The 144,179-nt window shown below is 44.7% G+C and overlaps 1 protein-coding gene across 1 annotated transcript; it reads left to right on the top strand.

Annotated features, from left to right (window-relative positions):
* Positions 1-25,543: 25,543 nt before the first annotated feature.
* On the top strand, positions 25,544-115,691 carry LOC138246947 (sulfate transporter-like). Its single transcript, XM_069201694.1, has 3 exons — positions 25,544-25,698; positions 92,909-93,533; positions 114,072-115,691. Exons 1-3 carry the CDS (start codon positions 25,544-25,546, stop codon positions 115,689-115,691), a joined length of 2,400 nt encoding a protein of 799 aa, XP_069057795.1.
* Positions 115,692-144,179: the final 28,488 nt, after the last annotated feature.

Genomic DNA, 144,179 nt, shown 5'->3' with positions numbered 1-144,179 from the left:
AATGCAACAATGATGGATTTCCAGACGAGGGTACCTGTGGAACAAGGGGACCAAGTCGAAATGTCACGATCAAGTCGAGAGTGGGCAGATGCCCAGGAAATGCCAGCTGTGGGTGCAAAGAAGCTGAGGATTCTGCAAGAACGACAAGGGCTAGAAACTTCCCCTTTGGAGGATAGATGTCCCACGCCGTGGAGAGTTGTGCAGAAGTGTTTTCCTGAAGAAAGACTGTAAACAAGCCTTGCTAGATGCAAGTCGTGCGGTTAGGGTTTTTGGGTGCTGCTGTAGCCCAGGAGGGACCAGGATGTTGCCAATTGCGTCAGGGGACAGAGGGGGCACCCAGCAAGATAAGCAGCCCCCTCTGAAGCAAGCAGCACCCGCAGAAGTGCCAGAACAGGCACTACAAAGTGGAGTGAAACAGTGCTCAACCGAAGTTGCACAAAGGAGTCCCACGCCGCCGGAGGACAACTCAGGAGGTCGTGCAATGCAGGTTAGAGTGCCGTTGACCCAGGCTTGGCTGTGCACGAAGGATTCCCTCGGAAAGTGCACAGGAGCCGGAGTAGCTGCAAAACACGCGGTTCCCAGCAATGCAGTCTGGCGTGGGGAGGCAAGGACTTACCTCCACCAAACTTCGATTGAAGAGTCACTGGACTGTGGGAGTCACTTGGACAGAGTTGCTGGATTCAAGGGACCTCGCTCGTTGTGCTGAGAGGAGACCCAGAGGACCGGTGATGCAGTTCTTTGGTGCCTGCGGTTGCAGGGGGACGATTCCGTCGACCCACAGGAGATTTCTTCGGAGCTTCTAGTGCAGAGAGGAGGCAGACTACCCCCACAGCATGCACCACCAGGAAAACAGTTGAGAAGGCGGCAGGATCAGCGTTACAGAGTTGCAGTAGTCATCTTCGCTACTTTGTTGCAGTTTTGCAGGCTTCCAGCGCAGTCAGCAGTCGATTCCTTGGCAGAAGGTGAAGAGAGAGATGCAGAGGAACTCTGATGAGCTCTTGCATTCTTTATCTAAGGAATTCCCCAAAGCAGAGACCCTAAATAGCCAGAAAAGAGGGTTTGGCTACTTAGGAGAGAGGATAGGCTAGCAACACCTGAAGGAGCCTATCCGAAGGAGTCTCTGACGTCACCTGCTGGCCCTGGCCACTCAGAGCAGTCCAGTGTGCCAGCAGCACCTCTGTTTCCAAGATGGCAGAGGTCTGGAGCACACTGGAGGAACTCTGGGCACCTCCCAGGGGAGGTGCAGGTCAGGGGAGTGGTCACTCCCCTTTCCTTTGTCCAGTTTCGCGCTAGAGCAGGGCTGAGGGGTCCCTGAACCGGTGTAGACTGGCTTATGCATGAAAGCATTTCCAGAGGCTGGGGGAGGCTACTCCTCCCCTGCCTTAACACCTTTTTCCAAAGGGAGAGGGTGTAACACCCTCTCTCTGAGGAAGTCCTTTGTTCTGCCATCCTGGGCCAAGCCTGGCTGGACCCCAGGAGGGCAGAAAACTGTCTGAGGGGTTGGCAGCAGCAGCAGCTGCAGTGAAACCCCTGAAAAGGCAGTTTGGCAGTACCCGGGTCTGTGCTACAGACCCGTGGGATCATGGGATTGTGCCAACAATGCCAGGATGGCATAGAGGGGGCAATTCCATGATCATAGACATGTTACATGGCCATATTCAGAGTTACCATTGTGAAGCTACACATAGGTATTGACCTATGTGTAGTGCACGCGTGTAATGGTGTCCCCGCACTCACAAAGTCCGGGGAATTTGCCCTGAACAATGTGGGGGCACCTTGGCTAGTGCCAGGGTGCCCACACACTAAGTAACTTAGCACCCAACCTTTACCAGGTAAAGGTTAGACATATAGGTGACTTATAAGTTACTTAAGTGCAGTGGTAAATGGCTGTGAAATAACGTGGACGTTATTTCACTCAGGCTGCAGTGGCAGGCCTGTGTAAGAATTGTCAGAGCTCCCTATGGGTGGCAAAAGAAATGCTGTAGCCCATAGGGATCTCCTGGAACCCCAATACCCTGGGTACCTCAGTACCATATACTAGGGAATTATAAGGGTGTTCCAGTATGCCAATGTAAATTGGTGAAATTGGTCACTAGCCTGTTAGTGACAATTTGGAAATAAATGAGAGAGCATAACCACTGAGGTTCTGATTAGCAGAGCCTCAGTGAGACAGTTAGTCATAACCCAGGTAACACATACAGGGCACACTTATGAGCACTGGGGCCCTGGCTGGCAGGGTCCCAGTGACACATACAACTAAAACAACATATATACAGTGAAATATGGGGGTAACATGCCAGGCAAGATGGTACTTTCCTACACCATCTTCCACAGGTCTTCAGGTCTGGGAATCCATCATTGGTGTCTTGCAGTCTCTTCTGCATTATCTTCTATCATGACTTCTCATGTATTTTAGGAAACTTGCTGTGTTTTACTCCTGCTTTCCTGGGCCTGGGATGTGGTACATTACTTACCTTTGGTGCTTTCTTACACTTCCAGCGGCCCTTTTCACACTACACATGCCTAGGTGGGAAACTGACTTTCGCATTCCACTATTTTAGTATATGGTTTGTGTTCCCCCAGGCCCATTGAAACCTATTGTGATTTTCACTATTTGCACTGTTTTCCTACTTCGTACTTACCTGTTTTTGGTTACTAGTGTATATATTCTGTAATTTACTTACCTCCTAAGGGAGTACAGTTTCCATAGTATTTTTGGCATTGTGTCACTAATATGCAGTGCCTTTATTTTTGTAACACTGAGTATTGTCTTTCATGTGTGTGCGTATTGTGTGACTACAGAGTTTAAAATGTCTCCTAGTTCAGCCTTGGCTGCTCTGCCTACAGCTACCTATAGACAGCCTGGCTTCAAGACACTGACTACATTTCACTGATAAGGGATAACTAGACCTGGTATAAGGTACCTTTGGTACCCACTACAAACCAGGCCAGCCTCCAACAGGGGTGATTTGATTATATTTTTTCAGGCCCTGACTGAGACGTGTTAAGGCATGTAAGATTCCCTGAATGGAAGATGGAGATAAGGAGGCCAGCCATGGAGGACAGCAATGCAAGCTCTCTGAAAGCGTTTGAAGGGTTGAACAGTAGTTCTGAAGGTACTTTCTGGAAGGAAAGGTTTCACTTTCTTTATTAGAGATTGTTTGTTCCAGCCTCACTATTGGAAACCAAGAAAGAGCTTTGAACTCCAGGGTGTGGTTTGAGAGACTGCCAAATCCTCTTGCCGGAATTGGGAACATGTACCTGGAGAAAGTTCTGAATTCTGAACTATGAGCTGATTAGGAATCATCTTGAATGAACTGGCTCCTAGAGTGCGGCATTTAAGATTTTACTGCCTTAAAGACTACTTGGAAGAGGAGGGATTCCAGGAGTTAGGCATGATGAGCAGAACATCTTCCGCTACAGCCCAGACTAAGATCTGCACCTCCTGGCCATGTGGTGAGACCTTGTTGAAAGTCCGATTCTAGCATGGCAGCTTGCTTCCCCAAGGAGCAGAAGCGCCTCTTATGGCTAAGAAAAATCCTATCAGGGTTTCGTGGTTTCATACAAAAAAAGCTCCTGTAATGGCTTGTTGCGAAGGAAAACAGCTACCACGTTGAAGGTTTCATCAAAAGAAGCAGAAGTATCTGTGACAGCTGTATGCTAAAAGAAACTCCCAACTGCAGTTGCACTTCAGGATCTAGGACTGTGAGGCACAAGATTGTACTAACTCTCTAGGTGCACAGGTTGGGGGGAATGTTGTTGGCTGAGATGTTGTGGCTGCTGACGTGGGAGGTCCCCTGATCAGGATCAGTGCCACAGCTCAGATTTACCTCTTGTGTCGGATGTGGTTCTCACTTTAATCCAAGGAAGATCCAGCCGTGAAGTTTTCCTTCCCCTCATTGAGTGCCCCCTTTGGAAAATTGTGCCCATTCATCCCTGCCTCTTCAAGACTGAAGATATGAGGTGGCACACTAAGGCCCATATTTATACTTTTTTTAGCGCCGCATTTGCGTCACTTTTTGACGCAAAAGAGGCGCAAACTTACAAAATACAATTGAATTTTTAAGTTTGCGTCGCTTTTGCGTCAACAAGTGACGTAAATGCAGCGCTAAAAGAGTATAAATATGGGCCTAAGTGCCCAATTATGAGTTCAGTAGTTGGACCGCTAGTCTGCTGCGGGGGCGGTCCCAAGAAGATCGCTGTGCGCTGTTCTCCCACCTGCCGTATCACGATGTAATATATGCAGGGTGAACTGTTGACTGCGTCAACTGAGTGCTACCCACCAGCAACATGGTGGGCTTCCATGTTGGGGGTGCATACTCCGTTCCTGTCTTGGCCACAGCTAACCACCGACCCGATTAGAAAAATACAGTTGTACTTGCAGCCTCCTTGCAAAGGTTACCTGACAGTGGTCGGAAATCGTAGTACACTGTCAGCAAAGCACCAGAACAGTGCCTATTGGGTGGATTAACAAACAACACAGCTGACATCCATTGGCCAAATGGATACACCAGCAAATCATAATATAAAACACACCCTAAACCGGACCTGATCCTTTGCCTCTCCACTGCAGCACAGCAAGACAGAGACCACACATCATTGTTTCATTTTTGTGAGATGAGGCAGCCCTTTTATCCTATATCATTTAATACTTTCAACATACTTCGACTAATTTTTTCCCCAACATCACTTGTCTTGTTTTTTTAGTCTGTGTTACCCACTTTATTTTACGGTCATGTCACGCTCTAAAAATCCACATTTTTCTGAGGATGATTTGAGAGTCATGGTGGATAAAATCATAAGAGTAGAGCCACAACTGCTTAGAGCCCAAGTCCAACATACCCATCCCAGTAGGAAAACGGAAGTGTGGCAAAGAATAGTCAACAGAGTGAATTCTGTGGCTACCACCTTATGCACAAAGGAGGATATTCGGAAGAGGTGAAATGACATGAGAGAGGAAGGTGCATTCCCTGGCCTCCAGGCAACACATGGAGTGTCAGAGGAGTGGGGCTGGTCCTACCATTGCCCCATTACAACTTTTTCCCTTGGAGAAGGTTATGGTCATCCTGTATCCTGAGAGTTTGACTGGAATAGCTGGGAGAGCGGAGCATGGTAAGTCACACCAAAATAACTGTCACAAAACTTCTATGTCCTGTTTGCTCACATCTCAGTTTTTGCATTGTGTTGTTGAAATTCTTTCCTGAAATGCAATACCCAATGTATCAGAGACGTTAGATTGTCAATGTGTATTGTTGTGCATAACATCACATGTATCAATCTCCATTATATGCCATATGTTGGAATATGGTCTGTAAGTGTGTTACCAGTAAAAGAAAACCTCTAAGGGCCCTTGGTATGTGTCAATATGTAAATGTATGGTCTAACCTAAACGCAAATGTGACAGCTGGTATGTAAGACTAACCATTTATCAAGTGTTAGGAAGTAGAGAGAGTTACATGACTACAACTACTATGAGGTCCTGTTTCTGTAACTCAAACCAAGAGGCCATTTTGCTGTTGCCCATATTCACTTGTTTGCCATGTCACAACTGATGTTCACTTATCATAGAGGTGCAGTCCTAGTTCCTGAAGTCTAAATCATCACCTGACAAAAAGGGACCAGATTCCAGTTGAAGAGGGCAACCTGGAACAAAGGCTTAGGCTTGTGGGGGTGAGGTCTGTGGGAGGGATTCTGGGGGCCAGCAGAGTGAGGCCACTGGGGCCACTCACGACCACAACACCCTAGGCCAAGTCTTGGGAGTCTAACAGGAGCCCCAAGGTGTGATGGGCCAGGTAGTCACTGAACTCTGGGAAATTAAGCAGCTGCAGAGGAACATGTAACAACATATGGAGGCCCATAACGCAAACATGGGCGCCTTCACAGGGGTGCTGATGGGTATCCATGCAGGCTGAGCAGGGCTTTTCCACCACCATCTATCCTTTCCTGTTATGCAACCACATCAAGCTCAGCTACATCAGTGGCAGCCACAGGAAGGGAGGCCCAGCCAGTGAAATAAATACTGTCAGACTCCCCATCCTCTGCAGCAGTTGAACCCCCCCACTTTCACAAGCAGGGACGTCCATGAAAATATCCAGGAGGTGCGGATGGCAGGACACCCACCACTGCTAGCCAGAAACCTCAGCCTTAATTTCCTCCTTTGTGTGTCACACATTCACTCTTCTGGATACCATTCCATTTCTGATGGGAAGAGTAATCTCGACTCTGGTTTTTAGATGATTTGGCATCTGCATCTATCGTTTCATTCACCATGCCTGACTACTTCACTTTTGTTATGTTTGTGTTTGCACCAAGTATGTCTTCGCCTTAATAAATTCACAAGTCACAAACTCATTGTCTGATGTAGCAAAATCCACATTTCTCAATGTAGATATGTAATACCATGTGAACTATACAATGACAAAACAAGCTACTTGTGTAAGCATGGGCATGTTACATGTTCACAATGTTCAGCTCAGGTTCACAACCATGCCACACCAACACATACATACAATTGTCTTGTCTAAGAACATTTTTATTACATTGTTCAAATCGTAAGCTCGCAAGATTTCAGAAACATAACAAATCACACATGATTGAATCATACTTTGTAAGTGATCAGGTTAACAGGTACGGAACTCCAGAACACGGAAGAAAAGGATTCATCAGACATTGTCCTGTAGAATAGGCAGAAATTAAATCAGTTGATGTCATCAGCAAGAGCCATTTCGCCTACCTCACAAAAGGAATCCAACATTATATAATGAAAGACTCAGACAAATGGCAGTACAACAGTTTCTGATCACAGTGTCATTACAGTCCACTGCTTCTGCATTTGGTGGTATGACACAAACAAATGTCAGTGATGTGCCACAGGCACTTTGGCCTACAATGATGAAACACCTCAACAGTTACATACTATTCATACAAAAAGAGTGTTTAGCCAATGTAAAAGGAAACTAACATGAATTCGGACTACAAATACATATTGTCTCAGCACATGATGACACAATGCAGCAGAATGGTCATCACACGACAAGGAACAAGTCCAAAGTATTTTCCTTACCTTCCATCGTATCACTGTGCAAGCTGTCTTGGCACAGGTCTTATAACCCAACGTCTGTGACATACATTCCCGGGAACATTCCATGTCCACTTCCTATGTCCTAACAACATCGTATACCTAGTAATGTCACAACTCTGAAATATCCAAATGAAGATGCCTTGGTGAAGGTACCTAAACAAACACAAAAGCAAAGAGTTTAGCAATGAAACCATATATACGACACAATTCAAACAGCAAACATGTGGACAAAGAAATACAGGACTAAAATCTGACATAAACAAAACAACATTAACAAAATGAGAATTTGTCGAAACCCTCTTCACCAAAACACCCTTTGCCAGATTTTGTCAGGGCTTCAGTTTCCTAACATTTTCAGAAAGCATACTCCTCACAACAACAGTTTAGTATACAGGCAAAGTCATGACATCTCATGACATGCTTACACTCATGAGAAGAAGCTGTCAATGAGATCTTGTCGCAAGTCAGCTCCTTCCTCTACACCACTGTAGGAAAGTACCATCTTGCCTGGCATGTTACCCCCATATTTCACTGTATATATGTTGTTTTAGTTGTATGTGTCACTGGGACCCTGCCAGCCAAGGCCCCAGTGCTCATAAGTGTGCCCTGTATGTGTTACCTGTGTTATGACTAACTGTCTCACTGAGGCTCTGCTAATCAGAACCTCAGTGGTTATGCTCTCTCATTTCTTTCCAAATTGTCACTAACAGGCTAGTGACCAATTTTACCAATTTACATTGGCATACTGGAACACCCTTATAATTCCCTAGTATATGGTACTGAGGTACCCAGGGTATTGGGGTTCCAGGAGATCCCTATGGGCTGCAGCATTTCTTTTGCCACCCATAGGGAGCTCTGAAAATTCGTACACAGGCCTGCCACTGCAGCATGAGTGAAATAACGTCCACGTTATTTCACAGCCATTTTACACTGCACTTAAGTAACTTATAAGTCACCTATATGTCTAACCTTTACCTGGTAAAGGTTGGGTGCTAAGTTACTTAGTGTGTGGGCACCCTGGCACTAGCCAAGGTGCCCCCACATTGTTCAGGGCCAATTCCCCGGACTTTGTGAGTGCGGGGACACCATTACACGTGTGCACTATACATAGGTCACTACCTATGTATAGCTTCACAATGGTAACTCGGAATATGGCCATGTAACATGTCTAGGATCATGGAATTGCCCCACCAATGCCATCCTGGTATTGGGGAGACAATCCCATGACTCCCCGGGTCTCTAGCACAGACCCGGGTACTGCTAAACTACCTTTCCCGGGATTTCACTGCAGCTGCTGCTGCTGCCAACCCCTCAGACAGGTTTCTGCCCTCCTGGGGTCCAGCCAGGCTTGGCCCAGGAAGGCAGAACAAAGGACTTCCTCAGAGAGAGGGTGTTACACCCTCTTCCTTTGGAATAAGGTGTCAGGGCTGGGGAGGAGTAGCCTCCCCCAGCCTCTGGAAATGCTTTGATGGGCACAGATGGTGCCCATCTCTGCATAAGCCAGTCTACAGTGGTTCAGGGATCCTTCAGCCCTGCTCTGGCGCGAAACTGGACAAAGGAAAGGGGAGTGGACCACACCCCTGACCTGCACCTTCCCTGGGAGGTGCCCAGAGCTCCTCCAGTGTGCTCCAGACCTCTGCCATCTTGGAAACAGAGGTGCTGCTGGCACACTGGACTGCTCTGAGTGACCAGGGCCAGCAGGTGACGTCAGAGACTCCTTCTGATAGGTTCCTTCAGGTGTTGCTAGCCTATCCTCTCTCCTAGGTAGCCAAACCTCCTTTCCTGGCTATTTAGGGTCTCTGCTTTGGGGAATTCCTTAGATAACGAATGCAAGAGCTCATCAGAGTTCCTCTGCATCTCTCTCTTCACCTTCTGCTAAGGAATCAACTGCTGACCGCGCTGGAAGCCTGCAAAACTGCAACAAAGTAGCAAAGACGACTACTGCGACCTTGTAACGCTGATCCTGCCGCCTTCTCAACTGTTTTCCTGGTGGTGCATGCTGTGGGGGTAGTCTGCCTCCTCTCTGCACTAGAAGCTCCGAAGAAATCTCCTGTGGGTCGACGGAATCTTCCCCCTGCAACCGCAGGCACCAAAGAACTGCTTCACTGGTCCTCTGGGTCTCCTCTCAGCACAACGAGCGAGGTCCCTTGAACTCAGCAACTCTGTCCAAGTGACTCCCACAGTCCAGTGACTCTTCAGTCCAAGTTTGGTGGAGGTAAGTCCTTGCCTCCCCACGCTAGACTGCATTGCTGGGAACGACGTGTTTTGCAGCTACTCCGGCTCCTGTGCACTCACCGAGGATTTCCTTCGTGCACAGCCAAGCCTGGGTCCACGGCACTCTAACCTACATTGCACGACCTCCTGAGTTGTCCTCCGGCGGCGTGGGACTCTCTTGTGCAACTTCGGGTGAGCACCGATTCACTCCACTTTGTAGTGCCTGTTCCGGCACTTCTGCGGATGCTGCTTGCTTCTGAGTGGGCTCTTTGTCTTGCTGGATGCCCCCTCTGCCCCCTCACGCAATTGGTGACATCCTGGTCCCTCCTGGGCCACAGCAGCATCCAAAAACCCTAACTGCGACCCTTGCAGCTAGCAAGGCTTGTTTGCGGTCTTCTGCGGGAAAACACTTCTGCAAGACTCTTCATGACGTGGGACATCCATCCTCCAAAGGGGAAGTTTCTAGCCCTTGTCGTTCATGCAGAATCCTCAGCTTCTACCATCCGATGGCAGCTTCTTTTCACCCACAGCTGGCATTTCCTGGGCATCTGCCCACTCCCGACTTGATCGTGACTTTTGGACTTGGTCCCCTTGTTCCACAGGTACTCTTGTCTGGAAATCCATCGTTGTTGCATTGCTGGTGTTGGTCTTTCCTGCAGAATTCCCCTATCACGACTTCTGTGCTCTTTGGGGAACTTAGGTGCACTTTGCACCCACTTTTCAGGGTCTTGGGGTGTGCTATTTTTCTAACCCTCACTGTTTCCTTACAGTCCCAGCGACCCTCTACGAGGTCACATAGGTTCGGGTTCCATTCGTGGTTCGCATTCCACTTCTAGAGTATATGGTTTGTGCCCCCATTGCATTCTATTGTGACTATACATTGTTTGCACTGTTTTCTATTGCTATTACTGCATATTTTGGTATTGTGTACATATATCTTGTGTATATTTGCTATCCTCATACTGAGGGTACTCACTGAGATACTTTTGGCATATTGTCATAAAAATAAAGTACCTTTATTTTTAGTATATCTGTGTATTGTGTTTTCTTATGATATTGTGCATATGACACTAGTGGTACTGTAGGAGCTTCACTCGTCTCCTAGTTCAGCCTAAGCTGCTCTGCTAAGCTACCATTATCTATCAGCCTAAGCTGCTAGACACCCCTCTACACTAATAAGGGATACCTGGGCCTGGTGCAAGGTGTAAGTACCCCTTGGTACTCACTACAAGCCAGTCCAGCCTCCTACATTCCACTATCATCAACATTTAGTATTTCAGGATTCTAACCTGGTGGCACCTCAGGCTCTCCCTCCTCTGTGATGTAAGGAATATTCTCTCGCAGGGAAATGTTATGGAGCATGCATCAGGCCACAGTGATTTAACATATCTTACCAGGTAAGAAGAGGAGGGCTCCCCCCAGTGTTGTTCAGACAGCAAAATCTGGCCTTCAGGAACCCAAAAGCCTGCTTCATTGGCTTCCATGTTCTTCCATGGGCCAAACTGAGGTGTACTTCCCCTGGCGTAGTTGGATTTATCAGCGATGTTAACAACCAAGGACATTTAGGACATGCTGAGTCGTGTGTTCTTTTATGAGACATAATTGCTACAATGAGTCACACACTTCCTGATTATTGCACTTGACATTGCACACACAAAGATAGGAGAGATGTCACTTGCCAACAAGCCAGGCCCTCTCCAGTTGTAGTTGTGACATCAGCTGGGGTATGGTGCTGTTCCGCAATATGAACGAATCATGGGCTGTACCTGGGAACCGGGCAAAGACGTTTGAAATGTACAAATCTGCCAACCAGACAACTTGCATGTTGATAGAATGGAAGTGCTTCCTGTTTCAATAGACTTGTTCACTGGCATACAGTGGTACTAATGCAATATGTGTGCCATCAATGGGTCCCACCACATGTGGGAGGAAACCAAATCCATAGAAGTCAACCTTCACGTTGGCTAAATCCTCACGTCTGGGGACCCTGATATAGCTATTAATGTGTTTCATCATTGCTGATAGCACAATTTTTAATACACCACTGAACATAGGTTGTGACATATCACCATCTATAGCCAATGTATATTGAAAGGAACCTGTTGCCAGAAGGTTTAATATTGCTATGTGTAACAATAGGTGGAATACATGTTGGATTTGTGTTTTGAGTTATGAGATCCGGCTGTAACTGACAACATAAATCTTGTATTATTTGCCTATTCAGACGAAACCTCTTTATAGCATCCCTTTCTTCCATGGTCTGAAAGTCTGGAAATGGATGGTACACTGTAGGGTGTCGTCTCCTCCCTCTCTCAGGGAACCTATGCGTGGAATCAGATAACTTGAACCTTTAGTCACAGTGTCCAGAGCAACATGTATGATGAGTAACACAAAAGTCATGTGATAAAACATTACTGGCTGACAAACCATTATACACATTTCACATTACAATTGTCTGCTGCCCAAAATCCAGCAATAATCCCCATTGTTGCCCACACATGTGTCTACAACATTTATGTGCACATTATCCACCTAAATGTTTCTCATGTGCACCTTAGTATTAAAAACATGTTTTGCCTTCCCAAAATGCCATCCCCTGCGCTGTACAGTGCACCGTGGTTATATGGCATTTTGACCAATAACGCACTACATTGATGATTGTGTAGAAGAAATTACAGATCAATGGACTAGTATGTAAACATGTTACAGAATATTTGTAGTGGTGGTGACACATTTACCAGTCACTAATATAGTAGTGTCAACCGCTAAAATGGCAGATGCCTCACCTCCTATATTGGACTTGTGGAAGCTGCCTCTGTTGGCAGAAGTCGACCACACAGTGGTCGGTTTCATCCACGATGGTAACAGCCATATGCTAACATTGTTGACTGTGATGGTTGTGACCCAATGGCTGCGCCTGTGTACACTGATGATCACGTACGTGGCATACATGTACTCCGTGGTTTGAAAATTAACTCACTTGTCTCCTGACACTGCTGCCATCAACACCTCCACCACTTTAGCTGCTGTCCGCCACCTCTGGGAGCAATTATGCCAGGCCAAGCAGGTAAAAGGTCCCCTGCCTTCTCTCCAGATGAGCTTCAGAAACTTGTTGAAGAGGTCGTCCCCCTGTGTGGTCAGCTCAATGGCTCACCTGAGTACAAGTAGCTACCTCATATACATACTTGACTCTGTACAACACCATTTTCCTTTCTCACAGGCTACAATGTGTCTCTGAGTCACAGAGGGGTATTTAGATGCCTGTAGTTAAATTTTGTGGTCCATACATAGGATGTACATGTTATGGATTGTGGAGCCCTGTACTTTGTGTATTTCAAATGACCATTGTGTTGTGTGATGTGTAATAAGCCCTACATCCTCCTTCTGTTGCATTCACATATCTATGCAAGAAAAATTTTCAGGGTAACAGTGACATATTTGATGATCAGATGATGGTAAAAGAGAAAATAAATGTATTTGTATTACAGCATGAGCTGTATATATATACTGTTAGAAGTTGTTTGGGAGGATGCTAGCAATGTGTGCTGTCCCACATATCACTCAGCCCAGATCAGGCCTTGGCAGACTGTTGTCTGAGAACTAGCTAAACCTCACTGACCCCTTCAGAGTTCCACACAACCCTGAGTTTACCTATAGGATGGCCACAGGATGTACCCTTATGTATTGAAGTGATGGAAATGTGATGTTTGTGTTGGTTCAGTATTCTCAGTCTGCAGAGAGCAAGACCTGACAAAAAGTTTTGGCTGTTATGGGCCACAGCCCAGGCTGGGGTTAAGTTACTGTGAAAATGCAACTGATGCACAGGGTAATCAGCCTGTAGACCTGCACATCCTTGAATGTTCCAAAAATTATGCTTCTGAACCTATAGTAGCCCTGAATGCTTTTACATTGACTAAATTTGGAATGGTGACTGAGGTATCCCCCTAAGCTGGCACGTCTTACCACTGACCCACATGGTCAATGTGTGACATTTACTACTGACAGCCCCCTTACTCCCACAGGTCTGTTGTCACTTTTCCATAAGGCATGTTTGCACTGTACAGGCCTATTTCAGAAATTACAAACATACAGTGCAGACAGTTTGTTAATACTGGCGAGATCATTACATGGGATGTACCAGTTTTGTTATATTAAACCAATCAGCCCAAAAAAACCTTGGTATGTTGAATGTCATCTCTGCAAGAGTGCCACATATGGTACAAGATGTGTCCTGTGATACCAGTACATACCACAGAAACTGAATCAGATGCAGCATGAGATTCCATTAGGTAGTCTACATGTCCAAACTTCCCCAGAGAGGAAGCTCCCAGTGACACCCATATCAGACCTTTCATTGTCACTTAAGTCTTAAGGTGTAGGTATACTATGGTAGTAGCCTGTATAGACCATATGCAACAAGTCAATGTGCCTGGATGTAAAGGTGTCTGTACAGTCATGCAGTCAGTCAGATGGTCAGAATAGTGGGTTGTGCTTCACACTGGCTCTCATCACAGTACATGTCGGATGGCCCCGGGCTACATGATTGTAGACCATGACCAAGGTTGTGGATAGTCATCAGATTACTACAAAAGTGAGTATTAATGTCCCTGTACTTATCAGCATGTGGGATTTACACAAGTATTGTGTTAACAAGTTAACAATTCTTGTTCTAGGTGTCTACAAAATGTGTGTTAACCAAACAGATATCCTAAAGAATGCAATCATGATCTCTTTATTAATCTGTTGCATCCATACAGTCAACGCCCATCAGAAGCAAGCCATTTGGAGAGCCATCACACGGAAGGTGCAGACCCTGGAGGCTCAGAAGATCACGGAGGTCCAGCTTGGGCTGTCCTCTCAATACAGACTGGGTGTGCACCAGACACTGACCCCCTAATGGCCCACATACTGGTGGTGGCCTACCCGGTGCTTGATGGGCGGTTGAAGGAATCACAGCAGCTACAAGGGGTGAGTCCTGGGCAGAATCATACATGTTACATTGCCACCTTTGTGTTTTAGAGGCAGGAATCTCCCCATCAATATTGGAGGTGGCCCATGTGGGACCCACAAGAAGGTTAATAGTTTGTGTAGGTCTGGTAGTAGGTGCATGCTGATGGTCCTTGCCTATTGACCTAATGATCAGGAACACAGCAGAGTCAAGTCCACTACCAATATACTCTCTTGAGCAGACACATGGCTGAGTACAGTGATCAATCAGTTCATGTTGTTTGACGTTGCGGGTGACATTTGTACCCAACAGGCCACTTGTCTTCGGTGTCACCCGCAACATCAAACAACATAGGCTGATTGAACACTGTACTCAGCCATGTGTCTGTTGCGCCTGAACTGAACTGAACTGAACTCAGACAAGACGGAAGTCCTCATCCTTGGATCGTCACCCTCTGCCTGGGATGACTCCTGGTGGCCCCCGGCCCTGGGCAGCGCACCCAAACCAACGGACCACGCACGCAACCTGGGCTTCATCCTGGACTCCTCCCTCTCGATGACCAGACAAGTCAACGCCGTCTCATCATCATGCTTCAACATCCTACGCATGCTCCGAAAGATCTTCCGATGGATCCCCACCGAAACCAGGAAGACGGTCACCCAGGCACTCGTCACCAGCCGACTGGACTACGGTAACACCCTCTACACCGGAACCACGGCCAAACTACAGAAAAGACTCCAACGCATCCAGAACGCCTCCGCACGCCTCATCCTTGACATCCCCCGACACAGCCACATCTCCGGACACCTGAGAGACTTGCACTGGCTCCCCGTCAGCAAGAGAATCACGTTCTGCCTCCTCACCCACGCACACAAGGCCCTCCACGACCTGGGCCCCAGGTACCTCAACAACCGCCTAACCTTCTACACTCCCACCCGCCAGCTACGATCGACCAGCCACGCCCTCGCCGCCGTGCCACGCATTAGGAAAGCCACCATGGGAGGAAGATCCTTCTCCTACCTGGCAGCCAAGACTTGGAACTCACTCCCCATCCACCTCCGTCTGACCCAAGACCACCTCTCCTTCAGGAAGCAACTCAAGACCTGGCTGTTTGAGCAGTAGCGGTCCCCCCTCCCCCAGCGCCTTGAGACCCTCCGGGTGAGTAGCGCGCTATACAAATTTCTTGATTGATTGATTGATTGATTGTTCAGGAGAGTATATTGGCATTCGTACCCAGCCTACCACTTGTCTTCTGTGTGTTGAGAGTGATACTACCTTACTGCTGTGTCTTATGTGATGGTGGCCCGCTTACATGTGACATAGCATACAGTGCACTTTGGGTGCAGTCATTGAGCAAAACTTCCCCTTGATAAATGTGGAATGTACAGTTATATGAATTAGCAAGCATCACTGTTGTCATCAGTATTTGTGCCTACATGTTGGCATGTGTACCTTTCACTTTTTTAGTATCATTTACACAACTGTTTCACACATGATCAACCTGTCTTCATAGGATGTCTGAGTCCATCACATATGTGCGTATGCAAAAATGTACTGATAAATAGTTTATGAGATGGGTATACAGTTCAAATGCTATCGCAGACAGGAGTGTGCAATCACTGGTTTGTGGATCACACAGACCCTAAGCCATTACTCAATGTATTTAGTCACGTCCAATTGCTGAAGCAATGGAGGACATGACAGGTAGGCCTACAGTAATTTCTCACATGATGTGGATTAATTCAGCTAAGTGGTTTGCACATGCTTATTAGTGAAGGTTCATTAACTGACTGTTGATATGCATCAGGGAGTGCCAAGCAGAAATGTTGGAATCATATGTGACTGTGTACACTCAGTAATACAATGAAATATGTGTTTCCACGAAAAAAGGTACAGTGATGTGCCTTCCCATTGAGAAACAGATTAAACCACCTCTTCAGGTAATCAAGATTCCCTGAGCCTTAACAATATTCAATGGACTATTGGCTCTTAGTTATGCAACATTAGAATGGTGTTCTCACCAGTGCCAATCGAGACCGGTGATTTCCTTAGCCCTATCTGATTCCAATTGCTGTGGATATTTGAGAAGAAATCTCCCAGACATTTTGCCCACATTGTCTCCAGTCTACATTTCTGTGTGGCATGTGTTACATAGCAAAGCAACTTTAGTACAACTTTCATGAGACTATTCTAACAATGGATATATTAGGATGTTACCATTAAGAGGTTTCTACGATATGACATGAGTTTTTCCATGTCACCCTATTCCTGCTACTGTACATCTTGCTGCAACATAGCTGTATTAGTTGACCATCCTTTCATCATGATGTGGTATTAGGTATATTAACATTAGTTGATCCAGAGCCTTGTGTGGAATCTGTAGGAATGCAGTTGCCATTGGCATGCAATTTAACAACATCAGGTTACAGAGGTATACTACAAGAACAAAACCATTCAGGGCAACAAGGTCTCCTACTTGGTACATGGGTATTGTGGTTGCACAACTTCACTCATGCAATTGGAGTTGTCTGTACTTCAGACTTTCTGTTGGCAACTGTTTACAGGTCATGTATCATGCAGGCATGTAGCCTTGCTAATGTTGGAGCCACTTTGGTGGACCTTGTAGCTGGGGTCTACTGTACCTCTTAGTAATGTTCTGAGACCAAAGCTGTTGGTCAAATTTGTTCTGGCACATGCAATGAACCTATTTGTATTTTTCATTTCAGCATCATCCCAGGCAAGCGTAGGAGACATATCCAACATCTCTGGGGAAGACATGGAGGGACCCATACTCGTGGAGCCAATGATGGCCCTGGGGACTGCCAACCCGCAGGGCTGGCTCCTGCTGTGTCCCGTGGTAGCCACCCTGGGACATAGCTGTTTGCCGGGACTTGGCTGAAGCTTTACAGCTACCGCCAAGCAACAGTAAGACTATCTCTCGCTGCGAACAGAGGTTTTCTCTGTCTCCCTGCTTGCGGAGATGCAGGCAGGGAGACAAAGGAAATAATTGCTCTCACAGAGAGGGAGCTGCTTTAGAAGCTCCCTCTCTGTGCCAGCAATGCTGGCTCCTGCGGGAGGCAGGGAGCAAGCTGGGACTGTAAGGGTCTTCAGGCTCCCCCCATGGTCCCCAACATTGTGATTGGGTGTCCTAGGGGGCACCCAGGTCCCAAGTCCGGGCCCCGGGAATGGGGTCCCTGGGGCAGAGATCAGCCTGGGGAGGGGGGCCACGTGGCCCTCCACCCCCCAAAAAATTAAATGTTTATGCTGTGCTCTGGGGGATGGGATCCTGGGGAGGGGGGGCTATGTGGGATTTGGTTGGTATAGGGGTCGGCTGCAGGGACTGGCCAAAGGCCATGCACAGCGTGGGGTTGGGTCATTTTAGGGCCTGGCCACAGGCTCTGCAGCCAACAGCCGCCATGCACAGCCAAAGGCAGTGCGCTTTGGATGTTGGATTAATGTATAGTGATTTAAATTACTTTCCACAAAAAAAACTTAGAAATTCACTGTAAAAAAACAAAGGTTAAAGAGATGTTATAGTTAGGAAATAGAATTTAAAAAAATAGAAATTCATTTAAAAAAAACAAAGGTTACAGGGCAGTTATAGTTAGGCTCACATTTGAAACATACAAAACCATAGAAGTTCACCTTTTATCTCAAGTAACTACGTGCCCTAAGGTATCTATAACTAGCACCCTCTCCATGCACTTCTAATTGCCCCAAGAAGTACGGCACTCATGACATCTTTGATAACACCATTGATAATATCAATGTAATATTTGCAGTAAATTTTTTGATGAAAAAACTGTGCATGGCAGAAGCAGGAGTTATAGTTTCTTGAGATAACTCTAACTATAACAGATGAATATCTATGTTTATATATATATATATACTACAGACTGGTGATAGCTGTTAGGTAGTTATAATTAGGGCCAAGTTTTCCCATAGGTGAAGCATTTTTAGTTTTTTGTTTTGCTGATATCTTTGGCGCTGTTTGACGAATCTTCACAACATTTTCAAAATAGTATGCCACTTAGGTCAGCTGCTGTCTGGAAAGTTTTGGGGTGATTTGTCAAGTGGGGGCTGAGATAAAGGGGGTCCCAAAATTATTTTTCCCATGCAATGTCTTTGGAGATTTTGCACTTTTTAGACACAGTGACAGCCCGAACCGCTGAACGTAATTACACAAAATTTGTCAGAAAGCTAAGGGCCTACTTAGGAGTGTGGTGGTCCTTGGTCCGCCATACTTGCAGTGGCTGTTGGACCGCCACATTATGAGGTTGACAGACATCCCGGCCAACCTACCACCATCTCCAACGGGATTGGAGATCTTGACAGGCTGACGGCGGTGCAGTTTAGAATCAGCCAGGATGCGCTGAACTCAGCTCCGCCCTGCTGATTACAACCTGGTTTTCCGCCAGCCTTTTCATGGTGGTTTCACTGCCATCAAAAGGCTGGCAGAGAAAAGGTACAGAAGGCCACATTGGGGCCCCCGCCCAGCACCCTTGTAAAGTGCATTGTCTGCTGGTGCTCCCCATGGGCGGCAGCATTGCGAGCCAGCGACAATGTTGCTGCTACTTTCCCACTGGGCTGACTGGGTCACCCAAGCAGAAAAGTTTTAATGTGGATGGCAGGGCAACAGCCAGCAAGGTGGCAACCACCTCCTCTGGAGTTTGGCAGACGGATGTTTCTGTCCTCCAAACTCATAATTGGGCCATAGATCTTGGTCTAGAAAGAGTGCTTTTTGTTATTTGGTGCAAATCTGTTCAGTCATTTTGATTTTATTGAAGGAAAAAAATCTGTATATCTAGGGCCACCGATCCTTCATGGATCCATGCGCAGGGGATCCGCAGTTCCAAGCGAAAAGCAATATTAATGATTGAAAAATCCAAAATAGCACCTTTCTAAAAAAATACTAAATATTAAAATACATTTAAAAATAATGAACACATATAAAAAATGAAAAAACATATGCTATAAAATCTATTTAACCAATATTATGAAAACTATTGGGGTCTAAGAATATCAAAAATATACTATTCACACTTTAGTTTAAGCAACAGTAGAGAAAGTGTTGGACTTCGGAGGGGTTAGATTTACTATTCCTACTTCAGTCAGTGCAACAGTAGGGAAAGTTTTGGACTCCAGAGGGGTGAAACTTACTATCCCTACTCCAGTTTCTGTCACAGTAGGGAAAGCATTGGATTTTGGTGGGGTGTTACTGTTCTCACACCAGTCAGTACAACAGTAGGGAAATCATTGGATTTCAGAGGGGTGAAATGTACTATTCCCACTCCACAAATTGCAACAGTAGGGAAAGTGTTAACTGCAAAGAGGTTAATTTGACTATTCCTACTGCAGTATAAGCAAGAGTAGGGAAAATACGTCACTTCAAACACATTACATGTATGAGTAACCCCATGCGTGTAGACAAAATATCAAACTCAATACAAAATAATATTAATTAGCATAACTATATATATATATATACATATATATATATATATTAAAATTTAAAAACAATTGATCAATTTACATAATGACTATTGAATAAAAAAATGATCAAATACTGAATAATTGTTATTCAGTTATTATTTAATTAACTTTCCACCCTGTACCCCTACAGATCTAGCAGCCTGCACATACAATATAACAAAAAAACATAAATATACCATAACTTAAATATTTAAAATAAATTCAATAATTAATGAATACTTATTAATTAATTATGAAATAATTATTACATTAGTAAATTCCCATCCTGGGCCCCTGCAAACCTAGCAACCCGCAGCTAAAATTAAATGAAATTAAAAAGGTATTATTCAATTTACATATTTAAAATTGAGTTGAATAATTATTTACAAATACTAGTTAATAGTTAATTATTAATTAATTACTTTCCTGCTCTGTACCTCTAAAAACCTAGCATCCTGGAACTAAAAAAATAAGCAAAATAATTCAGTATTCTATATTTTACATAATTAAAATTCAATTAAATATTTAAGTAAGAATTATTAATAAATTGTTACTTAATAATCACTTAATTAACTTCCCCTGTATTCTACAAACAAACCTAGCATCCCCAAACAAAATATATGTACAGAAGTATTCTATAAATTACATAATTAAAAACAAATTAATTACCAATTAATAATTATTTGCTCACTAATTATTACTTAATTATCTTACCGTCCTGTACCCCTACAAATCTAATAGCCCACAAATAACATATAACAAAAAGAAGTCAGTATTTAAGCAAAAATGTATCCAATAATTCTTAAATAATTATGCCCTACTTAATGTCCTACCTTGTCTTCCTACAAACCCAACAACCAAGTACGACACTATAAATTGCAATTAAAAATCAATAAAAGTTCTAAGTCACTAAAAATTACAAGTTGTATTTTAAATATAATTAATAACATGTATATAAACAGTAGTAACACATAAAGGGCCTGATTTAAAAAAGGCTGGTGGAGAACCCAGTAGTAATCAGCAGGGAGGCGCTGACTTCAGAGTCGCCCTGGCTGATTTGGACCTCCGCCACCGTCAGAATGTCGGGATCAAAGTTTCCGGCTGAGACGGCAGTAGGTTGCCGAGCTACCCCCCAATCCCTTAATGTGGCGGTCGGACCACCACAACCATGGCGGTCTGACAGCCACCGGACCGCCACACTCGTAATCAGGCCCAAAATCAATTTATCAAAAAAAAAAAAAAAAAAACATTAAAAAAACAATATTTTTAACCACAATATTAGTGAAACGTTATTAACAGCATCAATATTATTTACAACAATTTTCCTTCTCTCAGAAAGCAATATTCTTGTTAATAATATTTATGCATCACAATATTTGTGCGTCATGATATTTAATTTCCGAGGTTTCCGTCTCCTGATGTCTTGTAAATCAATATTTTGTCCAAACATCGGAGGGGCTTGATAGTTTGTGTATGTGTAGAGGATTTGTGACAATAACCAAAGCAGAATTAATCCTTCAGTGATTATCAGTTGTATTGTTTTCCTTTGTGTGTAGTTGTTAGCCTTATGTCAGGAATAAAGTTATTTTTCTTCTCCATTATAATGGCAAAGATCTAATATTTGTTCCTAGGTGTTCTGTTGAATCGAATTTCTATTGCACACCACCTCCCTGAGATTGTATAGATTGCTCAACTTTGCTACCTGGAGGGTCAAGTGCTATGGAGGTGTCCTTGTTGCTCAGTTTGAGGTTTAAACATAAGCTAAAAGACAAGGATATTAGTGTTAAAAGAGTCCTATATTTAGAATGTTAGTACAGAACTCCCTGAGCCTTGTGAAAAAAGTTCACAAACAATTCTTCTAAGAAACATTTAGGGCCTCTTTAGACTGCCAGCTCCGCGGTGGCGGTCAGGCCCGCCGCTGCTGTGACAGTCTGACCACCACATTAGGATCCTGGCGGTCAGACCCCAGGGTTTCGCTGTCCCCACCGAAATCAGTGATCCTGAAATACTGACAGTGGTGGAGATCATAATCCGCCAGGGAAGCACTGCATGCAACGCTGCCCTGCGGATTGAAACCTCATTCTCCGCCAGTCTTTTCATGGCGGTTTCACTGCCATGAAAAGGCTGGCAGAGAACTGATGCAGGGGTCCCTTTGCCCAGCACCATCGCAATGTTCACTGTCTGCCTATTTATAGTTTTGTACATTAGGCCTGCTTAGAGATTGGTAGTAGTCTAATTGTATTGTAGATATTGTCATGTTATATTCTGTGTTTGTTACAGTTGTAAGACAATAGTTATGATGCATTTGAAAGTAATATTTTGTGCGGTGGTTATTTCTTTTTTTGAAGATTTAAGGATCGGATGTCATCCAATGGACCCGTTTTTCTGCATTTTTTTAATGAAAATTAATTTGGTTTCCAGTAAACCAACATTATTGTTCTTACTTTCCTTTGAATTTTCAGGGTTTCTGAAGCATTGTTTTTTATTTTTCAGTTTTTCTTGCTTATCTATGACTTTGGATACGTCAATGGATTTACATGGGAATTTTTAATTTTTTTCATTTCTTTGGGGCTTTTTGGACTTCACGTTTTCCTTTTTGGTGGATTAAATTTTAACAAAATGGATAAGTACAGAGATCGACAGCTACAGAGCTGGAACTTTCTGCTTTTTATTTATTTGAGGGTGGGAAATGTTTTTTTTGATCATGTATGTGTATTTGCTCTAATTACAATGAGTTATTTTACATTTCTATAGGTTAGATTTACTTGATTCCGTTTTGTGTTTATTTCTAATGTTGTGCTTAGTGGTTGTGGATGTGCTGCTTTTTAATTATTTATTAAACAATTTATAATTAAAATCCCGATGGATTTGTATAAAGCTAACCCTCAGTTATGGGCACCCATTCTCCTAAATGTTCTCAATGCAGCCGTAACTGTGGGCATCCCTGCCTCTTGGAGATTGGCATGCATAGTCCCAGTGTTTAAAAAGGGTGATCGCAATGATCCTAAGTCCTATCGCCCTATTTCACTGCTGGATGCCTCTGTGAAGATTCTGAGGCGGATCATCCTAGGGCGTCTGGAGGCCTGGATGATAGGAAATGATATTTTAAGTCGGGATCAGTATGGCTTCAGGGAAGGTCTTGGTACGCAAGAACAGTGTCTCAATTTACTGATGATAATCAACAAATACACACAGGCCCGAAAAGGTACCCTTTATCTTGCTTTTATGGATCTCAGCTGTGCTTTTGATAAAGTGAACCGGTCTTTATTATAGGAGAGGCTAATTCAGTTAGGGTTGGACCCTATTATTGTAGAGCTTCTCCGGTATCTCCATTCAGGGACAGTGGCAAATGTGAGGGTGGGCCCAAACGGGGAACGTTCGGAGGCATTCAAGCTTTCAAGGGGTGTGCGCCAGGGGTGTGTCTTGGCCCCTACCTTGTTCCTTTTATATACTAATGGACTTACAGATTTTCTGATGGAATACTGCAGGGATGTCCCGAAGGTGAAGGGTATTGATATCCCTGTGCTGACGTATGCGGATGACGCGGTCCTTATGGCCCGCACGATGAATGGTCTCCGAGAATTAGTTAGAGCTTATGTCATCTTTATGTCAGCACTGGGGATGGAGGTCAATTTTAAGAAGTCGCCCTTTATGGTTTGTGGTAAACCTATGAGCAGGGTTGGGGAGCTAAGGGTGGAGGATCAAGTTATTAGCAGAGTCCACGAGTTCCCATACTTAGGGGTCATCTTTGGTGAGAAAGGTTCTTGGAAACCCTGTATCGCCAGAAGGATTGTGCTTTTTCATGCAACAGTTGGTGCAACCTTTGACTTCGCGGCTAGGGTAGGTAGCAAACCGATCAAACCCCTGCTTGAAATCTTTAGGCGGAAATGCCTACCTGTCCTTCTCTATGGTTTAGAACTTTGGGGGTTTAGGGATACCCGAGCCCTTATGGTGGAAGAAAATCGTTTCTGTAGAAGGCTTCTGGGTGTTGGTCAAAATATTCCTGGATTTTGCCTCCACCAGGAACTGGACCTTGAGTATGTACAGGACACTACCCAGCTGGCTCCCCTTTTGTTATGGATTTCAGTTTGGAGTAACGAACATGCCTCTTTTAATAGGGATATCCTAAGGGATTGTTTGGCCTGCGACCATGTAAAACATATCCCCTGGTTGTCGCACATAAGGAAGATGGCTCATGACCTGGGGCGGCCTGAATTGTTTGATTATCCTGAAGACCTAACTAGCTATGATAAAAAATGGGTTAAGGATAACTATCAGAGAATCCAGGAGACCAAGAGGGAGGGGGAGGCTCTAAGGAAAAAATCAATCAGGGAATTTACTATGCTAAAGATGTGGGTGTGTCCTGAGCAATATCTTTTAGAAATCAAGGATGTGAGGGAAAGGTCTCTCATAACACGATTTCGCCTGGGGATCATTAGGAGCAATTTGTGCTTCCCCCTAGGTCAGTATGGGGAGAAGTGTATTAGACCCTGCCCCTGTGATGGGGTATCCCATCAGACTTTGATCCATTTTTCACTGTTCTGTGTCTTCTATGCTCCATTTAGAACCCGATTTTTACTACCGCTCCTTAGGCCTAAGGGTTTTGTGCAATACCGTCCTGCTTTCATGTGGCTGCAAATGGCCTCAGATGTACTGGTATGGAAGGGCCTGGGCTCATTCCTGAAGGGAGCTACTACTTGGCGCAAAAATGTAGAATTTTTAGAATGATTTCATTTATCTTTTTCAGCTTTTATGAATTGAGGTTTTAATTTTCTTCTGTTTTTTATTTCTATTTATATATATATATATATATATATATATATATATATATATATATATGTATTTATATGTACATGTTTTTTTTACGATGGGTGCGTTTATTATACATGGTTTTTATTGGTATTTTTACAATGTTTTGGTGATTATCTGTTGTAATGGATGAATTCTTTTCATACCGAATAAAGCTTCTTCTTCTAATTAAAATTATTTTTTATTGTCAGTTTTCTTCTCTGTGGTATTTGGGTGTTTTTTTGACTGACATATAAAATAAAATAAATTGTTTAATGTTTATTTTAAAATTCTTAAGTTATGGTAGTGTGTACCTTTGTAAAGGTTTGTTGGTTAGTATATAGGTAGCTAGGTATTTTATAATAGGGATTGTGCTATTGATACTATGTAGTGCGTTCCTTTGTTGTTTATACAAATTCTAACTTTATAATGTAGCATGTCATATATTCTATTACTTTGTTTACTTATTTTAGGTTTAAATAGTGTTACTGATTGCTTGATTCTTAGTTGTTGGAAACTTTGTTCTTTTTAGGGTCTTCTATGAATTTTTAAAGCATAGGTTGGCTTGGAAGACATTGTGCCATCTTTCTATTGCATGTCTGGTTTCGGCTTTTTGAGTCATGGTGCTATCATAAACATCCCACCATAGTATTTGGAATTTGGTTGGCGTCTCTGTCCAGAGCTGTGCAATCTGACAACCCAAGTGCCTTTAAAGTAGTCCATTAGGGGACTAAGTTTGTGTTAGTTTTGTTGGCAAAATGGGCTTTCTATCCATAAGTTATAGTGGTTAACTACCTGTGTTATGGGGGGACATAGACTAGTGAAATTATGTTTTTTTATTTCAAAGACAAACTGGCTGTTTCTTGCATACTTAGGGCTGATCACAATTTGGTGGTGGAGCAAATAGAAGACCGCCATCAGTTCACCGGCGCCACCAGGCAGCACAGACCACTGTGGTCCCCTGGAAGCACTGACCATGTTTCCACCGGACCTATTAGGAGGTTGCACACTGCCAATGTGACTGCAGCGGTCCAACCACCATGTATCAGAAAGTGGAAATGGGCAGTGTAAAGGGAGACAACTGCAGACAGCCATACCTGTCCGGAGCCGCCATGGAGCCATTCCTAAACATCATGCTGCTGCTCCTGCTTGGCGAAAGACAATGGATTCAATGCCGATGTGGGCGACAGCAACCGTAAGTACAAACACCTACCTGCATCATTGATATTACCAAAAAAATTGCAATGCTAGCAAACACATAATAGGGGGAGTGAAACGACACGGCCAGCAGCTAAGCTAACATTCAAAACACACACGCACAAACTGCAACACTGACATGCTTCAGCCAGCACACACACACACTGCACAGCAATACTACACATGTACACATGGCTACACAGCACAGGCTCAGGGATGCAGATGGCCATACAACATTCATACAAACAGCAAAAACAACACAACTACTGTACATATACAAGCACATTCCACACACTCACAGTTAACACTGGACAGGTACTGGCCAAACATACAACACACATATACATACATTTACCATGGCACACACACAGTACTACCATCAAACAACCCTGCTATCAACACACACACTCATATAGCACAGTGGAAGCACAATGTCATGCACAATACACACAGAGACAAATAGACTACAGACACAAAGCGCACCACAACAACAATACATGCAGACCTGGGATAGTAGCATCAGGGCCATACATATAAGGAGGCAGCACTGTGACACATATCACATTGAACAGGTCCACAGATAGCATGCACACAGGAATTGGCCACATTTGGATCTCAGGGACAACCAATACCAATCGCAATTGTCAAGCACAGTCACACAATGGGGAAGGGAAAGGCAACAAAGCAAACACAACTCACATTCCATGGGACATACCATTACACCAACCACCTGCGAGGGACACACACCTAAATGGACACATGCACAACAAATGCAAAGCAAACTAGCACAACTCATCATACACCATGTCTTCACTGACAAAACTCAAGAACACACACACAACATGTAGACAATAGCCATATCAGGGGGACAAGTCCTACACCATACATGCCCACATCGCACAACACAACAAGAAACACATACCACAACAAACACAACACAATACCATGACACCAACATTGCAGCTACACACAAATGCCCATCGCACAACACACACCCTTCCCTTGGGGGACAACAGCACTGCACACAAATTTGCATACTGCAAAAAACACCACATGGATCAGCAAGCAAACCAAACACACATAACTACAGGCACACAATCAATGTCACTCAGAACAACAGAAAGCTAGGGAACTAAATGCAGGACAAAGGTGTATCCAATAAATCAACAACAGGTTGGCTTTATTCCAAAATGAGATTTGTCAACCAAAGTCCAAGGCCAATGGCCAGTCGAAAAATAGTTTTGGGCCAATAGGCACATTGTTGGGCCCCTGCTTAACTCCTGACTTCCATGTAACCTCCAGATGTAAGGGCATCAACGGGGCAGGCAGGCACTTCAGGGATTATTGGGGGTGGTGGTGGAGGGTGGGGATTTGGGTTTGGGAGAGGGAGTTTGGGGTTAAGCTTTGAAGGAGGGGAGCCTTCTAGGGAGGGGTGAGCTTCTTCCTGGTGGGGGAGGGGCATGGGTGCTTGCAGGGGTTGGCAGGGGAGGCCTTGGAGGTGGACTTTGGGAGGGAAATTATCATTTTGGGGTGGCACAGGGGGCGAACAGGGCTAAGGTCAAGCTCACAAAGGAAAACTTTCTTAGACACACTGGGGCGGTCATCAGAAGGTGGGGTCGGGATTTGGGGGTTGAGGGAGTGGTTGTCTGATGTGTAGGTGTGGATGTCTTGGGACCGTGTTTGTGGGAGGTGTGCTTATGTGTGGTGGGTGTCTGTTGGGTGGGTGAGTGAGGGTGTTTATGTGTTTTGGGCTGAGGGGGTTGGTGGTGCAGGTGGATGCCGTGATTGGGTGTCTGTTGGAGGGTGACTGCAGGTTTGGTGAATGTGCTGCATGTAGGTGTATTTGTGGTGTCTTCAGGTGTGGTGAGTGGGGTGGATGTCTGAGGGTCTGCTGGGGTGGTTTCTGTGGGTAGGATGGATGTGGTGGCTGTATCATTGACTACTATGGTTGTGTCTATAGGTGTGCCAGATGTTGTGTGTATGATGCTGGGGGTGGGGTGATATCAGGGCACATTGTGACTGCTGCTGTGTCTGTGGATGAATGCTGTGTGTATGTGTGCCAGTGTGTCTTGTGGTGTTTGTGTTTGTGTGTGCTACCCTTGCCTGTTAAAGTGAATGAATGAGAGTCTGTCTGTGTGCTTTGGGTGGGTTGGGGAAGGGGGGATTTGGACTGGGAAGAGGAAGGTGGAGGGGGTGGAAGACAAGGGGTGGCTGGCTGCCATCAGTGTGGAGGCCAGAGTCTGAAAAGATCTCTGAAGGCCACCCATTGCACAGTGAATGCCCTTCAGGAACGCATTGGTCTGTTGGATTTGGATTGCCAGTCCCTGGATGGTATTCACGATGACGGACTGACTCACAGAGATCGACCTCAGGAGGTCAATAGCCTCCTCACTGAGGGCAGCAGGGCTAACAGGGGTTGGATCAGCAAAGAAGGCGCCCACCCTTTTGGTTGTGGGGGCACAGCCAACTGGGTGAGGCGCAACATGGAGGGTGGCTACTGGAGGAGGAATCTGATGGTGATGAAGAATGTTCGGTCTCCCCTGTGCCCCCACCACCTCGCCCTCTGGGCAACTGGTTCCTCTGTGTTGGTGGTGTCTTAATCCGACGTCCCAAGGCCAGATCCTTCCCCATTCTGGGTGGCCCTGTTTCCTTCACCTGCTGGTGCTGATGCAACCAAAAGAAAGTGAAGTAGGGTCATGACATGGACATGAAAACACTTCAGTCACAACTCGGAGATACACAACATACCATAATGTCAAGTGGCCCCCCACATGAAGTGCCAGCAAGGTGGCACCATCATGTGCCAATACAAAACCATGCATGAGATCTGGAATTATAAATGTAACACAAGAGCACAAATTTGTCTTAGACAACTACAGTAGCATGGATGAAGTCTAGCTAGTACACTAACCATACTACAGCTAGGTGACCACTCCACCCCAAACCTGTGCCTCATACAGCACACCCCAGTGAACCAGTAGCCAACATTGGATCTCATTGTAAAGTACCCTACCAACTACACAGACACAAGCCTATGCACACATCCAACTTGCACTGATGTAATCTATCAACAATAACAGATGTTGCTAATGAAATGCAGACAACACTGGTACAAAACATGCCATGCCTGGATTAGGAGACATGGAAACATCCATGTCACTATGGACAGATCACAACAATGTACAGTCCTACAACTGACACCTGCCCAAAATGTGTCCAGGAAGTAGTAGCAAGGCCACTCAGACATGCCCCACATGTGGTGTTGCAAGCAACAAATATGAAGTCAGGTCCTAAACATCATGGAGAGATGTCTCCTGAATACACACAAGAATGGTCCTCTAAGGCACCGGATAGCCCCCACCAATGTCTCACACACATATTCATGTTTACTTCTGAGTGTGTTTGTTGTAGACAGCTGTACAATGCAGGAAGGAAGGACACAAACTGTGCAACCACTAACTGAAGGACACCAAATTGTCATACGATGAGAAGCTACATCACAACCCACATATCAGACATGGCAAGTATGTCATCTGTCTGTGGATGAATATTTGAGCCTAAACACATGTGATGCAAACATAACTGCAAGTCAAACCATGATGCATCCCAAAAGTCAGTGCACAATTTTCAATCAACACACAGGTGCTGTGCACCTACAACCAACTTTCTACATCAAAGCTACAAATAGTCATGGAGTGGATCCACACCCTGGCCCTACCTGTCATGTCCATCATGGCCACTGCAGTTACAAATGACTAATTACACCCTATGAGGCATGAATGTATCTGTCTGACAACATCAGATGATTACACAGTCCTGTCTGGGGCATCACAGTAAATTAACAACCATTGCAAATGTACCTATACAGCAACAGGACCCCATGGACATATATGTTAGAGATTCCAGACATCATCCCATCTGCATGGCTAGCACGTGCCTACATCTCATGCATAATCATGTGTCCTAGTAGAATGGATCACATGTAGACACATAGGCAACTGGAATGCTGGCTACACTGATGACACATCAGCCAAGACAATGCACATACCCCACCTGCCAAGGAAAAGTAGTATGTTGCACTGCCATGATTTTGCCATGTAAGTCATGTCACATGTATGATGGACACCCATGCATCACAGATTGCTGTGAGGCTCCAGTACCCAAAATACAATGGAGAAAACTTGTACATGGGTTGCAGATGTCAACCCACACATATGTCCACAAGTCCCATACAAAATGGCTGAGTCACATACATGTCAGTGCACCCACCTAATGATATCCTGTTATGACCATCCTGTCCACCTGGGGAACATACCAGTCATTGGACCCAGGGACATGACTATAAACACTCCCCAATAGGGTGCCCTAAACACCCCACACCTCAGACCCAGCACTGAACAGATAGGCCAACTGTGACTTTTGTTGGAAATTAGCTGGCCGCATGACATTGACCAGGATAAAAATGGAACACATCACCCAAAGTGGCAAGTGACAGGTAAACACAAAGATGCACTAACTATGAATGTATTGTGCTGCATACAGTCCCTGGGCGACAGCAACCGTAATTACAAACACCTACCTGCATCATTGATATTACCAAAAAAATTGCAATGCTAGCAAACAGGTCACAGCCAGCCTAAAGAGTGACCCATTGTGCTTGGACCACAATGAAGGAAGGTACATGTTGAGCACACAAAGAGTCAAGCCTGTCCATGTATGGACATTTGCAGGTACGGATGCAAGCACCTTCTTCCTCAGGGAGTGGGGGTATGTGTGTTACATCAACATGACAATACACACCTATAGTACCTTAATAGAAATCTGGCCATGCATTGTACATGTCCAGCTTTATGCCCAAACCACAGAGTCCAAAATCATGGCAAATCAGTTAACAACACACTGTCTGCAGATGTGCAATGTCCAAAGTGCAAGGTTCTTGCACAGGACACATCAGAGCTGGATGAAAGAGACAGCAGGGATGTGGGATCAAGTGACCTGTCAGGGCTATGTGACACACATTGTCAGAGTTGAAAAGAGCATATCATTCACAGATCACCAGCCTGCCCCCAATGCAATTCCCATATTAATTGTGGACAGAGGCTCAGTAAGCTACATATTGGCAGTGAGGGCATGAGTTAGCAACATCACATGCTGTGCAGAGGTACATGATGTGGGCACAGTGCCACACTTGCATTGCAAAAGGGAAACAATACCAGACTAGATTTAGATGTTTGGTATAGTAGCAATAGATAGGCCCCAGTCTCTGCAGGCTGAGTAGACAGACCTACACAAAACATCATATCTGACAAATCACATGCATCACAATACATCTTGTAGCCTATAGATAATTTCCATTGGTTGTCTATGTGCAGAGCTGAGGGGCCTTGTGAATCATTACCTGGCTGTAGACTTACAGTCCAACAAAACCAGATGTGTCCAGAGATCACTGTGCAAACACAGAACGAGTTCAAATATTGATCAACCAATACACAAAACATGCATTCACAGCTCCTGCTGTCATGCAATCACATATGACTGCACATGAAGCATGTTTTATGGCATGGGGATGTCTATCTTGACACCTCACCTAGTCATGTGCATCCAACACAATATGGGCCAGGGAACACCCAGTACAAACTTAGCACATTGTTTCAGGACTCCAAACCTGTCACTTGACATAGATACATGCACATGGCTCAATAATTATTGCATACTGTTCTACAGGGCTCTGAGGACACAATATGACAAACCGGGCCTAAGCCTCAGCTGACTAAAGCTACGATGAGTAGAGGTACAGAGAAAATTGTGCACATGGGGCACTTACCTGCTCCTCTGGTGCACCATGGAGCTGTTCATACAGGGGTAGGACCTAATCCACCAACTTCTCAAGTTCTTCTTGCAAGAAGGCAGGGACCCTATCACCTGTTGAACAAGGCATGATTGCTTCCAAGGCGGTACCCAGCAGCTCAGGTAGTGAAGGTCTTGCTGGCAGCAGTGTCAGGAGTAAAGTGAGGGATTCTGCTGAAGATGGCGGCCACGTCCGCCACACACGCTACCATCACTGCTGGAGGACATTGCCATTGGCCCAAGACCACCAAGGGCAGCAATGTTCTCCAACGGCAAAGCCTGATGCTGTAACATCTGCCTACCGCCATGACGACTTCTGCCAGCGGTCACGGGAGATTCCTAATGTCCAGTGAAGTAGGTCAGGCAACTGCTATTTTAGAGGCATGCAGTATAAAGAAACACAATTTTAGATGCTTCACAAGTTTGTAAAGTGTTGTCCTGTCGAATCTTGAGCACTGGCCTTGTCCTGTCTCAGTGTACATAGTGATACGTGGTCCAGCACATATGACAACATAATTGGGTGGAGAGCTACCACCCTTCCCCCCCACAAGCATTCCAGGATTTGGTACATTGCATCACAGTCAGAGTTGTAAGTTACATGCATATATTGTTGCTGTCCAGATAGAGGATGTGTACACATATGTTAAAAAGCAAGGGGGTAACGTCTTACAAAATTGTTAAATGTTAGTTTTGATGAGTGCTGTATATCATGTTTTCAGTGACTCACAAGACGTCACAGTTCGAATATGACATATTTTAAGAAATATGTAAGGTACACAATGAAAGATGGCCACAACTTCCTTTTTTCCCCCACATAGTTACTCTAGGGAGGAGAAGGATCAGACAACCTCCTGTGTACCATTCACTAGCAGACTTGCAGGTCAAGGAGGACAGACACATCATCAAGATTTACAACCTGGATAGGCAGACAATTGTGCATCTTTGTAGTCAGTTGGGTCCAGATCTAATGCCAGCCTTCTGTCAACCAAATAGCATACCACCCGTTGCACAAGCCATGTAAGTCTTGCACTTCCTGGCTACAGGGTCCTTCCAAAACATAATGGCTCTAACTGCTTTGATGTCCCAGCCTATGTTCAGTCTGGTCTTGAAGGATGTTCTCTCAGCAGTGTTGAAACACCTGGACAGCTACATCCGGTTTCCTCAACGTGAGGATTTTGCCCATGTGAAGGCAGAGATCTCTGGTTTGGCACACATCGGAAATGTTAGGGGAGCCATTGATGGCACCCATGTAGCCTTGGTTCCACCCCATGGAAATGAACAGGTCTATCGGAACAGGAAGACCTACCATTTCATCAATGTCCAAGTAGTTTGTCTGGCAGACCTCTACATTTCTCAAGTCTGTGACCGGTACCCAGGTTCAGTCTATGATGCCTTTATCATGGGGAACAGCTCGATTCCACAGCTGATGACACAACTGTATCCAGGGAGTGCCTTGCTGGTTGGTAAGTAACATATGTCATGTGTGTTTGTATGCTATGTCTGCTGCTAGTGAGATGATGCTTTGGACTAATGGTTGCACACATGTCGCTTACTCTTACTGGGGACTCTCCATACCCAAACCGTTCCTGGTTGTCCACATCAGTGAGGAACCCAACTACGCCATCGGAAGTCTGCTTCAATGAGGCACATGGAAGAACACAGCATGTTGTGGAGAGGGCTTTTGGGCTCCTGAAGGCAAGATTCTGGGCCATTGACAAGACTGGTGGAACCCTCCTCTACTCATCCACAAAAGTGTGTAAGATTTTTGTGGCCTGCTGCATGCTCCACAACCTTACCTTGAGGAGAAACATTACATACATCCCTGATGAGGGGGAGCTAGCAGTGCCACAGAGTGAGCCTCCTGAAATGCCAAGTGAGGATGACAGTGAAGAGGATGAAGGTGGAGACATGCAGTCAGATCTCCTCAATCAGTACTTCAGTTGAGTGTAAGTATGTGATGTTCTGTGATTAGTGTGACTGCATGGGATACTGCAGGGTTCAGTATTTGTTGAGAAGGGTGTCTCTGTCACCATGAGACAGGGCATCTTATGAAATGCATCATACAGTCCAGGTTTGCTGGCTGCATCAGACTTGAAGAAGTGATTCCCTTGAGGATCTCCTTTGTGTGGGGCAGTCATATTGCACTGTCAGTGAAACAACTGAAGTTAGAAATGAGGTTTGTGTCTTATGTATGCCTTCGCCTGCCTAAACTCCCAGTATGTCACTGTAGGAGGCTGGACTGGCTTGTAGTAAGTACCTAGGGGTACTTGCACCTTGCACCAGGCCCAGTTATCTCTTATTAGTGTATAGGGTGTCTAGCAGCATTGGCTGATAGATAATGGTAGCTTAGCAGAGCAGCTTAGGCTGAACTAGGAGACGAGTGAAGCTCCTACAGTACCACTAGTGTCATATGCACAATATCATAAGAAAACACAATACACAGACATACTAAAAATAAAGGTACTTTATTTTTATGACAATATGCCAAAAGTATCTCAGTGAGTACCCTCAGTATGAGGATAGCAAATATACACAAGATATATGTACACAATACCAAAATATGCAGTAATAGTATTAGAAAACAGTGCAAACAATGTATAGTTACACTAGGATGCAATGGGGACACATAGGGATAGGGGCAACACAAACCATATACTCCAAAAGTGGAATGCGAACCACGAATGGACCCCAAACCTTTGTGACCTTGTAGAGGGTCGCTGGGACTATTAGAAATTAGTAAGGGTTAGAAAAATAGCTCACCCCAAGACCCTGAAAAGTGAGTGCAAAGTGCACTAAAGTTCCCCAAAGGGCATAGAAGTCGTGATAGGGGAATTCTGCAGGAAAGACACAAACCAGCAATGCAACAACAATGGATTTCCAGTCGAGGGTACCTGTGGAACAAGGGGACCAAGTCCAAAAGTCACAAGCAAGTCGGAGATGGGCAGATGCCCAGGAAATGCCAGCTGTGGGTGCAAAGAAGCTGCTACTGGACAGTAGAAGCTGTGGTTTCTGCAGGAACAACAAGGGCTAGAAACTTCCCCTTTGGAGGACGGATCCCTCACGCCGTGGAGAGTCCTGCAGAAGTGTTTTCCCGCCAAAAGACCGCCAACAAGCCTTGCTAGCTGCAAATCGTGCGGTTAGTGTTTTTGGATGCTGCTGTGGCTCAGGAGGGACCAGGATGTCGCCAATTGCGTCAGGGGACAGAGGGGGCGTCGAGAAAGACAAGGAACCCTCTCAGCAGCAGGCAGCACCTGCAGAAGTGCCAGAAACAGGCAGTATGAGGATGCGTGAAATGGTGCTCACCCAAAGTCGCACAAAGGAGTCCCACGTCGCCAGAAAACAACTTCGGAGGTCGTGCAATGCAGGTTAGAGTGCCGTGGACCCAGGCTGGACTGTGCACAAAGGATTTCCGCCGGAAGTGCACAGAGGCTGGAGTAGCTGCAAAAGTCGCAGTTCCCAGCAATGCAGTCTGGCGTGGGGAGGCAAGGACTTACCTCCACCAAACTTGGACTGAAGAGTCACTGGACTTTGGGAGTCATTTGGACAGAGTTGCTGGATTCAAGGGACCTCGCTCGTCGTGCTGAGAGGAGACCCAAGGTACCGGTGATGCAGTTCTTTGGTGCCTGCGGTTGCAGGGGGACGATTCCGTCGACCCACGGGAGATTTCTTTAGAGCTTCTAGTGCAGAGAGGAGGCAGACTACCCCCACAGCATGCACCACCAGGAAAACAGTCAAGAAGGCGGCAGGATCAGCGTTACAGAGTTGCAGTAGTCGTCTCCGCTACTATGTTGCAGTTTTGCAGGCTTCCAGCGCGGTCAGCAGTCGATTCCTTGGCAGAAGGTGAAGAGAGAGATGCAGAGGAACTCGGATGAGCTCTTGCATTCGTTATCTAAGGAATCCCAAGAGACAGAAACCCTAAATAGCCAGAAAAGAGGGTTTGGCTACCTAGGAGAGAGGATAGGCTAGCAACACCTGAAGGAGCCTATCAGAAGGAGTCTCTGACGTCACCTGATGGCACTGGCCACTCAGAGCAGTCCAGTGTGCCAGCAACACCTCTGTTTCCAAGATGGCAGAGGTCTGGAGCACACTGGAGGAGCTCTGGGCACCTCCCAGGGGGGGTACAGGTCAGGGGAGTGGTCACTCCCCTTCCCTTTGTCCAGTTTCGCGCCAGAGGAGGGCTAAGGGGTCCCTGAACTGCTGTAGACTGGCTTATGCAGAAATGGGCACCATGTGTGCCCATGAAAGCATTTCCAGAGGCTGGGGGAGGCTACTCCTCCCCTGCCTTCACACCATTTTCCAAAGGGAGAGGGTGTAACACCCTCTCTCAGAGGAAGTCCTTTGTTCTGCCATCCTGGGCCAAGCCTGGCTGGACCCCAGGAGGGCAGAAACCTGTCTGAGGGGTTGGCAGCAGCAGCAGCTGCAGTGAAACCCCGGGAAAGGCAGTTTGGCAGTACCAGGGTCTGTGCTAGAGACCCGTGGGATCATGGGATTGTGCCAACAATGCCAGGATGGCATAGAGGGGGCAATTCCATGATCTTAGACATGTTACATGGCCATATTCGGAGTTACCATTGTGAAGCTACATATAGGTAGTGACCTATATGTAGTGCACGCGTGTAATGGTGTCCCCGCACTCACAAGGTCCGGGGAATTGGCCCTGAACAATGTGGGGGCACCTTGGCTAGTGCCAGGGTGCCCTCACGCTAAGTAACTTAGCACCCAACCTTTACCAGGTAAAGGTTAGACATATAGGTGACTTATAAGTTACTTAAGTGCAGTGTAAAATGGCTGTGAAATAACGTGGACGTTATTTCACTCAGGCTGCAGTGGCAGGCCTGTGTAAGAATTGTCAGAGCTCCCTATGGGTGGCAAAAGAAATGCTGCAGCCCATAGGGATCTCCTGGAACCCCAATACCCTGGGTACCTCAGTACCATATACTAGGGAATTATAAGGGTGTTCCAGTAAGCCAATGTAAATTGGTAAAATTGGTCACTAGCCTGTTAGTGACAATTTGTAAAGAGAGAGCATAACCTCTGAGGTTCTGGTTAGCAGAGCCTCAGTGAGACAGTTAGGCATCACACAGGGAACACATACCTATAGGTCACAAACTTATGAGCACTGGGGTCCTGACTAGCAGGGTCCCAGTGACACATAGCAAACATACTGAAAACATAGGGTCTTCACTATGAGCACTGGGCCCTGGCTAGCAGGATCCCAGTGAGACAGTGAAAACACCCTGACATACACTCACAAACAGGCCAAAAGTGGGGGTAACAAGGCTAGAAAGAGGCTACTTTCTCACAGTCACTTATTCCCTCTAGGTCTCCTCACCATGCCATCCTCATGTGGGCATTGCAGAGTTTTGTCATAGGCAGATGTCTGTTACTGGTCTGACATGTGAAGTCGACATGGATTGATTCAGGTACTGTTTGCCGCAAATTTGGGGTCCTATTTCAAGGCTGCCTGGACAATCGGAGATCAGGAATCTGAGCTACACAATAGACATGTTTGCCATGGTGTGTTTGTCCAATTGTCTCATGTGTGTGAACATGTCATCCTGTGCAATCCATTCCGTCTACCTTCACATTCTGTTGACATTGATCCTGTATGACCCATTAGTGTCTGTCAATGTATGTCCTTGTTGCAGGCCAGTGTGCCTGTGCCACAACACTGAAAAAGGTATGTGACATTCCACCAGGTGCTTGCTCATTGTTATGGGAAGGGCCTTGGCTCAGGCACTGCTGTACTGCCCTCCATCTGTGCCATGGCATATGTTAAGTTGGCAGGCCTGATTTTGATATGTGATACAGGTCAAACTGGAGACAAAATCCCACACTCTCTTTGCCTAATCTACAGGACAAGGTTATACAGGCCCTTTCAGGTGTGGTATGGTGCATTTTAGTAAAATGATATCTGGCCTGGCTCCCTATGGGTGGGACGTTCTTGACTATGACTGTGCAGACATTCGTAACCCCTTTTGTGCAATGCAGTACAATAAAACGTTTGATGTGACCACACATCTGGACAGTGTGTGTTAGTCATCCTCAGCATGACACTACCTGAGACATCTCCCTCCATCCATTGTCGCATAATGTCTAAAGCATCTACATTACATGTGATTAGCATTCAACATCCCAGGCAGATAAAAAAGAGAGGTAGTGGGCAGTTTTGGAGTGAAGATTGTGTTTATTTATGTTTGAACAAAAATGAATAGTGATACTGGATAAAAAAAATAAAAATAAAAATATTTCAGGTGAAAGGATCAGTCATGGTAGATGCAATCAGTAGAGTAGAGGCCAAAATATTTGGGGTCCAGTGTCCAACTAGTATAGAATTAGCTATTTGAAGGTGTTCTAATGTGGATCAGGTGGTTTATTTTATTTTGGTGAGAAAAAAGCTGTATTAGTTATATTTTAAACATTTATTTATAGGAAGTTTGCTGGGTTTGAAGGTTTTGAGTATTGTTGTTCTGTTTCAGGTTTAGCAGATATTTAGAAGTGGTTTGATTTAACTTATATTTTATGTTCTTTCATCTAGGTGTTTGTTGAATTTTATTAGTGGGCCTTTAGTTTGTAGATTGTGTATGCTTTCTATAATAACTACATTTTGGTAGATAAATAAAAATGGAGCGTTTGGTTATTTATTTCTATTTCTATATTTTTCAAATACGTTACTTTCAACTATGTTAAAAAAAATGTTATACTTGTGAAAGTAGTGTTTGATTTTTTTGGAATTCTGTTAGCAATTCGACAGTTTCATTGTTTTGCACCTCTAGGCCCTGATTACAAGTTGTGCTGTAACAAAATTACCATACGTTGTTAAAATGTGCATTTGTTAGAAACTACACCCAAGGGACCTCCAAACTTGCGGTGACGATCAGACTGCCGCACTCCAGGTGATTTGACCGCCACATTAAAACCATGGCACCACCATTAACACCAGGAACTTGGTTCCCGAATAGGTGATGGCGGTCTGAGTTGTGCTCAGCCACTACAGTGGTGATTACAACTCAGCTTTCCGTCAGCTTTTCCATGCCAGTCACCCTGCCATGGGAAGGCCCCCCTGACCAGTGCCTTGCAGACAGTGCGCATTCCAAGGGTGCTGTAGTGTTTCTGTATTGCCTTGGCTCCCTGAAGGGAGCCAAGACCAATACCGTAGCACTGTTCCCGCTGGGCTGTCAGGCAGGAACGTCGTAATACAATGTTTCCGCCGGTGTGCCTGGAGGGAACATTTTAATACAACTGGCGGGGTTCCCGCCGGCATGACGGTTGTGTCCTCTTTGCGGCCCCATGAGGTAATGAGCCCCTATGGCCTATTTGGCTCCACCCCGTGATTTATGGAGTAAATGTACACAGAAATTGATAATAGGCAATGTCAGTAAATTTACTATAAAGAGTAAGAGTAAGTTTACACGTGTAGATTTGCTCCTGGTGTTCTTGCTGTCGCTAGCAACACTGGCTGGCTTTTCAAGCCTCTAACAACAGGCCTTTCCTTAGAGTCTTACTGGATCCCTGGAAATTAAAAGCTTTATCTAGTTTTTCATGCACCACCAATCTGTTTCTATTATTTCAAATTCTGAATTAATTGCTTTATTTACACAAAACGTCTCTCCCTTAATAATGCATAAAACGTAAATTACGTGCTAATTTAAAACTATGAAAATATGTAAACATTGGCGGAGCCTATTCCCTTTCATTTCAATTCACTGTTGACATTCTAGCCTCATCGGCGCCATCTATCGACTTTAATCATAATATATATTTCTGAAACTAGAGAAAGAGCGTATATTTTGTGAACATTCTAAATTTTATTAACGCACTGATAAGGTAAACATTTTATTCCAAATGTAATTATAGTTCAGACATAACCAGTAAATCCGCCTTGATTCTTTGCTCTGTAAATATAGTTCTCCGTCACCACATCTAACGTTTAATGCCACTTTATAGCATAGTCGTTCAACCCATCACTGCTGGTATTGTGCGTTGCTTGAACGTGTTCTGATGTGGAATAACTCAAACTACCACAACAACAAGGTGATGGATGCATGAATCAATTTATCTCAGACACTGGCAATAGCTCGGCCACCTCCCAATCCATCGTTTTTCCCCCATAGGAAAGTCATCCTGTACGATGAGGCCTCCTCCAGGAGGGACCACTAGCAACCTCAAACTGGTTTTACACTGCTTGGGGCTCATCAAGGGTGTAGCTTGAATCCTGTGGCACAGTGAGCAGGGGACCCACCGCTACGCATTCCCCTTCACACTTAAGGCGTCAACTACAACAAGATGATGGATGAAATTCTTTAACTAATCTCAGCCACTGGCAGTCGCTCATGCTGAATTCTGGTTCAGTCTTGTGCAATGCTCCAAGTGTGACAAATATACCCAGAAGTGGGACTTGTGCTAATTGTCCCACTGGAATCAAACTGCACCCTACCGATGAGCCCCAATCAGAGTTAAACCACTCTGGAGTTGCTTGTGTTCTGGTTCAGGTGGGCCCTGGCCCGGCAGCTTGGGCTGGACTGTTCCTAATGGAACAGGACCAAGGATGATTTACATGTCACTTAGTCTAATCTGAGGTGGCATTGTGAGCATAATAACAATGGGCTGGGACGTGACCTGAGTGGCTTAAAATATATCAAGCATTCCATCCATCACTGTTTTGGATGCTAGTGGTATAAATCAAATAATTTTTCTCTATGGCTCAAATGTGTTCTGAAATGCGTATATTTAGGTTTCTTTTATTACTACAACATACTTCCACATTTGGCAAAGCCATGTGAAAAAAGCCATTGGGTAATGGATGTAACCAACGTTTTTCAACTGGTTTCGAGTAAATAGCTGTTGCAACCAGGTCTGGACTGACCTAGCGGGCAATCAGGTAGTGCCTGATGGGCTGGTCTGACAGCTTAGTGTGTGGACTGGTTTTTCCGAAGTTTGTGAGCCTTTTTTTTTGGCCGGTTCGACCGGTTTTTATCGCTGATTTGCATGATATTGACACAAACTTTCCCTGCAGCAAACACAAATGTATGCAATCTCCCATATGTTGCAACATATCCATGAAGTGAGTCTTAAAATTTGTCGTCTTTCCTTGTGGTCATTATTACATTGAATGACCTGATGTTTAGCACTCTTTGCATCTGTTGACTGCTTCTGTTAGAAAAGCTAGACTCGTTGAAAAGCCGCTCCAATGCTGACTCGTTCAAAAAGAATGTTATGTAGTCTATATTCCCACGGTCCAGATCTCTCTTTTATTAAATGTATTTCTTCAATACATTTATTGTGAGAATTATTCTTTTAGCTCTTTAAAAGTTTCCAATAAGTTTATTTTCGAATGACCTGAAAAGGCATGGAGGCTAGAGACGGACACTGCTTATTTCCTCTGAATGTATGTTTCAACTTGACTACTTGTTACTTCCACTGCACTTTTCACTTACTTTTTGTCATTTTGAATGTTCATATTATTTCGATTATTCTTAAACTACATCAGAATTTCAACTAATACTTTTCTGTCCCAATCTAAGGGGCTCATTACAACATTGGGGGTCCCACAATGGGCCTGCCAATGCTGGGGGGAGGACGCCCCCATCGGGAACATTGCATCACGAAGTTCCCGCTGGTCAGCTTGGCAGGAACAGTGCTACAGCATTGGTCTCAGCTCCCCTAAGGAAGCCGAGGCAAATACTGTAGCAATATAGCACCCAGGGAATGTGCACTTTCTGCAAAGCAGACATTGCGCATTCTGATGATGCTGTGCAGGGGGGACCCCTGCACTGCCGTAGGCAAGGGCAGTACAGTGGCACCCCTGTGGCCCCAGGCACTCCCTTTCCATCAGCCTTTCCATGACAGGGCTCGAACAGCCAGGCTCGTAATGAGGTCCTAAATTATTAAAATTCCATCAATAATAATCAAATAAGTCTTTACATATTTATGTATTCTTGAATTGTATCCTGCAAAGCATGGTTGTTTTCCTATTTGCCCATCATGGATTTGCCAGGAATGAGGCAATTCTACATCCAATATCAGCTCCCTGGATCTGCAATAAAAGCGACTTTGTAAAATTTAAAATTTTTGTGAATCTGTACAAATCGAGCCAGGGAGAGTAACATTATAGTGTGTTGTGCATAACTGAATGGCCCTGATTGCTGAAAAAAATCTACTTCTGTCATACCATCCTCATAGCCTACAGAGGTATACAATATGTAAAAAGATGCAGGATCGTTGGTTTTCGATTTATGAGATAGTCAAAATCATCTTTAGTTACAACCTGTTATTCTATCCAGAGACATAAGAGGTCTATCTCTTTCTTTAAATAGTCAATGGTAAGGTCACATGTCATTTTAGTATGTGTTTCCTTATCATGTATATGCTTATGCATTTCGACCATACAATCTTCTGTATCTAAAATTACTAAGGGCCCGATTACGGGTTGGGAGGTTGAACTCCCACAACTCCAATACGATGGTGATGAGGCTGCCGTCAAGGTGGCGGCCTCTCCCCTGTCGTATTATGGTGTTTCAACCAGGCTGACCTGCAGAAACCATTGTATTATGACGTTTTCACCGTCAGCCTGGTGGAAAGAGTGTGGTGGCACTGGCCTCGGCTCCCCTAGGGAGCCGAGGCCTATGCCTTAGAACATAGCACCCTCAGAATGCGCACATGGTCATGGGCAGTGCAGGCCCCCCCCGTGGCTTCCAGCACTGTGTTTCTGCCAGAATTTTCATGGCTGGACCCCGCAATGAAAGGGCAGGGCAAAAAGCAGTCGTGATCAGCACAATGGTGCTGAACTCAGCACCGCTGTGGCTGACCATGACTTTGACCGCCTCCAACCCATCGAGATCCCTGATTCCAGCAGAGGCGGCAGTCTCCCAGTGGTCTGACTGTCAGGATTGTAATCTGGTGGTCAGAATGTCAGGAGTACAGCAGTCTGGCCACCACCCTGAGTTTGGCAGTCCGAGGAAGGCCAATCTTGTAATGAGGCCCTGAGTCACCACCTTTGTATGAACCTTTTAGAACAAAGATTTATCAGTACAAATATTATAGATGATTTCCTGCTCACTCTTATTTAGTTTTATCGATTAATGCTTTTATCGTTAGTCACCCTTAATTTCTGTTCCAAATCTGTCATAACACATTTCTCAAATTCTGCAATCAAATTGCACTCTCTGTTTGAAAGAATACATTTAGGCCTACCACCTCCTTTTGCCACATTAGCATCATTTTTTTTACGCTAATGTGGCCCAACGAGGCCAAAGTCACTGCGCCAGATTTACAAAATGGCACAACACATGCATTGCGCCACTTTGTAACCCCTTGTGCCACATTATGCTTGCACCAGGCATAATATATTTAAGGGGGGCATTCCCCGTTTGGGGGGAGGGCAAAAAAATGGTCCAAGGGCAATCTAAAAGACATCTTTGCACAATTTTGTTGGCATTTTTAACGCCTACTCAGAGCAGACATTAAAAGAGGGCACACCATTGATTACAATGGGGCCCTGTGTACTGTTCAGGATTAGCACCAAAATTTTGGCGCTAACCCAGAACAGTACATCAATAGCGTAAAAAATGTTTTCCTATTGTCCCCTACCCTGCACCATGGTGTATCGTATTTTAAATACGGTGCACACGTGGTGGCGGTAGGGGGGTACTAAGGAGTGCAAGAAAAGTGGCGCTGCACTGGGTGCAGAGCCACTTTTCTTAAATCTGCCCCTTAGATTTTAGCTCCATCTCTAAGGTGGGAACCATAATCAGACGTAAATCCTGGGTGTTGGAAATGGGGTTATTAGTTATTTGGCCTGCGCGTGTAATAGGTTCACAATCCCTTTACTGGGAACCAATCATTTGAATCTTTCAGGGTAGCGAAGGCTTACTCAGGGGAGGTGGTGTTGGCTAGTAATCACAGTTCACTTGCACCCAATTATAACACTCAATAAATCATTGTCCAGTCAGGTACTTTTTCTTTAGAAAAAGGAGAAGTACATTTATTGCACACACTACTAACTACTTCACAATAATTTACAAAACTGTATATTGGCAAATCGAAAATACCATATATGACATTGTGTAATCACCTGTGATGCCCAAAAAGAGTCCCACAAACATATCAAGTGAGTCTATTGGTTTTTTCAAGGTTCTTGAGTGACAAACCACATGTTAAAATCATAATTTTGTACCTAATGCAATTATCAAAAGTAATACTCCAGCATGAATGCACTTATTAAGGATAATAAAACATATAATATGAGCAGTAATAATAGACATCATTATTGGAACCAATGAAGCATTTGAAATTAATAAAACTTGTGTCCGTGTACTTTTTATTTATTTTAGACCACCAAACTGTGATTAGAAAAACAGCCCCATAAGGTCATCACATTGATTTAACATTGCAATGCAATCATACACTTGGCCCATCGAGGGCGTTTAACCACCATTAGGTTTTCCAGGCTATAATCCTTATAACCATACACATAGCCCATAGAGAACAAAGCATTCCCAGCTATAGAGCAAAAGCTCCCACCTTGGGAGTGCTTTAGAATACAATGAAAACCCAGGGTTGGTGAATGTTTTGGAGTCCGCCCTATTTAGGGTGGAGACTTGTCCTGGGGAAAGGCTGTGCCTTCCTGAATTTATTGGTGGTGACCCCATCATCCTGGGGCCACCACAAGAGGAGAAATTGCCACAAATGATGGCAAAAGGATGCAGCCTGCAAGGCATTATGGAGTGCTCCTCTGAGAGTGCAGTAAATAACGTAGCAGCGGGTCTCCCACTGTGCTGGGAGCAGTGCGCCTTTCTTTGTATTTTTATATTCCATTTTTAGGCATGGCTGGTGCCACTCAGGTACCCCCATGCCTCCAAACATTGAGGGCAGCTGAGGGAGCCCACACCTCGCTGCCCCGCCAGCTCCCATGCAGCACGCACCTCCAAATCTGCAGCTTCCTTCTACCTTCCTGCTTCTGTGGGCAGCTGCTGCAGTCTGAGACAGACTCTTGGTCTCCTCAGACATAGGCACAGAGGGACTGACCACAGTTAGGGGAGCGCAACGGCTCTCCTCCCATCAATTTTGAGAATGCAGGGGTCAGGGATGGGGTCCTGACCCCCTGAATGGACCACGCTTGGGGGATGGTGTCCCTGGGCATTTTAACGTAGTAAAAGGATGGATCCCCACGGGGCAAAATATGATGTATCCATTGACTGACCTCCCTGCCTTGGCCCGCTCGGGGGGTAACTAAAAAAACGGTGGCAGAGCCCCACTCGCTTTGTCGCCAGTGATGGGTCATTGGTCATCAAATTTTGAAAACTCAGCCCCATTGGGCTGATTTGTATGATCATGGGCTCAATTTACTCTTGGGGGTGAGCTCTAGCCACCAGGAGCAGTTGCAGCAACCCTCATAATCTCCAAACTGGTGTAGTCCTCACAGTTCCCTGCATCAGTTCTCCCCCTGTTCTTGGTTTCTGGGTGCTGAAAAGTCCAGGCTTTTTCCCAGCTGGCCTGCAGTCCATATACAGGGGCAGCCTCACTGGCCCTTGAGGAGACCCACTGGTCCTGGGTTCAACTGGGCAGAGTCCTTGGTCCTCAGTGGGGGTTAGAGGGTCCCACCTTCCAGTTCTCTATGGCAATCCCACGAACAAGCAGCGAAGTGTAGGAAAATTCCACAGGCAAGAGAGAGTCTCACCCTTCTGCAAGAGTTTTTAAAGCGTAGAGGAAGGTTGCAGAAGTCCAAGTGCCATATTATCTCTCCACCCCATCCCAGCCCTTCTTCACAGTATTCTCGGGCAGTCCAAAATGGCGTCACCCAAGAGTCATTGGTCACATCAGCTCCTTTGGGTCTCAGCTCCAGCCCTTGCTGACATCACTGCCAGGGACTTGCACACTAGAATTTCAAAGAGAATCCCCTGTTAGGTTGGCTCCAGTTGTCTGGGCACTGTCTTTTGTTCAGTGGGCTAGGGCAGGCCTATCCCTGGTACAGTATGACAACTCTGTGACTGATGCCAGTCATTCCGCCCCAGCCCTTGGCTTCTCAGCAGCAGAGAGAAGTACTGTCAGTTGCTCCTTATGTGCGGTGTGGCCTTTGTTCAGCTGCTGGAGAGAAATGCAATTAACTGGACACAGCAGGGTGACAAAAGGCCTGGGCCCTGACCCTGAGCTAAGCCAGGGAAATAGGAAAACTCTGACCCATAAGGTGTACATTTTGGAAGTGACATAATTTATTTTCTCACACAGGTTACACTTCAATTCAAGATGTCAATTGTCTCTGTAGGCCAAAGGGAAGCAAAACTGCACTCTAAGGTAGTTCTCTCCCTATGCGTGTAATAGAGTGTCATTATGGACAACACAAAAAATCACACTGGTGTTCCCTATCAGTGTGCACTAACCGTGAAAGGCCTATCCCCGGTGAATATCTTATGCTGCAGAGTCCCCATTGCTCCAGGCTCTTTGTGCTCAGTTACCAGGTTGTGCATTACAGTAGTCTCCTTCACACAGCCCACACATGTGTGCACATGCCTATGCACACATGTTCACGTGTAGGCAGCCAAGTGCCTCTGACCCATGTTGCATTGCAGCAGCCTTAACTTCAAAGGCGAACACTGATAGTAAACATATGCAGTCTGTTTGCCATGTGATTAATGAGGGTGAAACACTGGTAGTGAGACTCACCCACAGTAAAAAAAAGTACGAAACCAGGTGATTAAAAAGCCAAAAATGCAGGACTACTGAATGGGCAGAACCCAATTCCAACACTGGGAAACAATAATGGCAATTGATTCTGAACTATCTGTAATGGAACAAAGAATAATCATATTACCAAAAGAAGTATGTGATAATGAAGTGGATTAGATTTAATTTGATCATTAGCATTACCTTTATTACACTATTTATTTTTACATCCACAAAACTTTTACAGCTTCTGCTTTCTGGTGTAATGAAATAGCTCTGACCTCAGGTCCACAAATTGCTCCCCTTGTCCTGGTGCATAACTCAAACCTTTACAAGCACCTTCATTTCATCTCTCACACCCGTCTTTTAGATCAATTACATATTAGAGATGTTTTAGATTTGTCTAATTATGTCCTCTTCGATTTGTTCTGATTTGGATAGCCTGTCTTAGTTCATCATCCCCCTCTTTTCACCCTCCGGGTTCTTTTCCTGTCAACCTCTTGGGTTGGCAGACCATTTGCCTTCTGTTCCTGCCACTTCACTTATTCCCATTCACCAAAAATTATACCCTCAAATTCTTTGTCAGAACTCTTGTTTTTGGTACTACTTCAGTTATCAGATTTATTCAAAGTATGTGGCTGAGGAGCTTTCACCCCAACAGAGCGTTCTATTCTAAAAACCTTTCATTTTCCGAAATACTGAAAAATCATTATGCCTATTAGTAGTGGAAGAAGACTTATATGTTGAACGTCTGTTGAAGAAACTGCTGCATTATGTACAGGCCACACGTCCTGATCCTTGTCGGGTAGATGAAGGACTTAGGCCCTCATTAAAACATTGGTGGTAAATGCTGCTTACCGCCATGCAGAAGACCGCCAACACACCGCTGCGGTGTCCGAATTCCGCTACAGCTATTACAACCCACAGGCCGGAATCCACCAAAATCCAGACACCCACACAAGTCCGCCACACCAAGGGTCAGTGATAAACTGGCGATAACAAACCCTCCACCGTCACGCCAACAGGAATACGCCCACACTATCACAACCCACGAATCCACGTGGCGGTCTTTCAACCTCGGTATTCCGTTGGCGGTACACACCGCCACGCTCAAAATACACACACATTTACAAAACACAACCACATTGGACAATTCGAAATACACACACCTGATACACATACACACACCACTCCCACACACCCAATACAATATAAAACACACACCCACATCAACCACAAACCCGTACGACAAAAACTGAGAAAGAAGTACAGAGAGAGACACCACTATCAACAATACTAGCATCCACGGGCACACACCATCATCACCCACACCACATCATGGCACCGCAAAGACACCCCAGGTTCTCTGAAGAGGAACTCAGGGTCATGGTGGAGGAAATCGTCCGGGTAGAGCCACAGCTATTCGGATCACAGGTGCAGCACACCTCCATAGCTAGGAAGATGGAGCTATGGCGCAGAATCGTAGACAGGGTCAACGCAGTGGGACAGCACCCAAGAACACGGGATGACATCAGGAAGAGGTGGAACAACCTACGGGGAAGGTGCGTTCCATTGTCTCAAGACACCAGATTGCAGTTCAGAGGACTGGCGGCGGACCCCCACCTCCTCCCCCACAACTAACAACATGGGAGGAGCAGGTCTTGGCTATACTGCATCCTGAGGGCCTCGCAGGAGTAGCAGGAGGAATGGACTCTGGTAAGTCAAATCTTAACTATTACATCCCCCACCCTACCTGCATGCTATCACATACCCCAGCCTCACCCTCACCCCCATCACTCCAACACCTCACATATGCCCCACTATCACAACCCACACATCCCAATACCAAGCCCTGCATGCAACAACAAAGCATGGACACCCATCACCAAAGCATGTCCACTACAGATACCCACACAGATCCCAAACCAAGTATCACACAAGGTCCTAGACAAGAATGCTAGCACTGGAGTACAGGGTCAACCACCCATTGCACACAATGGCACACACAGATGCAATAATCATGCCTTTACACCCCTGCAGGACCCCTACCCAACGTCACCGGACAGGAGGTTCCAGACATGTCCACTCCCCCCACAGAAGGGGCCCACAGTGATGACAGCAGCTCTGTCCAACTGGATCAAGATGACCAGCCCGGCCCATCTGGGACCTCGGGACAGTCGGTTCCCCTCACACTGGCACATGCCACCACAGAGCCTCCCCCCTCAGGAAACACCAGCACAGCACCCTCCCGGAGGGCCCATCCCTCTGTCCCCAGGACACGTCAAGCAGCAGTGTGTCTACCACTACAGGGAACCCAGGCTAACCCACCACCCCAAGAACAGCAGGGACCTGGGGGCAGTGGCAGTGGGCACACTGTTCAGGTGACAGAGGCACAGGATAACAGGGGAACTGGGAGGACAGCTGTGCGACAGGGGGAGGACAGGCCCAGGGAACCCACTCTCCACGAGGCCCTCTCCAACATCATGGGAGTGTACCATCATTCCCAGGAGACGATGGCAACGGTACTGGCCAAGTTTCAGGAGACCCAGCGGCTGCAGAAGGAACAGTATCTGGGGATCAGGGAGGAACTTAAGTCCATCAACACCACCCTGGTCACCATTGTAGGGGGGCTGAACGACCTTGTGGGCACCAGGAGGGACACTAGCCTGGATGATGAACAGCCCACCACCTCCGCCGGCGCTAGTGGACAGGAGGCACCGCCACAGGACCACAACACCAGCACCCCACCCCCTGCAGATGGAGAACCACCCCGCAAACGGTCCCTGAGATCCAGGACAAAGACAGAGAACAATGCCAAGACCCCCGCCAGGAAATGAGACCACCCTGAATGTCATCCTTCTGTCCCACTTCGTCACCCTGTCCATCCATCAACTGCCCTAGCTCCACTTCCTATGCCCCTTTGGACAATGCACCTGTGAAACAAATAGACTGGACTCTGCCATGGACAATCCTCCACCATCACCCCTGCCCATTTTACAACCCCCTCCACTAATTTGCGCTGAAATAAACACCCTTGAATCACAAAACAATCTGGAGTCAGTCTGTGCTTTCACAAATGTATATTTGCAATAACTAAGGAAAATAGCAATGTCGATTGTATTGTCAACATACCTATGTCACACAGCTCTAGTCACTGAGGTCATATAGCAGAGGTCACACAGTGGGACCCACATCTGTAAAATGGAAAGGCAAAGTGACAAGTCAGGGTCCATACACTGGGTAAAAGTGACAGACTTATGATAGGTCTAACAATTGTATGAGATGTGTGAGCCAGTGACATCTTCTTACCTGTGTGTCACTGGAAGTATTGCTGGCTAACATTGTTTCTGTTGTTGATATCTTCTTCTTCTGCCTCCTCTTCTTCACTGTCCACAGGCTCCACAGCTGCCACAAGACCTCCTTCTGGACTATCCTCCTGCATAAAAGGCACCTGTCGTCGCAAAGCCAGGTTGTGCAGCATACAGCAGGCCACGATGATCTGGCACACATTCTTTGGTGAGTAGTACAGAGAATCACCTGTCATATGGAGGCACCGGAACCTGCCCTTCAGGAGGCTGAAGGTCCTTTCTATCACTCTCTTAGTTCGTCCATGTGCCTCATTGTAGCGGTCCTCTGCCCTTGTCCTGGGATTTCTCACTGAGGTCAGTAGCCATGACAGGTTTGGGTAACCAGAGTCTCCTGAAAATATCGAGGGACAACTGTTAGACACACACGAACCCTTAGCGACAACCCCAGACCCAGACAACTATTCACAGGGTATAGGGTTCTTGTCCTCACCTATTAGCCACACATGGTGCCTCTGGAGTTGCCCCATCACATAAGGGATGCTGCTATTCCTCAAAATGTAAGCGTCATGCACTGAGCCTGGAAACTTGGCATTCACATGGGAGATGTTCTGGTCGGCCAAACACACCATCTGCACATTCATTGAATGGTAGCTCTTCCGGTTTCCGTACACCTGTTCACTCCTGCGGGGGGTACCAAGGCCACATGTGTCCCATCAATGGCACCTATGATGTTGGGGATATGTACCAGGGCATAGAAGTCACCTTTCACTGTGGACAAATCCTCCACCTGAGGGAAAACAATGGAGCTGCGCATGTGTTTCAGCAGGGCAGACAATACTCTGGACAACACGTTTGAGAACATAGGCAGGGACATCCCTGATGCAATGGCCACTGTATTTTGAAAAGACACACTTGCCAGGAAATGGAGTACTGACAGAACCTGCACTAGAGGGGGGATTCCTGTGGGATGGCGGATAGCTGACATCAGGTCTGGCTCCAACTGGGCACACAGTTCATGGATTATTGCACAAGCAAGTCTGTAGGTGACTATTACGTGTCTCTCTTCCATTGTCGACGGGTGCGGTCTGCACACCGGAGGATGCCGCCATCTCCTCACCTGCCCCAGCGGACGTGCCCTATGGACGAGAACAGCGAGCAGAGAGTCAGCCAACACTGAGGTGTTAAAAAATGTTTATTGCACACATTTGTCAATCCGCAATGTGCGTGTCACTGTGTGTATGCAAGGCCTAGATAGGTGTGACGCATTTAAAATTAATGCCATGTGGCCCCCTGAAATGGTGGCTGCCTGACCTGTAAGGTGGGACAAGGGGATATGAGGTAACTGCGCTGGCGTTGTACATCGTTGCGGTAGGCGGTCGCAGACCGTGGCGCAATTCTGGTTTTGTTAACATTGGACCCCAGGGGTCCCAGGAGCCAATGACGATGTACGCCGGCGGTGATGGTACACACCGCCGCGGACGTGACCGGTTGATACCTGACCTTCGACAGGAGAGGACCTACACTGCAAGTGCTGCTGTGACCTCAGTCTGGAAGCGAGGATGGCTCATGTGTCTGGGGAAAGGGCCCCTGCCTTCACTTCGGGGGAGTTGGAGAAGTTAGTAGATGGGGTCCTTCCCCAGTACACGCTACTCTACGGTCCTCCAGACAAACAGGTGAGTACACTGTGAGCATGCTGTATCGGCAATGCCTGTTTGGTGTGGTGTGGATGGAAGATACAGGGGGGGGACTGAGGCCTGCATGAGCAGACGGTGAGTGTATGTGCGTCAGGTTAAGGGTGGGAACGTGGGTCAATGACTGTGATGGTCCGGACGGTTAAAGATTTTCCTTTTTCCCCTGTACTATTCCTGTAGGTCAGCGCCCACCAGAAGAAGGATATTTGGCGTGCCATCGTCAAGGATGTCCGGACCCTGGGGATCCACCACAGACGGAGCACCCACTGCCGTAAAAGATGGGAAGACATTTGCAGCTGGAGCAAGAAGACGGCGGAGGCCCAGCTGGGGATGGCCTCCCAACATGGGAGGGGTGCCCGTCGCACCATGACCCCCCGATGTACTGCATCCTGGCGGTGGCCTATCCGGAGTTGGATGGGCGCTTGAGGGCATCACAGCAGCCACAAGGGGGTGAGTACAGTCACATCCATCTGACTCTGTGCGCAGTAAGAGGTGTCTGGGTGGGGGAGGTGGGCTGTGGGTTCCCCTAGGCCAGGGCGAGTTTTGTAGGCAAGGTCCCTTCGTGGGGTAGGCTATGTGGCACCCCACCTGTGGTAAGAGCCAACTACACCTAGTCAGGCTCCTGTGACTTCCATGTGTGCAGCAATCGGGCATAGGCCGATTAACCCCATGTCCCTGTGATCAATTAGGGATCTCTAAGTGCATGGCATAGTGCAGAAGTCTGCAGTGTCTGTAGTGTCCACCAACGGTAGTGGTATTGCATGCACTGAACATGTCTTTCTTCTGTCTTTCCCCCACCCTATTTGTGGTCTCCCTGTACTTGTGTGCATTAACATCATCAGGCGGAGGAGCAGTGGCACCGGAGCAGGAGGGAGCTGCATCCCACATGGCCCTGGAGGATGAGAAAACGGAGTCTGAAGCCACCAGTGGGACGGAGGGCGAGGGGAGCTCCACGGCGGGGACCAGAGGTGACATCAGCGACAGCGACTCTTCCTCTGATGGGCACTCCCTTGCGGTGGCGGCCCCCTCTGTGCCCCCGCATCGACAGGTACAGCCGCCACCCCCCCTACCAGCACCGCCCTCCCAGCAGCCCCTCAGCGTGTGTCCCGTGGCCGCTCACCCAGGAGAGTGGGCATCTCCTTTGCCCCAGGCACCTCAGGCCCTGCCCCAGTCAGCCCTGCTGCCCTCAGTGAGGAGGCTATTGACCTCCTGAGATCCCTCACTGTTGGGCAGTCTACCATTCTTAATGCCATCCAGGGTGTCGAGAGGCATTTGCAACAAACAAATGCATACCTGAAGGGCATTCATTCTGGCCAGGCAGCCCAACAGAGAGCATTTCAGGCTCTGGCCTCAGCACTGATGGCAGCCATTGTCCCTGTGTCCAGCCTCCCCCCTCCAACCTCCTCCACCCAGACCCAATCCCCTGTACCTCAGCCTATCCCAAGCACACCATCAGACCAGCATGCACACACCTCAACACACAAGAGTGGCTCAGGCAAACATAAAAACCACACATCCCACAGGCACTCACACAAGCATGATACTCATGCAGACATACCGACATCCACTGCCTCCACTGTGTCCCCCTCCTCCACGTCCTCCTCCTCTCTCCCTGTCTCGTCTCCACTCACACCTGCATGCACTACATCTTCAGCCACTACCTCCATCACCAGCACACCCATCACCAAACGCCGCTTACGTGCACCCACCATCCCCAATACCATTCACACATCCCCTTTGTCCTCTCCCAGTGTGTCTGTGAGCCCTCCTCCCAAAGTACACAAACGCAGCCACACACCCACCCAACAGCCATCCACCTCACAACAGCCTCCAGCCCATGCACCTTCACCCAAATTCAGCAAATGTACACCTCCTACAACCACTACCTCTTCCTCCACTCCCAAACCCACTCCATCTACCCGTCCCAGTGTGTCTAAAAAGCTTTTCCTGTCTACTATTGACCTCTTCCCTACACATCCACCCCCGTCCGTCCCCTAGGGCCTGCCTTTCCAGGTCCCAACCCAGCACCTCAGCCACCACATCACCGGGCACAGTGGTGCCAGCAACTGTGCGCCAAGCATCAGGTCTGCCAGTGTTCCACGGAGCAAGGGCAAGGACATTCCGCCACCTCCAAAAGTCAAAAAGTTTTCCACATCCCGGAGGGAGAAGGCGAAAACACCTGCCACCAAGGGCTCAGGCAAAAAAAAAGTGGATAGTGGAAAGACAGCTGTGCACCATCCAAAGTGGGGAAGGGCCAGAAAATCAAGGGCAGGTCCACGTCGACGCCAACCTGCATGGCGGACAAGACCGCCACCAGCACCGCCACCTGCACCGCCACCAGCACTGCAGTCACTGAGCCCACCACCAGCACCGCAGTCACTGAGCCTGCCACCAGCACCGCCGCCACAAAGAACGGCACCAGCACCGCCGCCACAAAGACTGCCACCAGCACCGATGCCACAGAGCCCGCCACCAGCACCGATGCCACAGAGCCCGCCACCAGCACCAATGCCACTGACACCGCCACCAGCACTGATGTCACTGACACCGCCGCCAGCACCGATGCCACTGACACCGCCACCAGCACCGCCAGTGGCCCGCGACATCCTGAACCAGTGGCACCAACACAGACATGGCTGTCATCCCCAGTGGTCAGTTGTATGAGGTTAGTGGTCAGTTCCAGGAGTCTGGGCAGCTTGCATGTTGCACCACCGTCGGTGGAGTATCACATCCACCACCTCAGTCCTTGGCAGGATGAAGCACTCTGGGCACAAAGTCCCCTCCAGAACCAGTGGAGAAAGGCTCCACTACCTCAGTCCTTGGCAGGATGAAGCACTCTGGGCACAAAGTCCCCTCCAGAACCAGTGGAGTATCACATCCACTACCTCAGTCCTTGGCAGTATGAAGCACTCTGGGCACAAAGCCCCCTCCAGAACCAGTGGAGAAAGGCATCCACTTGATAGACTGTGGCTTGGCACTCCCCAGGATAGAGCAGTGGGCAAACCACCCACTGTAAAGACTTGTGAGACTGTGGCTTTGCACTCCCCAGGATACAGCAGTGGGCAAACCACCCACTGTAAAGACGTGTGAGACTGTGGCTTTGCACTCCCCAGGATAGAGCAGTGGGCAAACTACTCACTGTAAAGACTTGTGAGACTGTGGCTTTGCACTCCCCAGGATAGAGCAGTGGGCAAACCACCCACTGTAAAGACTTGTGAGACTGTGGCTTTGCACTCCCCAGGATACAGCAGTGGGAAACCGCCCACTGTAAAGACTTGTGAGACTGTGGCTTTGCACTCCCCAGGATACAGCAGTGGGCATGGAGCCCCCTCGAGGAGCTGGCGTTGTGCACTCATCCGGCTGAGGTGCCCCCCCTTCCCTTCCCCCTGAGGTGCCTGTTTTATTTCGATCTGATGCCCCTGCAGTGTTCTCTCCGTTTGAAGTCTGGTATCGAGTGTAGGCCTCGCCCATGCTTTTTGGGCCCAGTGGTCCACGGACTATGAATGGTGCACTATCCGGACTTGTGTAGTTGGTGTACATAATTGAATGTACTGTATTTAAAGTTTTGACTAATGGATTTTTATTTATTACACTCGCTCAACTTATTTCCTTTTGTCCTTGCGTTCTTCCAGGGGGGATGGGGGGGGTGTAAATGTCATGTTGCAGCATGTATTTGTGTGTATGTTGTTGTGGGTGGGGGTGGGGGTTTTGCGTGTTGCGTGTGTTTCACTCTCTTTTCCCTCCCCCCTCCCCTGTGTTGTAGGTGCAGTACTCACCGTGGTCGTCGCCGCTATCTTTTGTGCTCCTGGTAGAGGGGCAAGAATACCATTGCAGGGAGTATTTGCAGTTCTGGCTCCATGGCGTCCTGGTTCCTCGTGGGGTATGGAGAGGTGAGTGTTTTCCCTTCCAAGTCCTGTTTCCGCCGTGTTTTTGTTCGTGTTGGTTCCGCCCCGGAAAAGGTGGCAGATTGGCCTCTCATAATAGTGTGGGCGGTACATTGTGTTTTGCCTGTCTGTTGGCGGTGACCGCCGCAGTGTTTGTTTCCGCCGCCGTGGCAGTTGATGTGTTAAAGTGGCTGCCTATGTTGGCGGTTTTCGCCATGGTCGTGATTCCATTTTTTTTTCCGCCGGCCTGTTGGCGGTCTTACCGCCGCTTTAACACCGACCGCCAGGTTTGTAATGAGGGCCTTAATGTGGCCACCCCCAGAGACCTGTGTACAACCGAAATAGACATGTTTGCATTTTAGTTTCAGTCAGCTAGCATAATGGCTTAATCACCCACTGCAAAAGTTGTTATGAGTATAAACCTACATGCCACATATTCTAATCAACACAGGGTCAAATGAGTATGTTATTATTACAAGGCTGATACTTGTAAGTGTAGGCAATTCAGGTGGGAAGTAACTATAGACTGCCACACACCTCCAAGACACACTTAAATAATGAATGTGCATTTCAGGGAATCTCTAAAATATAGGCCTAAATCTGCTAACACTTTGCCATGTATTTGCATCACTTTTCTGATGCAGACCCCGTGGAAAGTATTAGGATTTACTATCTAACACAAATCAGGATTTCTGTTTGGTAGTATTCCAAAGTACCACAAAGTTGCACTATTGGCCGCTGTGGGTACTTTGTATCAAGAGGGCGTTCCACGTGTGATGCATTGGCATCCCGCACAGCCAGTCATGAGTTTTGACTAAATGCAAACATTGGTAGACGGAGATTTGTACCAACATTTTACACCTCCTAGAGGCAGACATAACGGGAAGTGTTTTCATTTCTCCTCGCTTTTCCAACTTTGCATGTGTGCTGCACTAAACAGAGCATATTTAAAATAGGAAAAGCCTTGAAGCATAGTTTTTATTCTGGAAGGGACCACTTTCGGTACAAAACATGTGCTCCTCAGAACGCGCACACTCTTGCACTACTGAGCAAGGATGTGCTCATTGGCACATGGCTTCCAAAAGTGCACCAACGGTGGGTGAGAGAAGAAATGCCCCATGTCTTAGCAGATAGGGGAAATCTTTTCCTCTGTCCCACTAACACAAGGCTGCACAACAACCTTAGTGAAGCATTGCCTTACATTAAACAATAGTACATCTGGGCCATAATGTATTACCAATGTCTGTCTGAAGACATCTAGCCAGTGTGTTTTTGCCAGCTTTTTATTCAAATACTGTACATGACTTTCAACTTAGGCTGCCACGTCAAAGCTGGTGTTTTGCTTATTTTCCTCCTGATACCAATGTATGCTCCAGAACAGTTCTACGCATGCTGCCCCATATACACCTCAACAATCATCTGCCCATTCATTCACCCAGCTTCTACGAAAGGGCAGTAACTATGACATGCAACGTTAAGTTTCACAAAACCACAAAACCGACCTCATCACAGCAACTGACAAGTTAGGAAAAGGGTCACAAGACCCCCGTAACAATTAGCTAAAGCCTGTGTAAACCCCACTTATGTTTTGCTGGATGATCTAAGGACTCTCGCCACACCAGTCTAAGCTCACTCAACTGAGTCAGGACTGGTCTCTGAACGCCCCAAGTGGCATACCTCCATGTGTTAACTGTTTTGTACCGAGGTTTATGTAGGTGTGTGTTGTATTTTTCCTTAAAAGTTATAGGGGGCACGAAATGTGGTTTTGCCCAGTGTGCATACTGGGTGTCCCCCTTTCACCAGCCTGGATAACCCAGGCTAAGAGGATAGTCTGCCACTGGGCTCTTTCAGTGCACTTATGTAAAACTAGCAGGGAAATGGGCATAGTTGGCAGATGACAGGGGCTGTTTGCAGAGACTTAAGAGCTGCACTTACTCTCTAAATTAAATATTCACCATCTATCATTAGACCCCTTATTTTGCATATTCAGAAGATAGCATAGCCCAGTCTGGGACTAAAGCCACGTAACCCAGTCTTAATATCCCAAAGCAATGAGTCCATTTTGTGAACAGCTTTACCTTCCTCTCGTCCTCAAAGTGAGCAGGATTCCAATTGGTAAGTGCTGGGGAAGGGCGAGGGCACAGTTCAGCACATCCATGTAGTACAAAATCTACCCTCAATTACAAATCCTGGACATGCACAGCCCAAAGCACTTACAGGCATATTTATAACACAGTTTACTTCATGATTTCACCATGAAATGTGGTGCATGTTCAACACAAACGTTAAATGCAATTTATGAAGTCCACACAAGGCCACTTTGCATGGCCCTGAGTGGCTGCTTAAAACTGGAGTAAAGCATTGCAGCACAAATCCCTGCATTGACTCTCTCTACCCTGGGAAGGTGTTCCATGGGCGTTGCATAGGTGTTCCCACATAACTCCCACGGATTTTGATGCATTCCCGGATTTAGCAGAACTGGTACCCCTGTGAATGCACCAAAATGCGAAGCTTTCCCAGGGGAGGGGTAACAAGGAGAAATATCTTCATTTCACCTTGATATGCCACAGGGGATTGATTTTGTGCAGGAAGGTGCCCCTTTTTTGTACAAAAGCAATCCTGCATGCAACCAAAAGTGCGCCAGCATAGGGGAAAGGCAGCGGAAAAGGCATTCCTCCCTTTCCCTGTCAAGAAGTGCAGAAGTGACTTGCTGCGCTGCGGGACAGTCTAATAAATATGCACCTTATAATCAGTGCATGCAGATGAATATGTCCAGATAAATCTCTGACAATAAAGTATTGAGAACAATATGTGACTAATTCCAGGTGCTGCACAGACGCAGGGATTAGACTAATTTGCGTTAGAATCACTAGAGATGCGTGACACTTGATGACCATTCTCTAAATAGTGATGGAGATTTAGAGCTATAAAGAAAAACCTTGGCCCCTGATACTAACACAGTAAGCCTCCCAATAACCAGGACTTAAGTGAGCCACTTCAATTTAATCAGTTCTGGACTTCTGAATGCTGCTCACAGGACTGTGGGGTTTTGGGATGCGATGTCAGCGTTAGAGATTGAGAGTCATATTTATGGTAAAGTTATGCAGTGCAGCAAATCACCTTGCTCTGCTGCGTGACAGGGAGGGGCAGGAATGTGCTGTATTTAAAAGAATACAGTGCATTCCTGCCTTCGTCCCTGTGTTGGCACCATTATGGCTACCTAGCACCAATGCACAACAGTGCCTGCATTGTAAGGAGGATTGTTTTTGTGCAGGAAGGGACACCTTCCTGCACAAAAACAATCCTCTGAGGCATTGTGGCACATTCCCATGTCTACCACTTCTGGTAACTCTGGGCATGCATCAAAATCCATGGATGTTGGATGGGAACACCCACATTGTACCTATGGAACGCCTCAGTGGAGCACAGTAGTTCAACACTGCAATGTGCACTGTGTTGCTTTACTCCAAATGTATGAAGGCCCTCAAGGCCATGCAATGTCGCGTTGCATGGCTTCATTAATCACACTTTGGTCTTGCCTCAGTCATGCACCACATTGCGCGGTGCAAGAGCGGTGCAACCCCAGCTATAAATATGCCCCTGATTCCCTGAGGCATCTGCAGCTGTCTAGACCTTCACTTGTAATAAATACAGGGGCGCACTATAATAGAGAACTACAATACAAACCGACAATAGCACAACACCTAACTTAAAAACGCTTTTAGGGAGCAAATATGCAAGCTTTTGCAAAAATATATCATTTCAAGTAAAGTCCATTTAGATTTTTGATTGTCATCTTTCTCCTTACATTTCACATACAGTGTACTCTCAAAGAGGTATGTTCCATATGGTTATATGTGACTTGATGGCGTGATTGCCAGCATAACTAATGGACTTTGTGAAAATGGATTTCAGTGTTTCTGTAGGTGCCCTGTGTGTGCCCTTATGGTGCATGCCTATGTGACTACGCATTATACAAAAAGTCCAGGCCATTGGCTTCGTCTGTACTCCTTGAGTCTAGTGAATGCAATGAGTGGGTTCGGATATCATTGGAGTGGCGCCATGGTTCGAACAATTGGCCAATTGCATGTGTTATTAACTTCCAAATGTATTACCCATTTCTCGAGCGTGTCCATCACTTTCAGTGATTTTTTCAGGTGATTGTGGCATCTATGCAAACCGTTTCAGCTTTTTCATGCATTTCCTTCTAACTGAAAGTCTCGGCCTCCACTGGGGTCTAATTTTAAGGAAGTGGCGCCCCTCGGACTGCTGGACTGCAATCCCTCTTCACTTGTTTGAAAATTTACCATTCCAGGGGCACCCCAACGCCCCCCACCACGAGGGATTTTGTCTTCTCTGGACCCATGTACGGTCGTCGCTACGCCACTCGCATGCCAGGGGGCCACATCTCTCATTTTAGGCTGTAGAGGCAACAGACTTTGTTTTGGAGACGATGACCCAAAACAGGGGGCCTTTTGTTTTCCAAAATACTGCACAGTGACCTTGGGTCTGGTGTGACTGGCCGGAGACTACAAAAGGGACAGCAGTTTTGCGGTCAATGTCATTGCTTCTGCCGATTTGTCCGGAGAGTGAATCACAGAGAAGAAAAGAACGCCCGGGGCCTCACCTCCCGCAAACAGGTTCTCATATTTTATTCTGTCTTGGGGGACCTACTACAGCTAGGGGTCTACAAAGCCGGAAAATGTCACCTTCCCCAGCTTCGTGAAGTTTAAAAAACGGAGTGGAAAAAAAATTCTGCACACCCTAAAATTTGCAGGAAAAATATTTTTGTGTGACAATTTATCCACCTAAAGTGGCTGCACACTACAGCTTCACGAGGCTGCGAAGTTTTGAACTTCGTCAATCTTGTCCCGTTGAATTAAACTTCGCGAACACCCCTGTAATTCTTTTTAAGGCTCAGGGTGGGTTGCAACTGCTGTCTTTGGCCTGCACCTACAAGGTCTGTGCACACTTGAGATGTAGCTGCACTCTCTGAGGCTTACGTTGGTGGTGTGTGAGGGATTTTTCTGCTCTCCCAAACCTGAATTTGTATGGGCTGCTTAATGCAAGGGAAGACCTGGGCTCAGATTTATCAAAGGATGCGTTGCGCTTGTGTTATGCAAGGTGACAACAGAGCTACACAATCCTTAAGTCAGATTTACTAACCCACACAAGGCCACCTTGCACGGCCCTGTGTGGCTTATTAACTCTGAAGTGAGGCAAGGCAGAGCAAGTTGCTGACTTGAGTTACTCTACCCTGAGTAGATGTTCCATGGGTGTAGCATGGGTGTTCCCTGGCATCCACAGATGCATTTTGGCACCTTCCCAGATTTACCAAGAAAAGTAAACCTGGGAATGCATCAAAATTGTACTCCTTTCCTGGAGAGGCACAATGAGAAAAAATATGTTTATTTCTCTTTGTTTTTTTTTTTCTAAGTGTGCTGCATTCTGGGAAGAGGAAAATGGCGCTAAGGATTGGCTTCACACAGGAAGATGTTCCTTCCTGCACAAAAACAATCCTACCTGCAACACAGGCACCTTTGCACAATGGTACATAGTGCACCGGCATAGTGAGAGAGCAGGAATGCACCATATCTTGGTTAATCTGGCATATTCCTGTGCTCTCAATTTGATGCAGCAGAGTGCAGCACATGCCTTGTTGTGATGCACTGTGTCAAATAATGATAAATCTGCCCCTGCTCTTTAGACTGCTGAAGTGAAGGGTTGCCATCACTGTTTTACTGTCCGGGCAATATATAACATAGACACAGAAGTTCTATGAGTAGTTTCTTTCTGTATGTATGTCACTCAGGTGATTGTGCAGCCAGCATTTGTGCATGCGCTGGAGTGACTTGGAATCTATCCCCTGAAGAAAGAGATTGTCTGGCGTGGTGACGTGGCACTTGGATAGCTGTCTGTGAGACAAATTCAAATTCAGACGCAATGGACTATAAAGTGATTCATGGTCTTCCTTCAGGTTCTCTAGACCTACTGACAGAAATGGACGGGCCTAATAGGGCTCCAAATAGCTAAATAGGCTGGGCAAGGTAAGCGATAGACTGGGAACATAGTCTGTAAACTCCAGGTGAGCCGTTTGAGACTTTCTATTTTCCTGAAGTGAAGGGTCATTGTCAGGGGTAAGCAATGAAGTCTCACGTAGATTCTGATTATTGTCCTACAGGTACCTCATTGGGAGCAGATTTATCAACAATTTACACCAGTGAAAAGTCACAAAGTGGCAGATTTGTGGGAAGTGGCGCTGCACCGAGTGCTGCACCACCTTCCCTACACCTCTTAGCGCCCCCCTACCGCCACCATGTGTGCTCCTTATTTAAAATACGGTGTACCATGGCACAGGGTTGGGGGCTATAGCGTCATTATTTTTTATGCTATTGATGTGCTCTGCAGGAGTAGCGCCAAATTGTTGGCGCTACTCCTGCAGAGTACATAGGGGCCCATTCTAAAGAATGGAAGCCCCCTTTTAATGCCTGCTCTGAGCAGGCGTTAAAAGTGCTGTAAAAAATAATGCAATTTTTTTGCCCCCCGCCAACAGGGGAACGCCCCCTTTGCATACATTATACCTGGTGCAGGCATAATGTAGCGCAAAGGGTTACAGAGTGGCGCAATGCATGCATTGCACCATTCTGTAAATATGGCTTGGGGATTTCGGCCTCGTTAGGTCACATTAACCTAAAAAATAATGATGTTAATGTTTTGCTAGGGGATTATAAAAATGCCCCAAAAAGTAAAGCAAACTGGTGCAAAGTGTTGATATCTTTATTTTCCAGCATAAAACTTTACTTGCGTTGGAATCTAACTGTAAAATAACAAAAAGGGCACATAGTTCTACTTTGAGATGAAGTCCTATGGGTGACACATTTAGTTATACATTACCACCCATGTTTTTTTGACACAAAGTCCTATATCATAACAATGCTAGACAGGGCTTTAGGCCAAAAAATACGGCCCTCTCGAGGCAGACGTTAATTAGGAGAAATATTTTCATTTCTCCAAACGTTTACCAGATTGCACATGCGCTGCACTGCCCACATACAATGTGGAAAAAGTTTTTACAATTTTCTAAGCATAGAATTTTGTACTGGAATTGAATCTTTCCAATACACTTTGCACTATGCTGCAAATGTGAGTGGCGCTAGAAAGCCTGTTTGAGCACCACTGCAGTGGATGACAGCAGCAGTGTCATATCTTAGTAGATAAGACTCTGCACTGCATTTCCCAACTTGCAAAATGCAGTGTAGTAGCTTTGATTGCTACCTTGCATTGAGCAACTTTAAAAAAAATCTGCCCAGAAGTATCTGTTTCCCTATGTGTATGTCCTTGGTTTTCCACCCGAACTGTCTGTATTTCCTCATGAAAGCTAGTTGGTGCTGAATGGAGGTGATGTTTCCTCTCGATTTACTCAAAACTTTATAACTGGATAGAAGTTTACGTATCTTCATTTCTCAAAATGACTTCTAAGGAGGTTTGAAAGCCCCAGTTTTAACACGAAATCCCATATATAGAAAACTTCACAAACTTCGATTGCTAATCGTAGTATTTGCGAGAACTACAGGAAAGTTTGTGAAAGAAAAACTTCGCACATCCCTAGCTTTAATGTGGAAAAAAAACACGCGCCTGCTGTTCAACTGCCTCCCTGCGTGGCTCTTCTCTTTATCTGAAGACCTGAAAGTTCCGCATGCACGTTTGAGGGAAACGGCCTCTGTTTCCTAAATATTGATCTCAGTGCATGATTCCCATGGTTCTCATTTGTGATGGGTGCCTGCCGAAGAATGTTTGCAGAAACCATGGATTGCTGTGAGAGCTCAAGGTGTGAGGACTGCTGAGCAACTGTACCTGCCCTAAAGCTTTGCTGGCCGGATAGGCAATTGTTAGAACCCTAAGCGTATCACTGATTATTCCAGGGTGCAAGGCTCACCCCAGATACTGGTGCCAACAAAAAGGAAGGGGGTGGTGGGAACTCTCGCATACAAAACCAACAAACTCATTACCACAAAAAAACAACAAAAAACAATACCACTTTTCCGGGGGTGCGCATATAAGCTAGGGACTTCAGAGGAAAGGGTGAGCGTGTACAGAGAAAGTTTGGTCGGTTTCACACTGAAAAACGAGTAATTGTGACAAGCAAAATTACGGCAATAGCTTCTTGGTAGCTGCTTTCTTTTTTCACATACATCCGAAGGAATGTGATGCACCAGAGTGCAGTCGTGTTAACAATACCCCCTAAAGACGGTGTGGTCTCAAGAAAGCGTGTGTCGTCTTAGATGAAATCTTACAGTGTGATGTTGTCAATGCCGGGAATGCATGTGCCCCGAAAGAGCAGATACACAGACTCAAAGGGAATGTACCAAATCAGAGGGAGGGAAAGTGTGTCCTTGGACACCATCCCAGCGGGGCTGCTCCACCTTAAAGGAAGCGTGTGATGCTAAAGCGAGGATGTTCAGTTCTTCAGATACTATGTGCGCATGCGCGTGAGTGTGGGAGAGCGCGTGCGAGAGTGTGTACCGCTCCAATGTGAATGTAATGCCTCAGAAGTGCACCTCTGCAGTGTCAATATACCGGACGGGAGTGAGTTTGCCTTCTAGAAGGTGTCACCACATAGGGTGTGCGTGCAGCACAATTAAACAAACCATTTGGCAAAGGCATTTACATTGAACGATTAATTTGTTAAAATACACAAATTAAACTGTTAATATTTAAGTCGTACTGCTGTGTTTGTACACGAAGATTGAGCAATAAATAAGAATTGCATCTCATAAGGGAAGTTATGGGCTATTTCACCATGGCAACAAAGTAAATTAGCCTCTCACATTGTAGCATGGGACTGGGGCTGAGTTAATGTAATGACTGAATAGGTCGGATACTTGGCACCTATGCAGGTCCTTGCGAGCAGGCCCGTAGCCAGCAGTATATTTTTAGGGGGACATGGCCCTCAACTATGACCAAACATTAAAGTTGTGCTCTATAGGTGCATATTTCCCAAATACTGGTTGCACTACTAAATAACGCCCCCACCCTGAGTATTGTGGTACACGTATATTGACAGACTATTAAAAGCTAAGTGCAAATAGAGAAGTATAGAACTGCTGTTTGTAACTCCACATACCTTGAAGATATATATCTATGCTATTTATATATAGCATAGCTACATAAATATGCAGTGAGGAACAGAAAAACTATACTTACCTGTCACTATTTTGGATTTGAAGTTCTGTCCTTGATATTCTGTGTAATCAATATTCTGGTTTCAATATTCGGGGTGCACATAGTGTGATTCAATGAGAAGAAGTATGAGGATTTTTATGCTACATGTTAAAGCACACTCTTCAACTTTTCACAATCCAACTTTAAAACCTATAAATTAGATGGAAGATTCAGTAGAAGGATGTAATGTCGTTAGGTAAGCTGACTCATAGCTTTAGGTGACCCCCAGCTCACAGACCTCCCTGTAAGACCTTCTACCTGAAGTGGGGGATGCACAGCCTCCACACTCAACATTTTTTGCTGGTGGATGACCTCAGTGGGACATTCTGCACTGGGAAATCATCACAACTAGAAGGCCTGAATGGATAAACTTCACCTCAAATACAGGTAGGAAACTTCATCTGCTTCATAAAGTGTGAAGTTGCCTAATTCTGACCATCTTCGTGAGTAGAGTTTTAATTTAACTTGCCACTAATTTAATATAACTTTAGAGAGGCTTTACAGAGATCTTGAAGCATATCCATCAAGAACATTTTCGGAAATTAGTGGTGAACATTGTGTTTTAAACATTTTAGGGATGCAACAATGGAAAAAACTAAATAGAAATTAAAATTTATTTTATAGGGGAAGTTGGGAAGGTCCCACAATGAATTTCACTGCAAGGCTGTGACAAAATATGGAGAGTTCAATTATATTCCCCTAAAGTGCCAATCAAAACTGTATGGTCAGGCTCGGGCATTTTCATAGCACTCTTATACTTACAAGCTGGTTGTGCAAAAGGTATTGACCATCAAGACAGGTGGACATGATAAATTATAGGCGATTCTCTGAGCCCAGGATGGGTCCATTTGAGGCATGTGGCCTGGATGAGGTCACTAGCAGCTGCACTGCCTCTAATGCTTTGAGTGATGGTTTCACAGTTTACATCTAGGATCCTGCTCTGTGATAACCTCTCTCTTTGATGGTGCCCGCATGGCACCTCCTACTTGGATGCTACAGACTTGTCCCCTTCAAGAATTACGGGAATGCTCTACTCTTTTACATGCAGTAGGCTCCTAGCATAGGACCCTCATGGTGGCACTCTATATGTGGCTAACATTGCTTGGCCGAGCATGCACATTTTGAGTGATGAATGTAGAAAACATGACAGTCTGCCATGTGCACTAGAAATGAAAAATATTTACTTGCAGGTGGATTATTCAGCATGACTACAGAGGCAGATAAAAGTCAAACTTCATGTTATGAAACAGTTAGGATACTGCCATATTTAAATGTACACTGGAAAGCCAAAATTCGTCCTCAATAGAAAATTAACTTCTCAGCAAGTAATCTGTACTTTCCGGCAAATGTAACCATGGCTGATGTGCAATAAAAGAGAAGGCATCAGCACTTCTCTCCAGGAACATATAGCAACAAACACCAAAGGAAATGCCACTATAAAGCAATTTGCTAAAAGCAATATGTATTAAGTACCAATGGTTAGACTTTATTAGTATTTTAAAGACCACTATGAATGGTGATTATTGGATCTTACACTGAATCGCTTTTAGAAAATAAAGTGCAAAATGATGCTTTGAAATCACATTGGGTCAGGTGTATTGGCCAAAACATGATATTAAGCCTGCGCTACCCCTCTCAGCCATAAACAGATGGATGATGAATAACTATCTAAAGGTAAATATCGCAAAGGCAGAGCTTATTATCTGCAGACAATGATAGAAACTGCTGTCTACCTCCATAAGGCCTAAGGAACAAGAGGCCCTTCCAACAATATCAAGAGAAGTCAGAAACCTAGGGATAACCTTGGATTCAGACTTATATTTGATACCACATGTTAACAACATAAAACAGAGTAGTTTGTATGCAATGGAAGCACCACATTGCATCCTCCCATACCTTGGATACCAAAAGAAGCTGCAGGCCATTTTCACACTCATAATCTCCAACCTTGACCATGCAAACAGCCTATACCTTGGTGCACCAGCATTTGTATTATGCAAAATAAAACTCATCATAAATACCGCTGCAAGATTTCTTCTCTGCCTTCATCCAAGAGAACTCCAGTCTTGTAATCACTCTATTGTCCACCTATTTCAAAAAGGGGATGTTCAAGGCACCTTGCATTGTTCATGGAGCCTCCAAGGAATAAGACTGCTATACCTATAAGCTAAATTCAAGCAATAAAAACAAATCAGGACACTGCACTCCAGGCTTCGATCACATATCATATATGACCTTACCATAAGAAATACATATGAGGCACTGCTTTCTCAGTACAAGCCAAGCTCTGGAACACACTCTGGGTCACTTGAAAGACTTTAATTTAGTCCATGACTGCAGGTCCCACTTATCTATACAACATGGCCACTTATTTTCATCTCACAATGGCTTCAGATATGAGGTGATAGTAACAGTGCACATCCCAGCAGATCTCTCCACTTCTCTCTCCCACCAAAAATGGCATCTATGGCCCAGATTATACACTAGGAGCAGGAGAAAATGCCCCTGTGGCTGCAGCCCTGGTGTTTACTCTTAAATAGCATCTGCAGTCTTTAAACAGGCCACTGGTATTGCAGAAATGAGGTCTAACCATTGTTTCTTGATACACAGTGCTTTTTGCAAATTGAGTAACAGTGGCATCCCTCTGTAGTTTATTGTAGAGCCAGCCATGTAGAGAATTCACATAATTCTGGAAGGGGGCGAGTCTGTAGCATCCAAATAGGTACCATGCAAGCACCATCAAAGAGGGAAGATATCAAAGAGCAGGACTCAAAGCAGCAGAGGCAGTGCAGCTTCTAGTGACCTCATACAGGCCACAGGACTGAAATGGACCCATCCTGGGCTCACACAATCACCTATACTTTATCAAGCCTACCTGTCTTACTGGTCAATCATACCTTTTGCACAACCTGCTTGTAACTATAAGGGTGCTATGCCAATGGCAGAGTCTGTACATGCAGTTTTGATTGGCACTTTAGATTAAATACAATTGAACTATCTATCTTTTGTCACAATCTTACAGTAAAATTCAATGTGGGACGTTCCCAACTTCCCCAGTAAAAAGACAGTTAAATTGTAATTCGTTTTTTTTCCATTGTTGCATCCCTAAAATCTTTAAAACACACTGTTCACCACAAATTTCCCAAAATGTTCTTGATGGATATGCTGCAAGATTCCTGTAAAGTTATATTAAATTAGCAGCAAGTTAAATTAAAACTCCACTCACAAAGATGGTCAGAATTAGGAAACTCCAAATTTCAAGAAGCAGCTAAAGTTTCCTAACTGTATTTGAGGTGAAATTTATCCTTTCAGGCCTTCCAGGCGTGATGATTTCCCTGGGCAGAATGTCCCAGGGAGTTCATCCGCCAGCAAATAAATTATGATGTGTAGGATGTATATCCACCACTTTAGGTAGAAGGTCTTACAGGGAGGTCTGTGAGCTGGGGGTCAAATAAAACTGCAAGTCAGCTTACTTTACAACATAACATCCTTCTACTGAAACTCCCAACTAATTGACATGTTTTAAAGTTGAACTGTGAAAAGTTGAAGAGTGTGCTTTAACATGTTCAATAAAATTCCTCATACTCCTCTGCATAGAATCACACTGTGTGCACCCTGAATATTAAAACCAGAATATCGATTAGACAGAATATCAAGGACAGAACATCAAATCCAAAATATTGACAGGTAAGTATAGTTTTTCTGTTCCTCACTCCATATTTATGTAGCAATGCTATATCTACATAGCATAGATATATATCTTCAAGGTATGTAGATTTGGAGTTACGAATAATAAATGTTACTTCTCCATATGCACTTATCTTTCAATATTCTGTCAATATACTTGTACCAGGAAATTCAGGGTGGGGGCGTTATTTAGTAGTACAATCAGCATTTGGGAAAGTATGCACCTATAGAGCACAACTTTAATGTTTGCTCATAGCTGAGGGCATTGCCCCCTAAAAATATGCTGCTGGCCACTGGCCTGGTATGCAGAATTGTTCCTGACAAATCACTTCTTACTTTCCTATCGATATCCACTAGAATATCAGCTATGGAATAGGATGGCAAAAATATCAAGGACCAAATTATTGGGAAGGTAAATTTATAATATTGGTAAGCATACTTATGCTTTCTTTTTAGCTGGTTTCGGGCATGTGTAGATTACTCTCTCAATGGAAGGACACCTTTCACATGCTTAAGAAACAACATACTATGACATAACGTAACAGAACATAATATATAACACTATATATATATAAATATATATATATATATATATATATATATATATATATATATATATATATATATATATATGTACCATATGTATATATATCTTCAGGGTATGTAAATGTTGAGTTAAGTAAAGTAAAATTATTCTTACCTATTGTTTCTTACCTTTTCTATATTTTAGTTTTCAATGTTTATGACTTGATATTTTGACTCCACAATGCTTTTTTCCTTGATATTCTGTCATACATCATTTTCTTACTGCGCAGGTACATACTTACACTCCTCTGGTTGTAAGATATAATAATTTATAACTTAAACTTTAATGACATTCTCCAGGGGCACCTGGATATATGCGAAAAGTGCCCTGACCTACTCAATATTAAAGCAAAAATCACTAGCATCCTTTCTAAAGTTTGCTATACTTCTGCATTTTTTTCAGCATTTTCTTGAATAAGGCACATTGCCTCTTCTGATGCTGAAATGTTATTAGGAAATACATTCTTATTGCTAATCATCTATAACCAAGACAACAACGTATTACTTTTACTCTGTGATTTGTACAAGGCTAACACTATATAGACTCTAGTGAATTGTGTTGCATTGTGTGGAGGGGAAAGGAGTGGAGAGGAATTCTGTGGCATTATGGGGAGTTGAGTGCAGTGAAGTGGAGTGGAGTGGAATTGTGTGTAGTGGAACTGTATGAAATATGTGCCATGGAGTGGAGTGTATATAATTGTGTGGCATTGGGCAGACTGGAGTGGAATTTTATGCCATTGTGTGGAATGGAATTCAATTATGTGGCATTATGTGGAGAGGAGAGGAACTGTGTGACATTGTGTGGCATGGAGTCGAGTGGAATTGTGGGGCATGTGCTGGATGGAGTGGAGGAGAATTGCATGGCACTCTGGTGTTTAGTGGAGTGGGCTTGTGTGGCATGGGGTGGCATGGAGTGTAGTGGCATTGTGTGGTGTGATGTGGAGTGGAATGGATTGGAATAGAGTGGAGGGGTATTGTGTGACATGGAGTAGAGTGGAATTATGTGCAATTGTGTGGTGTGGAATTAATTGTGTGACATTGTGTGGTGTAGACTGGAATGTAGCAGAATATTGTGTGATGTAGAGTGTAATTGTATAGCATTGTGTGGCTTGGAGTATTATTGTTTCACATTGTATGGTATAGACTGTAGTGGAATTGTGTCATGTTGTCTGGAGGAAAATGCAGTGGAATGGAATTGTGTGGCATTGTGTGGCGTGTCCTGCAGCGGAGTGGGACTGTGTGGTATGGAGTGGAGTAGTTTGGTATTGTGTGGCTTGGAGTGGAGTGGAATAGTGTGTATTATGGGGAGTGGAGGAGAATTGTGTGGCATGGTGTGGTGTGATGTGGAGTGGTACTGTGTGGCACTGAGTGGAATGGATTGAAGTAGAGTGGAGTGGAACTGCCTAGCAAGGAGTGGATTGTAGTAGACTTATGTGGCCTGAAGTGGAGTTGATTTGTGTGACATTATGTGATGGGAATGGAGTGGAATTGTGTGGCATTATGTGGTGTGGATTGGAGTGTAGTTGAATTGTATGGAATTGTGCGAGAAGAGTTGAGTTAAATGTATGGCATTGTGTGGCATGAAGTGGAATTGAGTGACACTGTGTGGCGTGGCCTGGCATTGGACTGTGTAGCATTGTGTGGAGTTGAACGGAATGGGGTGAATTGTGTGGCATTGGGTGGAATGGAGGGAAATTGAATGGAATTATGTGGCATTGTATGGCATGGAGTGGCATTTGTGTCATTGTGTGGCATTGGGTGTAGTGAAGTTAAATTTTGTAGCATTGTGGAGAATTAAATGAAATTATATGGCATTAGGTGGAGTGGAGTTATGTGGCACTGCGTGGCATGGAGTGGAATTGTGTGGCATTATAGGAAGTGGAGCACAATGACGTGGAGTGGAATTGTGTGACTTAAGTAGAGTGAGGGAACTTGTGTGGCATTGTTTAGAGTGGAGTGGAATTGTGTGGAGTGAAATGAGTTGGAGTGGAATTGTGTCAAGTGGAATGGAATTGTGTAGAAATTTGTGGAATAGAGTGGAATGTCATTGTGTGGCGTGGAGTTGAATAGAGCAATGTGAAGTTGAGTGGAGTGGAGTAGAATTGTGTGGTGTGGAGTGGAGTGGCACTGAGTGGGGTGGAGTGGAATTGTGTGGCATGGAGTTGACTGGCATTGTGTGAAGTGGAGAACAGTGGAGTAGCATTGTGTGACTTGGAATTGAGTGTTATTGTGTGGAGTGGAATGGTATTGTGTAGCATAGAGTGGACAGGCATAGTGTGGTGTGGAGTGGAGTGACATTGTGTGGGGTGGAGTGGAATTGTGTGGAGTGGATTGGAATTGTGTGGAGTGGCATGGAATTGTGTGGCAAGGAGTGGAGTGGCAATGTGTGGTGTGGAGTGACATTAAATGGTGTGGAGTAGCATTGTGTGGCAATGTGTGGCATGACGTGAAACTGTATGGCATTGTGTGTCATGGAGTAGAGTGTCATTGTGTAGCATTGTTTGGCATGAAGTGGAGTGGCATTGTGTGACCTGCAGTGGGATTGTGTAGCATTGTATAGAGGGGATTTGCATTAAGTGAAGTGGACTTGAGTGGAATTTTGTGGAGTTGAAGGGCATTGTGTGGAGTGCAGTGGAGTGAAATTGTGTCACATTCTGTGTCATGGAGTGGTATGACGTAGAGGGGAGCAGTGTGACATTTTGTGGGATAGACTTGTGAGTAGTGGAGTGGTATGGTATTGTGAAGTGGAGTGGCTTGAAGTGGAGGATAGTGGAATGTCATTGTGTGGTGCGGAGTGGCATGTAGAGGAGTGGAGCGGAATTGTGTGGCATGAAATGAGCATGTGTGCCATTGTATGGAGTGGAGTTGCAATTTGTGGAGTGGAGTGAAATTTCTGTCACATTGTGTGGTGAGGAGTGCTGTGGAGTGAAGGGGAATTATGTGGCATTCCTTGGCATGGAATTGTGAGGGGTGGAGTGATGTGGCATTATGTGGTGTGGCGTGGAGTAGAGTAGAATGTCATTGTGTGGTGTGGAGTGGGGAGAAGAGGAGTGGAATTGTGTGGCATTATAGAATGGAGTGCAATTGTGTGGCAATGTGTTGAAAGGAGTGGAATTGGGCTGCACTGTGTGGAGTGCAGTGGAATTCTTTGGCATTGGGTGAAGTGGTGTGGAACTGCGTGGCACTGTGTGGAGTGGAGTGGAATTGTTTGGCATTGTGTGTAATCAAATGGAATGGAAATGTGTGGTATTGTGTGAAGTGGAGTGAAATAGATTGGAGTAGAGTGGAGTGGCATTGTGTATCATGTTGGGGAGAAGAGTAGCATAGAGTGGACAGGCATTGTGTGATGTGGAGTGGAGTGACATTGTGTGGGGAGGAGTGGAATTGTGTAGAGTGGATTGGAATTGTGTGGAGTGGCATGGAATTGTGTGGCAAGGAGTGGAGTGGCAATGTGTGGTGTGGAGTGACATTAAATGGTGTGGAGTAGCATTGTGTGGCAATGTGTGGCATGAAGTGAAACTGTATGGCATTGTGTGTCATGGAGTGGAGTGTCATTGTGTAGCACTGTTTGGCATGAAGTGGAGTGGCATTGTGTGATCTGCAGTGGAATTGTGTGGCATTGTATAGAGTGGATTTGCATTAAGAGAAGTGGACTTGAGTGGAATTTTGCGGGGTGGAATGGCATTGTGTGGAGTGCAGAGAAGTGAAATTGTGCCACATTCTGTGGCATGGAGTGGTATGACGTAGAGGGGAGCAGTGTGACATTGTGTGGGATAGACTTGTGAGTTGTGGAGTGGTATGGTATGGTATTGTGAAGTGGAATGGCTTGAAGTGGAGGATAGTTGAATGTCATTGTGTGGTGCGGAGTGGCATGTAGAGGAGTGGAGTGGAATTGTGTGGCATGAAATGAGCATGTGTGCCATTGTATGGAGTGGAGTTGCAATTTGTGGAGTGGGGTGAAATTTATGTCACATTGTGTGGCGAGGAGTGCTGTGGGCGAGGAGTGCTGTGGAGTGAAGGGGAATTATGTGGCATTGCTTGGCGTGGAATTGTGAGGGGTGGAGTGATGTGGCATTATGTGGTGTGGAGTGGAGTAGAGTAGAATGTCATTGTGTGGTGTGGAGTGGGGAGGAGGGGAGTGGAATTGTGTGGCATTATGGAATGGAGTGCAATTGTGTGTCAGTGTGTGGAAAGGAGTGGAATCGGGCTGCACTGTGTGGAGTGCAGTGGAATTCTTTGGCATTGTGTGTAATCAAATGGAATGGAAATGTGTGGTATTGTGTGAAGTGGAGTGAAATAGATTTGAGTAGAGTGGAGTGGCATTGTGTGTCATGTTGGGGAGAAGAGTGGAATTATGTGGCATTGAGTTGCATGGAGTGGAGTTGAATCCTCTTGTATTCTGTGGAGTGGAGTGGAGTAGAATCGTCTGGCATTGTGTGGTGTTGACTGGAGTGGATTGGAATTGTGTGGCATTGTGTGGAGTGGAGTGCAATTGTGTAGCGTTGCACGGAGTGTAGTGGTATTCTGTGGCATTGTGTATTGTGGGCTAGAGTGGAATTCTGTCACATTGTGTAGAGTGGAAAGGAGTGGAGTGGAATTGTGTGGTATTGTGTGGCGTGCCGTGCAGTTAAGTGGAATTGAGTGGCATGGAGTCAAATTTTATAGAGTGAAGTGGATTGGAGTAAAATTGTGTGCAGTGGAATGGAATTGTGTAGAATACTGTGGAAAAGAGTGGAATGACATTGTGCGGCATGGAGTGGCATGGAGTGGAGTGAGGATGTGTTGTATTGTGAGGCATGGAGTAAAGTGGATTGGCATTGGGTGGGATGGAGTGCCAGTTAGTGGAGTGGTATTGTGTGGCATGGAGTAGAGTGGCATTATGTGGAGTGGAGTACAGTAGAGTGGTATTGCGTGGCATTGTGCGGTGAGGAGTAGCACTGAGTGGGTGAAGTGAATTGGCATTGTGTGGAGTCAAGTAGCATTATGTGGCTTAGAATTGAGTGGTACTGTGTAGTGTGGGGTGGACTGAAAATGTGTGGAGTTGGGTGCAGTGAAGTATTATTTTGTAACTTGAATGGAGTGGCATTGTGTGAAATGGAGTGGCATACTGTGGCAGAATGGAGTGACATTGTATGGTATGGAGTGGACTGAAAGTGTGTTGCATTGTGCAGAATGGATTGGAATTATGTGGAATCATGTGGAGTGGAGTGGAATTGTGTGGCATTGTGTTGAATGGAGTGGAATGACATAGAGTGAAGTTTAACTGTGTGCCATGGAGTGGACTTGTGTAAACTGGATTGGAGTGGAATTGTTTGGGTTGGAGTGGCATTGAGTGGAGTGGCGATTTTTGCCAAGGGGTGGCATTGTGTGGATTGGAGTGCAGTGGACTTGCGCTGTGTTGCTTGGAGTGGAGTGGCATTGTATGGAGTGGAGAGGTATTGTGTGGTATAGAGTGGAATGGCATTGTGTGGTATTGAGTGGAGACAAACTGCATAGGAATGAATGGAATTGAGTGGAGTGGAATTGTGTGGACTGGATTGTAATTTTGTGGAGTGACATGGAAATGCGTGGGGTGGAGTGAAGTGGAATGGTATTTTATGATGAGGAGTGGCATTGTCTGGTGTGGAGTTGTAGTGTCTAGCAATGTGTGACGAGAAGTAGAATTGTATAACAGTGTGTCACATGGAGTGGAGTGGCACTGTGGGCTGTGGAATGACATTTTGTATCATTGTTTGGTATGAAGTGGAGTGTAGTGGCATTGTGTGACATGGAGTGGAATTGTGTGCATTGTGTACAGTGGAGCTGAGTGGCGTTGTATGGTATGAAGTTGAATATTGTGGCATTGTGTGGAGTAGAGTGGAGTGGAATTATGTTGAGTGAAGTGGACTTGAGTGGAATTTTGTTGAATGGAATGGAATTGTGAGGAATTGTGTGGATTGGATTGAAGTGTCATTGTGTGGGATGGAGTGGAATTGTGTGGCATTGTGTGAAGTGCAGTTGCTGCGGATGGAGTGGAGTGAAATTGTGTTACATTGTGTGGCATAGAGTAGTGTGTAGTGGAGCAGAATCGTGTGGCATTGTGTGGTGTGGACTTGCGACAAGTGAAGTTTAGTGACAGTGTGAAATGGAGTGGAGTAGAGTGGAATGTTGCTTTGTGGCATGGAGTAGCATGGAGAGGAGTGGAGTGGAATTGTGAGACATTGTGTGTCATAGAGTGAAATTGAATTGTGCAGCAATGTGTGGAAATGAGTGGAATTGTGTGATATTGTGTGGCATTGTGTTGCATTTTGTGGAGTGGAGGGAAGTGGAATTGTGTAGCTTTGTGTGAAATGGTGGGGAATTGTGTGGCATGGAGTGGAATTGAGTGGCGTTGTGTGTCACTGAGTGAAATGGAATTGTGTCTTTGTGTTGAATGGAGTGGTGTGGAGCGGGATTGGTTGGCATGGAATTGAGTGAAATGGACTTGAGTAGAGTAGCACTGTGTGGCATAGAGTGGAGTGGGTTGGAATTTGTGGCATTGTGTGGCGTTGACTAGAGTGTAGTGGAATTATGTGGCATTGTGTGGACTGAAGAGTAATTGTGTGGAGTGGTATTCTGTGGTATTATGGGGGTCATTACGACCTCGGCGGTCTTGGAAAAAGACCGCCGAGGCCGCAGGAGACAAAATACCGCCATTGCCGGTGGTATTCCTGTCTCCCTATTATGACATTTCCGCTGGGCCAGCGGAAATGTCACATCAACATTGCAGCCGGCTCGTAATAGAGCCGGCGGCAATGCTGACGTGCAGCGGGTGCAGTAGCACCCGTCGCGCATTTCACTGCCCGAAATTCGGGCAGTGAAATGCGCGATGGGGCTATGCCTGGGGGCCCCTGCACTGCCCATGCCAAGTCCATGGGCAGTGCAGGGGCCCCCAGGGGCACCCCAAGTCCCCTTACCGCCAGCCTTTCAATGGCGGTGTGTACCGCCACGGACAGGCTGGCGGTCGGGGACTCATAATCCCCAGGGCAGCGGTGCTTGCACCGCTGCCCTGGGGATTATGACCGCCAGGCGGAATCCTGGCGGTATATTGGAGGGGCCGGCGGTATGGCTGTGGCAATTGCGCCACGGTCATAATTGCTGGCGGCACACCGCCAGCCTGTTGGCGGTGTTACCGCCACCTTACCGCCGGCCGCTAGGGTCGTAATGACCCCCTATGTGTCCTGAGATTGACTGGAACTGTGTTACATTGTGTGGAGTGACATTGTATGACATGGAGTGCCATGTAATGGTATGGAGTGGGGTGGAGCAGGATTGTGTGACAATGTATAGCTTAAAGTAGAGTGGAGTAGCATTGAGTGGGGTGGCATTTTGTGGCATCGGGGGAATTGTGTGGAGTGGAGTCCAGTGGACTGGCATTGCTTGGCTTGGAGTGGAGTGGCATTGTATGGGGTGGAGTTGTATTGTGTGGCATACAGTCGAGTGGCATTGTGTGGTATGGAGGAGAGTGAAATTGTGTGGGAAGGAGTGGAATTGAATGGGTTGGAATGTTTTTGTGGAGTGAATTGGACATTTGTGTGGATGCTGTGGAATTGTGTGAAGTGGAGTGGGGGAGTGGAATGGCATTTTATGGTGTGGAGTGGCATTGTGCAGTGCAGGGTAGCAAGTGTGTGGCAATGTGTGGCATGAATTGGAATTGGATGGTATTGTGTCGCATGGAGTGGCATTGTGGCCAAGAGAACTCCAGTCTTGCAATGACTGCACTGGCCACCTACATGAAGAAGAGTAATGTTCAAGGCACTTTGCATTATTCACAGAGCCTCTAAGGAAAAAGACCGCTATACCTATGCCTGTTCATTTAGTTATGGCTGGTGATGGACAACCCTCATAGCATATATGCCTTAATTGAATGTAAGGTGTTTAAGTTACAGTTGGCTGACGACCGCTGATCTTTTTGGTATAAGTATTAGTGTGGGCCAGAAATGTTATGTATGAACTGACATAAAAATGTGATACCCCAGGGAAGCACATGTTAGCTCTTTTTAACTTACTCATTTGTAAGGCGTAGTTTGCTTGTTGGGTTGTTTACAATGTGTGGATTGCAAGCTAAAGATTGAACTTGAGTGTACAATGGTCTTTCCAAGTTCTGGTGCCAGGATGTTTGCTGGTATGGTCTTCATGGAAATAGTATGTTTTCAACTGTCTTCGAAAGTGTATCAGCTCCTGGATGCTCCGCTTGGTGACTAGTAGTATGGTCCAGAGCTTGGCTTGTACTGAGAAAGCAGTGCCTCATACGTATTTCTTATGGTAAGGTGGTATATGATATGTGATTGAGGCCTGGAGTGTAGTGTCCTGATTTGTTTTTATTTCTTGAATTTAGCTCACAGGTATAGTGGTCTTTTTAATTGGAGGCTCTGTGAACAATGCAAAATGCCTTGAACATTGTCCTTCTTGAAATAGGTTGACAGTAGAGTGATTGCAAGACTGGAATTCTCTTGGATGAAGGCAGAGAAGAAATCTTGCAGCAGTGTTTTGGATGACTTGTATTTTATATAATATGAATGCTGGTACACCAAGGTAAAGGCTGTGTGCATGGTCAAGGTTGGAGATTACAAGTGTGAGAATGACATGCAGCTTCTTTTGGTATCCAAGGTAGGAGAGGATGCAATATAGTGCTTCCATTGCGTAGAAGCTACTCTGTTTTATGTTGTTAATATGCGGTATCAAATATAGGTCTGAATTCGAGGTTACCCCTTGGTTTCCGACTTATCTTGATATTATTAGAAGGGCCTCATGTTCCTTAGGCCATGTGGAGGTAAGCAGGTGTTTTTGTCATTGTCTGCAGATCATAAGCTCTGCCTATGCGTTATTTAGCTTTAGATGGTCATTCATCATCCATCTATTTATGGTTGAGAGGGGTAGCAAAGGCTTATAGCTTATGGCTTATAGCGTATAGCTCATCATGTTTTGGTCAGTACACCTGGACCAACGTGATTTTATAGGATCATTTTTCACTTTATTTTCTAAAAGGGATTTCAATGTAAGATCCAATAATTACCAAGCATAGTGTTCTTTAAAATCCTGATATAGTCTAACCATTGTTACTTGATACACATTGCATTTTGCAAATTGCTTAACAGTGGTGTCTCTTTATAGTTTGTTGCTATATGCTCTTTGAGAGAAGTACTGATGCCTTCTCTGTTATTGCATATCACTCATGTACAGAGTCACTGTAATTCTGGAAGGAGATGGGTCTGTAGCATCCAAATAGGAGGTACCATGCAAGAACCATGAAAGAGAGAGGTTATTACAGAGCAGTGTCCTAGACACAAACAATCACCCAAAGCATTAGAAGCAATGTAGATGCTGGTGACCTTATTGTGTGGTGTGGAAAGGAGTGGAGTGTAATTACTTATCATTATGTGTCATGGAGTGAGGTGAAATTGTGTAGCAATATGGGGAGAAAAGTTGATTTGTGTGGCAATATGTGGAATGGAGTGGAATTGTGTGGCGTGGCATATAATCATGTTGCATTCTGTGGCATGGAGTGATATTGTGTGGCATGGAGTGGAATGGAGTGGTATTGTGTGGTATGGTGTGAAGTGGGGTGCTGTGGATTGGTGTGACATTGTGAGGCCTGGAGTACAGTGGAATGATTGGAATAGAGTGGAGTCGCATTTTGCGGCATCTAGTGGCGTGGAATCTTGTGACAATGTGTGGCATGGAGTGGAGCTGAATTCTCTGTTTTAGAGACTGGGTATTGGTACACACCTACTACTAGCAATACACCTCCAACACAGGGTTGTGCCCAGTCAAGGCCCCATGAAGTAGCCCATGGCTCAACACCTAGTAGCTTGGCAACTATTGGACTTTTTTCCTTTTGCAGGGTCATCTTCAATCTTTAGGCCTCCTGCCTCCTATTTTTTCTGACATGTTTTTGTTGTCTTTTGAACTTTGATCACTTTACCACTGCTAACCAGTGCTAAAGTGCATATGCTCTCTGTGTAAATTGTATTGTTGATTGGTTTATCCATGATTGGCACATTTGATTTATTAGTAAGTCCCTAGTACACTGCACTAGAGGTGCCCAGGGCCTGTAAATCAAATACTACTAGTGGGCCAGCAGCACTGGTTGTGCCACCCACATTAGTAGTCCTGTAAACATGGCTCAGACCTGCCACTGCAGTGTCTGTGTGTGTACAGTTGTAAACTGCCAATTCGACCTGTCAAGTGTACCCACATGCCAGGCCTAAACCTTCCCTTTTCTTACATGTAAGACACCCCTAAGGTAGGCCGTAGGTAGCCCCATGGGCAGGGTGCAGTGCATGTTTAAGGTAGGACATATACTAAAATGTTTCATATGTCCTGACAGTGAAATGCTGCCAAATTCGGTTTTTACTGTGCAAGGCCTATCTCTGTTATAGGTTAACATGGGGGCTACCTTTAAATATGATTAAAGTGTAGATTCCCTTTGGGAGCAGATGGATATGTGGAGTTTGGGGTCTCTGAACTCACAATATAAAACTACATCTTTTAGTAAAGTTGGTTTTGAGATTGTGTGTTTGAAAATGCCACTTTTATAAAGTAGGCATTTTCTTGCTTAAACCATTCTGTGACTCTGCCTGTTTGTGGATTCCCTGTCTGGGTCAGCTTGACAGTTGGGCTGTTTGCACCTCTCTCTACATAGTAACACAAAGGAAGCTGGGGTGTAGCCTGCATAGTCTGATGAGCCATCTGTGCTAGGATGGAGGGTAGGAGTGGACACTTACACCTGAAAGGACGTTGCCTGCCCTAACACAACGCAGTCTCCATCCCCCTGGTGTGTGTCTGGGGCCTAGCCTGGGCAAGGCAGGATCTCACAAACAAGAGGGACTTTCCTTTGAAATAGGCCTACCTCAAAGGCAGAAATGAGTTTTAGAAGAGCACCCAAACCCCTGAAAATTAGATCACTTCTGGAAATCAAGAGGAACCTCTGCCAAGGAGAAGAGCTGAGGAGAAGTGCTGCCCTGCCTGTGACTGTGTGGTGTGGAGCTATCCTGCAGTTGCTGCGCTTCTGTTTGTGGAAGGGGACAAAGACTGGACTTTGTTGTGCGTTCTTGCTTGTGAAGAAATCTCCAAGGGCTTGTCCTGAGATTGCCTCCTGTTGTTGAAGTCTCAGGGCCATCAAAGACTTCCCCTGCCAGCACCTGGACTCTCTGCTGAGACTCCTGCCCTTCCAATTGGTGCCCTATGCAGTTCCTGGGCCCTTGAAAGGTGAAGCTGGCAGACAAAGACTGAAAATCCATGCACAGACCACTGTGCGGGGAAATTTTCAACGCATTTTCTGAGACGTGGCTGAGAAACGACGCACTGCCGGCCTCGCGGCTGAAATCAATGCTCCCCCTTCATTGCGGCTGGAAGATTGACACACGCGCCTGGAGACACGACATGCAACACCCACTGACGGAGGCTGTTAACGTCGCAACCCCATATACCGTGGTTTTCAGATACTGTGCGACCGCATTTTCGACGCAAACCTCGCTGGGCACGGAAAAACAATTCAAAGCCTGCCCAGACCCGAGGTGCCTGTCGGGATCGACACATCGCTGTCCTGTGGAGAGGAAAAACAACGCACTCCGACCCAACCGGGGGAAAAACGACGCACGGTCTCGGTTGCGAGTGAGAAATTGACACACCGCTGGCCTTTTCCGATGCACACTCACCCGTGCAGTGTTATTTTGAAACAACCCAGGTACTTTTTCCAGCTATCAGTGTTCCCACTGTTTTCTAAAGGATTTAAGACTCTTATTCTTTAAAAATTCATAACTTGACTTGTGTATGTTCGATTTTTGTCGTCTTGGTCTTGTTTTGTTAAGATATATATTACCTATTATTCTGTACCTGTGTTGGGCCATTTTGTTTTGTTTTCACTGATTTACTGTGTGTGTTGGTACAAATACTTTACACATTGCTTCTGAAGTTAAGCCTGCCTGCTCATGCCAAGCTACCAAGGGGGTTAACTGAGGGTGATTCTCCTTTACCCTGACTAGAGTGAGGGTCCTTGCTTGGACGGGGGTAACCTGACTGCCAACTAAAGACCCTATTTCTAGCAGCAACAAGCAGTTAGGCTTAACTCAGGAGATTCTATGACACACAATGCAGCACAATTCAATGTGTGGAGTATATTGGAGTATTATGGAATTTTGTGGCATGGAGTGGAACTTTGTAGACTTTTTTTGCATGTAGACATATGTGTGTCACCATCCTTCTCTCTCCTCTGTTTAAATTGTCCTACCGCTGTCACATTTCACCAGAGCTTCTCAGATTGTTCCTTTAAGTTTGCAGCAGTTTGCAGCAGTGCTCCTGCAGACACTCTTTTTTGTTTTATAATAAAACGTGCAGTTCTGATGAAAAAATGATCAAAATATGCATTGAGTATTAGAAATTAAAATGCAAGGAACTTCCATTTATTTACAAAGGTTAAAGAGTGAATGTCATTAAAGACGTAGGATGTTTGTACATAGATTAAATTATAGAATTGAAATGCAACATGCCGGATGTACGAGTTGTATAGTGCAGATGTTAAGAAAACAGTAATGTCTGCATATTAATGCCGTGCCATACCAGATAAGGTGAAGCATGAGCATAGCAGCAAGTGTGAATAGAGAAGATGTGGGAGTTTGTGAGGGCATTTTAAGAATGGTAGATGAATTCTGTAAAGTGCATTAGAAAACACAGAAAAGTTGTGGGTAGGAGGGGAAAGAAGCGCCACAGACAAGAAAGAGTGGGAGAGGAAGAAGAAATAGTGCCTCAATCACATGATGAGTGGCAAATGGACACTAACTAAAATTAATCAATCTGTGTTTGGCCCACGCTTCACAGAAGAAACATTAAGTGATGTCTGGCACCCACTGACCAACTAGGAGGTAGCAAAGAAGAGTGCCAATGATATCAATGAATGATAAACAATGTGGAGGCTCCAAGTATTTTATAGTAAGCAATACTCCTCCCAGTGGACAGTGCGGGTGCTGTCGGCAGGCGAGACATAACATGATTGGTCAATACCATATTAGTCTACCACTTGTACTGAGCCCAAACACCACTGTGTGATCTTATAATAGGCACCCTAGTACCTCATTATACTAGGCTTTACTGACTCTGATCTTCATCTTTTGTATTGGTGGTTTTCCACAATTTGAGGTACTTTAGGATTTATACTGCAGATACATGAACCTCATTGTTGGACTTGGCCCTCTCTGTATAGTCACCCCCAAACCTTTGCCTTCAACCCTAAATGCTGAATTATTTTTTGTTGACTTTAGGACTGTGTACATTTTACCACTGCTAACCATTGCTAAAGTGCTTATGTTCACTCCCTAATACATGGTAAAGTTGGATAACACCTGATTGTCATATTTAATTTATGTAAAAAACCATAATAAAGTGGTATACCATATACCCATGGTCTGTTCATTAAATGCTACTAGAGGGCCTAAAACACTTATTATGTCTCCCACTTAAGTAGCCTCTTAAATCATGTCCCCTCTGGTAGCTTGGCACAAAAGCAGCCAGGCTTAACTTAGAGGCAATGTGTTAAGTATTTATGCAGCTCTGAAACAGTAATAAAATGAAAACACAACACAAGAAAAATCCCACACCAATTTAGGAAAACAGATTAAAATGTAATAAATTATTTGACAGTAAAGTGAAAAAGTAAGTAAATAAATCCAGAGTTATGAATTTTTAAAGTTTTTAGTAAAAACAAGTGCCTAAAAGATCAAGCGCAAATGGCAGGCATTTACTTGTGCAAAACTCGTGCAAAGTTGACTGTTATGGATGATCACGATAGAGAGTCGTTCGTGCACATGAGGAGGATTGGGTCTGGTCCCCGCTTACCTTCAGACTCGGAAGAAAGTTTGAAGGAAAATGTCTGAGAAGGTAAAGTTCAGCGGGACAAGACAGACAATGGTGTCTGAGGACAAGGCATCATCGTCAGGAAGCCGCTGGACGCAGTTGTGGTGTAGAGAGCTTCATTTGAATTTAGGGGCTGATTTAGAACTGGTCAGAAGGGTTACTCCCTCACAACAGTGACGGATATCCCCTACACCGAAATCCAAATCCCATAGAATATAATGGGATTTTGATTTCGGAGGATGGGATACCCGTCAGCGTTGTGGCATAGTGACAAGTCTGCTGAGTTCTAAATCAGGCCGTTAGTCTCTTTTGTGGAACATCTCCAGTGGGACAGAGCTGCAGATTCCGGCTGATGAGAGCTCGAGGAAGCTGAATATCATTCTGAACAGGAGCTGCTGAACAGGATTTGCTGCTGTGGAAAAGAACAAAGCAGCAGCTTCTGTGAAGTCAAGCTGACCTGCAATGCACTTTGGGCGGATTAGTGAGCAGATATGTCCCAGTCTTCTGTTGGTTCACATACCACTTTTTGGCTGAAATACCTTCAACTTTGGCATTTTAGGGTATCTGGGCACCTTTAGCACTACTTCCAAGGGTTCAGTATTGGGTAAGCACTATTGGTAGGGTAGGACTCCATTCAGGCAGGCTCAAGGTGCAAATTAAAATTTGCTGGAGCTTGTTTGTTCCTGTAGCACAGAACAGGGGGCCAGCCACATAACTGTTGGAGTCACTCTGGTAATCGTGAGTTCAAGCTGCAAGGCAGGTTTAAAGCAGCATGGCAGACGATGAATAAGTCCATAACCTAATTTGGCCAAGAAACCTAATTACCTTGACCTAATTTATTTATAAACTCAAGGACTTAAAGAAAATAATTGTGTGGTTTCTAGACTGTTGCCAAATTAGGTTACAGTTATTCATCAACTAGGTTGTTATGATATTTGCATAACTGTCTACAAGTGGCATTTTCAGAAATGTGGCTTAAAATCTAACTTTACCATTACAAAGGCATTTAAATTACAGTTATTTAGTAACCAAGCATAACATTTTTACCTATTAGCAAACAAAGGTTATCACTAATTAAATGTAATAAGGTAACCCAATGTTACCCTGTGGGAGAAGCTGGCTTAGAAATAGAAAAAACCTGGATTTGAGAGTTTTTCACTACACGGACATCTATACCTGAAAAGTGTATGTCCAGTTTTTAAATGCACTAGCCCCTGACCTACGGGTTGTGGGGGGTCTACCTTGGCGGTGACTTATATGTATAAAAATGGAAGGTTAAGGCTTGGCAAAGGGGTCATTTTTCCAAGACAAATTGGCAATTTAAAACTACACACAGGCTGCAATGGCAGGCCTGAAATATGTTTTGAAGAACAATGAGTCCGACAAAAGCTTAATAAGTAACAATTAATATACAAGTTGTGAGTACATGTCGTACCACTTTACTAGGGACTTATAAGTACATTAAATATGCCAATTTGTGTAAGCCAGTTTTATCATGTTTAGGGGAGTGAGAACAGTCCTTTAGCACTGGTAGAGTCCTAAAGACAACAAAAACGAATTTCAGCAAACCGTAGGGGAGAAGAAAAAAAGTTTGGAGGAAGACCACTCTAAAGCAGACAGTTCCAATGTCTCCCATTTTCAAGACTTATCAAAGTAAACACTTCCACTAAAGAGTTTTGTTCATTTGGTAGACTTACTAGTCTAGTAATAGTTGAATTTCTGCATCTCTCTGTAAATTTTAAGAGGTAGCATGACTCACAATCACCCCCACTCTGAAAATGATTCCAGGATCAAGGATAAGCCCCCATCCAGAACAGGATATGTCCCTATTGATAAGCGATATAATAGAACTGTCAATAGTCAGTATTCGCAGTAACACTGTGCAGGGAGATGCGCTTCTCACTGCCATGCATGTTCACGCAGTAAAGTGCAGATGTATGACAAAAAGAGCATGAAACAAAATCTCATGAATGCTTATATTAAAGATTATGCTCCATCATTTACATATTTGCACTTTAGTCTGAATTATGTGAAGAAAACAAGTAGGCAGCATGTGTTTTTAAAATAATTATTACTTTAATTATTTAATATTTTTGTAGATTGCAGTATCGATTCTGAAGAAGATAAAAGTGCTTTACAGAATGTAGGAATGGATAAAAGGAGAATTTCCTCAGGAATTTACGTACATAGAAAAAATAATGTTGCTGGGTTGCATAAAGAAATCTCAAAAGGGATTTGCAGAATGCTACAGTTTATGAAAAGGTCAAACTAAGAGTGAGGATAATAAGAAAGGCCTGCCTGATGGGACTAGAGAAAAGGGGGATACTGTTGGTTTTGGAAAAGAGAGCAAGGGCCCTATGGTGTCTAGGGCGCACTTCTCCTGTTTGCGCCATGGCACATCTTCAAACCGGAAAAGTGTGCCCTATTTGGCTGAAAGTGCTGTCCTCAAGGCAGCTGCAAACTCATGCTGCCCTCAGGGCAGCACATTCAAGTTACTAACGGAGGGGCTGCTTAAAAGCCCCTCCATGTTTCACTGTGCAGGCAGCACCCGCCTGCACTTTAAAGAGGAGGGAGAGATTCCATTGCAGGTGGGTGCAGTGAGTGACTGCACCCATCTGCAAGGGGCTGTCTGGGGGGTCCATAGGAGCCCCTTGACACTCTCCAGAGGGCTGTCATCAGGGAGCCATGCCTCCATGCAAATGAGGAGACACCCTCTTGAGATGGCGCTAGTGCAATATGGGTGCGAGTGCTATCTGTATTACAGAACGGGTCACACAAGCATCTACGGCCCCTTCTGTAATACTAAAGTGCCCTAGAGATGCACAAAGCGGGTCCAAAGGCACGTTGTCCACCTGAGCACTTCTGTAATATCGGCCCATGGCTTCATTTTATATGTGCTTCTTTGATACATTTATGGACCCACATGGAAATAATATGCCTAGTAGAAACTAGGGGTGTGTGTGTGAAATTTGTTACTTTGGCATCATTATGCAAAATTTCTGGGAAGTAATGCACAATTTTATGAAATGCAAATCCCACATTTAGTGCTATATTTTAAAATAAATGCAAAATATGTGTATCAGGAGGCAGTTCAAACCCTGTGCCAAAATATGTAGGGGCATATTTATATTTTTGGGTGAAAAACTGCACTAAAGCACTTTTGCATCGAAAAGTTTTGCACTGGCTTGCACCATTCTGGAACGCCAGCCGGGCACCATATTTATGGAATTGTACAATCCCATGCACAGGGTAGACTAGCGTAAAAAAAAAATGACGTTAGCTGGGTGGGCGTGGTGGTATGGGAGAAGGGGGTTTTGCACCAAAAAAATGACTCCAAGCAGGTTATAGTAAAATAAAATGACTCTAGCCAGCCTAGAGTCATTTTCTGACGCAAAACCATCCGTACCACATGACTCCTGTCTTAGAAAAAACAGGAGTCATGCCCACCACCCCAATGGTCAGCACAGGGGACCAGAGATCTCTGGGTGTGGCCATTGCACCCAGTGCCATGTAGGTGCGCCCATTTCAGGGCCCCCAAGGGCACTTAAAAAAATATATATATATCTGTACTTACCTATAGTTACCTGGGATGGGGTCCCCCATCCTCCGCTGTCCCTCTGGTGTGGGTGTGGGTGTTCCTGGGGCCTGGGGAGGGCACATGTGGGCTTATTCCATGGTGTTCCACCATGGAAATAGCCCCACAGTTCGCCTAACGCCTGCCCTCACCCAGGCGTTAAGTAATGGTGCAAAGCAAGCTTTGCACCATTATCTGACCCCTCCTCCCCCTGCATGTGATTTATTCACGGGGGATAAATATGGCGCTAAGGCCATAGAGTCATTTTTTGCACAGAGTCATTGACGCAAGGTAGGTTTCCACTACAAAAAATTACTTTAACTGCATAACTTTGGCACTAGACGGGTCTAGTGATAAAGTATAAATATGGAGTTAGTTTTGCACCGAATTTGCGTTAAAAAAAAATGATGCAAATTCGGCGCAAACAAGTATAAATATGCCCAGTAGTGCTCCTCACGGTTTCCGTGCCAGTGAACATCCCAGCACCTGTGCATTAGTAGCAACATTTGCAAGACATAACGATGTATTAGGAGATGTATTACTGCCTGTTCCACCAGGAATCATGTGCCAGAAAATAAAATGCCATTAGAATTGAGTTAATCATATGCCATAGTGCTGCTAACATGGTATGCCACAGTCCTTCCAGTGCAGAGCCGAGTGCTGGTCAAGTTCGACTGGAAATTGCTGGTGCTATCGAGGTCCTGCTCAAATGCTGCAGGCGTGCTCAGCTTTGCCAATTTGCTTGCTAAATATGCTTGTTGTGCTTCAGTTCTTAGTTATGATAAGTCTTGAAACTTAATTATGAATGTGATGCTAGCTATATGCATACGAGTGAGCTGCGTTGTGCTTTTTCAACTCAATATTCACCCCATGGACACAACAAATACTCAATCTCATGGACACAAAAAATGTTCACCACATTTGCATGGATTGTTTTCCGACTAAATATAAATTTCAACTGTAGCTAATATACGCGCATTCGCTCCTTCACAACCTCACACGTAAACAGTGCTTCATTTGTGGTTGTTGATTCCGGTGCTGAGCACCGGCACTTATTTTTGAGGGCCGGGGCTTATTCTTATGCCTCAAGCATTTGCTGCGAGCAAAAGACACATATGTGAAAGACGGAAGAAGGAAAAACTGAAAAGGGTCATAAAGGGAGAAAGTAGAAAGTTGCAGGATGAGCTGAAGGGGCAGGGGTGGCCGTAAATGGATGGAAGGGGCCCGAGATGGCTTCAGTATTACGCTGCCTCAGTATTGAGTGCTGGCAGATTTAATTACAGCAGCATGGTGTTTAAGAGAAGGGCTTTGAGCACCGGCACCTCTTAATTTACAAATTAAGCACTGCTCGTAAACATTCAATAAATTCACCTCAAATATATTGTCTAAATTCAATGAGATGCTCCCAAAACAGACTGGAAACATTGATTAACATCACTGGTTTGAACACACGGTAGGGCCTTGAAATAGTTAATGTATGATCCATAAGACCTCAAAATATTAGCTTGAAATATCTGAGAGGAGAGTCGGTTAAGCCCTAAAATCTCAAAATATTAGACTGAAATATTTGATGAGTGGATCCTTTCCACCTGAAATTCTTAGGACCTTATTTAGAGTATGGGTCTGGTCTGCATGTCAATCAGGGCAGCGGAGGGATACCCTCTGTTGACCTAGTAGAAAACTGCCTGCTATACTTAAAGATCTCTGCCCGCAGACAGGCATCCTGGTGCCTTCTGCAGAGCCAGTACCATGTTAGCTCTATGGTAAGGGCACTGAAATGTTGGTGCATCAGCACCATGTTTAAAGCGATCGTTCAGAAGACTTTTTGCTTTTCAAAAACAAACTCCCAAAATGTTTTTATTGAAAAATGAAAAAAATAAATGTTCCTGGCACAGTGTGGGTAATTTCTTTGATTTCTTGTTCTGAAGCACCAGTATTTCCCTCGAAGTGCTTGTGATGTTTCTTGCATAGTATGCACAGCACGATCTCCAGCTTATCTAGGAAGGCTGGTAGGATATATCTGAGGTCAGTCATAGTGTGATTGGTTCCATATGTCTGAACACAATAGATCCCTGTTAGGAGTTTATATACTTAGCAACTGAAAACCTGGAAGAAGCCCAGTAGAAGCAGAAGGTGTTGTATCACCACCATGCCACATAATTTCTTACGTGTCAGGGTATGAAGTCTTACTTATCATTCCAACATGACTGGAAAAGGTGCACGCTTGGTGAACCGGACGCTAAAGATGGCATGTGAAGACAAATCAGTTAAGATTGTGTCAGCCTAATGAAGTCAAGCTGCAAGCTTTCTGAGCAGGTCATGGTTGTCCACTGCCTAGATGAACATGAAAAAGGGGGTCAGGTCCTTGACCTCTCAGATATCTGTGGACAGATGTAAGAGCTGTGGCATGTGCTTTAGTGGTCTCTTGGACACCTTGTCTAAGTAGTCTGACATAGCGAATGATGTAATTGCAGACCTGAGTTATGAAGAGTGTCTGTACTTTTTCTGCACCTACATCCAGAGAGACACTCCACTCTATGCGCTGCACACCTTAGAATGCACTGAGCTTTTTGAGCTGTCTACAGGATGACTGACTGTGAGAGAAGAGCCTATTGGACATGAGAGGGTGATGGGACTTTCAGCACGCTACTTGGGTTTTTTGTTCATTAAGTATGGTTAGTACCTGCTAGGTGGTGTAGCTCTTTTAAAGGTGGATAGTAAATACATGTAAATGGTACACACTAACTGCTTGACCTGTAGCAGATGTGCATCACCTAAACTGTCCATTCTATTGTTGGGCATGCCCAGTGGTATTGTGCATAAGTCAGAGTCACCTTTCTAACGCCCTAATCCAAAGCCATGTCTCATGGAGTTTCCGGTATATTTTACCTTTAACACAGTTAATCTTTAAAGGTATATTACATTAGCAACAGTTTGATCGAGATTATAACACCAGCCTGCGCTGGCAAGGATTGGTTACGGAAGCTTTTGAACTCCTTCAGTATGTAAATTATTCAATTATTTTAGTTTCAGCCAATTTTCAGGTACTGGCGGTGTGTCTTCTGATGTACAGCCCCAGGGAACAATTGTGGTCCACCACTAGAGAACCTTTCTTATCGCACTATAGAAAGGTTTTTCTGTTGTCACAGTTCTGCACTTACTTCAGCAACGTAGTGCCCTTGCTAATAGCATTTTGTACTGAAAGGATGTGGTTATGTCTGTAGTGACACTGTTACCGCTAATCACAGGCTCTTTTGCCACCAATGAATGGGTCTCCTGCTACGACTTGGTGAGGTTGTGCAAGACTTGTTGCTTTTCTTTTAAACCATGTGTGTCCTGTCAGCATACAGAACATGGTAATACCTACTTCCACTTCACAGTTGCGTACTCTTACCTGCTAACTATAAGGAAATAAATCAATGAGATTTGGAGCCCAACAACCAAAGATTTGGTGCAAGACTATGAGTTACAGAATCACCATAAAGGTAGCTTTATTCAACTCCATCATCCTTTCGTGTTCCAACTAATGAGTATAGTTCACATGTAGTGGGAATTATTGGAAAGAGGAGAGTAAAGCTTACGATAAGAAGAAAACTTGGGGAGCCACTGTCCTTTCAAAGCACCAAGAAATGAGGTACAAGTAGAAGATATCTTGATTTTTAGGGACTCTCACTAATCTCCAAAGAAGCAGTAGCATTTGAAGTCAGGACTGATGGAACATCTCACGATGAGAGGGAGCGGATATGCCTTCCTAAAATGTTGCAAGCATGTCTCATCAAGGCTGCGATGGAGCCACCTACAAGATGAGGTCCTTGTGAACAACACAGCAAGACAACATGGCTGAAGTTTAAATCATCAAGCTAAAAAACTGATGGTATTTTTATGGTTCGCACAGTGTATTTTTTGGCATAGAAAATGTTATGGCTCATTTGTCCATTCTGGTAAGACTAGTTCAGGGACTTAGTACTGAAGTACTGAACCTTAAATGGTGAACATTAAGCTAAATGCTAGCGAGTAGGAGCTCCGAGTAGGAGCTGCAAAGGTTTTTGTATTGTAGCATTGTTAGAAAGTGTCCAAGTAGGGACCACAATCCTAGTCAGGGTAAGTCAGATGCACACTTTAAATTCATCTGTGCTCACCCTCTGGTAGCTTGGCACAGAGCAGGCAGGCTTAACTTAAGAGACAATGTGTAAAGTATTTGGGCAATGCACACACACACCTAGTAACACAATGAAAACACCACAAAAAATGCTACACACAGCTTTAGAAAAATAGGGAATATTTATTTTAGTAAAACAAGACTGAAACAACAAACATCCAACCAGTAGAAGTCGAGATATACATTTTTAGACAGGTTTAGAAAAATAGGGAATATTTATCTGGGTAAAACAAGGCTGAAACAACAAACATCCAATCAGTAGAAGTCGAGATATTAATTTTTAAAGATTAAACTCAAAATAGCGCTAAGAAGTCACTAGCAGTCAAAACGTTACTTGAGGTTGTGAAGGACCAGGGCAAATCTAAATTTAAGGTCAACTGGGATGGAGGGTAGGCTGGCTACAGAACCCACGCAGGGTCCACTAAAAAGTATATTAGATGGAGCACAGCATCGACCCCAACGGCATGATGCGTTGATTCTGATCCGCACACTCTGGTAAATGCGTCGTCTTAGAGCCTCGCAGTCGGGTTCTGTGTCCGTGTCGAACTCCGTTGAAGTGAATGCAAAGTTTCATCATTGAGCCGCGCAGAGCACTGTCATCTGGCCGTGCAAGCTTTGAATCCGCTGTCGTTGAACTGCCTCTTCGTTGAAGGGGCGATGTGTCGAATCTGAGCCGCACAGTGGTGATGATGCATCGGTTTTTGCAGAAATCAGCTGCAGAACCCACTTCTGAGGCCAGGACGGTAGAGGGGCACCTCAGGCAAGGGTAGGACTCACAGATGGCAGAGTCCAGCAGCACCCTGGGAGTTGTAGGCAGGCTTTGAAGTCCCTGAGACTGCAGGAGAACAGGGGGCAAGTCAGCAAGCCCTTGGAGTCACTCTGGGTTCAAGTGAGATGGGTCCAGTTCTTATCCTCAGCAGGGCAGAGAACAGCAGGTAGCAGGGCAGCACAGCAAAGTAAAGAAGCAGTTTCTTAGAACAGTCAGTCCAGGCAAAGTGGCAATCCTTACAGCACAGCAGTGCACTGTTTTTAGGGGGCATGAGGCCCAATCCTTATACCCCAAAGTGCTTTTGATGTAGAGGATGACTTCAAAGGAACTCTCTGATGTGTACAAGGATCCATATTTAACCCAACCCTGTCTGCCAGGATCTCTCTGAGAGGTAATGAGTCCTTTGTGTGGGGTCAGGCCACTACCCTTTGAAGAGTAAGTGTGAGCCCCTCCCATCCTTCCTGCCCAGGTAGACCTAGCAGTATGCCGATGAATTCAGATGCTGTGGCTGTCTGGAGGACATGCAAAAATGGAGCTCAGCCCAGACGTGCCTTAGAGACAGGCTGTCAGGCACACAGAGCAGTAAGAGCAGAGAAATGCCTACTTTCTGAAAGTGGCATTTCTAAAATAGTAATTTGAAATCCACCTTTACCAGTAAAGAGGATTTATGATTACCATTCCAATGATTTTATACATGACGTAGTTACTCCATTCTGATCAGGGATTACAGGCTTAAACATATATTAAAGACTTTCCAATGCTGGCCTACATGAGGAGTAGGCCTCACAGTAGTGAAAAACAACTTTGGAAATTTTTCACTACTAGGATATGTAAAACGTAAAGGTACATGTCCTGCCTTTACTTACTTAGCACCCTGCCCTATAGGCTATGTAGGGCCTACCATAGAGGTGACCTGTATGAAATAAAAGGGGAGTTTAAGGCTTGGCAAGAGGTTTTACATGGCAAGTCAAAGTGGTAAAGAAACAGCACACACAAGCTCTGCAATGGCAGGCCTGAGACATGTTTAAGGGCTACTGAAGTGGGTGCCAAAATTAGTGCAGCAGGCCCCCTAGTAACATTTAATTTACAGGCCCCGGTATTAGGTATGCCACTTTACAAGGGACTTACAAGTAAATTAAATACACACATTGTGAATACACCAATGTTACCATATTTAGAGCAGAAGTGCATGAACTTTAGCACTGGTCAGAAGTGGTAAAGTGCTCAGAGACCTAAGGCCAATATAAAGATACAGCAAAAGCAAGAGGTAGAAAAGCAAAAAGTCTGGAGTGAGACCACCCTAAGGATGCAAGGTCTAACTATCACTTCCTAGTTTCCATTGTAGATGGTAATTTAAGTGATTCTAGTGTTCCCTGCAAGTACAAAGTTCTTTAAAGGCGTAGCACTGACTGGAAAATAAAGTGTCTGAGTAGTATTTTCTGTGCAGTACTGCATCTGAGCTTCTAACCTCTAACACCTCTTAGAGTAAGGTGTCACTGTTTGCTTTCTCTGCCTAGAGATAATAAAAGTCCCAAAGGTAGTAAGTTGATTATCCAGTTGGAGTGTGCTGAGACACCAATAGCGTCCACAGTACTCAAACCGGCCTAGGACACAAAGTAAAGGCCCCAAAGCCCTCACATTGGAGGAGGATGGGTTTCAACCCCATCACTACTGGTGCATGTTGATTTATGAAGCATATGATTGTTTTAATGGACTATTTTATGTCTATCTCTGAATGTGAGGGCATTGTGTTTTTGTCTCTTTGAATCTGTATAACCTATGCCGTCCTATATAAGTGTGAAAGCTCTACCTCATAGGTGTGTGCAGTAAACTTGTTTGATGCACCAGGTGCCATAGATTCTGTAATAAGGATTACTTATGATCACTGAGAGTGCAGAAAACACGATTCAGTTCCAACATCAATGGTACTTTTTATTAATTCTTTTGTTCAGATGCCACGAAAAGATGGAGTCAACGGACAAAGATGTAACTGAGCAAGACATAGATTTGTCTTCTGTTCTGGGCAAATCATGTACCTTCAAACCATCCCATCTGGAGGAGTATGAACATTCTCAGACCAGCACCAAGAACCTGATTCTCCAGAAGACTAAGGAGATCTGTGCTTGCAACCCAAAAACAATACTCAATTCTCCATTTAAGCTCTTTCCAATTCTTGAATGGGGACCACGGTACAAGATCAAAGAGGAGCTGCTGGGAGACATTGTGTCGGGGCTCATCATTGGAATTATCACCATTCCTCAAACTATTTCTTATTCTCTTTTGGCCAACCAGGATCCGATCTATGGACTCTACACAAACTTCTTCTGCTTCCTCATTTACACTGTCTTTGCCACATCACGCCATAACTGTGCTGGTGCGGATGGTGTGCTTTGCCTGATGATTGGTGAAACGGTTCTCAGAGAGCTGAAGGCTGCCGGCTACAACACCGATGTAGGCATGCCTGCTGGATCATTCATAAACTCATCCTTATCGGCCAACTCTACGGACATATGTGATAAAAGCTGTTACGCTATTAAGGTTGCTACTTCACTCACCTTTCTTGTTGGAGTTTATCAGGTATTTATTTCTTATTGACTTTGTGTAGCAAAGGCATGTTTCCACTGCACAGCGTTAGGTCTACATTACATGTAGACCTACGTACTGTGTTAGTATTTCCTGGGTATATTACAGGCTAAAAAGTATCATATGTTTCTAATAATTGATCAAGGCATATTTCTTAACCAGTGTGCCACCACAGTGTTAGTTCAGAGGTTACAAGAAGTGATGCGAAGGAAAAATTATAATTTGTGTATGGGTAGAGGGATGTTGCATGTTTGAGAACATAACCTGCTCCAGGTATGAGTTAAACAGCATGTCTTTTTTATTTCAATCACTATATCCTATGTTCTTGTTCTGGACCTCAGTGCTTGACTGCATAAGGGTCAGGAAGAATAAAAGGATGAACTTCTCTACCATGTCACTTGTTTGCTGTGTTCCCCAGAATTGGATTTTGTGTTATGATCTGTGGAAGGCTGGAGTTTGTTTGGGTGAGGTAGGTGATGTTAACTCATTCAAAGGGACAGGACAAATGTGCTTTTTCAGTGATGTTGAGTTCTGAAGGAGGTCTTCAAAAAACTAGTATTCAATGTGTTCCGAGATGCTACAATATGTTCACATTTAGGTGAAAGCATGCTTCAACGTTTCTGTTTTGGGATGTTTTCTTTGGAGAAGGTGTTTCAGTTCTGGGAGTGGATTTAGATAGGAAGCATTACAGAACCTTCAGTCTTGGAGAGTCAATAGTTCTGCCTCTGTGTTTTTGTTTTCTGGGCAGTATTTGGTGGATAGTTAAGGCCTCATTTGGAAAGCCCTTTGCGCCACTACAGAGTCATTTTTTTATACACAGCGATGGCACTGGCAGTGCACTGCTCTGCTCCAGATTTACAAACTGACGCTTTGGGCCCAAGGCGTCAGTTTGTAAAGCCTTTTGTCAGATTATACCTGTGCCAGGTACAATTATGCAGGTTAGGCTTTCCCAGGCAGAGAGCCACGGAGAACTGACATATTGAAATGTACATTACTTCATTGCATCATTCTGGGACTTCACTGTGTCACAATGTTATGGCCTGCTCAGAGCAGGTGGAAAACGGAAGCAGGGCTTTTAACAATGGAAGCCTCCTTGCACTGCCGGAGTAGTGTCATTTTCCCGACACTACCTGAGCAATGCTTGAGTTTGGCGCCAAGAGAAGTGTCAGAATTTCTGACTCATCTGTGAAAACGTGCAACATTGAGGTCTGTATTGTTAATACAGTGCATTTATGGAGTCGTAAGTGGATCTTAGGGAAGCACAAGAAATTTGATGCATCAATGTTGATGCGGCTGATTATTGTAAATGATGTCCCGTTAATTTGTAAACCAAGCTAAGGTTACTGATTGTTGTGTATCAACAACCAGTACTCAGTGTAAAAGATAAAAAAGGCCTAACACTCATAACACTATTAACATTTTTCCTATTTAGCCTAAGGCTTATCATTGCTGAATTGCTTTACACTATTGTGTAATTTATCTGGAAGTTAGTACTTTGGACCTTTGCAGATAGTGTAGTATAGCAATGATCTTACGGCTTCATTTATGAGGCCCTAGCGGCACACTGTGCCACCGGAGCGTCATTTTTTTACGCTCTGGTGGCGCAGTGTGCCAGCCCATAATTACAAGGCCAGACAAAGCCACCTTGCATGGCTTTTTATGGCTTTGTGAATATGGATCTGTTTCACTCATAACACTGCTTGAAAGGGGCATTCCATGAGTGTTGCTGTGGGTGTTCCCCTAGCAATACCTATTGAATTCGACAGAATCTGATGCATTCCCATAGTTACAAATCTGGGAATGCGTCTGATTCCTATTCCACCTCAAGGGTGGCGTCAAAGTGGCGCAGTGGGGAGAAATAGGATTAGGCCTTCTGTTTGTCACTTGAAGAGTTGGGTCCTCTAGTCTTCCTAGATAGAGGTTTAGAGAACAAGATATCAGCTGGTGGTTACAGTGTCAGGTGTTTGGGCAGACCTAAGAATGACAGATTCCAGTGTTTGCACAGTCTATACTCTTGTCCCTTCCTGCACATAAACAATCATCCCTGCAATGCAAGTCCCCTAGCACCAGGTGCCAGGGTGCCTGAATTGGCACTAGGCAGCAATTTGTGCACCAGCACAGGGGACAAGGACAGGAATGCGCCATATCTCGGAGATATGGCACATTCCTGCTTTTTTGTTTGGCCACAGGGCAGCACAGCAAAAAAGCTTGCTGTGCTGCCCTGCCCATAACATAGTAAATGAGGCCCTATCTGTGACAGGGCCAGGGCTTGCAGTAAACTCTCTCACTACGTAGATTGTAAGTGTAATTCAATCTTTTGCATAATGGAGTTTATGAAGTTAACAGTCTATCGAGGGTAATACCAGAGTTGAAAAATACACCTGCTTTTTGTGTTGGTGCTGTCTGCCAGAATTTAAAACCAATCCTGGACGATATTTTTGACAAGGGTACTACCCAAAAGTACCAACCCTGTTTTAGCATCATTATGTATAGGAATTTTCTCCTTCATCCATTCGTAAACGCAGTCCAGATACTTACTGATGTTTTTGTCTGGTCCCCTAATTCATTTTCCAGGTGGATGCAGATCAAGGTGTCATTAGAAATGGAAGATGGAGTTATTCAGTTGCTAATGACTGTCAGTGTTTATTCGTGTATTTTCTTGAACATAACATAAAGCCTTTCGGCCACTTTAGAGTACCAGTCCTCCTATTTGTCATTGAAGAGTTGGGTCCTCTACTTTCCCTATGTAGAGGTCTAGAGAACGACATATCAGCTGGTGGTTAGTGTCAGGTTTCTGAGCAGACCTAAGAATGACTCATTCCAATATTTGAACAGTCTATCCTGTTGTTAGAGGCAAATCCTGATCAAGGCAGAGAGATCGCAAAGTCTTCCATCTTTAATCACTTTATGAACATGAAGTGGCTTGGAAACAATCTGTTTGAAATTCATAGAGTTCTACAAATTAGGGCCATGCCCATGATGGTTCTGCCTCATGTTCTTGACACCTGAGGTTAGCCTATCAAATTTCTCTGATAATAGATAAGCTGGGGATGAAGGCAGGATTCTAGTAGTGTGCCAGTATTTGAGGTTTATGCGGTATGTGTCCCAGCAAGCCAAGGTTTATAAAACCTCAAATTAAATCTTTTTTTACATTGAGAGGTTTCAGGGTGGGATACGTGGATAAATGTGCCTTTTTTTAGGTTTATAGTTTTTTTTTTTATAGACTAGCCTAGGCAATGTTCCAGTAGTACATGAAGGGATCGCTCCAATGGTCTAGTGACTTCAACCTTTCCTTAAACAAGTTGGGAACAGTTTTTCTGCAAGTGTATCTTTCTCCTGGACTTTCAGAAGTACGTAGCACCAAAGATAGAACTACTCCCAGAAAAATCATATCTGTTAAGATGAATGTCAATTCCTTTAACAACAGCATTAATCTCCATGGTGAACGAGAATTAGTAGTCATACATCATGCTGTGAACTTCACTGTGTGGATGAGGGCAGAGTCAGTGCCCCAAAAACTAGGTAATTTAAAATATGTAAGTTTTCTGTCTACAAACAACAGAGCCTTTGTTTTGGCTCTTTCAGGTGAATTTTTTTTTTTTTCTTCATCAAGAATATATTGACTTTATCACTCACAGACAGTGTGCCAGCTCCCGAAAATATACTTTAGTCAAGTGTGGACATGAGTGTCACTTGACTACATCTAGAATTGGAGGTGCTGTTTTGAGAAGACCTGAGTCAGGAGTTATGTACTAATTTTTAAGAGATGTTGTGATAGGAAAGACTTTTTGGAGACCCCATAGAAAATATCTTTTGTGGAAGAGCATTGAAGGATATTTTGATCTCCCAGATCAATGCAAGAGACTAAATCTCTCCAAGGGGGATCATGACACCCAATCCACTTTTGCAGATGGTCAGGGAGAATGTTGAGATATCCCAATAGCACCAAGAAATCTCCATGTGAAGGTGTGCTTTATGAAACTGTAAATAGAGTAAGTAAATGGCATATTGTAGGTTGCACAGAGGTGGATGAATATAAGGATGCCATTGACTCTCATCCAGGGAGAAGATGAAATGTTCTAACAAAGTTCTGCATCTGGCGGATTTTACTCTGCTAATTCATTTTTGTCGAGTGCAGTTATTAAGGAATTATTTGAGTCATTTAGAATAGTTCCCAAAAACCCATCCACTCTCGAAACCTAAAACCTTTTCCTCAAAATGGCTCTGGAATATTAAAGGAGCACCAGTTCTGCGTGAATCTTCCACTGAAGTGATAATGAATCCCAGTAGTTGCAAAACCTGTTTCTGTTCCTCTCACTGTGGCTAAAAGTAGACTGGCAATCGTAAAGAATACAGTTGTGTTGCCTGTACTCTTGAAGATATCTGCTGTGTTGTCTTTCTAAGATTTTGCTGGGCTACATGAGAGTTTGTTAGGAAACAGTAGGATTTTGATGGGGCAGGAGGACTTATTGATATACAGGAGTTTTGTTCTGGCCACACAATATGTTGCAGTCATACAGATGATACGATGTGCCATAGGAGGATTTCCTGGGATACAGGATATTTTTCTGGGATGCAGGAGGTTTTGCTGGGGTAAATGAATTTTTGCTGGAAAACATAAGGTTTTCCTGGTTACAATGGCTTTTGCTTGGAATCAATTCTAAAGTGTAGGATGTTTGTAATTGAATGATAAGCAAGGAGGAGCTTTTTTTGTTGTAATTGTTCTGAAAGGGTTATGAGTGTATGCTTTAGGAGACCTGGCCTGATGTGCATCATGGCAAGAGCTAATGGAGAAACAAATTCTGTGAGGACTACGCTAGCTCTATCTCAGCTGGGAAATTGGGCTATCCTATACAATATTAAGGTTACATTTTACTAATTTATGGGAGGGAAGGACAACACGTTTGACTGCAGATCAAGTGGGGGAATTGGGGATGTGCAGCCGTTTCTGGGTTGCTCACTGTATGGTCTCTTACTTTTGCTAATCTAAAGTGTAAAAATCAATTTTGATAGTAGAGTGATACACTACTGTGGTAACTGATTTCTGACCAATGCCACAAAAGCCCCAAACCATTTACCTATTTCTTTGTCTTAGTGACCATGAAACCATGAATAGGACAATAGTCAAACGGCTCGCACCCGTGTGCCTATTGCGGACACATCTTCACGCTTACACCGCAGGGCAGCTATTGCCTAGTTTCCGAGGGTTACCAAGATCCTAAACTTCTCCTTTTTCCTACTGTTTCACTAACCACGCTGGCACGTGTAATATATAATTTTTAAGGCAGAGTTGGAAATAGCAAAACATTTGGCTGGATCAGTCCCCTAATGTGGAATTCCTCAGCGAATGGAAGTCCATGAGAAATAACTGAAGGCCAAGAGCTAAAAGGGTTCACCATAGTCAGCCGCTCCTGTGGTTCCTAACTGCAGCACAGGCTTATTTATGTGAGATTTTTCTATCTTGCCCACCTAGAGGAACTTATTTTTCCATTCACTGCTCTTCTATTGCCTGCTGGACCAAGGCTCTTAATACTCTTTCTCAAACCTCCAGCTAGAATGCATATTCTGTCTGCAGCACCCTGACCATGCCACACTCAACCCGCACCTGATGGCAGAGGGGTGTGGCTCTTGGAAGTGTTTCTCACCTAGTGGTTAGGAGAAGAAGCTGCTCAGCCATCTTACCTTCTCGAACACCATTGATCTGGCTCCTGAGCAGCCTGGGTTGAATATGAGCTGATGTTAATGGAATGGGGCATACATTTGCATTCCAGCTCGCCCTTCTTTAAAAAATGTAAATGAAGTATCTTTATAGCATTGGAATCATACGTGCTACTGTCGAATGAGAGTTCGAATGGTTTCATTTACAGGTCTTTTCTGAACGTCAAATGATTTTCACCGCCCTTAAAGCGATGGTAATGACGTGGGTGAGAGAAGGAAATCGGGGGGGGGGGGGACAAACTACAGTAAGGGGAGACTTCTAACAAAGGTAGATTTCCACTTGGTGGAAAATAAACATTTGAGAATGTTTGAACACTTTCTGAACGGGGAACGTATTTTTCTTCATTGAGGTACGCCTCCTTACAACCCTATTAAATGTGGTAGACTTCCCGCCTCATTCTCACTAGAAAATGCCTTTACTCATGCTTTTAACAATACATTTCTGTTAATTTCGAAAATGTAAAACTGTCTGCAAGATGTAAGTCCTTAAATACAAATGTGGGTATTCACGTACCGTTGCAAGTAGCATTTAACTCAGAATTGTCCAGAAACCCACCCTCAAAGCTAAATTTGTGATTGTAATAAATCTACATATTGGCAATATTTTTTTGTCACAAATATCTTTTGCTCACATAAAATATCCGAATTGGGGATTTTACAAGACAAAGTGGTAATTTTTCACATCTCAATGGAAATTAGGTGTGGGAAATCTTTGTTAGTCTGGTCTATAATACTAAAATAAACTGACAATTGTCTAGAACAGTCGTCTTTATTTAAACAGTTGGTGTATCTTCAGGTTTTTCAAAGGTGTACCTTCTTGACAATTATTGTTGGAGTGGTGCCAAGATTAACCGGTCGTAGGTCATCTGGGGGCTGTAAACAAATTGGGATTAGTACACTGATATGCCTGTTGGAAGGGGACGGTTGCAGACATGAAAATTGTGTGTTTGGATGTGAAACATATAAGTAAGCTGGACACCAAGGGACATATTTAAGAGCCCCTTGCGCCATCGGAGTATTACTTTTTCATGACACTCTGGTGCACTATGCCCTGTACCGTATTTACAAGGTGGCGTTCAGCCAATTTTTGTGGCTTAATGCCACCTTGTAAATACAGCCCATTCACACACAGTATTTTGTGTGGAAGGGGCGTGCACTGGGTGTGGCTGTGGGCATGGCACAGCAACACCCATTGCATTTTGACTCTGCCCCAGATTTACAAGTCGCATGGCGCATCGAGGAGAAATACTTTTATTTCTCATTGTTTTTTGCTCTTTCTGTGTGTGCTGCAGTCTACAGCACACATAGAAAGAGTGAATCACCCTGTTGGATGGTTTTTGTGTAGGAAGGTGTCCCTTCCTGCACAAAAACATTCTCCCCCTCAACAAAGCCATCCTTGCACCATGACGCAAGGGTGGCTGCATTGGCGCTTTGCTGCAAATTTAGCGCCGGTGCTCGGTGAAAACACAGGTGTGCACCGTATTCTATTGCGTACTCCGTCATTTTCGGTTAATTATGGCACAAGAGTCTATGTGATTGGCTGTTTCGTGTCCAGTGGTCAGAGTCCATACCACACCATTTCAATGAATTTTTGACTCATTTTCTTTCGTCTCTATTATTGGTAGTTGTGTGGCTATTAGTATATCTTTCAATAAAAGGATCCACCATGTTCCATTTCAGATACCCGTTCAGTTATCTTAAGCCGTGGTTCTTAACCTTTAACTTCTGTGGGCCCTCATTTAATTATTACAGGATTATAGGGACCCCAATTGAATCATTGTTGTAATCCGTGGACTGCCCCACTGAACCATTACTGGAAGCCAGGAACCCGGGCCTAAACAGTTACAATAATTTGAATTGCAAAACAATGCACACAAACACAGAAACAAACTTTCAACAAACAAATATACAAATAATAAAATATTTTATTCAATTACCACACAAACATAAAAGTTCAATTGTTGTGTGGGGAGGTAGAAGCTTTTCTTAATTTAATTGAGGCCATCCCTTGTCCGTTTTGTACTGCTCCAACTAATCAAGCACCAACTTAATTTTTAGCTTCCAATTTAAAATGTATTTACATTTACAGAATGTTTAGAAATTTATATTTTGCTTCTTTAATAATATACACTTTAGTAATCTGTTAATATTATTTAATTTTCTAAGTAAGTCACAATCCACTGAGTAGGCATCACAGACCCCAGTGGTCCCCAGACCAGAGGTTAAAAAACGTTGGTCTAAAGCATGTGTGAATTGTACATTTTGGGGCATATTTCTCATTATTTCATGCAATGTAATGCAGCAAGACACCTTGCTACACTGTGCTGTGTGAAATGAAGACGACAGGAATGCACCATGTCTATCAAGATTTGGCTTATTTCTGCACTCTGCTGGTGTTGGCACACAAACCGCTGCCTAGTCCCAACCATTGGTGCAAGGGTGCCTGCGTTACAGGCAAGATTGTTTGTGTGCAGGAAGGATACATTCATGCACAAAATCAATCCTCTAAGGGTTTTTCCTCTTTCTACGTGTGCTGCAGGATACAGCACATGTGGAAAGAGGAAAAAATGAGGGCAGTAAAAAAGATATTTCTCCTCATTACTCCACCCCTGGGAAGGTGTAGCATTCTGATGCATTCTCAGGTCTAACAGTATTGATAAATCTGGGAATGCATCAGAATCCATGGAAGAATGCTTGGATACATCCATGCTTCAACCATGAAACACCACTCTGGGGCAGAGTATCAGAAGGCAGCAACTTGTGGTGCCTTGCATTACTCAAGATTTACAAAGACACGCAGCTCCATGCAATAAGGCCTTGCATGGCTTGGTAAATCTGTTTATAGGTTATTCATTTCCCTGTGCCTCCTTGCGTGGCACAAAGATGAAGCAAAACTATTGATAAATATGCCCTTTTTGTCTTTAAAGCTTGTCTTCAATTGTTATTTTTTATGGTGGTGCACAGATTCTGTTTCAATTTTGAAAATTGTTTCATGCTCATTTCCAAGTGGATTTGCCTTTCACAAAGCAGATGAAACCCCTAAAGTGCATGTCAGACAAAATGCATAAACCAAGGTATGGAACAGTATGTACGATACTCTTGTTCTTCATACATAAATAATCAGTCTGACTTCTTTCCAAAGGCAGAGGTCATACAAACAAATATTTGGCATTAAGGTGAGAAGATCTCTCTTAGAATGTCGTGTACCACAATGCGTGACTAACCATGTTTCAGGTGATTACTACAAAAAGCAGTACCTCTACCAATCTTGTCCTGCGCATCTTCGTCCAAATATAACATGAAGTTATTAGAGATAAACATAGAAGACCAATGTCTATGTTTTTGCCTGGAGAGCATGCATATTTTCTTATTTTCTTACACAAACCTACAGTTTCCTGAAAATTTTCATCTCAATCTTTTGAGAAATCCAGTTGTCATAAGATTATGGGTGTGTTAATCTTTTAAATCGGTTTACATTCATTGTAGGTACCAAATAGGTAGCCTTCTAGGACATATTCTAGTGCTATGTCATAACTGTCTCTGATTCAGAAGGAATGAGTTGAGCTATCTGGAGCATGTGAATGTTTGGACTCTGCCTTGAGAGGGCCATCTGTTACTGCTCAGTTGACTAGAGAGGACATTGGGCTGTTAGTTATATTTCAGGTTGTGCTGATAATGTCCATACAACACAGTTGAGAAGGGCCTTTAATTATAAGTATACTAACTAACCTTGTTTTGGGAGGTGCATAATTATTTTAGGTGACTTCAGTCCAACTGCTGCTAGTAAAAGCTGGAGTGGTCAAATCACCTGAGACTGCTGAGGTTACAGAAGTTAAGACTCTTTACAACTAATGTTATGTTTCAACTGTTAGAGGATTGACAGAGGTCCCACCAGATGGCATGGGTGGGATGCTGCCCCTCCCTCAAGACACATGGGGACCTTGAGATTCCATTGCACTTCACATTTATCTACTGAGAAACATTCATACTTTACATCCACAACTCCATTTCAAGATGACGGCTGCCTCCAATGATGTTCATAAGAACTCACTAATACAAGTTGGTGGGCATTAGGATGTTCTCGATCCAACATCAGACACAAAAGACATTAGCCCCAATGCTTTCTAATTAGGCATACAGTGAAAGAAATGTCCTCACAGATTGTCTTGCTAGTGCCTTCTGTCTTGACATTCTTCATGAAGCTGTTGTAAAGTGAGATTTATATGTTTGTGGTTGTGAGATCTGAGTGCTTAGATGCAAACTTCTAGGTGAGCCAGTGTTCTCGTCTGTCTTAACATGTTTCCAGAGATGGTGATGGGGCACTGGTTATTAACGTATTTCTAATCTGTCCTCGTCTCCTTGCACATCATTGGGGGAATACCTCTGTAGCAGCACTCTCATATATTGGGGATGTGCTTTCAGAAGACAGTCTTACATTCAGGGGTTCTGTGTTGTAGGTACACAGATACACTTTAATTTCTGGGAATGAAAACCCCATCCAAACCTGATGTTACTTTCTCAAAAGCAAATCTATATTACAAGATTGAAACCAAAAAACATTAGATGACAGGTCCAGTTAATTTACTGCGTGGATAAAGAGTGGCTATCTACGCACAATATTGTTTTTTACTCAATATCAATTAAATCCCACCTTCACTGTATTATTATTGATTTTAGCACATGTTACTGCTGTGACCTACGAGCTGTGACTACCACAGACAATGTGAATCCATTGTGCATTCCACACTTGATTTGACAGTTTATGCATTGTATTAATCAAAGTACTAATAGTTTAGTTGTAAAGTGGTGCACTGAAAAGCCATATAATGTGTATTCACTCAAGGTCAACTCATGGAACCCCATGTGGTATAGCATTTAAATTTCATGCTTAAGGAATTTATTCATCATCATGTTATATTTCAGGAAGAAAACTCACAGTCTGCATTAAAACGATATTCAATTTTATATGGATAATGTTTCAAACAAAATGTATTACCAGAGTTATTTCATTTAAAGTTACTGTAACATGAACACTAATAGAAAATTATTAATGTTAATATTATAATTTGAGTGCTAAAATGTAATTTATTTATATGAGTTAATGTGCTGTTTCAATTCACTTGCATTATCCTAAGTGAGGGCTGATAGGCCCTATTTCATGATTATACAGAAAATGATTAGTAATCTTGCTAACATGAACCTTTCTATCAGATTTTGTTATCATGAGAATGCTAGCTTGGTAATAAGATGTTTTATTGGTCTACACATAGTGAGCCCGGGAAGTTGTCCTTGAGTACAGTACATTCAGGACTGGAACTGGCAATATATACCATTGTTAACATTTGTATGGATGTGACCAGATGGGAATGTGTGCTACCTGTTGGTAATGGGAATCTTCATCAATGTTGCAGTCTGAGTCGCATGATTGTTTCCTATTGGATGTTATATCTTCAATGTCATGTGGAGTGATTGATGATGAAACATTTTTGTCTATAAACTTTAATATACTGTTCTTCAGGTGGGTTTGAAGAGAGTCTCTCTGGAGACCCCATTGCAGCTGTCTACTCCATTCTATTCTGCTTGCTGGACCCCTTGAACTCTGAGAGATATGATCCTCTCTGCCTGTGCCCCTTTGAAATGCCTTGCTGAGACTTAAGAGATTTTCCTGTTGACCCAAAAGAAGAATACTCTTGACCGAGCTTCTGAGATGCTGATACCTTACCTCTTTACTTATCTTTTGCCCACTATAGTTAGTGATTTGTAGCCCCAGATTCCTTTTTCCAAATTAGTTTTGTGCTTTTTACACCATTTGTCTTTTGGCCACATGTGTTTAGCCCAGCATGTTCATTCCTGATTGATTAATTTGTAGGGTTTTCCCTTGTCCAATCTAACTAAAACTTTGTTGATTCAAATTGCCTTAATGCTTATTAGAACTGAGCAGTGCTTGTTTTCTGTACATCAGGTTATTTTTCTGATGCTTTATAATGTATGTGTGGAGTGTGGAATTCAGCAAAAAAGTCCGTCCACGGCAGCGAAGCGGAGTTTACCGGTGCCCACACTTACAACAGTCACCCAGTTTTGTGCACAACAAGAGATGGAGGGGAAATATAATTAAAAAGCCATTTCTCTGAGCTCTAGTGCTTTAAGGATATCCAGGGACCTTCATTTGGAGCCTCTGGCACCTTGAAATAGTTTCTGTTAATTCAACAGAAGCTGATTAGGTCAGGTGTTGAAGGAGGCTGCGTGTGCCACAGAGCCTTTTTTAGGCTAAATACTCTCCTCTCACACCCAGTCTAACTTACCCTTTCACTGTTCTGAAGTCAATAGATGTGATCATGTGAGTAAGACAAGTATCAGTATTAGTGTGCTATGCATGCAATGATGACTGCCAAATGTGGCAACTTGATGACCCAGCGGTCCTGCGAACCGTTACTAATCATGCCATTTACTGTTTTATTTTGTGATTGCCAATTGTGCCTTGTACAGTACTGGCTACTATTTTCACCTACGTCTTCACCCCCACTTTCCGTTCTGCATATAGGCCTTGCTTTTTATTCAGAAGCTTTGACAGAATTGCCTTAAGAAAGTTGTCAATAAATAATAATAGAAAATAGCCATTATTGCTATTATTAGCAAGCTCTACAAAAATCTTGCTACAGTTGGCATTGTGTTTTTAGGCAGGCATATGACATCTTTTATATGTCTTCACTGAGCACTATGCAGCATAAGCATCAAGTTAGTTCTGTTGCAAACTTTCTTGTTAAGTTAATGAGTTTACATGTTGTCACGTGCAGAACTGGTGAATAGTGTACTGTGATGTTGTTCTGTTAACCAATTGGAGTAACGCGTTTGCGCTGAAGCCATGTACTGCTCACCAGTAGGACATGCTCAGAAGGCTCAAATCCCACTCTCTCAGGCAGTGCAGAGTGAGTACCGGTGTTGTGTAATATTCGGTTCAACTGCATCTCGAAGCTGCTATCTACGTGAGACTGGTGTGTTCCTATAGATTGCCCTTCACTAATGTAGGGCTTGTACTTCAAGTTTTTTGCAGGCAGGGGCCTCTGTTTCACAGCAAGGAAGGATGTGGCTTTCATTCCACGTCACACCAAGTTTGATCAATAATAGCTCCTCTGCTTGGCCATTCCGGAGAGCCTTGCTCAAGACCTTTTTATCCTGTTCTAGCACTATCTTTGAAGGGGGAAAAGAGGCCGGGATTCCTGCAGTTGTGTATCATGGTGGGACTGTGGGTCGAATCTTTTGGCAGATTGGGATGTTTGAACAACATCAGTATAGGTAAGCAAGCATGCTTTGTATTGTGCTTGGGATGTAACTCACATTAAGTTGAAATTATCTTGCAGCTCTGTTCCATTAAAGGGGGATACGTGCAAGCCACTTTTTTGCGATGAGTGCTGTTGTACGAACCACCAGACAAGGTGCAGACTAATGTGCAATGGAAGAGCTAAGCTGACACTGCAGCTTTTTTATTAGGAGAAAATTGCATTGCTCCACAGTGCATGGGTCTACTCCTATGCTTTCTAGCAGGGCTCTCATTGCCATTGAAATAGTGTGTTTCTGGCACTTTCTGTGCCCTCAGATGGCGTCAGAAGGCCTGCTCCAGAACCAAGTGTAGGAGATAACTACAGCATGTCGAGCTTGTGTTCATGCGCCAAGCGCTGAGTCCCTGTGAAATGACCAAACCAGGGATACGGGGTGGGCAGAACTCTGAAGTATTGCCCGGAGTTTTTGTGGAATTCCACAGAAATCTGGGGAGTGTAACTCTGCGAGTTACGCCCACCCCTAATTGTATTCATTGAGTGTTTAGTTCTGGTTAGGCTATTTTGTTTTAACTTTTTCCATCACCTTGGGCAACAAAACCCTTGGTGATATTGTATCTTTAAAACTTTGTTTTGAGAATCATCTACATGACTTTGAGTTTACGTTTGTAATAAAAACACTTGGACTTTATTTCAGACTGGAGTTTTCCTTATAGGGTCACATTGGTCATACTGTGGTATTGAAAACTGATTGGTTGTAAATTTTAATGACTTCTCTCTACACCCTTATGCGGGGTCAAAAGATTAATTGACCTCGTCAAGCATCGATTCCAGCGAAGGAAGAAATGCATAAGCAAAAGTAAGGTTTGTCAGGGGATCGCATTAATCTTCCACTTATTAAAGGGGGCTCCCACTATCTCCAAACAACTACATCTTAGCTGTAGTGCCCTTAACTGGTTCATAAAGGCACGCATGGTGGTGGGATTTTGTCTCCAAATTAGCACTTCGGAGGACATTGCTGTTGGTAGGAGGGTCTTCTGAGGACAAGAAGGGACTTCCGCCAGCATTTATGTCCCTCTCAAAGGATCCCAGTAACAGCAACATCTAACAGTCATTGATGGTCCTCCATCTTAGTGGTCATCACTGCTCCTTGAAGGTGTTTCTGCACTCTGTCCTTGCTGAACTTCCAGACAACTAACACAAATGTAGTAAAATGTATTTTTTTTTAGAGTAGCACAGCCACTGACTTTTTTCCAAACTGCCAAACACTTAAACTAGTTAACCCTTACTGGGATCTCTAAAGGGTTGTTAGCAACACATGTGTCTCGTTCAGCTGTGCCTTAGATAATATCATAGGGCTTACACAGGCAATCAAGTAAAGTGCCATTTTTCATTGGGTTCACTTCCACAAACTCAAGGTTCATAGGATGAAGGTCCTGAATGTGGGATCATTATGAGAACGATCAGAAAGATTTTACTTATTTTAAAAAAGCAAGTAAGTCGAATATTCAGTTGCGGCTCGCCATGGTTACAGGGGGTGGGGAGGAGGAGTGTGTGGGGGTGGAGGGGTGGCTGGGGTAAATAAATTTAAATAAAAAATAAAAAAATAAAAATAAACTTACCTCTGCACCGATCCTCTCCTCTCCTCCGTCTCCGACTCCCCAGGCTGCAGGCAGGCACAGGCTCCCAGCCTGCCCAGCGGCCAAACCTGACACTGCACAAAGCAGCATCAAGATTGGCAGACTGGAAGCCAATGCATGCTCTCTCCAGCCCAGCAACACTGTTGCCGGGCTGGATAGAGCCTACTGCGCATGTATGTTTGGCCGACCGGACACGGCTGGCCAAACATACATGCGCAGTGAGGGGAATGAAAAGTGCACTCCCCTCACTGCTCGACACCCCATGGCCCCACCCGCTTTCACAAGGAAGGGACAGTGTCCCTTCCTTGTGAAAGGTTTGCAGCTTCTGCTGCTGGCGGAGGGTCGTTGCTCCTCCGCCCAAGCAGAGGAGCCGCCACTGTGAATATTTGTTTTTTTAATTCAAGGTCATTTGCACTCATTATTGTGTCCACATATGATCTATAGTCCTAGGATCTTCCTAATAATCTTGCATTACTTCCAAGAGTACAGAGTCATTCACCAGGCAAGGTGAAACACGTTATCCTTGACCTCTATCATAAAAGACAAAGCAAGCTTATATTCTAGGGTGTGGTTAATTCCTTGACATAACAATTCAACTCTGTCTGCGTGTATGTTTGATTGGACTTTATTTATTTTCTGTTTCCAGCTTTGACTTACTTTACTGCTCAGATGCATTGATTGCTGTTTGTGGTCATACCAATGTGGAGAAGAGCTCTGAAACCTCCACAGGGTGGGAAGTTGCTCTGCCGTACATGCACAATGAATGAGAGCAGCTTCCAGTAACTACACGCTCAGGGTTTGCAAAGCACTATGAAAAATTTCCGGCCAGAGGAAGCTGAGTAACAACAAAAAAAAGGCCTTTAACAATACCTGTGCATTTTGCTAGCAGGAAGAAGTCAATGCTCCTCCTCTGAAGATGATGTGTAGGTGCTAATAAACAATCAGCAATTTTAAATATGTTAAAGATACATTACAATATGTCAAGACCATCCAATTAAAAGAAAAACAACTGAATAAAAAATTATCTTTGATGTCAAACAAAAACTCAGCAAACACCCTAAGAGACATTTTCATCCTCGAATTACACTGCCATGACGGAAACTTTGGCAGATCGAATAGGAGAGTGAATGTGCACGTATGTTTCCCACAGAAATGTTGCTCTGCAGCCAAAAGAAGCAATTTAATTTTTCATTTGAATTCTTCTCTCTAAAAATACGGTTGGCAAGCACCAAATTCGACATGGAGACAACATTCTTCTTGAAGGAGCCCTGTACAATGCCCGCTGTCTTGGTTCAGGATGCAGAGATACCGTAACATAATTTGAAGGGATAAACTCATACAATTCCATTCTAAAGGCTTGGACGAATTCCTCCTTCCCGGCTTTCTGACAACTCTTCTTTCAGCCAAATGGTGTGTGTAGGGGAGTGGGGGCTAACTATCTACAACTATTTTAGTTCAAAATGTATTGAAAAACTGTGAAGTGCATTATGTAGAGGCATTTATAGAATTCAGATACTTAGGGCCTGACTACAAGAGGGTTATTATTTTCCAACACCTGCGTAAACACCTGTTTGCGCGGGGTCGGAAATATGAGTTGGGTGTTATTTAAAGCAGCAATAATTATTTGATGCTTTAAAATCTTCAACCTTGTTAAATGGAGGTCATTCACTGAAATGCCAGGGGTAGCGAAAGTGACCTCACACGCCCTCTGACCTCCACTTTCACTCATACTTAAACATACCCACAAATTCACACTTACACACACACTCATCTCACATAAACGCACTGTCACCCGCAAGCACGCACACAATATACATTTAAAAGCATTTTTTACTTATCTCAGCTGCCAGGGAAGGGCATATTCCAGTTAATTGTACTCTATTTTTATTACACTGATAGTGAATGATATATATTTTGTTCACTACTAATGTAATTTAAAAAAATTACAGAAAACAAGAGTGGAGCCCCAACTGATATCCATGAGGAAGAGCTGGGACTGTGTTTCTGACACTGAATTTGCCACCCCTGAGGTCAGGGGTCGCAAAGATAATCCCAGGGATAGGGAAGGGCAAGCCAGGGGCCATATCTGTGCCGCCTGGCGCCCCCTAAATGACTCTATACTTTGTTACATTTTGATAGATCAAACCTGCCAAAACTTAACAGGGGAAGCGCATACGGTATTTATCATATCATACTGACTTTGGTGCATTAAACACCAAAATCCACATTTTATTCCCCAGAAACATAGTAGGTGCTATGTATCACACTTGATAAATAATGTACCATGTGGTACTGTTTTTTATCCGGTGCGATAAATAGCACCTATACTCATAATCAGGAGCTTAATATGAAGAAAGAATGCAAAGAAAGAGGAAACCACAAACGAAATCTGTCCTTAGTTTCTCTTTCTCTCTTTCACACACATGCTGTTAGACTTTTCATCCTTGGCGTGGTCTCCCTTAACTTTTTGCCTCTGTTCCCCAGGTTGTTGATGTTTGCTGGACTCTGATTTTGCTGTTTTTGTTACTCTGCTAACCAGTGAAAAAGTGCAAGTGCTCGTTTACAAAATGTGTATGTAATTGTCTCATCCATGATTGGCATATTTGATGTATTAGTAAGTCCCTAGTACAGTGCACTAAAGGTGCCCAGGGCCTGTAAATCAAATACTACTAGTGGGCCTTCAGAAATGGTTGTGCCACCCACACAAGTAGCTCTGTAATCATGTCTCAGACCTTCCATTGCAGTGTCTGTGTATGCAGTTTTAACTGTAAATTCGACTTGGCAAGTGTACCCACTTGCCAGGCCTAAACCTTCCCTTTTCTTACATGTAGGGCACACCTAAGGTAGGCCCTAGGTAGCCCCAAGGGCAGGTTGCAGTGTATGGTTAAGGTAGGACATATAGTAATGTGTTTTATATGTCCTGAAAGTGAAATATTGCTGAATTCGTTTTTCAAAGTTGCAAGGCCTGTCCCTCGTAGGTTCACATGGGGGTTACCTTTAAATCTGATTAAAGTGTAGATTCCCTTTGGGAGTGGATGAACATGTGGAGTGTGGGGTCTCTGAGCTCACAATTTAAAAATACATCTTTTAGTAAAGTTGATTTTGAGATTGTGGGATTGAAAATGCCACTTTTAGAAAGTGAACATTTTCTTGCTTATACCATTTCTGTGACTCTGCCTGTTTGTAGATACCCTGTCTGGGTCAGTTTGACAGTTGGGCTGGTTGCACCTCACACTAGACAGTAACACAAAGGGAGCTGGGGTGTAGTCTGCATTTCCTGATGAACCATTTGTGCTAGGAGGGAGGGGAGGAGTGGTCACTCACACCTGAAAGGGCTGTGCCTGTCCTCACACAATGCAGTCTCCAACCCCTGGTGAGTGTCTGGGGCCTGGCCTGGGCAGGGCAGGATTTCACATTCAAAAGAGACTTTACTTTGAAGTAGGCCTACTTCAAAGGAGAAATTGGGTATAAGAAGGGCACCCAAAACCACAGACTTTAGAGCACTTCTGGAAACCAAGAGGAACCTCTGCCTGGAGAAGAGCTGAATAGCTGAGGAAGAAGTGCTACCCTGCCTGTGACTGTGCTTTGTGGAGCTATACTGCAGTTGTTGCTTCTGCCAGAGTAAGAGGGCAAAGACTGGACTTTGTGTGCCTTCCATCTTGTGAAGATCTCCAAGGGCTTGATTTAGAGCTTGCCTCCTGTTGTTTGAAGTCTCAGGGACGGCAAAGACTTCCCTCTGCTAGCACCTGGAGTCTCTGGAGAGACTCCTACTCTGCCCTGTGGTGCCCATTCAGTTCCTGGGACCCTGAAAGGAGAAGCTGGCAGCCTAAGAGGTAGAAATACCAGGACAGAACGCCGTGCGGGGAAAAGATTGACGCAACTCCAATCCGCGGCTGAAAAATCGACGCGCCACCAGCTTCGCGGCTGAAAATCGTCACTCGCCTGCAATGTGACCAAAGAATCGACGCACGGAGCTGGAGAAATGACGTGCAGCATTGCTGACGGAGGCTGGGAGATCGCAACACGCTCTGCGTGGTCTTTGGATCATCGTGCGGCTGGATTTCCGAAGCAAACACCGCTGAGCATGTAAAAACAACGCAAGGCCTGCCCGGAAACGAGAGTGCTGACCGGATCAACGCATTGCTCTCCTGTGGAGAGAATAAATGACGCACTCCACCAGACGAAAGGAGAAACGGCCCAAGGTCCTGCTCGTGAGTAGAATCGACGCATCGCAAGCCCTTTTTGATGCACACTCGCCCGTGCAGGGGTATTTTTGATGCACCTAAGGTACATTTTCACACTAACAGTGTTAGTGTGTGTTTTAAACTACATAAAGACTCTTTTTGCTTTTTAATTGATAACTTGACTTGTGCATTGTGGATTTTTGTCGTTTTGGTCTTGTTTTGTTTAGATAAATACTTCCTATTTTTATAAACCTGTGTTGTGTCATTTTGTACTGTTTTCATTAAGTTACTGTGTGTGTTGGTACAAATACTTTACACCTAGCACTCTGAATTTAAGCAAATGGCTCTGCCAAGCTACCAAGGGGGTAAGCAGAGGTTAGCTGAGGATGATTCTCCTTTACCCTGACTAGAGTGAGGGTACTTGCTTGAACAGGGGGTAACCTTACTGTCAACCAAAGACCCCATTTCTAACACACGCACACCCATACACTATGTCATAGTTATATTTATGAGGATTGACCATTGAAGGTAATAGAGTGTGTATTTACTATTCTAACTCCAAGTGCACTTAGACACTGGATTAGGTTAGGGAGCGGACCAACACAAATATTAATGCACTTTTTGGGGCATATTTATGAGCCCCTAGCGCCACCGGAGCGTCACTTCACGTGAAGCTCCTGTCGCTCTATGCCCTCACCATATTTACAAGGTGGTGTGAAGCCACTTTTTGTGGCTTAACGCCAACTTGTAAATACGGCCCGGGGTGTTGCTGTGGGCATTCCACAGCAAAACCCTTTTGCATTTTGATGCTGCCCCCAGATGTATGAGGCAGCGACAAAATCTAACGCCACCCCATGCATGGTGTTAGCAACGCGCAATGAGGAGCAATATTTGAGTTCTGCAGCACGCTTAGAAAAAGCTAAATGCCAGAAATGATTGATTATGTGTGGGAAGGTCATTCTGCAGCACACACAGAAATGCCAAATCGCCATTAGTGATTGTTTATGTGCAGGAAGTGACACCTTCCCGCACATAAACAATCAAACCCCTTAACGCAGACATCCTTGCATGATGGTGCAATGATGCCTGTGTTGGTGCTAGCCAGTTCAATCTAGCACAGTGCAGGGGACAACACAGGGGTGCGCCGTATTCAATTAAATACGGCGCATCCCTGCATTGTGAATGTGACAGAGCGCAGTGCTGCCAAATTTAGCAGTGTCACGCTCCGTCATTTTCCTTCAAATATGGGCCTTAGTTTTCTGATACACTCGCTCAAAAGTACCTGAATACACACAGAGACCAGTCCCCATAATCCCTCTGATCCTCACAGAGATGGTGTTGGTTTGGTTTTGCCAGGGTTTACCTGCACTGTAAGAATCAGTCCTGTTCATCTTCTTTAATATACATCATCACCAAAAATTAGGACTGAAGTTTTGAAGCCTTTAAGTGAACTTCACTCTTTATCTCAGTCTTAAATAAAAGACTACGTTGACTTTCCTTTTCATTTTTCCAAAGACCATTTTTGTATCTGTTGATTTTGTTCCTGGTTCCTTTTCACATCCAATGTCATTAGGACCGATTTTATAACCCACACTATCTATAAATTAACCATTTGGTTTACTGCTAAAGTATGTCTTTTTTGATTATTCAATTAAAAAAATGTTATATTTAGATTTATGAAGGAAGTGTTAACTTGAGACCATTTGTATTTTTCAGATCCTTTTTTCGATTTTCAAGCTGGGCTTCATAACTGTATACCTCTCGGAGCCACTGCTGAGTGGATTTGTGACCGGCTCATCCCTGATGATTCTAACCTCCCAGGTGAAGTATCTCTTTGGGCTGAGCTTACCGAGCCGGAATGGCACCGGAGCCTTGATACTCACATGGATTGACATATTCTCCAACTTACAAAAAACTAACCTCTGTGACCTCTTCACTAGCATTGCAGCTTTGGCCATCATCATTCCTGTCAAGGAGATTAATGACAGGTTTAAAAACAAGATGAAGGTACCATTTCCTGTGGAGTTTTTGGTTCTTATTATAGCCATACTCATTTCCCATTATTTCAACTTCACGGAAAAATACAAATCTTCTATCTGTGGAAATATCCCCACAGGCTTCTTGACACCAAAAGTGCCAGACTTTAGCCTCATTCTCAGCTTGGCTGCAGATGCTTTCCCAATAGCTGTCATCAGCTTTGCAATGACTGTCTCCCTGGCTGAAATCTTTGCTACAAAGCATGGATATCCAGTTAGAGCCAACCAGGAAATGTTGGCTATCGGCATTTGCAACTTCATCACTTCTTTCCTGCATTCCTTCCCCTCCTGTGCTGCAGTGGCCAAGACTATTCTCAGGGACTCCACTGGCGCTAAGTCCCAACTCACTGGCATTATTTCTGCTTTGGTACTTCTGCTGGTGCTGCTGGTCATTGCTCCACTCTTTTTCTCATTGCAAATCTGCATCCTTGGCGTCATCATTATCACCAACCTCCGGGGGGCTCTACGAAAGTTTGTGGACATGCCAAACATGTGGCACCTAAGCAAGATGGACACCATGATCTGGTGGATGAGCATGCTAGCCTCCTTCCTTATCACCATCCAAATTGGCCTCCTGGTAGCTGTTTGTTTCTCCATACTCTGCGTGGTCTTCCGCACCCAAAGGCCCAGGGCCACTCTCTTGGCTAGAGTAGGTGACAGTGAGATCTACGAGGATCAGCTAATTTACAAAGAGCTCAACAACATTCCTAATATAAAAATCTTCCGCTTTGATGCCTCTCTGTACTATGCAAACATGAGTTACTTCAAGCAAATGCTTTACAAAAAGATTAAAATTAACCCCGTTGTGGTTTCGGCTCTACGAAGAAATGCCAGGAAGATTCAACCAACAGATGTGAGATCCACTGATAGAGGTTTCTTTAAAAGGTGCAATTTCCCAATGCCTTTCCCCAAAATAGAGACTTCAACCCAATTCTCAATGCCAGAGATTGGCATACATTCCCTCATCATTGACTGTGGAGCCATGCAGTTCATAGATACAGTGGGTCTCACCATGCTGAAAGAAATACACCATGACTATGAAGAAATTGGTGTATGTGTTTTCTTAGCAAACTGCACCCCTTCAGTAAGGTACTCTCTTCGAGAGGGGGGTTACTTCGTTGAATATAGGCCTGGGATTGACCCAAAACAGTTGGCCTTTCACAGTATTCATGATGCAGTGCAATTTGCAGAAAGAAAGTACAGAGAGCAGAACAAGAACACTGAACAGATAAATGTTGATTGCATCCTCAATCACAGTCAGTTTATTGCATATGACAGTGGGATATTAACCAAACTCTAGGAAATGGATAAAATAGGACAGATAATTGAATTTGGGAGGTGGTTATCAGATGCTTATGAACAGTTAATATCAACCTGAGATGTGGGTTAACTCTTGAAAACAAAATCTAGGCATAATTTTGAAGTACATGGAGGAATTCTTCTAGAATTCACCGACTTGCGTAGGAGCAACAATATGTTTTTGGTGACGAGAATGGGGAAACTTCATACATTTTTGTTTAAATCCTCAAAAATCGTCTTCAATGTTTCTCTTCTAACCTCCTTCACACTCTGTGTTACTCTTTCTCTCCTGTGAACTCTCCCTTGAACCCATCTTTGTTTTGCTCTCACTCGTGCCCTTCTCTTTCCCCTACAAGCTCCATGCTGCTCTCCTCTGCCTTCTGTGTTTCTTCCAACTTTGTTGCTTCCCCCGCCTGTGCCCTTTGTATTGCTTCCCCCACCAGGGTTGTCACCTGGCTAGTTTTGTACTGGCATGGCTGCTACATAAATTAGGGAAATCACCAAAAGCTGGCATATTTTCCCCTTATCAGTACATATTTCAAACAGCAAATGTAAGACGAAACACTTTGACATGTCTTCTACAGCTGCCTTCATTACCTGTGACTGATTATTAAGGTAAACAAAGGTAGATAGGCCGTGTCAAAAATAATACAGACAATGTCATATAAAGCCCCACTTAAGAATCATGTCTGGGCCTTGCTAGAAGTTAAAATGTGAAAAGGTGGCTGATATTTTTCTCCAAGGGAAGGTGGCAACCATACCTCCGAACCATGCCCTCTGTGTGTTGCTTTCCTCTACCAATGCCCTCTGTGTTGCTTCCCACACCCACTTAAAAAATGGTTTTGCACTGCTGTTTTTTTTTTATTTACTGGTGTAAATCGGATTGGTAGATAAAATGAAAAAACACCCACCTCATTTTGAAGGCACACGGATGTGTGTTGCTTGTGTCTAGAAAATAAAGTGTCTGGCTGTGTCATAGGCTTTTTTTTAAACTTTTAGTCTAGCTGCACAGCATCGGGAAAGTTGGCAGCATTGAGAAACAAAAAAACATTGGCAAGGACAATATGTCCCAAAGGTGAGACCTGTTGGCTTTGCCAATGCTTGTTTTAAGGAATGTGATTTGAACTTCCCAAATTTCCAATAAAATGATGTAACATAGTCAGTGGCTATAGGCTCGGTTAATGTGCTCTTGAGAACCAGTGCCTGTGGCATTAAAAATGCTAAACAGAACATAAAGTATGAAACATAGGGGCTGATTTAAGAGCCCCTTGCGCCACCGTAGCTTCACTTTTCGTGACGCTCCAGTGGCGCTAACCACTGCTCCATATTTACAAGGAGGAGTAGTGCCACTTTTTGTGATGTTACGCCTCCATGTATATATGGGTCCCTCCACGCAGTTTTCTGTGTCACAGAGGCGTGCAATCGGTTTTGCAGTGGGCGTTCCATCACAACATTCATTGCTTTTGACGCTGCACCAGGTTTACGAGAAATCGTAAATCTGTGGCAGCACCAAAAACTAATGTCATACCAGAGGTGGGGTTAGCATGGCAAATGAGGAGGAATGCTATTATTACTTCTAGTTTATTTGCTTTTTCAAAGTGTGCTCCAGAATGCAGCACACATAGAAGAAGCAAAATGCCATGAAGGATTGTTTATGTGCAGGAAGGTGTAGTTTCCTGCACATAAACAATCTATCCCATCAACGCAGACACCCTTGCACTATGGTGAAAGGATGGCTGCATTGGCGCAGGCAGTTTAATTCAGCGCTGGCGTAGGGGGAAACACAGGAGTATGGCGTATTCCTGTAAATACGGCACATACCTGCATTTCAAAAGTGGCTCAGTGCGGCACTGCTATTTTTGCCGCAGCACCACACTTTGCCATAAATCTGGCCACACCTTTTAACATAACCCTTGTTTGAGAATGTGTTTAGACATATTAGCAAAGTGTATTATACCTAGAGCTAGATCTTTTGTACATGAACCACACAGACCCCATTGGTCTTTACAGACGTCCAAGGTCACAGAATTCTCATATAGATGCAATTATGGGATTAGACTGGAAAAACAGATGACAGGTAGGAAGTATTTGGAAAACAACAAGGATCTGAGAAAGCATCTATGATTGAAAGCAACCTTTTGTATGAATTATCTTGCAATTACAATCGACCTCCAATTTGATCTCATCCAGTACTTGGAAAACTGCTACATTGTTATGTTAAGTATATTATTACTCATCTCTTGGGTGGAGGAGCGCCACCCCCACCAGCAGCAGAAGCTGCAAACCTTTCACAAGGAAGGGACATTGTCCCTTCCTTGTGAAAGAGGCGGGCCATGGGGTGAAGAGCAGTGAGAGGAGTGCACTGTGCACTCCCCTCACTGCGCATGTAAATTTACGCACATGCGCCGTAGGCTCTCTCCAGCCCGGCAATGCTGTTGCCGAGCTGGAGAGAGCCTGCACAGGCTCCCAGTCTGCCTGGGAGCACCCAGCCAGGGTGCCTCCGGCCAATCCTGATGCTGCTTTGTGCAGTGTCAGGATTGGCTACAGGGCAGGCTGAGAGGCTGTGCCTGCTTGCAGCCTGAAGAGACGGAGATGGAGAAGAGGAGAGGAACTGCGCAGAGGTAAGTTTCTTTTTAACTTTTAAATGTTTTTAAAAATGTAGTTACCCAAGCCACCCTGTGCGCTACCCCGCCCCACCCCCTGTAACCATGGCGAGCTGCGACTGCTCCACACACGCTTGCCTTGGGATGTAGTGGTTAGGTCGATGTAGGGGATTCAACAACAAGGCACACTCAATGCATTGTGGATATATCAGAATGACTATAGAAAACCCAGTCCCTTGATTAAAACTAACTTCAATCCAGGTTTGTGACAAAGGGTGAATTTAAAGAATTGAATCAGAAACACTATCTGTTTTGTTCCTGGCAGCTACTGTCAAATGTTGTGCAAACATTTTTTGTCTCCTTTCTCATTTGCACAAGGTCAACGCTGAATAGTTTTTGGACTTATACATCAGCGCAAAACCATTGCCATGCCCAGACTCAGCTCCACCAGCTTCAATCACAGAAATGAGAAAAGAAGATCTCTGTTTCTTATGTACTACTGAAAATGAATGCATTGAGTCAAGAATGTACACAAGAAGCAGGATAGAGTGTATTGAAAAAGTTAAACACGTGCAAACTTTCAACATATTGTCTATAGTGTAAATTGAAAGTTTTTGGGTGAATAGAGAAACAGTTTTAACAATGTGTTGTTGCCTGCAGAATGATTAATTGTAATGTTACCCAAAAACTTTGAAATCATTAGGCAAAGATTGGAATTTGCATTCCACCGCCTTTGACAACCAGAGCGCAAACCTAAAAGCTGTGGTGGGCATCCTCAGTGAAGTACAAAAGCAGATCTGGAGTTGTTTGTCCTTCTCTCTGGAAGGGATCTGACCTGGCATTTCTGGTTCGACTGTTTATATTAGAACAAGACCAGGGGCCTGATTTAGAGTTTGGCAGACGCGTTATTCTGTCTCGACTGTGACTTATATCCTGCTCACCGTAATACTGTCTCCATAGGCTATTATGATATTTTAATATGGTGGACGTGGATTCCATCACGTTTGTAACTGAGTAAGAGTGCTTGATTTGAGCTGGTGGTAGGGGGCACCGTCACTTATATTTCCGCATCAGATGGTATAAACACTCAGATTGGAAAACGGAGGAAGAGAAAGATGGCAAAACCGTCACAAAGGGAGAAAGCAGAGACCTGAGAGAAATTAGAGAAAGGGGCACGGAGTGTCTGGTAGTAGATTGAAGACTACCATCCTTTGTCTGTGGCACAACAATGTTTAATTGCACAGGCCGTGGGCTTCTGAGCAGAGATATTCAGACACCTGAACCTTTTCTTTCACAAACTAAGCACTGCGGAGTAACCCCCTCTGCCAAACTCTAAACCAGGCCCCAAGGCTGATTAGCATGCGGCTGGTTTCTGTCTGGAGTGGCAACCTGGCAATAAAACTGTGGGTTTTAATGCGGCCCGAGTAGTTAAAAATGTCTGAGATTAATTCTAAATGGAAAACAGAAACAGTTGGTGCCATTCCTCTAATTCTATAATGTGTCTTTGGATTTACCTTACATCATGTATTAATCTCGAGGCCTACTTTACTGTGCTGGAGATTTCCCTTACAAAGGCAACACCGTATTTCTAGATGGTAGTGACTCAGAATTATATCAGTTTTATAGCATGAACAAAACCTATAATTTAGAAGGAACCAAAACGTTTTTCTAAAGTGAGTTTTAACATGATAGAAAGTGTTCCACCTCTGAGGAAAATCCCTTCTAAGTGCAGAATTAAACCTTGTTGGAAACCTCTGGTTCGTTAGCACCTTGGTCATTGTTGGTGGGTGTGAACTTAGGCTACCAGGTGTAGTACGCATATTTCCCTGTGAGATGGAAATCGACAACTGGCACTTCGTCGTGTGCTACTGTTCGAATGTCAGAGGCTTTTGAAGACCCCCCACTGGTAAAAGAGATGCATTCACAGGAAGTCAAGTTATAGTCTTTATGAAATCAAAAAGATGAGTGGCACGTGGGTTACAATATTAAAAAGTGAAGTCCTATAGGACTACATTAATAGGAAAAGTTGGAAGAGGTTCTGGTCAAAATATCCTGGCTTGGCTAAGAGGTTTGAGATTCCCATCGTGTCAGAGTTTGCAGTTTCATATGCAGTTCCAAGATTTGTCTCTCTGACTTAACTTCTGACCTTGTAGGAGAGTACATCCTTACCACCCTCAAAATATTCGTTACCAGTGTACCTCCTGCAGGGCTGTATGGTGCCCCCTCAGTGAGAACACCTGCAACATGACCACGTCCTTACCTCTGTGGTGGGCTTCTGAGAGAGCCTGGAACTGTGAGAATATGTGCCTGAAACACCAAAGTGGCAAAGCCTGGTGCCTTTGATGCTTATGCTCTTGAAGCCACGGTAGAACGCAGGAACTTGTCCTGTTCCAGTGCAGCTGTATAACTTTCAAATCAGGACCTTGTAGTGCTCCTCAAAACCTATACGGGCCAAGCCAAAAGAAGTTCTCTTAGGAGGATAATGTCAGCCTAAAAGACAGTTGAAGATTTCTTGCCACCAAAGAGTATGGTCTACCCTAAACATCAGAGAGATGCAGACACTGCAGGACCTGCGATCATGGGGCGTATCTTAAATTGCCTGAAACAAGTACACGAACTGAGAAGGTAACACGACGTGTGATCCTTTTCAGAAATGCAAGGCCTGAAGTGCAGTTTCGTTCACTGGTCTTGTATAACTGCATTTCCCTTAGGTGTCTTGACTCTGGGAAAATAAAGAGCAAGATATTATGTCATGTTATTCAATCTTGTGTAGCACACATTTATGTTAGGTTTCTTGACGCATGGGGCAGATGGAGAGCGAGAGTGGATTGAAACATGGAAAACTGATGGGATCAAGGCTCCCATTAAAGATGTACGTGTCAACGGCATGCATTGCCTAGAGTTTTAATAGTGCTTCTGAGTGGAGAAACATTGAAAAGATTTAGGTCTATGACTGTTATGTCTTTGACGAATATCCTATATAGACTTGGAGGATGTGGAAATCATATTGGAAGGGTGGCCCTTAATTTTACGGCCTCGCAATGCCATTAGATTGTGCACCACGCATGCTGACAGGGTGTAACTAATGGCAGAGTTGGCCAGCTCTGCCATCAGAGACCCCCTGTAATAAAGGGAGTGGTTCACTGAGGTGAGTGGAATGGTTCTGAAATTTGTTTGCTAGATGTGACTTCATCGCTCACCTCTAAATGACACCCTTAGACTTGTTTTTACAAACGAACAATTCTTGTAATAACTTCTCCCAATTACTCCATCTGAACTATTTCATAAAACAGTCGCTGCCTGCCACACTCCATTTCCTTTTGCTACCACCTCTACGTCCCTCTACGCTTTGTTCTCCATGACTGTCTCCTCCCCTCGCTCCCTTTCTCACTGTCTCTCTCTCTCTCTCTCTCTCTCATTCTCTCTCTCTCTCTCTCTCTCTCTCTCTCTCTCTCTTTCTCTCTATTTGCCCCTTACCACAATATGTCACCGGTATCTGGCATCCACACTCCAACCTCCCTGCATTGCATTTACTCATCAACTACTGTACAGTGTTCCATTGCATTGTAGCAAGAGCGGCGCTATGCAAGTCCGCATAGATGTGTAGAAGCATTTAACTCAACAAAACAATTATAATTTCAAAATTACTCTCACGTTAGAAAATAATGGAAGCTTAAATGTATGAATGATTAAAGAGCACACAATCACTGAATGGCATCAGGATGCCAGAACAAGTGTCAGATCCTGGCAGAACAAGCAAGACTAAATAAATTAAAGTCTGCGAGAAAAAGTGTTTTTAGGAGATTTCCTTAAGGCCAGATGATTGGATAGTTGATTAATATTTAAGACTAAGGAGTTCTACTATTCAGGATGCACAATGGTGGATGCCTGGACTACTAGAACAAATATATAAATTGTTCCCCTGATAAATACTGTGGACAACATCCCATTGCAGAATGTTTTGCTTGATTGAGCCATTACGGTAGGGAACCAACCAAATATAAACGTATATTCCTCCCCTCCCCCCCAGCTACAAGGAAGAGTCCATTCTGGATTGCAGGGCCATTTCCATTTGGAAGGAACAGGATCTCAGGTAACCTCAGCCATATTTCGACCTTGTTGGTTTTATCACTGAAGATTAGCTGGATTCCTATGGCACAGCAAGCTTCTAAACCACACAACAGCATACTCTTCCTAATAAGGGCATTTTTAAAGTGAACATTGCAAATGCTTGTTTACTAATGTACACATGTCTGGTTATGAGGAATTCTATCAAACGTTTAGTATTTAAGTACACTGCCTAGGAAAGGGAATAGCTTAACCTGTAAAAACAGGAACTGGTTGATAAAATCTATCATTCGGAAGGCCACAGATTAGCCTTTTGATCAAATGTTTGACCAACTAATGTTTCCCAAGCAAAATGGCAGGAAGGTCAAGACATAGACCATTGTCGGAGTCCAATCTTGTGATATACAAGCATTGGCAAGTAACCAGGACAGATCAAAAAGGAGAAATTAAGGGATTGGAGGTGAAAGTATTAAGGAGACAATATTGAATTAATGTGAGTGGAGAGCATGAGATCTCCATCTGATGTGAAATCCAGCCACTTCACCATCGTTGCTGGACAGGAATAATAGCTCAGCATAGGAGGGCTGGCTAAAGGAATCCAAGGTGCTATAGTAGTACTCACCAGCAGGACCTCGATTCCATATGCTGTGTCCACAACCTAAATAATCATGAACTTAGAGTTTATCTAACGCGAATGCAACAGTCTTCTGTAAAGGAGTCTAGTAATGATAACACACACTTATTGGGCATAATTTGATATAGCAGAAATGTTAGTATTGTCCTTCATGTCACAGTGATCATCTATGTATGACAAATCTATGCTTTATGTTAACGAAAGTACTAATAGCTTAGTTGTAAAGTGGTGCACTGAAAAGTCTTATTAACATGCATTCAATCCAGGTCAGCAGTTGAAACCCACGTGGTATAGAGTTTTACCATTATGTTAAAAAAATTATTTTGACTTTATATTATAATTCATGATGTTAACTAACAGTCTGTATTAAAATGATAAAAGATTTATGTGAGAAAATATCTTAAAAGTAACATGTAATGATGTAATGTAGAGAATGTAGTCATGTATTATAGTTAAATGAAAGAGTTAACAGTCTTTTCATTTTTAATTTATTGCAACCTGAGTAAGTCTAGTAGCTTATTAATCATTAATTTAGGGTGTAGAGATGCTAAATGTATATTAAATGCATAAATTAATGTGGTGTCTTAATTAACTTGCATTCGCCTAAGAGTGGCCTGCTTGACTCTGCTTCGTGATTGTGCATAAAATGTTAGTCATTCTTGTTAAAGTGAACTTTCTTTCAGATATCGTTCTCATGAGAAAGCTAACTTGGAAATAGATATTCTATTGTTTTACACGTAGCAGGCTTGTGAGCTTAACCTTGAGACCTGAAATTTCAGGAACAATGGAATACATATGTATATAAAATGTTTCAAATTCTCATGGAAGGGTACAGATGGAATCGGTTCCTATTAAGATCCTGAGAATTCTCACTGATGTTGCAGTCTGAGTCATATGACTGTTTGCCATTGGACATCAGGGGCCACATGTAGCAACATTCAGTATTGCGACCCGCAAATTGCGAGTCAGAGCGACTCGCAATTTGCGAGTCGCAATTCCAAATGTTGGATGACACCATCTGCGATTCGCAAGGGGGTCGCAAATGCCCACCTTATGAATAATCATGAGGTGGGTCGCAATTTGCGACCACCTTGCGAATGGCTGCGGCCCTCACAGGGATGGTGGCCTGCTGCGGACAGCAGACCACCATGTCTGTGACTGCTTTTCAATAAAGCAGTTTTTTTTTTTTTGTAATGCAGCCCGTTTTCCTTAAAGGGAAACGAGATGCATTACAGAAACGAAAAATGAAATGTATTAGTTTCATTTTTTGGACCACTGCCTGCTCTGAAATTTTTTTTACAGTGCCATTCACAACGGGGAAGGGGTCCCACGGGGAGCCCTTTCCTTTTGCGAATGGGTTAGCACCCATTTGAAATGGGTGCTAAAGCGATTGTTTGCGACCAAGTTCGTGGTCACAAACCAATCCTACATTGCACTGCGACTGGCAATTAGGAAGGGAACACCCCTTCCCAATTTTTGTGAGTCGCAATCCTGTTTTGCGATTCGGTAACCAGGTTACCAAATCGCAAAACAGGGTTTGTGCATTGCGATGTGCTTTTTGCACGTCGCAAACAGCGAAATTCGCTGTTTGCGACGTGTAAAAAGCTTGCTACATGTGACCCTTACACCTTTTGCGTCATATGGAGTGATAGATGGATGAATTTTCTTGTCCTATGAACTTTAATATATTGTTCCCCAGACAAATTGGCAGAGCACTTTTTCTCGTTTTCACCTTGATTAGATCTTCCCACTGCTTGCTAAACCCTTTGGACTCTGAGAGGTATAGGCCTCTCTACCCTTTGACCCTTTGAAATGTCTTGCTGAGACTTAGAAAGATTTTTCTCTTGACCCAAAAAAGAAGACTCTTGACCGAGCTTGTGAAGTGCTGACGCCTACCCCTTTTAAACACTTTTGGCAACCTTAGTTAGTCTCTTGATTCCCTAGATTTCCTTTTTCCAAATTACTTTTGTCGTTTTTGTGCTTTTTGCCTTTTTTTCTATATGTGTTTGCCCCCAGAACATGCTAAGGGGATTTGTTAATTTGTAGGTTTTCCTTTGCCTTGGTTACTAAAGATTGTCAGCTTAGAACAAGCTAAATGACTAACAGGATTAGGCAGTGCATATTTCCTTCTTTTCAGATTTTTTATTGCTCTTGTGTGTTGCTGTCATTGAGAGTGTGGTGTTTTTGATGTTAGGGCAGCCAATTGTGATTCTGTATCTTTATAGTCTTCTTTGGAGAATTATTTATGTCACGCTAAGTAACACAACTAATTAACTTGTAATAAAAACCCTTGACCTTTATTTCAGCTTGGAGTATTCCTGTGGCTAAATGAGTCATAGTGTATATATAATTGATTGTAGTTTTAATGCCTAGTGTCTAGACACCCTTACGTGCTGTGTGAAAAGATTCACCAAACCTGTCCTAGCATGAATCCTGTGATGGAAAATATGTGAAATCAATTTCTAAATTAGTTTGTGGATAAGAATGCATCCAATTACATGTTTACTGTCAAAGAGATGATTAGAGCAGAAACAATGGCATCATTTGAGAATGTGACGAGACTGGCCTGGTTAACTTGGCCCTATTTACTGAGATTTTAGTACCATGACTCCTCTACATGACCTGTTGTGGTAAACATGTCTCAAATATTGTACTATTATGTGTCATGCATTGTTTGGATGAGTCTCTAAATACGTTTGTTTGTATAGGCAAATGGTGTAATTATTTTTCGTTGAAAAAAAGAGTGTTCTTTCCGCATATTGTTTTTTAAGGTTACATTGCATTGTAAGATAGAGACATTAATATGTTTGCAGAGGAATGTTACTTAATAATAGTAGTGCAACCATTAGCATCCCTTTATGTTGGACGTTTCTCTGAATTTATTTTGCTCTTCCTGCCCATACATTTAAATGAATGAGCATTCTGAGGGCTTTTTTACTTCTTTGGGTCGGCTGCAGACAGCTGCATTGGGTAAAGACCTTACATAATCAATTCTTCAAAGAAGTGAAATAAAAATAGGTAGAGCGAGAGAGTGGCCACTTTGCGTCATTAGCTTTCGTAGCTTGCGATTGCTTCGAAGGGCTGTCCATCAAGACCACATGATTTGGTGTACCAACACATTGTGCAGTTTGTGTTCCCATTACGTTTTGGGGACAGGGCAAGGGCATTCAATCTTCTTTATGTTATACTGCTGACGTGATGTGACCATGGAACACCGTGTGCTTTCTTTGATGTATTTAAGTTACTGGCAAGAATACATGTTATTTGTTAATTTATGACTGTGTTTTGGGGTAATGGGTGATGTTTGGATACTTTAACGTGTCATAAAGCCATCATTGTATTTGTTAATTGCCCTTTGTTTTTAACTGTTCTGTGCTGTTACTGGAGTTTCTCTTTTTGATTACAAAGTAAAGACCTGAATTTAAAAGTGTTCGTGAGTTCTCAAGTACAAACACAAAGGCCACTATCAGAACACAATCACTTCCTGACGCCCCCTTCCCCCACTAGCCCTTCTGACCTTCCTCTATCCGTGTTCAGAAAGTTCTCCTTGGAAGATAAGAACCTAAAGATCAGGATTCTAGGACTAGATATGATGGGAAAGAGGGGGCAGTAGAAGGGCTTGAGCATTTAACTGGACATGAATTTAAAATAAAAAGGGATTGCTCCTGGCCAGGATATGTTCACGGACAAACAGTAGAGCGAACAGGGTCCTTGTGAGTGTCAGTGGGAAGTACAAACTATGCACATTGAGGCCCATATTTATACTTTTTTGTGCCGCCTTTGTGTCACTTTTTGACGCAAATTTGGCCAAAACTAACTCCATATTTATATTTTCACATTAGACACGTCTAATGTCAAAATATTAGAGTTTGCACCATTTTTTAGAGGCGTGAACCTACCTTGCTTCAATGAGATGCAAGGTAGGCATTCCCATCTAAAAAATTGTGCTAACCCCATAGCCCCATATTTATCCCCCCATGCTAAAATGACGCACAGGTGGAAGGAGGGGCTAAATAATGGTGCAAAGCTTGCTTTGCACCATTATTAAACACCTGGGTCAGGCCAGGAGTTAGGGGACCTGTGAACCCATTTCCATGGTTAAACACTATGGAATGGGTCCACAGGTGCCCTCCTCAAGCCCCAGGAACACCCACACCAGAGGGACACCGGAGGATGGGGGAGCCCATCCCAGGTAAGTAGGGTAAGTATAGGTAATTAATTTTTGTTTTTTAATTAAAGTACCATCAGTGGTCCAACTTGGTGCCACCTGCATGGCACAGGGTGCAATTGCAATGCCCAGGGGACACTGGTCCCCTGTGCTGGCCATAAGGGTCGTGGGCATGACTCCTGTCATGTGGTATGGATGGTTTTGAGCCAGAAAATGACGCTAAGCTAGTTAGAGTAATTTGTTTTACTCTAACAAGCCTAGCGTAATTTTTTTGTGCAAAACTCCCTTCTCCCATACCGCCAGCCCCACCCAGCTAACGTCATATTTTTTTAGGCTAGCCCACCCTTTGCACCGGCCTGCACCATTCCATAAACATGGTGCCTGACTGGTGTTTAGGAATGGCCCTAGCCAGTGCTAAACATTTTGGTTCAAAACTGCGTTAGTGCAGTTTTGCACCAAAAAGTATAAATATGCCCCCATATTTTGTAAGTTTGCGTCACTTTTGCATCAAACAATGACACAAATGCAGCACAAAAAAGTATAAATATGGGCCTGAGAGTGCCAGAATGTTAGTAGTCAAAGTCAGATTATTTCTATCCTAACCTGAAAAATGTTGTGCTCCGTTCTAATGCAAGTCTAAATTGGTCCACAAGACGGCAGAAAAGCACCGTAGAAAGTGATCACGAGCTAGCACTTTATTCTCCCTTAATGTTAGCTTCATTTCCAGGTGATCAGATCTCAGTAGGAGATGTCATAATTGCACTCAGCTCTTCTTGTGCTGAAACTGCATATAAATTGCAGGCAAAACATTACCATCAGAGGCGAATATTCAATTCGGATTTTCAGATGTGCCATTAAACAAGTGTACGTGGTGTCCCGGATCCTGGAACAAGAGGGAGAGAAGGAGAGCGAAACGAGAGAAAAGAGAGAAGTTAGAGGAGGAGTGTGTAGAGCCAGTACATTAAGAGTGATTCCTGTGATAACGAATAAAGTAACGTACGAAAAGCTAGGTGCCGGAAAAATGCCACGTGACAGCAAACAGGTGTAATAGGTTACTCTCATCCATTCCACACAACGTCTTTCTCTATTCGAGCCGCGCACAAAGACTATCCGTGGTTTCAAACCCCTACATTGAGTAGAGTTCCCCTTCTACTCAATGCTTAATTTGTAAAATTTTAAGTGCTGGGGCCCAAATTATTCCTCGAAGCCCGCAACCGGCCCTTACAACAGTCAGGATTGCGAATACCAAGGTTACATAGTCTCGATTCTACCTCATGCCTCTTTCATCCACCACCATATACCCACTCCCTGCCCATTAATCTCACTCTTGAAAATTGTTTTTCAGCCCGGATTTCTCCCCTTGTCGCAGTTTTCCGCCTTTCCCATCCCCTTTCTTTCTTCGTTTAGTATTTCTATCTCTCTTACTCTGGGGCAAAGTGCGCCAAAACAAAGTAGGTCCCAGACTCTAAATATGAGCACCGATGGGCCCCACCTGCAACCAATGCCTCAAATGAAGCACTGGACTCGATATCACCCAACTTCCGTTTACAATTATATTCAGCACTACCCAAAATATACACATGTAGACATGTTGTGTTTCAACTTCATAACGTTTCTTTAGCATCTCCAGAAAACGTCTGCTTCCGCCGCACCACTGAAACAATATACTCCTTATCGCCCTCTTCAGGGACATTGGAAATATAGCTCTAATGTTGTAAACCCCTGCACTCGTTAATATACAATATCCAGTAGTTCAAAGCCATAAAACAGTTGTAACTGAGGGCGGTGAGGTCGGGGTTAGAGGGTGAAGGTTTGGGAGTCAATGATATGGCTAAAGAGAACAAAAATATCTGCAACTATTTTGTTGAGCTTTCAACTTCGTATAAAACAACGCATACATCTTACATGAAAAATAAATGCATGTTAAACTAATAGGTGGGGAGGATCTTTATATATATATATATATATATATATATATATATATTTATATATATATATATATATATATACCAGGAATCTTTTTTTATGTATCCGTTGACAGCCAAAGACTGAAGAACGTTGACTTATGTTTCTGTAAATAATTGATGCCAGGGGAAATGCTATCATCCAAACATCTAAAATGATTGAGGGTACACAGTTGTATACATTGGACAGGAGGTGGCCACCTAGGTTTTTGGAACTTTTCTGGAATACTGTAATAGTTGTTCTTCCTATATCAATATTGGAAATGTTCCTGCACCCTTTCATGAATATTACAATAGTGTATTACCTCAAGACGGTATCAAGTAACCTAGAGTATATGAGTGGGTGTCCCTTGGATATGCCTCTAGCCATTAAAGGCACGAATATCTTGGGAATATTTTTGGAACATTGTTAACAGTTCACTAGGACATTATGATTGAGCAATGGATGGATTTTGATAAACAGTTAGGGAGATGAGAGTATAGTCGTAGACCGAGCTTCAATCTCATAATAATGATACACATTGCTCAGATATTGCTTATCATAGAGCAATAAGCTTAGAGTACATGTGTATGGTACTCATAAAAATTGAAAGCACAAGTTCACTTCGATGGTTAATTTTGAATAAGACGGCATAACATGAAGACTCAAGTAACAATAATGGGCAATGTTGTTACTAATATGATAAGACTTAATAACCCAAGCTAATTGTACATCAGTTGAAAAATTACCCACTAATCGAAAGTGATGAATTGATTTAGGCGGAGTATTTCTTTTATAGTTTTGAAATTGAGGAACACCTGCAGAAATTACAATAAGAAAGATTTACTTATACACAGGGCACAAGTCCTAAAAAACAGAAGTGGGGGGGACTAGCCTAGTTAGGTAGTATGCAAGTGACATCATGGCACATGACATCACCTGGCGTGACATCATGGTGCATGACACCTCACATGGGATCACAGGAAGACGGCATCACAAATCATGACCTAACAGAAAGTGATATCACAAGAAATGACATCAGATCTTAAGATCTCACACATATGTTTAGCAGGTCTATCATGAGTACATTTGAGCGCATTACAATATTTGTTGGAAGTTGGATTATTGAGAAGGGCAAGTAAGTACCTACACTTATCAATCGGCCACTAACCCCAACTAGGTCCAGTCAAGCCTCAATCAATTAATCCCCGGTCAACCTTTGGTAGCTTGGCAACGAGCGACAAGGGTTAACTTAGGATACAGGTGTGTAAAGCATTTACAAATCACAAAACAGTAAATAAGTAAAACACAGAAACACAATAAAAAAAACAAAAAGAATTTATAAAAATAGAGTATATTTTTATGTTTAAAATGACACAACAATGAATAAAATCAGATAAGGGGAACAGGAGATATGAATTTGTAAAGAATTAGGCCCTCATTTCAACACTGGCGGTGGGCAAGCGCCGCCCGCCAAGTTGAATCCACCGCACGACCGACAATGCGGTCCCACTCCCGCGGTGGCTATATGGAGATCCCCGCTGGGCCAGCGGGCGGAAACCTAGTTTCCGCCTGCCGGCCCAGCGGGGATCTCGGCCGCAACACAGGAGCCAGCTCCAAATGGAGCCGGCGGTGTTGCCGAAGTGCGACGGGTGCAGTTTCACCCCGGGGCCCCGCATCTCCCCTTTCAGCCACCCTTTTCATGGCGGTTCATACCGCCATGAAAAGGCTGGCAGGAGCGGGACTCGTAATCCCTACAACCACTGGGACCAATGTGGCGGGAAACCGCCGGTCCTGGCGGTGCGACCGCGTGCTTCCGCTGCGGTCGTAATCCCATGGGAAGCACCACCAGCCTGTTGGCGGTGCTTCCGTCTAAACAGCCGTGGCGGTCTTTGACTGCCAGGGTTGTAATGTGGGCCTCGATGTTTTCGAGCAGATAGAAACTCAAAGTGCCAATCTGGTCATCTGGTCACACTAGACCAGGGCAAAGTCAAAGTTTGAGGCTGACCACGATGGATCCCTGCTTGGCTACAGCAAGTGGGAGGCCTCATTCAAAAGTTTACCTTTAAACTTAGTCATTTTCTTGAAGATTTTCTTCAGCTAAACAAACTCACCAATCAGATCCGACCTCGCAAGAGACCTCAGTGAAAAATTCTACCTTCGGACTTCGAAGATTTTTCAGGATGGAAATTTTTGCCCGAGCCGAAGTTGAATTTGGATCTGACATCCCCAGAGCCCTCCACGGATACGCTGCGTGGGAAGTCTTGGTCAACTTTTTAAGTTCAGACTTTATCACTTTTTTGGAGCTTTTTTCTTCTGACCTTCCACAGCAACCCGATTTTTTAATGCTAGGTCATCAGATCACCTTTCCAGGAGCCCCCAGTGAAATCCTCGAACTCTTGGGCTCTGAAGCTTTTTAGTGGGAATGTTGGACTTTTTTGCTTATGCAGGGTCTTGCCCAATCATTTTGCCTCCTGCCTCCAAATTTTTCTGACCTGTTGCTGTTGGCTTTTGAACACTGAGCACTTTACCACTGCTAACCAGTGCTAAAGTGCACATGCTCTCTGTGTAAATTGTTTGTAATTGGTTTATCCATGACTGGCATTTTTGACTTACTAGTAAGCCCCTAGTAAAGTGCAGTAGAGGTGCCCATGGCCTGTAAATCAAACACTACTAGTGGGCCTGCAGCACTGGTTGTGCCACCCACATAAGTAGCTCTGTAATCATGTCTCAGACCTGCCATTGCAGCGTCTGTGTGTGCAGTTTTAAATGTAAATTCGACTTGGCAAGTGTAGCCACTTGCCAGACCTAAACTTTACCTTTTCTTACATTTAGGTCACCCCTAAGGTAGGACCTAGGTAGCCCCAAGGGCAGGGTGCAGTGTATGGCTAAGGTAGGACATATAGTAATGTGTTTTATATGTCCTGAAAGTGAAATATTGCTAAATTCGTTTTTCAAAGTTGCAAGGCCTGTCCCTCATAGGTTCACATGGGGGTTACCGTTAAATCTGATTAAAGTGTAGATTCCCTTTGGGAGTGGATGAACATGTGGAGTTTGGGGTCTCTGAGCTCACAATTTAAAAATACATCTTTTAGTAAAGTTGATTTTGAGATTGTGTGTTTGAAAATGCCACTTTTAGAAAATGAGCATTTTCTTGCCTATACCATTTCTGTGACTCTGCCTATTTGTGGATTCCCTGTCTGGGTCAGTTTGACAGTTGGGCTGGTTGCACCTCACACTAGACAGTGACACAAAGGGAGCTGGGGTGTAGTCTGCATTTCCTGATGAGCCATCTCTGCTAGGAGGGAGGGGGGGAGTGATCACTCACACCTGAAAGTGCTGTGCCTGCCCTCACACGATGCATTCTCCAACCCCCTAGTGAATGTCTGGGGCCTGGCCTGGGCAAAGCAGGATTTCACAATCAAGAGAGGCTTTGCTTTGAAGTAGGCCTACTTCAAAGGAGAAAATGGGTATAAGAAGGGCACCCAAAACCACAGACTTTAGAACACTTCTGGAAACAAAGAGGAACCTCTGCCTGGAGAAGAGCTGAAGAGCGGAGGAAGAAGAGATGCCCTGCCTGTGACTGTCCTTTGTGGAGCTATCCTGCTTTTGCTGCTTCTGCCAGAGTAAGAGGGCAAAGACTGGACTTTGTGTGCCTTCAATCTTGTGAAGATCTCCAAGGGCTTGATTTAGAGCTTGCCTCCTGTTGTTTGAAGTCTCAGGGACAGCAAAGATTTCTCTCTGCCAGCACCTGGAGTCTCTGGAGAGACTCCTACTCTGCCCTGTGGTGCCCATCCAGTTCCTGGGACCTGAAAGGAGAAGCTGGCAGCCTAAGAGGAAGAAATCCACACATGGAGTGCCGTGCGGGGAAAAGATTGACGTGACTCCAATCTGCGGCTGAAGAAACGACGTGCCGCCGGCTCCAAGGCTGAAAATCACCGCTCACTGCAAACGCAACCGAAGAATCGACGCACGGAGCAGGAGAAACAATGTGCAGCATCGCTGACGGAGGCTGGGAGATTGCAACCCGCGTTGCGTGGTTTTCGGATCATCGTGCGGCTGTATTTCTGACCAAGCACCACTGGGCGTGTAAAAACAACGCAAGGCCTACCCGGACCCGAGAGTGTTAAACGGATCGGCGCATCGCTGTCCTGCGGAGAGAATGAACGACGCACCCCAACCCGTTGAAAGGAGAAACAATGCAAGGTCCCGCTTGTGAGTGGAATTGATGCATCACAAGCCCTTTTTGACGCACACTCACCTGTGCGGGGTTATTTTTGATGCACCCAAGGTACATTTTCACGCTAACAGTGTTAGTGTGTGTTTCAAACTACATAAAGACTCTTTTTGCTTTTTAATTGATAACTTGACTTGTGTATTGTGGATTTTTGTCATTTTGGTCTTGTTTTGTTTAGATAAACATTCCCTATTTTTCTAAACCTGTGTTGTGTTATTTTGTAGTGTTTTCATTAAGTTACTGTGAGAAAGTAGCCTCTTTCTAGCCTTGTTACCCCCACTTTTGGCCTGTTTGTGAGTATATGTCAGGGTGTTTTCACTGTCTCACTGGGATCCTGCTAGCCAGGGCCCAGTGCTCATAGTGAAAACCCTATGTTGTCAGTATGTTTGTTATGTGTCACTGAGACCCTGCTAGCCAGGACCCCAGTGCTCATATGTTTGTGGCCTATATGTATGCGTTCCCTGTGTGATGCCTAACTGTCTCACTGAGGCCCTGCTAACCAGAACCTCAGTGGTTATGCTCTCTCTGCTTTCCAAATTTGTCACTAACAGGCTAGTGACTAAATTTACCAATTCACATTGGCATACTAGTACACCCATATAATTCCCTAGTATATGGTACTGAGGTACCCAGGGTATTGGGGTTCCAGGAGATCCCTATGGGCTGCAGCATTTCTTTCGCCACCCATAGGGAGCTCTGACAATTCTTACACAGGCCTGCCACTGCAGCCTGCTTGAAATAACGTCCACGTTATTTCACAGCCATTTACCACTGCACTTAAGTTACTTATAAATCAAGTATATGTCTAACCTTCACCTGGTGAAGGTTGGGTGCAAAGTTACTTAGTGTGTGGGCACCCTGGCACTAGCCAAGGTGCCCCCACATCGTTCAGGGCAAAATACCCAGAATTTGTGAGTGCGGGGACACCATTACACGCGTGCACTGTACATATGTCACTACCTATGTACTGCGTCACAATGGTAACTCCGAACATGGCCATGTAACATGTCTAAGATCATGGAATTGTCACCCCAATGCCATTCTGGCATTGGGGTGACAATTCCATGATCCCCCGGGTCTCTAGCACAGAACCCGGGTACTGCCAAACTGCCTTTTCAGGGTTTGCACTGCAGCTGCTGCCAACCCCTCAGACAGGTTTCTGCCCCCCGGGGGTCCAGGCAGCCCTGGCCCAGGAAGGCAGAGCAAAGGACGTCCTCTGAGAGAGGGTGTAACACCCTCTCCCTTTGGAAATAGGTGTGAGGGCTGGGGAGGAGTAGCCTCCCCCAGCCTCTGGAAATGCTTTGATGGGCACAGATGGTACCCATCTCTGCATAAGCCAGTCTACACCGGTTCAGGGATCCCCCAGCCCTGCTCTGGCGCGAAACTGGACAAAGGAAAGGGGAGTGACCACTCCCCTGACCTGCACCTCCCAGGGGAGGTGCCCAGAGCTCCTCCAGTGTGTCCCAGACCTCTGCCATCTTGGAAACAGAGGTGTCTGTGGCACACTGGACTGTTCTGAGTGACCAGTGCCAGCAGGTGACGTCAGAGGCTCCTTCTGATAGGCTCTTACCTCTCTTGGTAGCCAATCCTCCTTCCTAGGTAGCCAAACCTCCTTTTCTGGCTATATAGGGTCTCTACTTTGGGGATCTCACCAGATAACGAATGCAAGAGCTCACCAGAGTTCCTCTGCATCTCCCTCTTCACTTTCTGCCAAAGGATCGACCGCTGACTGTTCAGGGCGCCTGCAAAACCGCAACAAAGTAGCAAGACGACTATTATCAACCTTGTATTGCTCATCCTGCCGGCTTTCTCGACTGTTTCCAGGTGGTGCATGCTCTGGGGGATAGCCTGCCTCCTCTCTGCACCAGGAGCTCTGAAGAAATCTCCCGTGGGTCGACGGAATCTTCCCCCTGCAACCGCAGGCAACAAAAGACTGCATCACCGTTCCTCTGGGTCCCCTCTCAGCACGACGAGCGTGGTCCCTGGAACTCAGCAACTCTGTCCAAGTGACTCCCACAGTCCAGTGACTCTTCAGTCCAAGTTTGGTGGAGGTAAGTCCTTGCCTCCCCACGCTAGACTGCATTGCTGGGTACCGCGTGATTTGCAGCTGTTCCGGCTCCTGTGCACTCTTCCAGGATTTCCTTCGTGCACAGCCAAGCCTGGGTCCCGACATTCTAACCTGCAGTGCACAACCTTCTGAGTTGTCCTCCGGCGTCTTGGGACTCCCTTTCGTGACTTCGGGTGGACTCTGGTTCACTTTTCTTCTAAGTGCCTGTTCAGGTACTTCTGCGGGCGCTGCCTGCTTTTGTGAGGACTCCCTACGTTGCTGGGTGCCCCTTCTGTCTCTTCTTCCAAGTGGCGACATCCTGGTCCCTCCTGGGCCACAGCAGCACCCAAAAACCCTAATTGAACCCTTGCAGCTAGCAAGGCTTGTTTGTGGTATTTCTGCGTGCAAACACCTCTGCAAGCTTCTTCACGATGTGGACATCCATCCTCCAAAGGGGAAGTTTCTATTCCTCTTCTTTCTTGCAGAACTCCAAGCTTCTTCCAACAGGTGGCAGCTTCCTTGCACCCTCAGCTGGCATTTCCTGGGCTCCTGCCTACTCTCGACACTGTCGCAACTATTGGACTTGGTCCCCTTGTCTTAAAGGTACTCACATCCGGAAATCCACTGTTGTTGCATTGCTGGTGTTTGCTCTACCTGCAGAATCCCCCTATCACGACTTCTGTGCTCTCTATGGGTAGTAGGTGCACTTTACACCTACCTTTCAGGGTCTTGGGGTGGGCTATTTTTCTAACCCTCACTGTTTTCTTACAGTCCCAGCGACCCTCTACAAGCTCACATATGTTTGGCGTCCATTCGTGGTTCGCATTCCACTTTTGGAGTATACGGTTTGTGTTGCCCCAATACTTATGTGCTCCTATTGCAATCTGCTGTAATTTTACATTGCTTGCATTACTTCCTTTTGCTATTACCTGCATAATTTTGGTTTGTGTACATATATCTTGTGTATATAACTTATCCTCATACTGAGGGTACTCACTGAGATACTTTTGGCATATTGTCATAAAAATAAAGTACCTTTAGTTTTAGTACTTCTGGGTATTGTGGCCCATATTTACACTTGTTGACGCAAAACTGCGCTAACGCAGTTTTGCGTCAAAAAAATTAGCGCCGGCTAACGCCATTCTGAAGCACCATGCGGGCGCCGTATTTATTGAATGACGTTAGCCGGCGGCGCCGTCTGGTGTGCGTTAAAAAAAAACGACGTACACCAGGCAGCGCCGGCGTAGGGGGATATGGGGCTTGGGCGTCAAGAAATGGGGCAAGTCAGGTTGAGGCTATTTTTTCGCCTCAACCCGATTTGCGCCATTTTTTTTCACTCCCAACCCCCATAGAAATGACTCCTGTCTTAGCAAAGACAGGAGTCATGCCCCCTTGTCCAATGGCCATGCCCAGGGGACTTCTGTCCCCTGGGCATGGTCATTGGGCATAGTGGCATGTAGGGGGGCACAAATCAGGCCCCCCTATGCCACAAAAAAAAAAAAAAAAAAAAAAACTTACCTTAATGTCCCTGGGATTCGTCCCTCCAGCCTTGGGTGTCCTCCTGGGGTGGGCAAGGGTGACAGGGGGGGGTCCCTGGGGGCATGGGAGGGCACCTCTGGGCTCCTTCAGAGCCCACAGGTCCCTTAACGCCTGCCTTTTGCAGGCGCTAAAAAACGGCACAAAAGCGGCCGCACGTCATTTTTTCTGACCCGCCCACTCCCGGGCGTGAATTTTGCCCGGGAGTATAAATCCGACGCACATGCTTCGGAGTCGATTTTTTAGACGGGAACGCCTACCTTGCATATAATTAACGCAAAGTAGGTGTCCACCATAAAAAATGACGCTAACTCCATGGACTTTGGCGCTAGACGCCTCTAACGCCAAAGTATAAATATGGAGTTAGTTTTGCGTCGAAATTGCGTAAAAAAAAACGACGCAATTCCGGCGCAAACGGAGTATACATATGCTCCCTAGTGCCTCCTGAACAACACATCATTGGACAACAGTTCAAGATTATTGATGTCCATAACTCCACTAAGTTTCTTCCCTTAGCTATAGTTCAGCTTAGTTGGGGTGGAGTTACTGGCCCTAAGCAGGTGGTAGTATCACCTAGCTTACCTGAAGACTGTCTCTTAGGTAATGACCTAGAGACCTCAGGTTGGGCTGAGGTAGAGTTTTATACCCATGCAGCCATGCTGGGTATCCCTGAGGAATTGCTTCCTCTCATTTCAGCTGAAATGAAAAAGCAAAGGAGAGAAAAAGGCCTGAAAACTCAGGATCCTTCTCCAACAACAGGTAAAAAGGGTATCACAGTATCCCCTAACCACCCTGCCATTCAGGATACCATTCCTGTGGTGGGAGAAACCTCTCCTGGGGTGACACCTGTACCAAGGGAATCATCAGCTGGCACAGCTGTACTCTCTGAGGTGGAAGTACCTCTCTGTGGGATAACTAATATTGGTGAGAAAAAGGGTACCATTTTAGTTAACATGGAGCATCCCTCCAACCCTCCCAGAGAAACTTTTGTGCAGAAACCCTGCACTGCCTCACAACACTTAGGACAGCAGCCCTGCCCTAGTGTGGAGCTCATAAGACAGCATCCTTGCCCTGCTCCAACTAAAGAGAAACAGCATCCCTGTTCTCTCTTGCAGCCATATGGACAAAGTTTTTGCCCAGCTATGGCTTTACTGAGACAGCATCCCTGTCTGGCATTCTCATCACTAGAAATAGGTCCAGTGGACAATTCCCACTGTTCTAAACTAAAACTTACTGATAGGAACTCTGAAAATATATCTTCACATTGTTGGTTAGCTAAAAAACTTCAAACAGGGTGGTTTACATCCCCACAGGGAAGTAACCATATAGTGGATGATAAAGGGAGTAACCAGTCTATTGCAGAGCTACTCTCCACTTATCACCACTTAGACAATAAAGACTCAACTGGCCAAGGTTAGCCTTATTGTCCTTCGTTTGGAGGGGGGATTGTGTGAGAAAGTAGCCTCTTTCTAGCCTTGTTACCCCCACTTTTGGCCTGTTTGTGAGTATATGTCAGGGTGTTTTCACTGTCTCACTGGGATCCTGCTAGCCAGGGCCCAGTGCTCATAGTGAAAACCCTATGTTGTCAGTATGTTTGTTATGTGTCACTGAGACCCTGCTAGCCAGGACCCCAGTGCTCATATGTTTGTGGCCTATATGTATGTGTTCCCTGTGTGATGCCTAACTGTCTCACTGAGGCCCTGCTAACCAGAACCTCAGTGGTTATGCTCTCTCTGCTTTCCAAATTTGTCACTAACAGGCTAGTGACTAAATTTACCAATTCACATTGGCATACTAGTACACCCATATAATTCCCTAGTATATGGTACTCAGGTACCCAGGGTATTGGGGTTCCAGGAGATCCCAATGGGCTGCAGCATTTCTTTTGCCACCCATAGGGCGCTCTGACAATTCTTACACAGGCCTGCCACTGCAGCCTGCGTGAAATAACGTCCACGTTATTTCTCAGCCATTTACCACTGCACTTAAGTAACTTATAAGTCACCTATATGTCTAACCTTCACCTGGTGAAGGTAGGGTGCAAAGTTACTTAGCGTGTGGGCACCCTGACACTAGCCAAGGTGCCCCCACATCAATCAGGGCAAATTCCCCAGACTTTGTGAGTGCGGGGACACCATTACACGCGTGCACTGTACATAGGTCACTACCTATGTACAGCTTCACAATGGTAACTCCGAACATGGCCATGTAACATGTCTAAGATCATGGAATTGTACCCCCAATGCCATTCTGGCATTGGGGGGACAATTCCATGATCCCCCGGGTCTCTAGCACAGAACCTGGGTACTGCCATACTGCCTTTTTAGGGTTTGCACTGCAGCTGCTGCTGCTGCCAACCCCTCAGACAGGTTTCTGCCCCCCTGGGGTCCAGGCAGCCCTGGCCCAGGAAGGCAGAACAAAGGACTTCCTCTGAGAGAGGGTGTAACACCCTCTCCCTTTTGAAATAGGTGTGAGGGTTGTGGAGGAGTAGCCTCCCCCAGCCGCTGGAAATGCTTTGATGGGCACAGATGGTGCCCATCTCTGCATAAGCCAGTCTACACCGGTTCAGGGATCCCCAGCCCTGCTCTGGCGCGAAACTGGACAAAGGAAAGGGGAGTGACCACTCCCCTGACCTGCACCTCCCAGGGGAGGTGCCCAGAGGTCCTCCAGTGTGTCCCAGACCTCTGCCATCTCGGAAACAGAGGTGTCTGTGGCACACTGGACTGTTCTGAGTGGCCAGTGCCAGCAGGTGACGTCAGAGGCTCATTCTGATAGGCTCTTACCTCTCTTGGTAGCCAATCCTCCTTCCTAGGTAGCCAAACCTTCTTTTCTGGCTATTTAGGGTCTCTGCTTTGAGGATCTCACCAGATAACGAATGCAAGAGCTCACCAGAGTTCCTCTGCATCTCCCTCTTCACCCTCTGCCAAAGGATCGACCGCTGACTGCTCAGGGCGCCTGCAAAACTGCAACAAATTAGCAAGATGACTACTAGCAACCTTGTATCGCTCATCCTGCCAGCTTTCTCGACTGTTTCCAGGTGGTGCATGCTCTGGGGGTAGCCTGCCTCCTCTCTGCACCAGGAGCTCTGAAGAAATCTCCCGTGGGTCGACGGAATCTTCCCCCTGCAACCGCAGGCAACAAAAGACTTCATCACCGGTCCTCTGGGTCCCCTCTCAGCACAACGAGTGTGGTACCTGGAACTCAGCAACTCTGTCCAAGTGGCTCCCACAGTCCAGTGACTCTTCAGTCGAAGTTTGGTGGAGGTAAGTCCCTGCCTCCCCACGCTAGACTGCATTGCTGGGTACCGCGTGATTTGCAGCTACTCCAGCTCCTGTGCACTCTTCACGGATTTCCTTTGCGCACAGCCAAGCCTGGGTCCCCAACACTCTAACCTGCAGTGCACAACCTTCTGAGTTTTCCTCCGGCGTCGTGGGACTCCCTTTTGTGACTTCGGGTGGACTCCAGTTCACTTTTCTTCTAAGTGCCTGTTCAGGTACGTCTGCGGGCGCTGCCTGCTTCTGTGAGGGCTCCCTATGTTGCTGGGCGCCCCCTCTGTCTCCTCATCCATGTGGCGACATCCTGGTCCCTCCTGGGCCAAAGCAGCACCCAAAAACCCTAATCGTGACCCTTGCAGCTAGCAAGGCTTGTTTGTGGTCTTTCTGTGTGGGAACACCTCTGCAAGCTTCTTCATGACGTGGGACATCCATTCTCCAAAGGGGAAGTTCCTAGTCCTCTTCTTTCTTGCAGAACTCCAAGCTTCTTCCAACAGGTGGCAGCTTCTTTGCACCCTGAGCTGGCATTTCCTGGGCTCCTGCCCACTCTCGACACTGTCGCGACTATTGGACTTGGTCCCCTTGTCTTACAGGTACTCAGGTCCGGAAATCTACTATTGTTGCATTGCTGGTGTTTGTTCTTCCTGCAGAATCCCCCTATCACGACTTCTGTGCTCTCTGGGGGTAGTAGGTGCACTTTACACCTACCTTTCAGGATCTTGGGGTGGGCTATTTTTCTAACCTCACTGTTTTCTTACAGTCCCAGCGACCCTCTACAAACATAGGTTTGGGTCCATTCGTGGTTCGCATTCCACTTTTGGAGTTTATGGTTTGTGTTGCCCCTATACCTATGTGCTCCTATTGCAATCTACTGTAATTTTACATTGCTTGCATTACTTCCTTAATCTATTACCTGCATACGTTTGGTTTGTGTACATATATCTTGTGTATATAACTTATCCTCATAATGAGGGTACTCACTGAGATACTTTTGGCATATTGTCATAAAATAAAGTACCTTTATTTTGAGTACTTCTGTGTATTGTGTTTTCTTATGATATTGTGCATATGACACCAGTGGTATAGTAGGAGCTTTACATGTCTCCTAGTTCAGCCTAAGCTGCTTTGCCATAGCTACCTTCTATCAGCCAAACCTGCTAGAAACACCTCTTCTACACTAATAAGGGATAACTGGACCTGGCACAAGGTATAAGTACCTCTGGTACCCACTACAAGCCAGGCCAGCCTCCTACAGTTACTGTGTGTGTTGGTACAAATACTTTACACCTAGCACTTTGAAGTTAAGCCTACTGCTCTGCCAAGCTACCAAGGGGGTAAGCAGGGGTTGGCTGAGGGTGATTCTCTTTTACCATGACTAGAGTGAGAGTCTTTGCTTGAACAGGGGGGGTTACCAGACTGTCAACCAAAGACCCCATTTCTAACAGGGACGAATCTGCAAATCAGGCCAGGTCACAGTTGAAGGAAGCTGACTTGACTCACCACGGCGGGTCGGTCCCTTCATAGAACTTTTTTCCAAAAGTTCTTCAAACTTCTGGATCTTCTTCCAGAAGTTCTTTAAAGGTTCTGTAGGAGTCCGCAGCTAACCCCAAGGTTCCAGAAGCCCTAGGTTGTTTCTTCAAGGCTAGGACTCCAAGTCTCAGAATGCACCTGGCTCAAACTCCAAAATGACCACTGGACAGTGGTCAGCTGGTCAGTTCCGTCACGATTTGATGCAGGGGACTCTGGTTAGCTATTTTTCACCTGTAGCAAGCAGGGAGTCCATTCTTGTACCAGTTGAAGCCAGGCAAAGTCATTTTTGTGGTGTAGCCCATGTGTGCAGCTTGTACAGTCTTTCAGAGTGCAGTGTCCAGGTGCAGGTCAGCGGTGGGGTGGCGTGGCGAGCATAAAAAAACGATGGATTAAACCCAGATCTTTGTGACTGGGGGTGAATGTTTGCATTATTCAGTAGTTTGTCCATTAACTGTTCTTTTTTTCATGTGTCGCCCTAAGTGGGAAGGGTATGCCCCGACGTGGGTCCCGTGCACATTGCACCTCTGGATTCAAGCTAGCCTGGCTTATGAAGGGAGATACCCTGAAATCGGTCCTAGGATGATTGTTTCCAGTCCAGGGAGGACCTGGCTGGGCAGTTTGGGATGGACTGTTCCCATGTGAAACAGGGTCAAGACTGATTTGCATGTGGCTATGTACAAACTGGTGTGGCGTGGTGAGTAAAAAAATGATGGATTAAACGCAAATCTTTGAGACTGGGGGTGAATGTTTGCATTGTTCAGCATTCTGCCCATCATCTGTTCTTTTTTGCATTTGTTGTCCTAAATGGGAAGTGTATGCCCAGATGTGGCTCCTGTGCTCACTGGGTCACTGAATTCAAGCTAGGCTGGTTGCTGAAAGGTGATACCCTGAAACTAGTCCTAAGATGCTTGTTTCCGGTCCATGAAGGCCCTGACGTGCAAGTTTGGCCTGGACAGTTCCTTTGGGGAACAGGGTCAAGATTGATTTGCATATGGCTGGGTCCAAACTGGGATGGTGTGTTGAGCAAAAAAACGATGGATTAAACCCAGATCTTTGTTACTGGGGGTGAATGTGTGCATTGTTCAGTATTCCATCCATCATTTGTTCTTTTTTGCATTTGTAGCCCTAAGTGGGAAGGGTATGCCCAGACGTGGGTCCCATGCATATTGCGCCACTGGATTCAAGTTAGCCTGGCAGATGAGGGGTGATATCCTGAAACCGGCCCTAGGAGGCTTGTTTCTGGTTCACGTAGGACCTGACTTGGCAATTTGGGCTGGTCTGTTCCCACGGGGAGAGGGTCAAGACTCATTTGCATATGGCGGGTCAAAACTGAAATGGCGTGGTGAGCAAAAAAAGCGATGGATTAAACCCAGATCTTTGTGACTTGGGAATGAATGTTTGCATTGTTCAGCATTCTGTCCATCATCTGTCCTTTTTTGTATTTGTCACCCTAAGAGGGAATGGCATGCCCAGACGTGGGTCCCATGCTCACTGTGCCACTGGATTCAAGCTAGCCTGGTTGATGAAGGGTGATACTCTGAAATCGATCCTAGGCTGCTTGTTTCCAGTCCAGGGGAGAACCTGGCTTGGCAGTTCCAGCTGGACTGCTCATATGGGAAACAAGGTCAAGACTGATTTGCATATGGTTGGGTCCAAAATGAGGTGGTGTGGTTAGCAAAAAAAAACAATGGATTAAACCCAGATCTTTATGACTGGAGTGAATATTTGGATTGTGGCAAAAATCAATCCCAGGGAGCAACATTCCTTAAAACTCCAAAATGTTGAAACTGAATTTTGGAGATTAGGTCTGACTTGGTCCACCCACTGGTGTGGCTAAAAATCCTTAACACACCCCTCTCCTCTCTCCTAATTTAATCAAGAGGGCACTTGGTTGTCTAGGTTTGCAGGAAATGGGTGAGGTCCTGAGCTGCTCTAAATGTCCTGCCCTCCTTTGAATTCCAGTTTGGCTGCTCTCCCCATCCTGTTTTCCCCATCTGCTGAGGCAGATCTCCTCTCCTAGACACAGTCTTTTCCTTTAGCCCAGGCCACTTCACATCTCATCAAGGCAGCCATGCCAGACTGCTAGAAGCAGGCCGATCTGAGAAGGGCACTACAGAGCTAAAGTTGGCAATTTTCAGGCATGGTTCTGAAACTCTTTCCTTGAACTAGTTATATTAAATTCAACAATGCCAAGTTGTTGGATTTATTATAACAATCAGTTTAATACCAAACTTGAAATAACTAGCTCCTTTTGGGACTTTATAAGTTCAAATAAAGTATCCCCATTTTAGCCTATGGAGCATATTCAAATTTGGCTATTTTTCATTTGGAAGTACTTTTATTTCCAAAGTTGAATTTGCATATAACTTTAGTTTAAAAGCAGCCAGCAAGGCAGGCCTACCTTTAAAATGACACTGGGCACCTCAGCTGTACACCTATGGGTGCACCAC

Source organism: Pleurodeles waltl, chromosome 7 (genome assembly GCF_031143425.1).
Source record: "Pleurodeles waltl isolate 20211129_DDA chromosome 7, aPleWal1.hap1.20221129, whole genome shotgun sequence".
NCBI lineage: Eukaryota > Metazoa > Chordata > Amphibia > Caudata > Salamandridae > Pleurodeles > Pleurodeles waltl.
The sequence above is the reverse complement of the archived record's forward strand: the minus strand, read 5'-3'. Positions and strand labels throughout refer to the sequence as shown.

Bases quoted from the DNA above. Each gene is read 5' to 3' on its own strand.
- LOC138246947 (XM_069201694.1), top strand. From the start codon at position 25,544: ATGTATCAGAAAGTGGAAATGGGCAGTGTAAAGGGAGACAACTGCAGA. The intron at 25,699-92,908 runs GTAAGTACAAAC...TCTTTTGTTCAG, and splicing joins CGATGTGGGCGACAGCAACC to ATGCCACGAAAAGATGGAGT. The intron at 93,534-114,071 runs GTATTTATTTCT...TGTATTTTTCAG, and splicing joins TTCTTGTTGGAGTTTATCAG to ATCCTTTTTTCGATTTTCAA.